General features: G+C 40.1%; 2 protein-coding genes and 1 long non-coding RNA gene across 4 annotated transcripts; all 3 read left to right on the forward strand.

The window, feature by feature from the left end:
* The first annotated feature begins 9824 nt into the window (after nucleotides 1-9824).
* Nucleotides 9825-32867, forward strand: Fam221a (family with sequence similarity 221 member A). 2 transcript variants are annotated; one of them, XM_059257824.1, is made up of 7 exons: nucleotides 9825-10011; nucleotides 14676-14849; nucleotides 18432-18622; nucleotides 20348-20554; nucleotides 25898-26005; nucleotides 27342-27424; nucleotides 32416-32867. In XM_059257824.1, the coding sequence occupies exons 1-7, from the start codon at nucleotides 9947-9949 to the stop codon at nucleotides 32482-32484; spliced, it is 897 nt and encodes a 298-aa protein (XP_059113807.1). In that variant the 5' UTR covers nucleotides 9825-9946; the 3' UTR covers nucleotides 32485-32867. The 2 variants fall into 2 exon arrangements, with proteins under 2 accessions (XP_059113807.1, XP_059113808.1); XM_059257825.1 differs by having other exon boundaries at nucleotides 27345-27424.
* Nucleotides 32868-37152: 4285 nt separating this feature from the next.
* On the forward strand, nucleotides 37153-117873 carry Stk31 (serine/threonine kinase 31). Its single transcript, XM_059257826.1, is given in 25 exon segments — nucleotides 37153-37204; nucleotides 39867-39913; nucleotides 40003-40055; nucleotides 45937-46035; nucleotides 54493-54567; nucleotides 56779-56937; nucleotides 63430-63788; nucleotides 65993-66167; nucleotides 67726-67841; nucleotides 73234-73393; nucleotides 74117-74239; nucleotides 79186-79365; nucleotides 79852-79968; nucleotides 80909-81028; nucleotides 82053-82184; nucleotides 84123-84224; nucleotides 85198-85278; nucleotides 88964-89089; nucleotides 89862-89987; nucleotides 90159-90245; nucleotides 91279-91428; nucleotides 95196-95318; nucleotides 113789-113857; nucleotides 117490-117682; nucleotides 117685-117873. Coding segments are annotated over 24 exon segments (2982 nt in total). The 5' UTR covers nucleotides 37153-37204; nucleotides 39867-39885; the 3' UTR covers nucleotides 117714-117873.
* A 20451-nt stretch (nucleotides 117874-138324) lies between these two features.
* On the forward strand, nucleotides 138325-141932 carry LOC131906943 (uncharacterized). Its single transcript, XR_009378243.1, has 3 exons — nucleotides 138325-138459; nucleotides 139535-139699; nucleotides 140965-141932. It is a non-coding gene; the product is annotated as an uncharacterized LOC131906943 (long non-coding RNA).
* The last annotated feature ends 2247 nt before the right edge of the window (nucleotides 141933-144179 follow it).

The following is a 144179-nucleotide window of genomic DNA, read 5'->3' on the forward strand; positions in this document are numbered from 1 at the left end:
CTGCCTTATTGCCTTGAGACACAGCACAGGGCCGATGACCAGCAAGTCTCACTGATTGCCCTCTCTCTGCTCTGCTGGAGTTAGCCCCACTGGGGACCACACCAGGCTTTTACATGTGTTCTGGGGATTTGAACTCGGGTCCTTACGCTTATGCAACTGAGCTCCACCTTGTTTTACTTACTTAATTAAAAACAATTTTTTTTTTTTTTGAGACAAGGCTGTGTATCTTGTGTCTTATGTAGCTTTGGCTGGCCTAAAATCACTAGATAGATCAGACAGGACCTGAAACCCACAGAGATATGCAAGCCTCTGTCTCCATAGCAGCGATGTTAAAGACCTGTGCTACCATGTCCAGCTTATTTTTTTTAAAACAAATTGAAAAGATTTCATTTTAATCATGTGTATAAGTTTATATCTCAGAGTGGGTTTGGGCATATTCATGCAGTGTCCTTTGATGTAAGAAGAGGGTGTTGGATCCCCTGGAGCTGAAGCTATAGGATGTTGAGACCTGCCACATGTTGGGTTCTGGGAACCAAACTTGGGTCCTCTGCAAGAGCATTATGAGCTTCTAACTGCTGAGCCAGCTCTCCAGACCCAGATGGATTTTTTTTTTTTAAATTTAAGGACAGGGTCTTACTGTGTACCCTGGATGGCCTTGAACTCAGAGACACACCTGTCTTTTCCTCTCTAGGGAGATTACATGTCTGTATTACTCCCACCCCCACTCCCTGCCCCAAACCTCCTTTGTCTCCCGTTGGCCTGGACCTCACTGTCCAGGCCAGACTGGAGTCCAGGAAGCTTCAGCGGTCCTCCTGTCTCTGCCTCCCTTACACTGGATTACAGGCACACTCCATAACGCCCAGCTTTTATACTGGATGCTTGGGATTGAACTCAGGTCCACAAGAACTTGATTGATGGAGCTATGTTCCCAGTGCCCTACCCATTAACTCTTTCCAGTTTTCCTACTCAGCCTCAAGACTATGAGGCAAGGGAAAGAACCAGAGAAAGAAAAGGGAGAATAGCTATTTTCGGTTTTAATTTATAATGTAAGATGTCTACATGTGTGAATGAAATAAATTAAAAGCAAGAACTTTTCCTTCTCGGAATACATTCACTTTTTCTGTGTTAATTTCATGCAGTCTTGAACACAACATTCCCTTCAAAACAAAGACAACATGGGTGTCTGTGACAATTCAGATTGCAAAATGTCAGTAGATAATACTGACAAATCAGGACTAACACTATATTCAAGGCCTAATTTCAGGCATTTAAAGTCTATTCCTAATAGGGCTTAAAAAATCTCAACTTATACTCATTTATCACATTTTTATAACCCCGGCGGCCGCCCAGGATTGTGGAAGCAAACTTATCCAGTGGCTGTCCTTCTGTGAGAGCCCACAGGAGGGAGCAGGTACTTTGCTGCAGTCATATCAGTGGGTCCCCCTACTGTTCTCAGTGTGCAGTTAGGGAGCTGGACGCTCCCAAGAATTCTTTCAAGAAGTTTGCCCCCTACAGGAATGAGAGCACCAGTACACACTGTAGGCTAAGGGCTCCAGAAGTACCTGGAGCTGTTGACAGTCTGGCGGTGAGAAAAGGTGTTTAGGAGGGCAGGATGCTTGCCCAGAGTTCAGAGGGAGAGAGTATTCAGGGTGGGATATATACGTATGTGTGTGTGTACACACACAGACACAGACACAGACACACACACACACACACACACATATACACATATACACATATATACACATATTACACAGGGTCTCACTCAGTAGCCCTGGCTGAACTCACTTGAACTCATGTTGACCAGGCTGATCTTGAACTCACAGAGATCCTTCCATGTGCTGGGATTAAAGGTGTGCAGCACCACACCTGGCTGAGGGTGGTAAATATTGCCAGTAAGCATGAAGACACTGAAGTCAGAAATGGCCCAAGTGTAGGTGAAAGCTTTCTTTAAGCTTCTAGTTCATTTATCATGTGGCACACGTTCTGTATTCTCTTACGTAAACAGGGGCTCAGGCAGGAGTGATGGGGCCGAGTCACTGGAAGGGCCCTGCAGTGCTTCCACAGCTTGTTCGTACCGCACAGCCATGAGAACTCCGTGTCCTAGAATACCTTGGCAGTGGTTTCAAGGACAGGTTCCACAGTGAACAGCACTGTGGTTAAACAGATTCCGGGGCAGGGGTGCGGCTCAGTGATGGATTGCTGCCCACGCAATCCCCAGGTGTGAACCCCCAGGTGTGAACCCCCCCAGGCGTGAACCCCCAGGTTGATCCTCAGCACCGAAGAGAAGGAAAAGGAGAAGCAGAAGGAGTAAACCACTGCAGACACTAGACTGAGCAGGATGCAGTAGCTGGCTGAGGCTTCGAGCTGCTTCCTCAGTGGTCTGTGAATGCCTTCCGTGGGAGACACCTGCATTGGGAGACGTTGTGTGCTTGAGAATACACAGTTCAAGGGTGGACCATGACAGACCCTGTGGATTGGACCCCTTGTTGGTTTTCAACCTAACACACATTTGTGAGCATCTCCTGGAAGCTTAAGCTTGTTTGCTCAGCCTTCCTTGTGTCTAGAGGAGGCCACATGACACTGTCCTGGTGAGTGACACAGTGGAAACTGTTATGGCTAAAGAAACTCCACTTTATGCTAGGCATCATCTTGGTGCCCACCAGCTGCTTGTCTCTGACTCTAGTCCCTGGAAGATACGTTCCTGTAACCCTGACTCAGTGACCCCCACCCAAAAATGTACTGCCGTGACCATCTACTTGTTATGACTGTGTTTTTTTGCTTCTGTGACTTGCTTATGTGGATACCCAAAGATTGTTTTGAGTTGCTTTAACCACTCAACTTGGCAGAACAGGCTAGTTTTTGCTTGATTGTGTAGCTGTGGAAGGTCTTCTTGTGGTTTTCCCCTTTAAAAATCCTCCCCTCAAGCCCCTTCTCACAGCAATCTCAAATTTGGCTCAGAGGTTGATCATCCTGCTAGCAGCTAATCAATAAATCCTTTAATTACAATAGGATGGACTCTATGCTCTTTTCCCAGGGGTCCCAAACTGCATAACAAAATCCTTTTCCAGAGAGGTTTCTAGGAAACTCTAACTTGGCAAAATGACAGCTGATGCTGGTGACCCTCCTTTTCTCTTCCTCGAATTTGGGTATAATTTCTGGAGCCATTGGCTGTTCTTGCAACCATGGAGAAATGCCCTGAACCAATGCCAGCAGCTGCCTACCGCTTCTGCAGAGTAATAAGAAAAACACTTTTGCCAAAATTTATGCTTAAGCCACTGTTAGCTGGGTTTTTCCGTTGTTTGCAGAGAGAGCATTTCTAATGTATATGTCCTTGCAAAAGGCAGATGGCTCTTATTTTATAATATTCTGTGAAGGTTAAATGCACAAAACATCTAACAATTACTTACACAGGCAATTTTCATAGCTCTTTGTCCATCCTACCTCCTGGATCATCTTAGCTCTGTTTGAGAAGGAAACTGTAATTGGATCTTGTCTGGCAGGCCACACCCAAGTGCAGTGTTTTGATTAACAAAATGTTAATTTTTTTAAATATAAAGTGACATAGAGTTAGGATTACATTTTCTGGCTGGCCTCATATTCCAATTTGTCACACTGACTTTTTTGTGGCTATCTTTCTGCAAAAAAGTCACTGCTCCAGCATCTTCCTGGAGAGTGCATAATTGCGCTGAGCCTGTTTAATTATTTCCCTCTGGATTCATTAAGCCCTTTTAGCCTACCCAGACACTCCCCTGCCGATTTTCTACAAGCTCAGAGGGCCTGCCTTTTTCTGCTATTTGTCTTTGTTAGTTTAGCTGCTGCCTAAAGCAGGGCTGGGTACTCACAAAATGCCAGACTGGCACCAGCAAACACAGGTATGACTGGAGAGACCTGCGTGGAGACCCTCCCCCTATGGGTGAACTTGATCCTAGAATCGCCCATTTATCTGATACTTGAAATATTTTTTTTTTTCTTAAATCATCTCTATAAAAAATGCATGTGTGGGGTTGGGGATTTAGCTCAGTGGTAGAGCGCTTGCCTAGCAAGCACAAGACCCTGGGTTCGGTCCTCAGCTCTGGAAAATTAAAAAACAAAAAAAAAAACAAAACAAAACAAAAAATGCATGTGTGCCTGACAGCCTTCTAGGCTTGCTAGTGTATGGCTGAATGATGATAGTTTAGTGGAAGGTAGTTAATAAAAAGAGAAGAAGTTAAATGGGACTGGAACCCACCTCTATAGGATGATGGAACCCATCTCTATAGGATCCTGAAAAGGGATGGGCAGGGATTCACTTTGTCCATATAATACGTTTTTGGACTTAAAATATGTATAGGGGGCTGGAGAGATGGCTCAACTGTTTAAAACACTGACTGCTCTTCCAGAGGACCTGGGTTCAATTTCTAGCACCCACATGGTAGCTCAGAGCTGTCTGTGACTCCAGTTCTAGGGGACCCAATACCCATGCACATAAGATAAAAATAAATAATTAAAAAATATGTATAAAGCCCTTTTATTATATATATGCATATATCCACATATATACATGTATGAGTTTGTGTATGTGATTATGTGTGTGGAGTGTGTGTGTGTGTGTGTGTGTGTGTGTGTGTGTGTGTGTGTAGTACATCTTGGGTCATTACTTAGATGACATCCACCTTTTTCCAAGTAGGGTCTCTGTGGGACCTGGGGCTTTCCAATTAGGCTAGGCTGGCTACCTGCCTTTGCCTCCTCAGCATTAGATTACAAGCGTGTGCTCCCTCACTCTAGCTTTTAACACGGACTCTGGGGCTCAAACTCAGGTCCTCATGCTGTGTGGCAAGCACTTACCAGCCGAGCTGTCTCCTCAGCCTGGAAAGTACTTTTAAAATAAAACATTGAAGTTTAGTGGATTCTCTTTCTTACTGTGTGCCTATTGTCTCTCCCAGGTACCACGAACAGGCATACCTTAGAGTTACCACAGGCTCAGTTCTAGACCATTCTGCAAGAAAGTGTGCACTGCAGCAAAATTAGTCTCACACAACTTGTTTTGGTTTCCAGTACATATACAAGTTGTGCTCAGTGTTACATGCACAACAGCATTGTGTTTCAAATAACATTGTACATGTCTCAATTAAAATATCTTTTACCAAGGACTTGTTAATTATCACCTCTGCCTTCAGAGAGTAGTGATATTTTTGCTGGTGGAAGTGTTGCCTTGATGTTGATAGCCTGACTGAACGAGCTTGTGATGGTTCAATAGATAAAAATCAATAAATGTTATAAATTGTACAATGGACTCAAGGACAGAAATCACGTGGTCACCTCTATTGATGCAGAAAAGGCTTTTTTTTTTTTAAAAAAGCCCAAATCCTTGCATGTTAAAAAGTCCTGAAGAAATTCAGAATAGAAAGAAAGAAATTATCTCGGCGTAATAAGGCTATATACGACAAATCTATAGCCAACATTATAAAGGAGGAAAAACTCAAAGCATTGCTGCTAACACCAGGAACAAGACAAACGTGTCTACTGTCTCCCCTCTTACTCAATACAGTGCTAGAAGTCCTAGAGAGGTAAGACATGAGCTGCAAATAAAAGTGATGCAAATAGAGAAGGAAGAAATCAAAGCATCGCCATGTGCACATCATGATTCCAAAAAAAGGAACCCTTAAGGACTTTGCCAAGAAACAGGACTGATAAGCACTTCCAGCAAAATGGCGGGGTACAAAATGAACACACTAAAATCATTATCCTTTTTATATTCCAAAGAAAAATATACTGAAAAAGAAGTCAGGGAATTAATCCCATTGATAATAGTCTCAAACTAAACCAAACCAACCCCACCTTGGAATAACTCTAAGCGTGGAGGTCTAGAATGAAAACCTTAATCCACAGAGATTGTATTAAGGACACTGAGGAAGACACTAGAAAGACTTCTCATGCTCATGAACTGGTAGGATTAGCATTGTAAAAATGGCCATCTACCAAAAGCAATCTACAGATTTAATGTGATCTCAATCAAAATTTCAGCGATGATCTTGACAGAAATAGAAAAAACAATCTTAATATTCATATGGAAATACAAAAGACCCTAAATAGCCAAAGAAATTCTGAGCAAAAAGAAAACTGCTAGAAGTATCCCTATGCCTGATTTCATGTTATACTACATAGCCATAGTAATACAGGCGGCATGCTACCAGCACAACAACAGACATGTAGAACAGTGGATTAAAACAGAGAATGTGAGTGTTACAGCTCTGAGGGGAAAGGTTTCTGCAACACAAGGGTTGCAGTTCTGAGGAGATATTCCCAACACACATGTCACACTTCTGAGGGGAAAGGTTTCCCCAAAGGAACTGTTACAGCTTTGAGGGGAGAGGTTTCTCCTAGGTAAGTGCTGCGGCTCTGAAAAGGTATCCTGGCAGTTGGGAGCCAAGGAATACCATAAAGTCATGCCACACAACAAACCTCACATAAGACATTTATTGGGAAAGACACAAGCGTGTGGCTGCCTCTGCCTGAGACAGAAGAAGCAGCAAAGAACTTAACAGAAGGCACAGAAAGCAGGCATATATCTTTTTTTTTTGGAGGGGAGTTGTTTTCCAGTGTGGAGATTTCCAGGGTGGAGATTACTGAGATTGAGATTGGTGGGATTTTGTGCTTACACCTAGAAGTGGGCTCGGACCTCCTGCCCTACAGAAAGCCCAGAAACAAGGCCATGCAACCAAGAACTACCTGATTTTTGACAAAGATGTAAAAAATACACAATGGAGAAAAGACGGCATCTTCAACAAATGGTGCTTAGAAAATAGGTGTCTACATGCAAAAGAATGAAACTGGATCCTTATTTTCACTCTGCATGAAACAACTCGAAATGGATCAAGAACCTCAGAGTCATTCCTGAAACTCTGAAATGGATAGCTGAGAAAGCAGGGAGTACATTTCAAGATAGAGGCATACGTAAGGACTTCCTGAACAGGACTCTGATTGCCCAGGAAGGCCAATGATCAATAAATGCGATCTCATAAAATTAAAAACGGGAGCACAGGAAATTGACAATCAGATTAAGAGACTGCATATAGATTGGGAGAAAATCTTCGAGAGCTATACATTTGACGGAAGATTAATACCTAGAGTATATAAAGAACTCAATAAACTAAACATAAAGAAAACACACAACCCAATCAGTATACGGGCTACAGAGAGTTCTCAAGAAACACAAACAGAGCCAGGCCACCTTTAATCCCCACACTTGGGAGGCAGAGGAAGGCGGGTCTCTGAGTTCGAGGTCTGCCTGGTCTACAGAGCGAGTTCTAGGACAGCCAGAACTACACAGAGAAACCCTGTCTTGATAATCCAAACACACACACACACACACACACACACACACACACACACACACACGGCCAGTAAATACTCTGAAAAGCGCTTAATCTCCTCAGCCACCAGGGAAGTGGAAACTAAAACAACTTTGAGATTGCTTTTCACCCCACTCAGAATTGCTGTTCATGAAAAAAACAAACTACAAATATTGGCAAGGATGTGGGGAAGAGGAGCCCATTCTGTTCTTGATGTGAGTGTAAACTGCTGCACCCACTAGGGAAAGTAGTGTGGAGGTTTCTCAAAAAGATGAAAACAGAACTCCGATATGACCCGGCTACACTATTTCTGGACACAGTTCCTAAGGATTCTATCTCCTACTATAGACACACTTGCACACCCATGTTTATTGTGGTTCAATGCAAAGCAGCCAGGAAATGGAATCCGAGTAGATGTCCATCAGCTGTTGCATGGACAATGAAAATGTGGTGTATAGACACAATGGGATTTTATTCATCTGGGAAGAAAAATGAAATTTGCAGGAAAATGAACAGTAAAATATTGAACTAAGTGAGGTAATCCAGAAAGACAAATGTCACATGTTATTTCTCAATGTGGATCTGAGTTTCAAACTTACATATTTCTGTATTTAATATGGAGTGTCTGTAGAGGTCAGTAAGCCAGAAAGATCCCATAAGAGGGGGAGGGAAAGGGGCCTCAATGTGGAGAGGGGATAGTAGAACACGTGATATGAAAGTAGAGGGGGGATACTGGAAGTTAAAGGTTACAGTAGGGACGAGGGTAGGGGTAGGGGTGAATTAACAAAACTAGTGGTGTATTAAAAAGCCTTATGGGAATCCAATATGTTGTATGTTAATTAAAAATAATTTAAAAAAGGGTTTGAGTGAAAGGCTAACAACATTACCAACATTAAGAAACTTAACGTTAAGAACATCTCCATTCCCAGCACCTGGGAAGCAGAGGCAGGAGGAATACAAGTGTGAACCAGCCTGGACACCATAGTGAGTTCTAAATCAGGCGTGATTTTATGGTGAGACCTTTTCTCAAAATCATTATCATCCTGGTCCCAAGACATAGCTCAGTTGGTAGTGCGCTGAAGTGGAAACACGCTGTTGGGAAACAGCCACAACTGACCTGGGGCATGCAAGTTGCTGTGAACCTTGAATCTGTAAAAATGCAATGATCTGCTAAGCAAGATGATTAACAAAGGATGCTAAATCTGGTCCCCAGAGAGCTTCAATGTTCAAGGATTCTTTTCTCCTGAGTAATGGTGGATTTCTTACCCCTTTCCAGCTAGCCAGAGCAACTTATGGGTAAATTACTAATAAATGATAATTCCATCTTTATATAAAACGCATGTTTTTTTTTTTTTTTTTTTTTTTAAACGTTAAACAGACTTAGCTTGGAGCCAGGTGCACAGTTTGGCGGTACAGTGCTTACTTAGGTAGCACCTGAAAGGCACCGGGTTCCAACCCAGGCGGCAAGAACGCGACTGAATTGTTTCCATTTGTTCTTTCTCAGACTTGTTATTTACTTTCAGAGAACATTTTTTTCTTGTCACATGTTCTAAGCACAGAGAGGAGGGTGTTTGATGTTTCCCTCTACCACTCTCCATCTAGTTCTTTTAGATAGTCACTTCCTGAACCCAGGGTTGGAGTTTTCTTGGCTAGGTTGAAAGCCCCTAAGCCTCTTTGATTTTCCTGTCTCGGCCCACCTTGAAACTGGGGTATAAGGTGTCTGTGAGATGCCTGGTTCGTTATGTGGGTGCTGGGTTCTGAACTCCGGTACTTAGGATTGCTCAGCAAGCACTCTTAGCCTAAAGGCTCCAAGTGGCCACCTCTCCAAGACCACTTAGATTTCAAGAGACAGAAGAAATGAAAAGAGGTGTACAAAGCCCTATTTTGTGAACCCATTGTATCCAGCCGGGCATTGGACTTCCTTGTTCTTAAGGAGTCTCTGGGAATGCAGCAGTGACAAGCATAAAGTTTGAGGAAGGGAGCAAACAGCATCTCTTTTGCAGCCTGGGCCTATGCAGGAGAAGCCAGCTTGTAAGGGCTCAGGTACCGGGTCGGGCGGTGGTGCTCAAGCTAAGTTAGGCTCAAGGACCAATGAGGTGCTCCAGGAAGACGAGTGGGCCACAAGGGCAGTCTCGAGGGCTGGTGGAGAGGTTTGGCCTGGTCAGTCCAGGGGTGCAGCAGGAGGGCGAGGCGGGTCAGACTGGGGCGTGGCTAGGGAGGGCGCGGGATAAGGTAGGGGCGTGGCGCTAGGACGGGCAGGGTGCAAGGGGAGGGCGCGGCGCTAGGAAGGGGTGCACCTCTGGCGGGGAGGGCGGAACTAAGTGGGGCGGAGCCCAGGGGAGAGGGCGAGGCTAGTAGGGGAGGAGCTGAGGGGAGAGGGCGGTGCTAAGCGAGAGGAGCTGCAGGGACGAGGGCGGAACTAAGGGGAGGAGCTAAGCTCGAGCAAGGGGTATAGGGGCGGGGCCTGGGGCGAGGGCGGAGCTAAGAGGGGCGGGGCCGGGCTGTTTCTGGCGGCGAGGCTGGTGCTCGCGCGCAGGTCGGGCGGATCCTACCTGGCTGCTGCAGGGCGGGCTCAGGGCTCGAGGCTAGGGCTCCTTTCCCTTCCCGCGGCCATGGAGCGGCTGACGTTGCCTCCCGGCGGCGCGGAGGCGGTAGACGAGTACCTGGAGTACAAGAGGTGAGGCCTTGACTCTGCTCCTCGGAGCGGACTCCGGTTCCTGGCTGGGTCTCGTCGTCGGTGCACAGTGGGGCGAGCAGGGACCCGGCAGGCGAGCGCTTTAGGGCTCGGGAGTCCGTTCCTGGGCTGTTGGAGAGGCCTGGATTAATTTCACATTTCATCTTCTGTAATTAAATATGCTGACACACGGTTCTAGTCTGTAATGAGTCTCTTCCGAGACCACTTGAGAGTCTCCCCTGACAAGAGGGATGATTAACTACTTTTGTAGTGGGTCCTTTTTTGTTTCTCTTAGTGACAATGGAAGAATTACATACTGAGCACTCGAGACCTATAAAAGTTAGTAGACATCAGTTTGCACATTTATTCAGTGGTAGGTAAGGAGTGAACTGCCGAATGCACTCCCCAGCCGAGGGAGATGGTTTTAGGACTTGGTTTCCGAGGCTCCTCTCCCACAGCAGGGGACACAGATGCTTGCTTCTTTGGCTGTAGGACGCACAAAGGCTGATACATCTGCTTCCAAATCCCCATCTCCTAAGAAAGTTTCCTTTTGTCAGTTGGGAAACTGGGAAAATGGGGATTGTAGACGTCATGGCAGGAGGATATGTGCGAACAAAGGAAAAGCCCAAATGTATGGAGCTCTCTCCAAGTCATTTGGGGGCATCTAGGCGGTTGGGTTTCCCAGCATACTGCCCCATTAGTGTAGTTTTGGGTAATGTTTAGAACTTTCTGAAGATTTTGAACAGGAAATGTGAGATGTAACAGCTTGATTACATCTGTCTTAGGTTTCTATTGCTGTGATAAAACACCATAATCAAAAGCAACTTGGGGAGGAAAGGATTTATTTCATCTTACTGCTTGTAGTCCATCATCCAGGGAAGTCAGGGCAGGAACTAATGCAGTGCCCATGGAAGGGTGCTCCTTACTTCTTTGCAGCTCATGGCTTGCTCTCCCTGCTTTCTTAGAGCACCCTAGGAACCGCGAGGAGTGGCACCACCCACAGTGAGCTGGGTCTTCCCACGTCAATCAGCAGTCAAACTGCAGGGTTGCCCACAGGGCAATCTAGTCCTGGGCATTTTCTCAACTGAGATTTCATGTTTCTGTATGACTCTAGTTTGTGTCAAGTTGGCATAAAACTAGCCAGCACAGAGTCTTCATGGCAGGTTCACCCATCACATACTTAACCCTCTTACCCAAGCAGGCGTCATTTCGTTTTGGTTTTCTGGCTTTTCCCTGGGAAGAAGCCACTTGATCCTGAGGTTGACTGAAGACTTACATGTTTACAAATATGGATTGGACTTTCACTTTTCTCTTGTCCAGAAAATGCTAGGGACAGGCTCATGGAAAATTATTTTTTGCAAGCCTAAATGTCATGAGTCATATCCCTTTAAGAGAGATTATCATGTCCTTTACCATCAACAAGCTTTGAGAAACACGAGGACTTGGGCTACTAGATATAAGAGGATTATTTGGAGAAGGCTCTACCAAATGATCTCCATCAGGAACGAACTTTCCTACTGTCAGCGGCCCAGGCTTGTAATTTCAGCTCCGAGGAAATGTCTAGGAGGGCAGTGAGTTCAAAGTCAGTCTAAACCACATATGGAGAACCTGCTGAAAAACTAAGGACTGAAATGTAGCTCAGTGGCAGGACCATTGCCTAATGAGTGCAAGGCCCTGGGTTCTGCAAACACAAAAAAATGCCAAACAAAAAGCTTCTTCCTAAGTTTTCTTTAATTTTGACTTACCTTGGGTGGGAGGTATCTGGAGGGAGTATACAGTCTTTCTACTCAAAGTTTCAGAAGGTGGGGCCCCTGGCAACCACCTCACCTGGGGCTTACTAGGAAAGCAGGACCTTAGACTCACTCAGACCCACTGACTCAAATCAGCAGGTGAACAAGGCAACCTGGAGACAATGGATATACAATAAAGTTTGAATTTAAATACCAATACTCCCTTACTTGAAAGATCTGCATTTGACATAAGATTTTTTGGTACTATTGATATTCTTTGATGGCTATAATAAAACCTTATCTCAGAATAAGTTCATTTTTAAAAACTATTGTGTATCTAGAATGTTTAAGCAAAGGAGAGAAAAATCCAAGCAGATAAAGGAGAGAACCAGAAAGGGTAAGCATTAGGAAAGAGGAAGGACTGAGTGCAGGTGATGGGCACAGCAATGAAGGAGGGTAGAAAGCTGTTTTTCTAGTTCTAACTCTGTCGTGGGTTTTCTGTTTTCTTGGTAGGTAAGTGCACAGAAATACATTCCATGGTGTAAGTATAAAATCTAATGTGAAGCTACACAGCTTCTGAATGGCCATTCTAACATTGTAGAAATTCATTGAGATATATAGGCTTTGGGTCTAGTTAATTTTAGTGTGTGAAATTTTATTTGCAAGTTTTAAAAAGCTTATTTAAAAAAGCAAAGGAGAAGATTGTGCTGATTGTTTAGCTTATGAATTAGGTTTCTATTTTCTTTTCTTTTTTTTCTTTAGTTTTTCAAGACAGGGTTTCTCTGTGTAGCTCAGGCTGTACTGGAACTTGCTCTGTAGATCAGGCTGGCCTTGAACTCAGACTCTGCCACCTGCCTCTGCCTCTTGAGTGCTGGGAATAAAGGCTAGATTTCTATTTTCTGCTGCAACCAGGTATTTCAAAACATGGAAAAGTATGTAATGTTCAAAAAATCATATAGACATTCTATAAACACTTCAGCCAGGTTATAAAATAAGTAGATAAATAAATTTATTTAGAAAAAAAGAAATTAAAGAGAGATGTTTTCAAATAGAAATTTCTTCCACTTTGAACAACTTTAAAATTGTTTTTAATTGTATTTTTTCTTTCTTTTAGCAAAGCAATTTTTCCCCATAGACATAGTGCAGGCTGATATTTTTTCATAAGATTTTGGAATCTTATGAAACCTCAAAACATCTGATCATCCATTATATGCCATGAGTTTGGGCTTGTGTAATCAAAGCATCTTTTCAGAGCTCACATGACCTTCAGCTTGCCCAGAGGTCAGCTATGCCAAGAAGTTATGCTGGCTTCTGCACTGATAGAGGTTTAATTTTAGGTACTGTTTTGTTTGTTTGTTTGGTTTACACAGGGTTTCTGGTGTAGCTCAGGCTGTCCTGGAACTCACTCTGTAGACCAGGCTGGCCTCGAACTCACAGAGGTCTCCTTGCCTCTGCCTCTCGAGTGCTAGGATTAAAGATGTGAACCACTAGTGCCCAGCTTTAGGTACTGTTTTAAGAGGGTGAAAACATAACTTTTAGCAGCTTAAGCTCAAGATTTTTATTTTCTCGAGACAGGGTCTTGCTGTGTATTCCAGACTGGCCTCTAATTCATCTTCCTGCTTTAACCATTTTGGATGGGATTGCAGGAGGGCGCCATATCTAGTTTAGGCTCTAGCTTTTAATGAGAGGAATGAATGTTTGCTTCAGAACTAAAGTAGAGATTGAGATGAGTATGTGGTAATCCACTGATAAACCTTGATCACTGTATAGTTACTTTTCTGTTGCTGTGATAAAATACCATGGTCAAAAGAAGTTCAAGGAGGAAGGATTTGTTTGGGCTTATGGGTTCATTATGGCAGGGATGGCATGGCCTGGCATGGCATGGTGGCAGGAGCAGGAAGATGGCTGATCAGTTTCTGTCTGTACACAGGAAGCAGAGAGAGAGACAGAACAGGAAGTGGGGAAAAGCTACAATCTCTCAAAGCTGGCATTGAGCCATGCATTTCCTCCAGCGTGGCTGCATCTCCTAAAGGTTGCATGACCTCACCAAACACTGCCACCAACTGGGGACTAAGTGTTCAGATGCAAGAACCTGTGGGGGACATTTCTCAGTCAGACACTACAATCAGTAAAGCTGTGTTCAAACATTGTCACCTCCAATCTTTTATATGACACTACAATCAGTAAAGCCATGTTCAAACATTGTCACCTCCAATCTTTTATATGGGAAGAGAATGGAGAAAAGATTTCTTTCCTCAGACATCACAGGGTTCATGGCTAAAGTACCTAAAATAAAAGGAAGGTTGACAAGGGAAATGCTTACAGAGTCAAATGCTATGTGGCATGGGAGTGAAAGAAAAGAAACACACAGGAAATCCTGTGCTGTTATGCTCAGGTTTGTGGGATGGTGGGCAGCCAGAGAGAAAGGACAGGAGGACAGCAGGGTGAAAGGATCGGAGGACAGCAGGGTGAAAGGATCGGAGGACAGCAGGGTGAAAGGACCGGAGGACAGCAGGGTGAAAGGACCGGAGGACAGCGTGAACTAGGGAACTCAGCAAGGCCTGTTGGTCTAGATGCTTCTCAGTGCTGTTGTGTCTTCGGAGGCTAGTATGTAGGTGGAGGGAGGCTCCTCCTGGAATGAGGGACCTGTTTCAGGGAAGAATATTTGGGATGGTGGGAGTGGCATTCCTGCTTTGGCTGTTTGCTCAAGAAGGTGCTTGCCAAATCTGGGGGGGATGGGTGGCACAGCCTGAACTCCATCAGAAGCGAAAGTTTTATTGTTACTGTTTGCAGTTTGGCTATGATTTATGTTGAAAGTAAAAAATCCAAAGTCAAAGCCACTTTTCATTTAAATATACAGGAATAATTTAATTTTAGAGTTGAATATTTTGGGCCTGGAAGATACTCGAGGGTTAAAAGCAATTCTTGTTGTTGTAGAATTGTTGGTGAGGACGATGGAGGGAAACCTTTTACTCCTGAAGAGTATGAAGAATACAAGAAAAAAGTCTTACCCATGCGTTTACGGAACAGGTTATTTGTGAGCTGGCGGTCACCAACAGGAATGGACTGTAAACTTATTGGCCCAGAGACACCGTGTTTTTGTACGCATAGGTAAGATATTGTATCATTTACTTGTTAAAAATTTCAGTTTTAGTTACGTATGTGAGTGTGTCTCTGGGTGGGTGTGTACACGTGAGTGCAGGTGACTGCCCAGCCAGAGGCATCAGATCTGCCTGGAGCTGTGGTTACACATGGATCTGAGCCACCTGAGGTAGGTGTCGGGAAGCACACTGCAGGAGCAGGGTGCACCTTAACTGGTGAACCGTCTCTCCAGCCCACCCCATCGCTGATTTGCTGAAGGCTAGAGAACGAAAGCCAGAGCAAAAACACATCTTCCTCCTAGAAATAACAGTGTGATGATTAAGAAACATTTGATGTCACCATGTGCATAACTATGCACTAGAACTACGCAAAGGTTTTGAAACGGTAATAAACTTTCATGCTGTGTTAAAACTCGTCACAGAGTCTGTCACCATGAGCAACTCTTGTCTTGCCATTGGGAGAAACAGAGTCATGTTTTTCCAGGGGTCTTTCAGTGTGGTGAAAGTAGCACCCACTGGCCCCATTATTAGACAGGTAGGAACTGGGTGGTCACACTGACCCGTGCTGGTCAGGCTATTCATCCAGCAATAGACCAACTTCTCCTCAGGGTTACGAATCACTCTTCACACCCTCAGGGAGTGCTGGGTTGGTGTTTTTCATTCTATATTTGTTTGCTCAATTTTTTGTGAGAGGGTCCCGTTATATATCCCAGGCTGGCCTGGAACTGTCTGTGTCATCCTAAGGAGTCTCAAACTCATGTTCTCTTTTCTCCCCAGTGCGGGGTTGACAGGTGTGACCACCATACCTGGCCCCATACCATTTCATTTGAACGAATGAAAAATACAAATTCTTTCGACTTCAAATGGTTGTGTTCACGAGTATCACTGAGAGAAGAGACTTGAGGGGCCAGCAATATGTGTGTTGTTTGTATTGCTGTGCATGTGCATTCCTTTGGATTTTTCTGTCACGTCACAGTTGTAAATATCAAAAGGACCGGACAGCTTTGTAAAAAGTACAACACGAAGAAACCACCGAACCTAGTAGCTATTCTTAGGGACCAGGTTTTACTTTTTGTTCTAAGGAATTCATTGAAGGGGAACTGCCCTGCTTCAACAGCAACTTCCGAGGCTCCTTCTGAGAGACTCTTTGTCTAGTTGCTATTTACAGAGTTGCAGTTTGCCAGAAGTTGTTAGGCAGTTGCTAAGATGAGTAATGTGTACAGATTGGCTTCAGACTTACCTAGACACCATAACTAAAAGCACTGTGGAGGACTGGAGGATGATGGGTACATGTTGATATCTGTCAAAACTGAAGGGGCTGGGCAGATTTGTGCTGTCTTATAATTTATGCTTGTGAACATCTAATGCCAGTTTCTTTGTGGAATTTGTGTTGCTGTAAATGACCCTCAAAATCCAACCCAATTATGATGAAGAAATTTCTCTGTGGTATTCATCACTTAATGAAATACCTACCTAACATATGTTTTTCTGTTACTAAAGTGAAACATAGTTACTAAGGAAAACTGGGAATATATAAAAAGTAGAGCGCTTACCACCCAAAGCCTGCTGCTGTTAGTACTTTCTATTTTATCTGTATAATTTTTCTCTTTGCGTTGTTCATTTAGTTGTATATTCTGTGCATGCATTAAAACATAGCACTGTTTTTTTCATGAACGAATCACAGGAAATGTGTATGCGTGTGGCTATTAGTAATCTCAGGCAGGTTTTTAACAATTCCTCCATGTCCCAGCTTGTCCAGAGCTGTTCTCTGTTGTTCTTAAAGCTGTGAGTGAGACTCGGGTGTGCCAGGTAGAAAGGCAGGTTACAGAAGTGGGGACTCCAATTCCTGTCCTTTCCTTGGCTTTAACCAGCCCAACTTCTAAATATTTTATATGTAGAACTGTGATTCTATGAAGGTTTTTTATCTAAACAGAGTTTCACCTACTGTTTAGATAAACACCTATTCTTTTTAGATAAAAAGAGCCCTCTCAAGTAATGGATTTATCCATTCTTTTATGCTTATAAAGATGCCTATTTATAATCAATATCTACTAGTACATGTACTATTGCTAACACTGCCTTTATACGAAACCCTTATCTATATGTGCAATTATTAACTTAGGGTGTATTTTCCAAAATGAATTTCTAGGGTGAAAGGATGGAATTTTAAAAGTTTTTTTGAAATATCAAATGGAATTGGTTGTTTTGTAATACTCTTTTCAAAAATTAAAAGATTATTTTATGTGTATGCAAAGCTAAAAAACATACAACTTAAAAATAAAGCCGGGCGGTGGTGGCGCACGCCTTTAATCCCAGCACTTGGGAGGCAGAGGCAGGTGGATCTTTGTGAGTTCGAGGCCAGCCTGGTCTACAGAGCGAGATCCAGGAAAAGGCGCAAAGCTACACAGAGAAACCAAAAAAAAAAAAAAAAAATTTATCAATACCATTAGTTCATTTTGATATTGAAAGTTAAAATTTAAATTATAGTTAAGTAAATAATATTAAAATTTTATTAAACTTATTTCAGGTTTAGATAGCAAAGCATAAAAATAAATTTAATTGATGCACTTTGATGAAAACCATTCTTTTAAAAAACCTGACATTTATATTTGTTCAGTATGTATGTATGTTTGCATGTATGTGTGTGTACATTCGTGGAGGTCAGTGGGTCCAGAAGATCAAACTCAAGACATTCGGCTTGGCAGCAAGTCCCTCAACCCACTGAGGCATCTCACAGGCCTCTTTAGTTTTCTTGGTGTGCTAGGATACCCACTGCCTTGTACATAGTAGGTGAGCATTCTACCTAGCTTTAGGAATTTTATATAATTTTACCCTCTGTGTGTGTGTGTGTGTGTGTGTGTGTGTGAGAGAGAGAGAGAGAGAGAGAGAGAGAGAGAGAGAGAGAGAGAGAGAGAGAGAGGACGCCCAGCACACAGGCATGCCACGACAGTGTGGATGTGCTGCAGAGGACAACTTAAGGGGAGTGGTTATCAAAATGAGGTCATCAGTCTTGGCAGCAAACACCTTTACCTTCTGAGCCATCTCTCCACTTCCCTCACACCTGAGGTTTTTTGACAGTGTCTTGTTGTACAGTCCAGGCTGGCCTCAAACTCATGATCCTCCTGCCTCCACTTTCTGAATGCTGAAATTACGAGTATATACCGCTACACCTGACTTGATAGAAAGCATTTTTTTTTTTTTTATAAAGAGCTGTTTTGTGTGACTGGTTATACTTTAGTAGTGGAACATCTGCTGAACATACATGATGCCTTGGGTTTGATCTCCAGTAGTCCCCACAAAAGGAACTTTTTCATCCACACTAAAGAACTGCAATGATCAGTATTTTAAGGGAATTATATTTCTTTATACGATTGTGAAACTTCTTAAATAACCAAAAATTAAAATCGGAAGAAGTGAATACTGCATTCCAAAGCGGATAGAAATGCTGAGTGTGGAAGCAGTTATTTTTACCTTATTAATACAAATAACGAAAGATAAAAACAGAATCAAAATAATTACATGTGCATTTAATAGACAGTTATGTAATGTTTGACACTATCCAAATTGTGTTTTGTGTTTCTATTTTTTAAAGGTATAAACAGCATAAAACAGACTTTGAAACGCTTCCACAGCAGCGCCCCATTGACCTGCCTTGCCAGGTGGCGGGGTGCCGATGCAAGGCTTACCAGTACGTCCCTCAGAATGGCACCCAGCCTGTTCGCTGCAGCTGCAAACACTTCGCTGACCAGCACAGCCCTGCACTTGGCTTCATATGCAACGCCTGTGAGTTCCAGCATGCACAGTTGCAGACTGCTTTATATTAAATACTTCATGAATTTATGTCACAGTTTAGTTAGCTACAAAGCAAATTTCAATGGGTAGATACTCAGTCCTTGGTATGATTTATAATAACAAACTTCAGTGTTATAGAATTTAAATAATTTAAGTAATAGGGATAGATTTTAAAGAATTACTAGACACCGCTTTATTTTAAAGTTTTAAATTGAGTTTAATTTAAGGTGTATGGGTGCTTTGTCTGCATGCACGTCTGTGCACCACGTGTGTGCTTGGTGTCTGTGGAGGGCCAGAGGAGGGTGCCAGGTTCCTGGAACTGCAGTTACAGCTGGTTGTGAGCTGCCGTGTGGGTGCTGGGAATTAAACCCAGGTCCTCCAGAAGAGCAGCCAGTCTCTCCAGCTCTGATTAAAAGTGTCAGTAACAGGAGAGATGGCTCCGCAGCGAAAACCCTGACTGTTTTTGTAGAGGTCCCAGGTTCAGGTCCCGCACCTCCGTGAGGGCTTACACCCGTTTGTAGGCACAGACACTGCACGCATTCATGCATTCAGGCAAAGCACTCACACACATAAAATAAAATAAATGAACCTGAAGATGACAACAATGTTTTTAATAATGAGAGTTTAATCAACCTGGTGCCTTTTTGCTGTGGGTTTTGGTGTTGGTGATTGACCCTAAGGTCACATGAACGCTAGGCAAGCCCTCTACCGCTGAGCGACACCCACAACCCTAAATTTATTCTTTACAGACTTTTAAAAGAGGGATTTTATAAGTAAAAAAGATGCAACAACCTGGGACAAACATTTCAGATTTTCTGATTTTGTGTGCTCAGCCAGTAAATTCTACATGTTGCAATTCCAAATCCAAAAAACAGAGCATTTCTGACTTTGAGCATTCTGGATAAAGGATACTCAACTGGAGAAACATTTTTACTGACAATAGCAGGAGTAAATGTGTTTCATCTGCCAAGTATGGATGGAATTAGTTGTATAAAATTTAGGAGCTTTGGTTCCCGTACACAGGTATAAGTGATGTGAGCAGGTGAAGATTTTGCATTATATATTCTGGTCTCCATTCCAATATGGCTGCTTTAAAAAATTTTGTGTGTGTGTGTGTGTGTGTGTGTGTGTGTGTGTGTGTGTGTGTGTGTATGTATGCATGCACCTGGTGCTGGTAAAAGCCAGAAGAGGGCAAGAGGGCATTTGATTCCTTGGAATTGGAGTTAAAGGCAGTTGTGAGCTGCCATGTAGGTGTTGAGAACTGAACCCAGGTCTTCTGCAAGAACAGTATGTGCTTTTAATCCACTGAACCATCTCTCCAGCCTTTATTTATTTCATTTTTTAGAGGCAGGGTTTTGCTGTGTAGACCTAGTCTGGCCTGAGAGTTGTGATCCTCCTGTCTCAGCCTTCAGGGTGCTTAGCTTCCAGGAATTCACCACAGTGCTCAGTGCTAATGTAGCTTTTGAGGAGAGGGTCTGTATTTTCTGGCACTCCAGTTTTTACCTCAGTGTCCTTTGGGCCCAGTTGGTTTTTGAAACACCCCCCCCCCACACGGCTTCAGTGTGCACCCCCTGAACCACTGCAGTAGCAGTGGCTGCAGAGAAGAGATCCAGGGTCAGAGGACCTACCCTTAGCTGGCTTTGGCTAAGATGAATGTGTTAGGGTGGGCGGTTTAGCGTTTACTCTTAACATTTTGCCCTTGGTGTCTTAATTCAGGCTTCAAGTGTTCAGGCTTCCGCAGCTGCTTCACTTGCCTCTGTGGCCAGCCCGCGTATGCCCATGACACAGTGGTGGAAACGCGACAGGAAAGGCTGGCTCAGGGAAAACCAGTGGGACAGGATGTTCCTTACGCAGCCATGGGAGGTCTGACAGGTTTCAGCTCATTGGCAGAAGGCTACATGCGCTTGGATGAGAGCGGCATTGGTAAGTGAAAACACTGAAGTGTAAGCTTGGCACGAGGTGCACCAACAGTAATGATACCCCTTTGTTTTGGTTTTTGAGACGGGGTTTTTCTGTGTAACAGTCCTGGCTGTCCTGGAACTCACTCGGTAGACCGTGCTGGTCTTGAACCTCCGGAGGGCTGGGATTAAAGGCCTGTGCCACAATTGCCTGGCCTTAGTTAGCAGTTTATAGTCATGTTTTTTTTTTTTTTTTTTTTTTTCCAGAAAAAGTTCCCTTATTTGGTTTTTATTTTTAAAAATCTGTTGCACTATACAACATACTGTTATAGAAAACACCAAAGAAAAGATGATTCTGAGCCAGGTGGTGGTGGCGCACACCTTTAATCCCAGCACTCGGGAGGCAGAGCCAAGTGGATCTTTGTGAGTTTGAGGCCAGCCTGGTCTACAGAGCGAGATCCAGGAAAGGCACAAAGCTACACAGAGAAACCCTGTCTCGGAAAACCAAAAAAAAAAAAAAAAAAAAAAAAAATGATTCTGTGTGCAATACTTAATCCAAACCTGAGTCCATGCCCCTATTTATTGAAGTAGCTGGATGACACTTGTTTGACATGATATAGGTACTTGTTACTCTGTTGTGTGCGACTTGCTATTGTAACGCTGCTCCTGCTCTTTCTCCTCTCCCCGCTCCATTTTTCCTTTTCTTTCCTTTCCCATCTTTTCTCACTGACGTTATCAAGTCCTTTAAATGTTAATGTAACTAATAATCTTGTGTTTATTTTGCCGATATTTTTCTCCAATGTCATGTACCGTTTGATTTTAACATTAAAAATGTTATTTTATTCTTATTTATGTGTTTGAGTGCCTATGGGGTCCAGAAGAAGGTGGCAGATCCCCGGGAGCCGCAGTCACAGGCAGTTGTCAGCCAGCTGCCGTGGTGCCAGGAACGCAGCTCACACCCTTCCGAAGAGCAGCAGGCGCTCGCTCTCTAACAGGAACCATCTCCCCAGCTCCTGATGTTAAATTTTTTTTTTAAGTTTGTAACTAGGTTTTCCTGTTCCATTTTTTCCCCATTTTTATTATTATTATTTTTTTCTGAGACAGGGTTTCTCTGTGTAGTGTTGGTGCCTGTCCTGGATCTCACGCTGTAGCCCAGGCTGGCCTCGAACTCACAGAGATCCGCCTGGCTCTGCCTCCTGAGTGCTGGGATTAAGGGTGTGCGGCCTCATTTTGATTTTTATAAATGGACATCTCTTCACTTTATCTTAATATATAGTTTCTTTTTTTCATGAATCTGGAATTTATTCTCATGAACATGTGAGATATTATGTCTAACTCAGTTTTTGTTCAGATTGATGGCTGCCACTTTTTCTCAAATGATCAGAGATGCTGCCATAGTCTGTCCGGACTTGTTGTGTGCCAGTATCACGTATACTCAGTTTTTTATTGTGTCATGGTAGGCTTTGATATCTAACACTCCTCCTGTTGGTGTTCATCTGTCAAAATTATGATCCTGTTATATAATTTTTATTTTATATAATCATAATTTTTCTGTAGATTGAATGTACAGGATTTTCTCAGGTTCATGTAACAGCTTCAGAAAACCCAAGTGCAAGTGCAGAAACGATGATGATGAAGGTTGAAGCTTTCTTTGTACTGCTCTGAGTTGTTCCAACCACTTCTCAGGATCTCATTTATTCTGTTATAGTAAGTCTGGGGGGTAAGCTGTCTTTCCTGTTTTACACATGAGGAGTGGAGACGCTACACCTGCGGCTCATCCTCATCAGCTAGTAGGACTGGGTGCAGCCTAGAGACTGCTCTCTACTAGGTCTGCCTCATTCGTGTCTCTTTCTGTATGACCATTTTATTTCCATTATTGTAGGCTCAGAGTAAATAAATGAATTCATTTATGATTTAATTTTACTATTTCAGAATATTCCTGGCCTATTTTTAATTTTTTTCAGAAATTTGGCCCAATTTTTAAAATAAAAACATTGCAATATTTTAATTACTAGCACATCGAATGTGCAGATTAATATAGAAAGAACTGGTAATTTATAATATTTTATCTTCATTTATTTTTGCCTTTCTCTACAGACAAGTGGAATTCTGAAATTATTTTTTTAGAAGGCCCACACAGTTCTTATGATTTCTATGTAATCTTTAAAAATTTTTAAAAATTAGCCGGGCGGTGGTGGCGCACGCCTTTAGTCCCAGCACTCGGGAGGCAGAGCCATGCGGATCTCTGTGAGTTCGAGGCCAGCCTGGGCTACCAAGTGAGTCCCAGGAAAGGCGCAAAGCTACACAGAGAAACCCTGTCTTGAAAAACCAAAAAAAAAAAAAAAAATTTAAAAATTACGTTTATGTATTGTGTGTGTATATATGTAGGCACGTGTGTTTATGTATGAGAGCACATGTGGAGCCTAGACAACAACTTTTTGGAGTCCTTCTATCATGTGGGATCTCAAACTTGGGAGTTTTAGATGGATTTTCAGTATAGTTTGCAAATGATATATTTGCCTTTCTCCCCCTCACTGTTTCCAATCCTTTTATTAGTAGTTTTCCAACCATCTGAATAGTGGTGGTGAACTGGCATCTTGGCCTTTCTAATATTTATCCCTCAAGTCACTGCAGTGTAAAGAAAGAAAACCTTTCATCTTGGCCCTTGTCCTACTTTTCTGTTGCTGTGATACAACGTGATTTCCTAGACAACTTACAAAAGAAAGTTTAATTCAGGCTTATGGTTCCAGAGGGTTAGAGTCCATGGTGGGGAAGTAAAGGCCTGGCTGTAGGAATAGCTGAGAGCTCACATCTTGAGCTACAACTAGGAGACAGCTAACTGGGGATGGCATGGCCTTTTGAAACCTCAAAGCCCATTCCCAGTGACAGACCTCTTCCAATAAGATCACACCTCCTAATATTTCCCAAACGTTTCATCAACTGGGGACACATATTCAAACATGAGCCATTCTTACTCAAACCACCAAAACCCATGAGGGAAGGGGGTGGTAAGGAAAGGTGGGTGAGGAGAGGAGATGCAGAAGTTTTTGTCCTGTTTGAAGGAGAACCCAGGGATGGTGAGGCTTCTGCTCTGAGCCATGTAGAGTTCTAGACAACGGTGCTCTCTGGCCGGGACTTCATTCCTTTATGATGTGGAAGCAGTCCATAATTTCCAGCACTCAGGAGGGCTTGGCAGACAGCTGAGCTGTGAGATGGGTCCGCCATGCAGTCTGTTGTAGTGGGACTCAGGTGACCCAGAGCATAGCTGGAGGTGGGTCCCCAGCACTGGAAGATTCAGGATGGGAAGTTACAGGCGTTGGAGCATGGTAGAACCTGCACTTGCAATGAGAGCAAATGGGAGACCACCAGGACCAGACCAAATTAAAAATGAGGCCAGCCATTAATGCTGGAGACCAGAACCCATGCAGCAAGCGAGGATGGACAGGCCCAACTGGACTGAGCCTCCTGTATCCCCAGAGTCGCAGGAGGGAGTGGTGGAGACAGGCAGGGGAAGGAATTGGAAGAATGAGCAGTTTTTCTGTGCTGTGCACTTTAGGAGATTAAGACTAGCTTGTCAGCCAGTTAGATTGAAAGTTCATTTCCAAGGAGGTGGTCTGTGAGGGAGATAGGATGGTTTTTATATATTTCTCTGTAGCTTCTTTTTGGTTCAAGAGTTAATGCCCTTAGCAGTTGGTCTTTGTAGTTTGTAGTTTGAGGGTGGTGTATGTTTCCTTGTTCATTGAAAAAAGAACTTCCTTCATTTTTCATACTTGGTTGTCCTTCTTTGCTTTTCCGTCAACTCTCATAAATCACTGCCCCCAAACAACTTGGGGAGGAAAGGGCTGTAGGTGATAATCCACCCTTGAGTGAGGCCACCCTGGAACCTGAAGTGGAGGCTGGAAGAATGCCTTTCTGGCTTGCTTCCCATGGCTTGATCTACCTTATACAACTCAGGACCTTCGGGTAGGAGGATTTTTTCTTTTTTTCTTTCTAAGACAAGATATCTCTGGGCATCTCTGGCTGTCCTGGAACACGCTCTGTAGACCAGGCTAACCTTGAACTCAGAGATTCACCTGCCTCTCCTTTCCGAGTGCTGGAATTAAAGGCGAGCGTCACCACTGTCCAGCCAATCATTTCTTTTTTTTTTTTTTTAAATAAATTTAAGCCGGTAAGCCAGGCGATGGTGGCACATGCCTTTAATCCCAGCACTTGGGAGGCAGAGGCAGGTGGATCTCTGTGAGTTCGAGGCCAGCCTGGGCTACAGGGTGAGTTCCAGGAAAGGCGCAAAGCTACACAGAGAAACCCTGTCTCAAAAAAACAAAACAAAAAAAAAATTATTTTTATTTTGGTGTATGTGTGTGTAAGCCACACATATACAGGTACCTTTGGAGGCCTGGAGAGGGCGTTAGATTCCCTGGAGCTGGCGTTAACAGGCATTTATGAACTACCTGATACAGGTTCTGGGAATTGAACTTATCCTCTGGAAGAGCAATGCTCTTAAGCACTGAGCCATCTCTCCAGCCCCATCAATCATTCTAGTTAGGACGCATCCCACAGACGTGCCCCCAGGACAGTGTGATGGAGGCAATCCTCAGGAGAGGCTCCCTCTTTTCCATGACTCCAGTTGTGTCCGGTTGACAAACACTGGGCAGCTCACTGGTTCTCTAGGAAGGAGTGGATCAGAGGCTCAGCTTTGTTTTAGTGTTTCATGACTACATTAGGTCTGATACTTCTTTCCTGACAGTTACAGTAGGAACTAACATTTTTTCCTTCAGGGGAAAAATTTCTGAGAAATGCAAAAACACTTTTTTAAAGTGATGTTTTTCTTTGTGTGGTAAATAAAAATTTAAAATAAAAATTCATTGGTCTGGAGAAATGGCTGAATGTTTAAGAGCACTTGTTGCTCTTTCAGAGGACCTGGGTTTGATTCCCAGAATCCACATGGCAGCTCACAACTGTCTGTAACTCCTTTTCCTGGGGATCCAACACCTGGGCACCAGGCATACACATTAGACAGATGTACATGCAGGCAAAACACCATACACTGAAAATAAAAATAATTTAAAATAAAGATTCCTGTTTGTTTACTTATTTGTATTTGGTGGTGTTGCTTGTGTGTGTGTGTGTGTGTGTGTGTGTGTGTGTGTGTGTGTGTGTTGAGGTCTCAATGTGCTCTTCAAACTAGTCTAATGTCTCACTACCTAAGTATGGGATTATAGGCATGTGCTACTGTAGCCAGCTAAAATGCACTGGAATTTTTCCTAACAATCTGCTGATGTTCTGATCTACTTCACAGTAGAAGTGATGAATTGCTTGTATCCTTATGAGTAGAGATTGGATCTCCATTCTCCGTATCCTCTGTTTCCAGGTGCACCCTCGGCTGAAGTTTTGAATGCTCCAGTTTCAGCCATGGACCACCCATTCCTAAGAGCCTGGCAAATGCCATCTACTTCTTCTCCACAAACACCAACAGATGGTAATGAAGTTACAAGTATTTTTGGGTGTAGTAACAATATAGAACTTTGATTTGCATAGAACTTTGATTTGCTACCCAGGCAACAGACCAGAGTAAGGATTGTACCAGTGTCCAATTTAGTGAACTCATGAGTTTTTACTGGGGTTACTAACAGGAGTGTGGTGAGGAGCAGAGATAACTCAAAAGCAGTTGCATTACCAGGAAGACCTCAACTCTGAAAAGCCGCACACACCGGAAATCTCTTTCCACAGTTTGCCTGTCTCTGTCCGGGCAACTGTTTACTCCTTTTTTCCACTGCTGGGAGAGTCTTGGGAATTCTTATTTTTCCCACTGGTGACCTTTTGTTTACGTCTTATTTTCCTCCGAGAGTGTAGAGGAAAAGCCTCCCCCTCCTGCCGGCAATGTTTCAATTTGGAGGGAATGTTGCAATTCTGAGGAACCTGGGGGCCATGCAGAGAGTCCAACCCAACCCCTACCACTCACACGGACATACATAAAAACAAGTTTAAATTCCTTTCAGAACATAAAGCAGCTATTGGTTAATTTTACAAAATAAATACTATGAGAGATGGCTAAAACTATTTTAGTTCTGGAACTTTCCAAAGCAGTTAGTATCATTTCTGTGGTTGCCTATAGACAGCCTCAGTAGTGCATAGTACTGAATATTATCTCATAAAGTATAATATGGATTTCTAGTTACAGTCTAAAAAATAGCTGGAAAATAAGTGTATTTGTGTGTGTGTGTGTGAGTGTGTGTGTGTGTTAGTGGTGGTAGGTGTAGATGTGGCGGTCAGAGGAGTACTTGCTGTGTGTGTGTGTGTGTGTATGTGTGTGTATGTGTGTGTGTGGTAGTGGTGGTAGGTGTAGATGTGGAGGTCAGAGGACTACTTGCTGTGTGTGTGTGTGTGTATGTGGAGGATCAAATCATCTGTTGTCCCTCTGTTTTACTTTCTGATACAGTGTTGTAGCCTAGGCTAGCCTGGAACTTGCTATATAGGTAGCCTAGGCTTGCCTCTAGTTTTAACTCTTCCTACCTCTACCTCTCAGTGCCTAACTCTAGGTTGCTCATATGGAATAGCTGTGTGGTATTATTTAATAAGATCCAGTTGAATATTTGGAGAATGTTTGCCACTGGAAATTACTTTTGTTTTGTGATGGAGTTCTTGCTAAGAAAGAATTTAATATGAGGACCATTAGGCCATTTCTGGTTTGAATAATAAACTATTATTACTTGAATAATAAACTAGGTATAAAGGAGTTCTGCCTCCTCTCCTTCTCCTTTTGGGGGACATGTAATGTTATAAATGCACAACTTGGATTTTTTTTCTCATATTAGCAGGTCCAAGCACTCAGAATTCTTCCTTAAGGAAACCTGATGAGGATGATATGGCATACTTTGAAAGACGATACCAGGAAAAGGTAAGTGCGGAAATTTACTTGCATAAGGTTTTACTTGAAACATAGACACCACTGAAAGACTAGATCTTGTATGTGCAGCATCCTGAAAATAGTGTGTAAAGGTTTAACTCATAGCTGGTATCAGGCGTTAAAGTTTCCTTAGAACAATTCAGATAGAAATAACACTGATATGTAAATAGGACTAATCTACCATTTGATTCATGAAATTCATAAATATTGATTAAATACAGAAGTAAAATAAACATCAACCATCTGCATATTTTAAGTTATGTGTATCTTGAATTTTTTATGCATGATTTAAAGATTTTTTAAATAAGTAATTGTCAGGGGAGAGGCTGGTTAATGAGTGCAGGAGTGCAGCTGGCTGGGAGGAACACATTCTGATGCTCTGTAGCACACCAGGGGTCAGCAGCTGTGTACTTCCAAGTGGCGAGCAGAGAGGATTTGAATGGCTTAAAACAAAGAAGTGGTAGATGCTAGAGCTAATAGATATGCCAACTCTCTTAATGGAATTATTGTACATCTCAGGCTGATGTTGACCCACACTGCACCTCATCAGTGTACACAGTTAACTAAAAACTGCACATGGGTAAGACTCTCCTTTCCTTTCTCTTGTCCCTCACGTGATGCCTCGCTAAGCTCACCGTGTAACGGAGGATGCAGAAGTAGAATGGTCAATAAATTCTCTATGCAAGAGCGCAGGAAGTGAAAAGAAAAACAAGGTTATCTCAGCTGCCCCATGAGGAATCCTGAAGATGGGGATGGGGGCTTCTGAAGTTGAGAGGGGCACCCTGGACACAGTGTAGCCTCTGAAGTCGGGAAGGGGTGTCCTGGACACAGTGTATCCTCTGAAGTCGGGGAAGGGGTGTCCTGGACACAGTGTAGTCTCTGAAGTCGGGAAGGGGTGTCCTGGACACAGTGTAGCCTCTGAAGTCGGGAAGGGTTGTCCTGGACACAGTGTAGCCTCTGAAGTCGGGAAGGGGTGACCTGGACACAGTGTAGCCTCTGAAGTCAGGAAGGGGTGTCCTGGACACAGTGTAGTCTCTGAAGTCGGGAAGGGGTGTCCTGGACACAGTGTAGGCCTCTGAAGTCGGGAAGGGGCACTCTGGACATAGTGTAGGCAGAGGTAAATGGTGGGACATTGTGTAGTGATAGAAACTGTCTCTGTCTGTGCCGTAATCACTTACCACACGTGACTGTGTAAGTTTAAATGTTCCTCAGTCACACTAGCCATGGCTTAAGTGCTCAGTAACCACAGTGTCTGGCAACTCCCACCTGGACTGCAAAGAAATAAATCCTTTTCGTCATTGCAGAAAGTCCTTTTGGAAAGCTGTGTTCGGGCTGCTTTAACAAAATACCATAAACTAAGTAGCTTCTAAACAGTAGAAGCTTACCAAGTTTTTGAGGGCAGGAAGTCTGAGATCAAGGTGCTTGCAGATTGGGTGTCCTGTGAGGGCTGCCTTCTGGTCCATAGTTGGCACCTTCTTCTTGCTGTGTGGCAGTGAACGAGGTAAGGCAGCTCTCTGGCATCGTTTTCACCGACACCAACTGCACTCCTGAGTGCTTACCTTCATACCCGACCTTCCACCGAAAGTTCACACTCCTCCTCCTGTCATCGGTGATTGGGTTCAGCATGTGAGTTTGGCAGGGTTCAAACACTTGGGGACATAGCAAGGGGAAACACATAGCTGAAGGCCTTAGAGGCGAGTTGGAGTTAAAAGGCTGCTTTTGTAGTACCATTAGGGGCAGGACTTACAGTCCAATCAATCTTCATTATTGGGACACACACTTACAGGTTAATTTTAGTTTTTCTGGGTTCTAAAACTCCCTTTGCGCCCCCCCCCCCCACCATGGGCCTGAATAGTGTTGGCTGTGTTGAAAGCATGCTAGTGGTATTTGTTTGCTGGCAGGTAGAGATGGAGTTCTCTAAGCCCATGTGATGAATTGTTTCCTGACACAGTTTTTAAACACTTTGCAATGTAATTAATGGAATATGAAAGTAAGAAGTCCACATTGAATGCTTTCCCTTGAGCTGGCATGAACCACGCATGTGGTTAGTACTCGCTCTTTACTCCAAAACCACTGAGCAAAAGGGATGAGTAGGAAGCTGGGTTGGATGTTTCAGGGCCTCGTTCAAGGGCAAGGCTATGTGTTGCCTCTGTCCGTCGCTATTTATTTGGAACACTGACATGGGGAGTCTTAATGGTTAGTGGAAATTGGCGTTGACAGTCAACTTTATGTATTTTATGTAGTTTATGGTATTTTGTTAAAGCAGCCCGAACAGAGCTTTCCAAAAGGACTTTCTGCAATGACGAAAAGGATTTATTTCTTTGCAGTCCAGGTGAGAGTTGCCAGACACTGTGATTACTGAGCACTTAAGCCATGGCTAGTGTGACTGAGGAACATTTAAACATGCTAACATGGTTTACTGTCTGCTTTTGGAGATTATTGGTAAGGTATTTACTTTATGGATCAGGTTAAGTCATTTTCTTCCTGCTTTGATAAGACCTGGTCTCTTTTCCCCAAGAAAGGAAAATTTTACTTAGGAAACTAGTACTAAAGTCTGCTAGGGGTAAGACACTTGGTTCGTGTTGGGACATTTAGAAAAGCAGGGCAGGGTCTGGGAAAGAGATAGCTTGCCTTTTACCTCACTACATGGATAGTTGATAAGTACTGTTTGTCTTTCAACAACTGTCTGAAGTTTAATTTGTTTTGAACAGGGCCTTCTACATGCGAATGCTGTGAACTTATAGTCACCTGGCCTCTGCCTCTAGTGTGCTGGGAGTTCTGTGTGTGCCACTTTGCCTGGCTTTGTGAAATAGTATTTCAAATGAGCAATGGCTGCTTTGGCCTTTTGCTTTTGTTTGGCATACTTTCTGCTCCCCTGCTTCTCATATCACTAAGAATCGAACACTTAGCCTTAAATGAGATGAAAAAAGTCTAGCAGTTGTTGAGCACTTATCTACAGATTGATTTTTGGGGAGGGGTATTAGGTAGCTCAGTGTGACATCAAACTCAATACATTTGAGGGACTGACTTTGAACTGCCAATCCTCCTGCCTCCGTTCCCCAAGTTCTGGAACTGTAGGTATATGCCACCATGCCTAGTGTAGTATTATTCTTTTTATTGCTGTGATAAAACATCATGACCAAGGCAATTTAACAGGAAGTAACTGGGCTTACAAAGTTCTGGAGAGGGTGGCATCCATTATAGGGAGTGAAGGCAGGGTGGCAGGAACAGCTGAGAGCTCACGCCTCCAACTGCAAGCAGGTGGCAGAGGGCTAACTCAAAATGCTGTGAATCCTTAAAGCCAGTCCCCAGTGACAACTGCCACAAGCAAGGCCACACCTCCTAATCTTCCCCAAACAGGATTCAAATGCCTGAGACTCCTGGGAACTTTCATTCAAACCCCCACACCTACCTTACTGAGTGCTTATGAAATACATTCATTACATATTTGATTTTACTTATACCTTTGAAGAATCCTGAGAAGTATCTATACTGTGGTTAAAGAAACAAAACAAATGAAAAGAGGTAGGATTCAAATGTTCTGTTTAGAACAAGAGAACCAGAAAGAGGGTGAATACAGGTGACATTAAAGCAGAGGGGATACTGGGAAGGAAGGGGCCAGCAGGAGGGGAGACGGGGATGGGGAGAAGGATAAACAAAATACATATGCAAAACACCATCATGAAGCCTATGACTTTGTATGGGAATTAAAACCAACCAACCAACCAAAACTAGCCTTTAATCCCAGAATTTCGGAGGCAGAGGCGGGCAGATATCTGAGTTCTCAGCAAGCCTGGTCTGCTAGAGAAACCCTGACTTGAAAACCCAAACCCAAACCCAAACCCAAACCCAAACAAACAACTCCCTCTCACCCCCCCCCCAAAAAAAAAACTACTGAAAAGGACCTCTAATTGTTGCCTTTGAGTGGGGTGTTCTTCAGAACCTTTCAAATGACCTGACAGTGTCTGAGTGAGGTGTCAACCAAAGAGGATGAAGGGAAAAGGGGAGATGGGTTACCTGGATTTTATTACTGGCAATTTATCACTTGTAATTTGACAGGTACGGTAAACTGGTTTTACCGGGTTCCAGCTAGTTTCTCGCCCTCGCTCCTCTTCTCTTCCTTCCTTTCTCCTCCCCTTCTGTACCTCCTGTTCTGTTCTGCCCTTTCTCATCCCCTCCTTTCTGCTGGAAATCACACCCAAGTCTTGGTACTTGCTAGCCACATGCTGTGCCGCTCAGCAACACCTTCCTCCTGACTTTTTTTTCTGGTTTCCTTAATTTATTTTTTATTCTTTGAGAATTTCATACATGTATGTAACTTACTTGATCATATTTATCCCTGTTCCATTTCCCCTTGGTTTCTTGATATGACTTCTGTCACTTAAGCTCAAAGGTTCTGTTTCCACTTTGGGCCCTTTATTTTCTGTTTGTCCCCTTGAAAGTTTGAGGCTGATATTGTGCCTGGGAGTTGTTGTGAGTGGTGATGACGAAGAAGTAGGTGTGCCTGTGTTACGGGGAGTCCCAGAGTCCCTACTGTCGTGGAAAGGCTCGTGTTTCTCAAAGTTAGACAGCTGCCACTTATGGTCCCCCGCTTTGGAATCCTAGGAACTCACCCTTAATGGTGCCAGTGTTGACAGATGATCCTGCTGAATTAAGGTTTATTCTGTAACTGCAAGCAACAGGCATAGGCCGGAAGTACCATCACGATTTTAAGCATTTAGAAATACTTCAGTGACATTCACATTTATTTTTATCCAAGGCAATATTCATTTATATATTCCTTTTATCAAACTTCTGAAGAGCTAAAGCCAGTCATTTAAAGAATGCAGTCATGCTCCTTTAATGATCAGATTTTGGTGTTAGTGTTCAGCAGTTAAAAACTTTGGTGTGGCTATGCTAAATAAGGCATGACTAACGAGGTACGTACAGCCTTTATTTAGGATAATTTAAAAATTTCATCAGTAAATGTTTTAAATTTACAGCTAAAAATGGAAAAAGCTGCTAAGCGGAAAGGAAAAGCCCCATCGCCAGCAGGTACAAAGCCTTCTTGAAGTCTATGGGACAGATTGGAGCCGCCATCCGGATGCATCTTCTACTTATTTATTTTCTCTCAGCCTATGTAATTCCTAATGTATACATATGTCTTTTGAATTTTGCTTAGCTTATTGAAACAAGTGAAATGGAATTTGTCAGAATTCATGACTTAGCACTTTCAATGCTTTTTAAATAGTCCACTGTGTAGCCTAGACTGGCTTTGAAGTCACAGTACTTCTGCCTCAGCATATGTACACCTTTTCTCTCTCTTAGTGAGTTATACATGTTATTTTCATATGATTAAAACCCTGAAAGTACAGTAGGTATTTTTAGTTTATCATAATTTAACTTTTGTAGGCTATCTTAAAAATTAAGGGTATTATTAAAGGCTTTAAACAAATACATATGGGCCAGATTTTCATTCAAAATGGAAAGTTAAAACCATTAGTTTTTACTTTTTAAGCTTTGGAATGTTAACTTACGTGTTTAACTAAAAATTATATTTTAAAATTATAAGCCTCTTTCTAATAAAATCACTTGATTTTTTTTTTACATTGTCTTACCAAGTTGCCCATTGTGTATAAATGTATTGGACACCTGCTGTGTAGCACATATATATACACATACATACATACATCTAAATGTAGTAAAAATTTAATTAAAAATAACCTAAGGCAGTTGCATGACAAATTGACACTTGTCATTCTCAAAATCCACTCCCGCTACCTTTCACTGACTCCAAATTAATAATCAGGATCAGGTCTTAGTATACCCCATTGGGAAATAGTCTTTCCACAGGAGAGTAGTTACGGCCTGAATGGACTGCAGATTCTGGTCTAAGGGTGTTGGTTGGAACCCAGGAAACATGTCTGAGAGCAGATCTTGAGACTATGCTGGACAAAGAGTAGGAGGAAAAAAGAATACGAAGTTTGGTAGGAAAGGATGAGGTGGAAGCTCTCATACCGATATGCCATCTGAACTCTGACAAAGGTGCCTGCAACTGGTCCTAGAGATTGCAGGGACAGTGTGCAGAGGATATAGAATATCCATATGGAGTTCCAGAAGTTATTTGGAATAATACTGAATAAAGAGGTCAGAAACTCAGGGGTGGGAGAGTGTTAAAAACAGGAGGGGCAGCATGGCTGTCGTGGACAAAGAACTTGTCACTGCTGAGTAAGGCCAGTTCTCTGCCTGCCAGGAGGCAAGGACCAACCAGCCTCAAGGTGCTGACCCTGCAAGGTCACCCTGACTCTGGGCAAGAACAGGATATCTGAGATGAGTCTCAGTGATAGTCCAGTATACATGGTGCTTCAAAAACCAGAAACCTGGAACCAGACCAATGACTCATTGCAACAAGTATTTGCATGTAAAGCTGTTTGGGTAAAAAAATATACTGTGTGACACACTGCACTTTGCAGTTCCACTTCAGTGAATAAATGATCGATGGAGAGGTGGAAAAGATAGCAGAATGGAGTCGCACGCCATGTGGGATGAGGCAGCACTACAGACACAGTGGTGGCCACAGGTGTGGGAACATGGCACGTTGTTGCTGAGTAGAGCTGGCAGGGTAGTGTGCAGCAGCCTGGAGCTTAGGCAAGTGCTGCCCAGTCACACCATTTCCCTGGCTCCAAGCAACGAATGGCAGGATGTCTGAGATGGAGAATGGTTCATTTCTGGATTGGGCCTCCTCAAAAGACCTCCATGGTTTGTGCTGCTGCTGGAGGCTAAGTTGTCTGTGGTCCATGTTGCTGCCCGAGGCCATGTTGATATCCATGGTCCTTGCTGGAAACCATGTGGAAGTCCACGATCTGTGCTGCTGCTGGCTGTTATGGGCAAGGAAGCTTCTTTTGCAGTAGTATCAATGACTGAAGAAGGCTTGAGAATGAGAGACATTGAAGGCTTCTGTGACAGCTCCCCCCACCAAAAAACCAACCAAACAAAACCCCCGTCTAGACAGGAAGCCATTGAAGAGAGTCCTAGAAATTGTGATAGGGATCCTGAAGTCTAGCTCTTCACAGTTGATGATTTCTGGTGGGGGTGGGGTGGGCTGGGGAAGGACTCAGTTCCCTTTAAGGGGCTAGCCACTGGGAGTTTGAACATGTTCTAATGAGTACATGGGCAACACAAATGGGACTTGGTGTATTTTTTCTTTTATTGGGGAGGGCCCAAGGGTGGGAGAGTGGGTCTAGGGGGACTGGGAAGTGAGTGTGATTGGGGGTGCATTGTGTGAAATTCCCAAATAATAAAAATAGGATGTTGGAAAAAAAATTCTGGAGAAGAGTCTGTCTGCATTTTCCCTAGGAAGGCCTGGATGATATCACTAAAGTCTTAAGACAAGCAATGGCCGAGAATGTCCTGGAAATAGAACTCATCGGGTCTGACCAATACAGATTTAGAATTAGTGGAAGATATGGCCATTATCCTAGACTCTGTCAGAGCAGATTGATAATGGAATATCAAGTTGTGGAATTTGACTGTCAGAGGTTTAATGTAACTAAATGGGCAACAAGGCATGGATGAGTCTGATTAAATTTAAGTTCATGATCCAAAGGGAAAGACATAAAGACAATTAAGATATGTGAGGTGTGTAACTACTCCTGCCTCATCTCTCAAACACAACAAATATAATACAACGGGGCGGTGGTGGTGCACACCTTTAATCACAGCACTCAGGAGGCAGAGGCAGGTGGATCTCTGTGAGTTCGAGGCCAGCCTGGGCTACAGAGTGAGTTCCAGGAAAGGCGCAAAACTACACAGAGAAACCCTGTCTTGAACCCCCCCCCAAAAAAAAAACCCAAAATACACAACAAATATAATACAATAAACCAAAATCCCAAACTGTGGTAACTGGCAAGCAGAAAGCTCACATAAGTCCTGGTAATGAATACAAAAAAAAAAAAACAACCAACCAACCAACCAACCAACCAAACTCCACAGTTTCTTACCTACTTACCAGTTCCAAGGCAGTTCAGTTTTGGTTCTAGGAGGAAGGGAGATTCCAGATCCCTTACAGGAAGTGTCTTAGTTAGGGTTCCTGTTGCTGCAACAAAACACCATGAGCATAAAGCAAGTCGGGGAGGAAAGTATTTATTTGGCTTACACTTCCACATGGCAGTCCACCACTGAAGGAAATCAGGACAGGAACTCAAACAGGGCAGGAACCTGGAGGCAGGAGCTGATGCAGAGGCCAAGGAGGGGAGCTGCTTACTGGCTTGCTTCCCATGCTTGCTCAGCCCACCTTTTTATAGAACCCAGGACCAGCAGCCCGGGGATGGCACCACCTACCACGGGCTGGGTCCTCCCCCATTGATCACTAAATGAGAAAATGCCTTACAGCTGGTGTTGGGTTGACACACAAAACCACCCAGTACAGGAAGGATCCTCACTATCCCTCGAAAATCCTTATGAGGTCACAGTCAGAGGAGGGCAGGAAGGGGAACTTGTGACAGGGGCCATCACGCTTTGATGGTGGTATTATAAATTATCGTGGCTTCTTTGTTAAACAGTCTGGCAATGTCTTCTACACACTTCTACCATTTAGACATCCCCTAGGGGACATTAACCCAAAAGAAATGAAAAAAAAACATATGTCCACACAAAGACTTGCAGACCATAGCAGCTTTATCTGAAACAATTCTAAAGTGGAAACAATCCCTATGGCCACAGAAATGTAGAAAAACTGTTATGTATCCACAGTAGACCAGTACATGGGAAGAAAATGTTACAACCTAGTGATACATAGAAGAAAACAGATGAAATTACCTTAAAATACTCATGCCATTTGAAAGAAGACAGATGAAATTATTATATGTGATCCAGTTAACACTTTCAGAAAATGAAACCAGTATCAAAACACAGGAAGGAGAGCCATGGTACTGTAAACGGGCTTGGGGAAACTTTTGAAGTTGAAGGAAATGTTTCATCGTGGGGATGACTTCAATGATACACATAAATATTAACATTAAACATTGATACCTGCAGTTTATGCTAAGTCTACTTCCAACTTTAGAAATTAGTTGGAGGGCCGGGGTGTAGCTCAGTGGTTTGACCTTGCGGGAGGGTTTGGGTTTAATTCCCAGGCTGGCAAAACAAATCAGCTAGAGACGGTTTTCAGCTGTGCACTATTTGTGCCACACGGATTACTTGCCCGTTACCGGATAACTCAGCCACATCAATTCCCTTCCCCTCTTAGAAAAAAAGACTGAGAAAAAAAGATTCTCCCGCTCCCCTGCCATGTTAGCCGTGGCTGTGAAGGTTCGGGGAGAGATGTGCGTAAAGCTATTTACTGATCTACGAAAAGGCACTGTCCCTTAGCAAGTTATTCTCTTTTCCCCCTTGGGAAAAGGATATCCGGTTTCTCCCAGCTTTTAGCTTTTCTTCTTTCTTTCTTTTGTAGTTTAAATCCCCTCGTGCATAAAAGAGGAAGGACCCACGCAACCCCACGCCACGGCCTTACGTCACTGACGCCCGGTGAAAGGAAGCGGCCATTGGCCGACAGGTGCGGGGGAGCCGGCCTATAAATTCCCAGCGCCCGGCCCCGGGGAGCGCCGCTCTCTCCTTCGGAGCCTGCGTGGAGGGCGGGCGGGGTGTGCGGCCTGGACGGCCTCGCGGCACTCGAGGCCTCGCGGCGGCCGCGGCAGTCCGGCCACGTGACTGCGGCCGCGCGCCAGCCGCCATGGCGCAGCACCCGGCGGCGCGCAGGCGCAGTGCGGGCTCCGAGGTGCGGAAGCCTGCGCGGTAAGCGTCTGCAAGTGCGGCGGCCGCGGCCGAGGGAGGGCTGGCCTGCGACGGGGGCGGCCGGGCGGGCAGGCGGGCGGGCGGAGCGCCGGGCATGTGGGGCCAGCGGCTGTTTGCTGGTATGGCGGAGGCGGAAAGCGTGAGGTTAGTCTTCGGCCTGGTGGGGAGCGTGAGCGGGGCTGTCTCCAGGGCGGCGTCGGTGGTCCGGGCTGAGGCCTATCTCCCACCCCACCCACCTCCGGCCTCCCGCCGCCCTCGAGCCGCCTGCCGCAGCGAGCTCGACGACGGCACCCCGGCTGTGTGGAGTCGTTCTTCCCCTTCTGGTGGATTCTGTGGTTTAGCTTTCCAAGCCCCCCAGGAAGCAAGTGTGGAGGGGCTTCCTTCCGCTTCTTCCTGGTCTCCCTTTCAAGGCGCGATTTATCCCCACCATGCGGCCATCCACCTCCGCTAAAAACGGTTTATTTATTTTTAATTTTATTTATTTATTTATTTATTTTCGTTTTTCGAGACAGGGTTTCACTGTGTAGCTTTGCGCCTTTCCTGGAACTCGCTTTGTAGCCCAGGCTGGCCTCGAACTCACAGAGATCCGCCTGGCTCTGCCTCCCGAGCGCTGGGATTAAAGATGTGCGCCACCACCGCCCGGCTAAAAACAATTTAAAATAGTTCTAGGAAACAGTTTCTTGAAACAAGTGCCAGGATTTCCAAAGTAAAATTAATTTTTACTGAGAACATGGCAGTGGCCGGGCGGTGGCGGTGCACACCTTTAATCCCAGCGCTCGGGAGGCAGAAGCAGGTGGATCTCTGTGAGTTCGAGGCCAGCCTGGCCTACAGAGCAAGTTCCAGGACAGCCAGGACTACACAGAGAAACCCTGTCTCGAAGAACCAAAAGAAAACTAACAACAACAAACAAAAACCAAGCAAAACAAAATACGGCAGCGTTTCCCAGAGAATAGTTTCTCTAAACAGATTCCAATTTTGTTTTACAGCTACTCATAACAGTAAGTTGAATTTTATTTTATTTATTTTATTTATTTATTTATTTATTTATTTATTTATTTATTTATTTATTTATTTATTTATTCATTCATTCATTCATTCATTCATTTATTTATTTATTTGTTTCTTTGTTTTTCGAGACAGGGTTTCTCTGTGTAGCTTTGCTCCTTTCCTGGAACTCACTTGGTAGCCCAGGCTGGCTTCGAACTCACAGAGATCCGCCTGGCTCTGCCTCCCGAGTGCTGGTATTAAAGGTGAGCGCCACCACTGCCCGGCTTAAGTTGAATTTTAAACCACTGCCCGGCTTAAGTTGAATTTTAACACTCCCTTTTGACTTATAGTAAAGGATCCCAGATTTGAAGATGTTTCTGTGACACTATTTGGAAAAAAAAGCTTAAGCTAGACAAAAATGGAAAGTTTTAAATTTTTATAAATAAGCCCCATTATTTCCTATGATGAGTTAATTTCTCTTTTCATAGTTGGGAGCATTTGAAACTTTGATGTAGGTATTCTTGAAAAATTGAAAAGCTCTCAAAAAATGTGCTTCAAAACATGACATGTACTCTATGTTTTAAAGACAATTTTGTGAAAAAAATTTTCCTTGTGTTTTATAATGTATAGAATGTTTATTTTAAGTTGAAGGACAAACTAATCTTCTTGCCCCCACTGCCCCCTCAAACCCAGCAGCTTTGGAGGGTGGAGGCTGTTGATATATACCTTCTGTGCCTTTTTGAGAAAGAAATAAAATCAGTTGGAATTGAATAGTGAAATACACTACATACTTAAATCATTTTAAGATTCACGAGTGGAAAGTGATTTCTGGTGTGTTGAGCATAAAATTGTAAAGTAGTAGACTTCTTTTGAAATATTTTTCAGTTAAAATATTATGTAATGAAATGATTTTTGAAGTAAAAATTTTGATATATTTTAGTTTTTAATTTCAGAGTATTAAAAAAAACCAAAAGATAGCCAGTCTCAGACATTTGTAGCATTTCTTTTTGTTTTATTGTGGAATACTTTCTCTTGTTTGGGAGGGTATTATTTTTTTTAAGAATGTGAGGGCTAGAGAGCTCAGCTTTAAGAGCACTGATTGCTTTTCTAGAGGACCAGGGTTCACTTCCCCTCCTCCATGCTGAGATTTGGGATGGTGTGGTTTTGTTAGAAGTTGGACCTTAGTTCTCTAGAAGCACTAACATGGCAGTTTATAACTGGCTGTAACGCCAATCCCAGGGCATCTGAAGCCCACTTCTGGCCTCAGCATGCACTGCATGCATGTGCTCCACAGACATACATGCAGGCAAAACAGCCATACACTCGCTCCTCGCATGCACGCATGCACAAGAGTATGCGTGTAGTTTCAAAGTGTTGATTTATAAAGGTGGTCAAAATGTGTGTGAGTTATCTTACACGTAAATCTGTAAAAGTTTGGCTAAAGATAATGATAAGGATAGAGAGGGTACATTTTGACATTGAAAACTACAATCTATTCAGAACAGATACAAGAAACAATCATGAGAAAATACATGGAAGGCAATTTTTGGTATAGAGTTTGAGTTTTGATAACTCCATTAGGACAAACACTTTTAAGAATTTGAACATAATGTGGTTTAGATTTTTTTCATTGTTAATAGATATTAAAACCTAATTCAAGGTGTTGAATTGTTAGTTTTTCAGAACTTGTCCAAATGGATGAAGATACACATTACAATAAAGGTACTGGCGTTAAATATTATTTGGGGGTGTAAGAGCTTAATGGTACTGATTAAATCCTAATTTCTTTTTGCATTGTGATTTTATTTTAGTTGAAGATGTTGTTGGAAGTCATGTAGAAGATGCTGTAACATTTTGGGCCCAGGTAAATGGAAGCTTGGTTGGTTTCTCTTTTCTGCCTTCTTGTTTCCTAGCCCAAGCCTTTCCCAACAAAAACCAAATAAAAATCTAAGAATAAATATACTTTTGTTTTCATTCTCAGTACCTAATCTTAATGAAATCATGTAGCACAGACATAATTAAAAAACAGATGACCATAGCTTGAAGTTTTCCTGAGTTGAATTAATATGCTTGCAATACAGATGAATGAAACATGAAAAGTATCAAGATTGGGACTTCAAAATTATGTTCAATAGGATCAGGAAGCCAAACACTGTTGTATTTGTGAAGTTATAGCCCCATCTAGAGGTCTTTTGTAGGATTGTTTTCTGAAAACAAGCATTTTTTCCTTATTACTAAAAAACTTGATTTAAAAAAAATCTTAGCTTTCTGACCTGTGTGGTTTGTGTGTGTGTGTGTGCATGCGCGCCTTTAACACATTCACAATATTCTCATTTTTATTCTTTGAGAATTTTATTCAACATATTGTGGTCATATTCACCCCCACCCCACTATTCAAAATAAAGTTTTGTTCTTGATCCTGTTGTAGACCAGTTTGAACCACTTGGACTAACAGTTCTTGCTGATGTTGAAGGAATTGTAGACATCTCAGAAGCATGTTAGCACCTTTCCACAGCAGCATCTTTCCCAGTTGGCCAAGTATAAGTCACACTCAGAAACTGTGTTTTCCCAACTTTCTTGGTAGAAAGGTGAACAGTTCCATTTTGGGAGGTTTGGAGCAGTCTGGTTTAAAAAATAACATGAATTTATATTTAACTTAATTTGGTTACATATGCCATTCATATGTCTACAAAATAATATTTTAATATTCTTTCCTGTTTCATATTTTTAAATTTTTTATTCCCTGAGAATTTCATACAGTATATTTTGATATTGTTCCCTAACTCTAGACCTCACTCACCTCCCTACCTACAGAATTTCATGTTCTTTCTCTTTCTTAAAAACAAAACAAAAGGCTGGGTGGTGGTGGCGGCAGCGCACACCTTTAATTCCAGCACTCGGGAGGCAGAGCCAGGCGTATCTCTGTGAGTTCGAGGTTAGCCTGGGCTACCAAGTGAGTTCCAGGAAAAGGCACAAAGCTACACAGAGAAACCCTGTCTCGAAAAACAAAAAACAAAACAAAACAAAAAACCCCCCAAAAAAACCAAAACAAAAGCCCCTTGTATTCAATTTGTGTTGGTTGAGTACTCCTGAGCATGAGACCTGCTTAGGAATGTGATTGATATGTCCAGTATCACTCCATTAAAAATACTGATTTCCTCTTTCCCAGAAGCTATAAATTTTGAGTAGCTTTTTTGCCAGGGGTGGGACTTTCACGTTGACTCCCCTCTTCCAAGTTGGATTTGGGACAGCATTGTTTTGTTAGAAGTTACATTGTGGGGAAGCTCAACATTCTGAATACTTGTGCCATTTCAAAAAAATTTCTTGAAAGCTTCTCACATATCATATGGCGGTAGATAGTAAAAATAGGGAGAGGATAAGCTCCATACTCTAGACACTGGGAGATGAAAAAGAAAACTCTGTTCATTTTTTTCTAATGGCCTACATTTTAATGTAAGATGAGTGTTATGTAATTATGAAATTTGGAGATTAATGAAATATTTCTGATTTCAATGATAGATTGAAAATCAGGTAAGTATATTCAGTTTTAAATACAAAATTAAACAGGGCGTGGTGGTATACCCCTTTTATCCCAGCACTTGAGAGGCAGAGGCAGGCAGATCTCTGAGTCCATGGACAGCCAGGCCTATGCCCAGAGACCTTTTCTCAGCAAAACAAAATTAAGCACCAAAGTTCTTGGGTTTCAGATTTTAAGAGTGAATCTCTAATGTACCATTACTAATGATTTTTTGATTTTGCAAACTATACATGATAAAGGAGGGAAGAAAATTGCATTTATCTACACTTCCCATGGCTTGGGAACTCTTTTTTGATGAAATTAAGTGTACAGTGTGTAAATAGAAGTTATAAGGAGCGACAGAAGAATATGATTTAAAGTTCTTAAAAACAAGGCTGGAGGGATAGCTCAGAGGTTAAGAGCACTGGCTGCTCTTCCAGAGGTCCTGAGTTCAATTCCCAGCACCTACATGGCAGCTCACAACTGTCTATAATGAGATCTGGTGCCTTCTGGCATGCAGGCATACATGCAGGCTGAACATTGTATACATAATAAATAAATAAATAAATAAATAAATAAATAAATAATCTTTAACAAAAAGTTCTTAAAAACCATAGAAAAATTTGAATTTGTGGTAAATTGTATATTTAAGCACAACCGTTTTATTTTTTATGTCATGTGTATATGTGTTTGCCTGTCTATATGTGTTTGTGTCTGTCTACAACTTGTGTACCTGGTGTCCATCATGGTCAGAAGAGGGCATTGGATCCCTGGAACTAGAGTTACAGACAGTTGTGAGTTGCCCTGTAGGTACTAGGGATTGAACCTGGTTCTTTTTGAAACGCTTAACAGCTGAGCCATCTTTCCAATTGTGTACATACTTTTTAAATGGTGTTCACATGTTGTGGGTTTGTGTTGAGTATTACTAGCACATGTGCCAGTTGGTGCCCGACACTGAATGACAAATTATACATTTAAGTTTATTTTATAGGAACCATATATATGTACTAAATTAAATAATACTTCCTAGATCAGTGCTGTCACTGTAGAAATGCAATGTGAACCCTATGAGTAATTATTTCTAGTTTCAGCAGCCACATTAGCGCAAGTAAAAGGAATAGGTAAAAATTAATTTTAATACATGTTTTTATTTAATGTAATATATCCAAAATATTGTTTCAAAGTCTAATCAGTAAGGTAGGCATAGTAATCTCAGCTACTTGTAGGGCTGAACCAAGAGGACCTTGAGTTTGCAGCTGGCTTGAAAAATTTAGTTAGCTCCTGTTCAAAAAAATAAGGGCTGGGTTTGTGGTTTAGTTGTATAGTACTTGCCTAGTATATGTGAGGGAGGACCATGGCTTCCATTTCCAATGCTAGAAGAAAGTACACTCACAGTTGGTATAAAATGTGAGCAAGATACTTTGTATTCCTCTTTTTATATTACATCTTTTATGTTTGTTTTTGGTTTTTTTTTTGAGACAGGGTTTCTTTGTGTAGCTCTAGTTGTCTTGGAACTAGTTCAAGGCTGGCCTTGAACTCAGAGGTTGCTGCCTCTGCCTCCCGAGTGCTAGGATTAAAGTTGTGAACCACCCCCCCAGCCTTATTACATCTTTGGAATCCCAGTGTGTAGGTTTATACTATGCATTGAGTCAGACTTGTCACATTTCAAGTGAGTATTGCTATTATCTGTTAATGTACTTCTAGACTCTGATTTCCATTGATCTTAGTCATTAGTTGGTTAAATTTGGAGTTATGGGACTAGAGAGATGGCTTAGGGGTTAAGAGCGCTTGTTCTTCTTCCAGAGGACCTGCAGTCTATTTCTAGTGTGTGACCTGTGTGACCACTTACACCCTCTGTAACTCCAGTTCCAGGGGATTTGATGCCTCCTTTTGGCCTCCTTGGCAGCAAGCACATATGGTGCACAGAGATACATGCAAGCAAAACTCTCATAGCCGTAAAACAAAAATAATTTGAACTGAAGAGATGGCTTAGTGGTTTCTGCCAGATAAGTCACTTAAAAGAGAATACTTCAGGATTGTTGGTGTTCTTAGCGGAATGGCAACTCTTTCCTTCCTTCTTTTTTTGGGGGTGGTGGTGTGTGTATATTTTTGAGACAGGGTCTCATTGTGTAGCACTGGCTGGCTTGGAACTCACTATGTAGACTGCCTGACCCTCTGCCCCGAGTGCCGGGATTAAAGATGTGTGCTGTCATTTCCCACACCTAGTTTTTTTCTTTGAAAGGAACTTCCATTATGTAGTCTGTGTGGTGACAGGAATAACTGGAAGATTTTGATGTACTCTGAATTTTATTTACAGATTTCAAGGACTGCTTCAAATACTTCCTGGGGTCAGTTTAAATTTAGTTTCCCTTTTTTTTTTGTACCCAGGGCCTCATGCAAACTAGGCACATGTTCTACCAACTGTGCGATTACCAAAGCTCTTGTTTCCCTTTTTTTTTTTTTTTGAATGATGACATTGACATTCATCATGATGTCTTAGAACTGCTCTTTGAGAGGTTTTCTATCTCCAGACATTATGGGCTCATTGACTATTTTATTCTTGTGTTTCTATAAAGGTTGATGTGATGTGCGTGTCTGGTGATACTTGATTTTATTTTGTGTTGTTGAGGTGGAGTGTCACCCATAGCATCAAGCTGGCTTCAAACTCACGATGTCCCTGCATTCCTACCTCTCAAGTGCTGGGGTTACAGGTGTGCAGTGCCACTCCCGGCTCATATTTCATTTCTTCTACTTCGAAATAGTAGACAGGCTTTTTGTGTACTTCGCACTCAGCTTCCATTAATGCTAACTTCTTGTATAACCATAGCACAGTGACAAAAGCCCGGAAATTAATATTGGCACAGTACTGTTAATTGAACTATGTAATAGCCTTTACTTCAAATTTTACCCACCCCACCCCCCTGCTGCTCCAGCATCCATTCTAAGATCCCCATCGTATCTTTAAGAGTCCTCTAACCTTTGATACTTTGTCAGATATCCTGACTTTAGATATTTTGGAAGAATCCTAGGGTTCTTTTTGTTTCTTTTATGTTTTTTTTTTTTGTTTTTAGTTTTTTGGGACAAGGTTTTCTTTATATAACAGTCCTGACTGTCCTGAAACTCATTCTGTAGACCAGGCTGGCCTCAAACTCACAGAGATCTGCCTTCCTCTGCTCCACCCACCCCAACCCCCAGGTGCTGGGATTAAAGGCATGAACCACCAGGCTGGGCAAATGCTAGTATTTTTTTTTTTTTTTTTTTTGGTTCCTGTCCTGGATCTTGCTCTGTAGATCAGGCTGGCCTCGAACTCACAGAGATCCACCTGGCTCTGCCTCCCAAGTGCTGGAATTAAAGGTGTGCGCCACCACCACCTGGCTGAATCCTAGTATTTTTATACAGTATCTTTAATATGGGTTTATATGATGATTTCTCATAAATTGGCCAAAATACCCAAAGATGATGTGTGTCCAGTGTGCATTAATTATATTGGGGTTCCGGATATTATGTCTTTTTGGGTATGTTAGCTTTACTCTACCTGGTTGAGATGTTCATTTTTTTAAAAAATGTAAATAATACTTTTCTTTTATGATTAACAAATGCTCTATAGAGAGATACATTGTATTGACTATTTTTGTTTCTTTTTAACTTTTCACTTGTAATTTTTTCCTGGTATTGTACTGGCCTTTCAGTTTTCTTTATTCCTGCTGCATTTATTAATTGTTCTTCTGTAAGGAAGTTTCTTCTCTGCCACTTACTTGTTCAGTAATTTAACTTATATGACGACAGACTAGTGGATATGTCACAGGTTGTAAGCCATTGCTGTTATTATTTGTTTTTGCTGTTTGAATTCTTCATCTCTGACCAATGGAACAGAAATTGGCTAAAATGATAGGTTGGTTCCATGTCTTCTAAACATGTCTTAATCTTCTTTTTCTTATTTTCTGTCACCACCAGCCCTGGAATTACCCAGTCCATAAGGAACCTACTTAGTATAATTCAATAATATTTGGCACTTTATTTGAAGTGTATGTAAGTGACCGTAAGCTTCATGTAGCTTAATATAATTTCTTCTAAGAACTCATTTGAATTATGAAAATCGTAACACAAGAATTTGATCTAATTCCCAGTGCACTAAAGTCCTTTAAGTGTTACACTTAGTAGAACCCTCAATTATATATAATATCATCAGAATTTACTGAATCTCATGCTCTTTCTGTTTTCTTCTTAGAATGTTAGTAGAAATAAGGATATTATGAAGATCGGTTGCTCACTATCTGAAGTTTGTCCTCATGCTAATTCAGTTTTTGGGAATCTTGATCCTAAGAAGGTAAGCTTTATTCCTGGTTATAATCATTTCTTCTTGCATGTCTGCTTTTCTACATTTTAGAATTTATAGATTTTGGAATTTGGGGCCTGTTGAACAGAAAAGACAGATTTTTAGAATTTCTATAAATTACAGTCATAGTAAATTTATTTATTAAAAATAACTGTGGGCAGAAATTCTGATGTAAACTACAATATGGATGGCTTTTGATCAAGTGTGGGGTCTAGTGCATGTTAGATGAGCTGTCTACCAACAGAGTTGCATCTTCATACCTCTATATTGATGTACGTCTTTTGTCTTATATATGTATGGCTAATACCTGCTCCTAGTCTGGCTAACTTGATTACTTTCTGAATATCATTTGAAATCTTATCTATATTAATATTTTCTTTTTTGGTATGTGATTTCTCTCTCCTGCTTCAACTCTTCACTTACAGAGGGATGGGGGGGGGATGAGGGAGGAAGGAGAGGATAGAAGAGAAGAGGAGAGGAAGGAGGAGAAGGGGATAAGAGGGAGAGGGAAGGAGGGGGGAAGAGAGTGAGGGAGAGGGGGAGAGAATGAGGGAGAGGGGAAGGGAGAGATTGTCTGTGCTTGTGGAGGCCAGAGATAGGGTGTGTCTTTTTCTATTGCTCTCTACTTTACTTTTTTTGAGACATGGTCTGTCATTGAAGCTGGGGCTCAATTGTTTTGGTTGAGCTTGCTGGCTTTTTTCATTATTTCCTCCTAAGAAGCATTTTGGACTAATCTTTTTCTTAGTGAGGCTTCTCCAACAAGACATTATAATATCATACTATTGATAAATTGTATATGCTGTCAGGTAGGGTGGAACTTAGCAGGGCCATGAATCATTGTAATAACTAAGATTTCCTTGTACCATATTCCTCCAAATGTACTTTTTGTTTCCATGGAGACAATATTGTCTCAACTGAGGATGTGTGTTTTTAAGTGGTTATCACCCTGGAGTGAGTTTTGTATCTTCCACTTCCACTTTTAAGAGACATTTAACAATGGAAGGAGATTGCTTTTGGTTGGCACAGTTGGAAGGGTGCTCCTGGCATCTCCTGAGAGATGTCAGGGGAGTGATGACAAATAGCCTGTGCAGCTTTCACCTCCAGGTAGAGAACCAGTCACAAACGGCCAGTAGAGCGGAGGCGGGAGCAGAATTCATAGTGTAATTTTTTTGCTCAAAAAAAAAAAATTAAACGTCATTAAACTAAAGTATAAATTTGGTATTAATAATATGGTCTAACTTTATTCAGTTAATCATGTAGCAGAAAACATTTGATTTTGCTGTTGTTTGATTAAACAGTGATTCAAGAGACAATGCTAAACGAAAAGAGAACTTTATTTATTGGCCAAAAAAATGGAGAAATGAAGTCTCTGCTTGCAGTTTAGCCTCTCAACTCCAGGGAACTAAGGAGTTACAGTACAGGAATAATGAGCAAGAGAGACCAGGAAGAAGTATTTGTCTTTTCTGTGAATAGGTACAAATCTTTGAAGAACTTAGGTGCTATGTTTTTCTGTGTCTTCTGTAGCCTGGTATTTTCACGTATAACTAAAAGGTTAAAGTCTTAAAAGATACAGAGATGTCAAGCCTTTCATTCTGGTTCCAGTCACGAATTAGACATTTGTAGGCCCAATGGAGAATCAATGCTTCCATCAAAAGTGGCCTTCAAGTCCTTGACAAGTGATTATTACTTATACTCTCACAACAGAGGCAAATGCAGAGCAAAGCTGATAATGCATTGGTCTCCAAAATTATTAGTGGCTTTGAAGTTAACTAAGAACACAGAAACTAGAGAGTTTTAGTTTTTTTTTCTTGGTAAAAAATGTTTCTAATGTTATAAAGTAAAAAGTATAAAAATTTTTCTTGATTCATAGGAAATATAGATTCCACCAGGTTCAAGATTAGACTTAAATAGAATATTCTTTACATGTGGTGATATATTATGTACTCCAATAAAGCTTGCCAGAGGATCAGAGGACAGAGCCAGCCACTAGATTAGACATAGAGGCCAGACAGTGGTGGCACACATCCTTAATCCTATCTCTCGGGAGGCAGAAATCTGTCTGGATCTCTGTAAGTTCAAGGCCACACTGGAAACAGAGCCAGGTAGTGGTGGCACACACCTTTAATTCCACTACTGGGAAGCACACACACCTTTAATCCCAGGAAGTGATGGCAGGGCGGAGAAAGGTATATAAGGCATGAGGAAACAGGAACTAAAGCACTTTAGCTGAGACCCTTTCAGGTGAGGACTCAGAGGCTTTCAGTCACAGGATTTATGGAGTTGGTGAGGTAATAGTTGGTGGCTATGGCTTGCTCTGCTTCTCAGATCTTTCAACTTTTACCCCAGTATCTGGTACTTGGTTTTTTATTAAAAGACCATCTAAGATTCAAACAACATTGGCATATTTAGGTATAAAAATATTTTACCTAGCTGGGTGGTGGTGGCACACGCCTTTAATCCTAGCACTCAGGAGGCCGAGGCAGGTGGATCTTTGTGAGTTTGAGGCCAGCCTGGTCTACAGAGCGAGATCCAGGACAGGCACAAAGCTACACAGAGAAACCCTGTTTTTAAAAAAAACAAACAAACAAAATCCCCCCAAAAAACCAAAAAAAAATATTTTACCTGTTTGAGACATTAAAACAGTAAGATACTTTTTAAACTTTGTTTCTTTATATCCTCTTTTATTCCTTTTTAAAATTTATTTCTTAACTCATTTGTTTTACTGGTGTTTTTTTTCCCTTTTGGAATATATTTATTCCTTGACAATCTCATATATGTTCAATACATCTAGATCCTATCTAGCTCCAAAACCTTTTACCCACTCCTCCCAGACAGCCTATAAATTCCCCTATCATTTTTATGCTTTTTCTCTCTGTATCTTTTTGGGTCTTTTTGTAACCCACTGAGCCCAATTAGTGTCCCCTTCTAGAACGTTGACTGATTGTGGCTAAGTCTGATGCAGGTAACTGCTGGAGTAAGTTGGTGAGTGCACGGCCCTGTTACGTCCAGGAGAATGCATTTCCCAGCACTTGTCCCCACCTTCCAGCTCTTAGAGTTTTCTGCCCTCTCTTCCATGATGCTCTCTGCACTTAGGGGTTGATAGAGATCTTCTGTCTAGAGCTGAGTACTCAGTAGTCACTTACTCTTAGCACTTGGACTAATAAAGTTGCTGCATTAATTGCTGCCCACTACAGAAAACCACATCTCTAGCCAAGGTTGAAAGCAGCACTAATCTGTCAGTATAAACGTAAGCTGTCTTAGTTTGCTTTCCATTGCTGTGCCAAACACCACGACCAAAAGCACCTTGGGAAGGAAAGTTTATTTCACTTTGCAAGTTGTAGTCCATCACATCAAGGAAAGTCAGGGCAGAAATTCAAGATAGGAACCTAGAGACAGGAACTGAAGTAGAGACCATGGAGGAACACTGCTTTCTGACTTGCTCAGGCTACTTTCTTACATAGCTCAGGACTACCTGCCTACGGGTGGCCCTACCTACAGTGAGCTGGGCCCTCCCATATCAACCATCTGTCAAGAAAATGTTCCATAGGTTTGCCCACAGGCCAGTCTGGTGGGGGCGTTTTCTCAATTGAGGTTCTCTCTTTCAGAATTACTCTAGCTTATATCAAGATGACAAAAAACTAACCAGGACATACATATTTAGAAGGCAGTTTAACAACATGCCCATTTAGCAAAAGAGCAGTAGTAGGTGCTCCTCTATGGCCTATGACTTTCCAAGTTATAGCCTTTGACCAGGTTAACAGTGCCAGACATGAACTTCCTTCTATGGAGCAGACCTCAAACCCAGTCAGAAAGTGGTTGGTTATTACCATTATTGCACCAGTGGGTACATCTTGCCTGGTAGGACAGTATGGTAGTATTCAGGGTTTACTTCTAGGCAGTACCATGAATGGCTTTTCTTTCCCAGTGGCCTATATAGCACATGGCACTATGAAAGATAGTAAGCAAGGAGGAAGTTTTCAGAGAAGTTGCAGTTTGATTTCTCTATGTCCTGCCACCAAAGTATGTTGGGTCTTCAGCAGTAGAGTTTTACCATCTAGTTATGATTATGAGCCAAGAGCAGTGCAGTAGCCTTTGCTTTTTGGGGGGCTTCCTTGACTGATCAGTCATAGGGTGTTGATTTATGTATATTAAACCATCCCTTCATCTCTGGAATAAAGACAACTTGGTGATGGTGGATGATCTTTTTGATGTGTTCTTTAATTTGCAAGTATTTTGTTGAGAATTTTTTTGTGTGTAATTTCACCATGGGAGTCTCTAATTTTTTTTTGTTATTGTTTCTTTATTTGCTTTTGGTATCAGGGTAATAACAGCTTAGTAAAAAAGAATTGGGTGATGTTACTTCTTTCTTTAATGGTAAGGTTTGTGAAGAATTAGTGGTGTTTCTTCTTTAAAGGTTTGGTAAAATTCACCAGTGAATCCATCTAGGCCTGGAATTTTAGTTAGGAAATTTTAAAATACTGCTTCAGACTCACTGTTTGTTATAGATCTGTTTAAATAATTATCTCGTTTTGGCTTAATTTGTTAGGTCATTTGCATCTAGGAGTTTATAAGATCCTTTTAGTATTTCTAACTTAGTGAATGTATGTTTTCAAGGTAAGACCTAATAATTTTCTGATTTCATTGGTAGCTACTGTAATGACTCCCTTTTCGTCACTTATTTTATCAGTTGAGGTCTTCTTTTTTTCTTTTGGTTAGTTTGACTAAGAGTCTATCAGTTTTATTATCTTTTCAAAGAACCAAGTATTTGTTTAATTGATTCTTTATATTTTTCCTCATTATTTTATGTCCTAATGATTTCTTTTCACCTACTGAATTGTGATTTGATGTATTGTTCTTTTTCCAGGGTCCTAAGGTGAATAATTGACTTATTTATTTGAGGTTTCTCTGATTTTTTATGTAGGCACTTAGAGCTCTACAGTTCTTTCTTTCCTTCTTAGGATTGCTTTCATTATATCCTATAGGTCTTGGCATGTTGTGCTTTCATTTTCACTTGATTCTAGTAATTTATTTTCATTCACTTTTTTATTTCTTCAAGGATGGACTTGATTTTCAACAGTGTTATTTCATAGCATAGTTTAGCCTTTCCTGTGGCGTCGTGGATGGGTTTGTTTTTCTCTGCAGTTCCAAGAATTTCTTGAAGTATTTTCTGTGGAGCTGATGTGGTGGTCAGAAATTCCTTTAGCCTATTTTTATCATGGGAAGACTATTTTTCCTTCTATTATACTAGGTAGCTTTGCTAGGTATAGTGGTCTGGGCTGGCAGTTGTTTTTCAGAACTTGAAATACACCTGTCCAGGCTCTCCTGGCTTTTAAAGTTTCATTGAATAATCTGTTGTTATTTTGATGGGCCTGCCTTTATTTATGGTGTGGTGTTTCTCTCTTGCTGCTTTTAGTATACTTTCTTGGCCCTGTATATTTAGAGTTAATCATATTGATGATGCGGGGTTCTTTTCTGGTCTTGGTGTTAATGCCTCTTGCATCTGGATTGGCATCTCCTTTCTTAACCCTGGGAGAGTTTCTGTTATGATTCTTAAAACTGTTTTCTGTGCCTTTAGAATTAGATTCTTTTCCTTCTTCCTTGCGTACTCATAGATTGAGTCTTTCAGAATGCCAGGTATTACTTGGAATTCCTTCTGTTACCTTATTATTTTAACTTTGCCTTGTTTGATTGTTCCAGTTCCTCGATCTTGCCTTAAGCACAGATAGTCTATCTTCTCCTTGATCTGTTCTATTTAGTGAGACTTTTCATAGAGCTTTTTATTTGACTTTGCTAGGTTTTTTTATTTTCAACATAGGAGCTTGTTTTTGATTTCCCGGATATAATTACAATCATTATTTTGAGTTCTTTCTCTGTGATTTCATTTAACTCATTTTTGCTAGATACCATTACCGTAGGATTAGTAAAATTTGGAGGAATTACGTCCCCCCCCTCTCTCTCTCTGTGTGTGTGTGTGTGTGTGTGTGTGTGTTTCTTATGTCACTGGGTTAGAATTTATGCATGTAGTGTTATTTCTTCATTTGGTATAATTTTTTTTATCAGCTGTATTCTTTCAGTTGAAGTATTTGCAATGTTTCTGTGGGACTTGGATGTGATAGAGTTAAGTGTGTAGTTCAGAAAATAGTTCCCCATTTAGGAGCTCAGTGTGCTAGGTATAAACTATATATTTATATTCTTAGCAGGATATAAACTTTGAGATCATCACAGCTACTTGATATTATCATTATGGAGATACTATACTAGCTAGTTAATGACAGTGGCCCCTTTGGCTTCCATAATTGCTGGAGGATAAATAACTAAGGGTAGTGTGGCATGTATTCAGATTTTAGTTATTAAAGTTAGTAGTGGTAGGGAGGTAGAGTGGGTAAGGATGAGTATTATTTGTCTTAGGGTTTCTATTGCTGTAATGAAACACCATGACCAAAAAGAAAGTTGGGGAGGAAAGAGTTTATTCTGATTATACTTCCATATTCATCATTGAAAGGAGTCAGGACGAGAACTCAAACGTGGTAGGAACTCAGAGGCAGGAGCTGATGCAGAAGCCATGGAAGAGCACTGCTTCCTGGTTTATTTACCATGGCTTGATCATTCTGCTTTCTTACAGAACCTAGGACACCAGCCAATGGTTGGCACCACCCACAGTGAGCTGGGCCCTCACCCATCAATCATTAATTAAGAAAATGCTCTATGGCTGGCTCACAGCCTGATCTTATGGCAGTGGTCAGTCAGCCTGTGGTTTGCGACTCCTAGACCCTTTCACAGGGGTCACCTAAGACCATTGGAAATATCATATATTTACATATGATTAATAACAGCAAAATTAAGTTATGAAGTAGCAATGAAAATAATTTTATGGTTAGGGGTTACCACAGCATAAAGAACTTTATTAAAGGACCAAAGGAAGGTTGAGAACCACTGTCTTATGGAGACATTTTCTCAATTGAGGTTCCCTCCTCCAGATGACTACAGTTTGTGGCAAGTTGACATAAATCTAGTCAACACAGTATTAGATTTATTTTGAAAAGAAAGTGAAGGTGTATAAAGTAACTAGGAAGTGAAAATTGGGGTACTGTTAGGGTCCACAGATAATAGAGGTTGTTATATCTATGGAATGTTGTAAGTAAGAAGTAAAAAGAAGAGGTGATAAAGATGAACAGAAGATGTAGGAATAAGAGGAGATGTTATTTGAGATGTGGGAGAAAAGTGTAGTAGAGACTGCTTTATATTAGACTGGTGGACAACAGTCCTGAAACCTACTTGAACAATATACGAACAAAAGGAAATCACCATGAGACGTGTATGCAAGAGTGGAGATTAAATAATAGAGAATAAGAATAAAAGAAATAGTTATGGGGGGCTGGAGTTATGGCTCAGTGGTTAAGAGCACCAACTGCTCTACCAGAGGACCCACATGGCAGCTAACGACTGTCTGTAACTCTAAGATCTGACACCCTCACACAGACATACATGCATACACCAATGCACATAAAATAAAGATAAATTATTTAAAAAAAAAGAAATAGTTATGGAGAGTTGCTGGCACAGCTGTGCTGAGTTGAAGGTTATGTCTTCTGATTCCTCTGGCATTAGCAGGCTCCAAGGTATGTGAGGGGCAAGTAGGAACTGTCTCTGCAGCCTCAGTGTTCTTGGGGTTCTGGCATGTGAGGGAGAAGCGATTGTAAGACCTTTCAGTGGTAGTTACCTTGGATTTCTGCATTCCTCCATGGCCTTTCTTGTCCCACAGGTTCCCCTAAAATTTCACTTAGTTCATTGGCAATTCATATACACATTTATAATGCATTCTGGTCACTTTCTCTCTATACGATCCCTATCAACTTCTTCCCTATCTGCCCCTTTCCCAGATTTGTGACTTTTGGTTTTGTTTTGTGGCCCAGTTAGTTTAACCAGGGAACTTTGTATGAGCATTGGAGCCTGGTGGGACTACTAGTAGGTACACAACTAATTGAAAGGCAATGACTGTTCCTTGATAGAACCAGAGAGATTGTTCAGTAATGATATAGGCTTCCCTTGTCCTCTCCTTAATGTATGCCTGGCTGTTCATGGGCCTGTGCTTGTACAGACTCATTATAGTCATGTATGGTTGTTGCAAGTACATGATTGTGGTAGCTGAGTACTGTCCTCTCCCAGAAGACCAGAAGGTGGTCTTTTTTTTTTTTATTTACTTTTTGAGAGGTAGATTAGTATAATGGACTCTAGAATCAGAAGTCTGAATCTTGGTTGTGCTGAAGACAAGGCTATGACTTTGGATACATAGTGGTATACACAGAGTACCTGCCTCATAGGCATGTTAGGAGGATTAGATAAGCTACTGTATTTATTAACATACAGTAGTATACAATGCTAACTTATATCCTGACCTACTTAGTGTGCTTTTCATTAAAATGACAAATGTTTCTTTTTCTTCTACAGATTTATGGTGGATTATTTTCTGAAGATAAGTGTTGGTACAGATGCAAAGTGCTGAAAACCATCAGTGATGATAAGGCAGGAAATTGTATTCATATTTTGGGCTTAAGGAATGTCTATCTTGGTTCCAAAACCTTTTAAAAATGTGCTTTAAAATTTTTTACAATTATTTATTTTGTATGTGCATAATATGTATGTGGGCACAAGAGTGGCACAGTGCACAGCATTTGTGAGGCCTGAGGACAGCCTGAGGGAGTTGGTTCTGTCCTGCCACCATCTGGGTCCTGGGATTGAACTCAGGTCATCAGCTTTACCAGCAAGCATCCTCATCTACTAAGCCATCTTTCTGGCCCTTGTTTCTAAAAGGATGCTTATTGAGTTTATTATTGCTTATTCATAGTGATAATGACTAGATTAACAGACTTAACATTTATGAAATGGAGAGATGGCATGGTTGTTAAGAGCACTGGCTGCTCTTCCTGAAGACCTGGGTTCAGTTTCTAACACCCACGTGATGCTTTACAACCATCTGTGATCTTAGTTCCAGGGCAGTGCCCTTGTTGGGCCTCCTCAGGCAGCATGCACACATGTGTGACACATACATAATGCTGGCAAAATACCCAGGCACATAAATAATAATAAAACTAAAAAATAGAAGATAAAATTTGTGGGTTATTTTTGCAGATTAGTTGGCTCTTTCTGCTCTATCTCTTAATGATTCTTTAAAAGTTATAAGTAACTTTTAAAGTTCATTTTATTAAGATAGATGAATAGAGAAAGAACATTTATTTGATCTTGAAGTTAGATGTATTTTGTATTTGGTGTCAAATATTGTTGACAATGAAGATTGGTTTTCCACTTCCAATCCTTAAGTTAAATGTGATTAAGTTCTTTTGTGTCAAGCTGTTTTATTTCTTACATTGAAAGATTGTGGAAGATTTATTTACATATTTCTATTTCATAATTTATTGCATATATAAAAATGTACTTTGTTAATATTCATTCCCCCCAATACTCTGTCTTATTCCCTTCCCAATTCTTCCCAACCCATTTTTTCCCTCGCAATAAACTTCCCTCCTAAGGGAGATGAGATTTTTCTGCAGAGCTGTTTGGGGGCAAATGTACATTGTGGGATCATGGAAACAGCTCTTCAGGTGTTCCATAAGTGATTTTTTTACATCTATTTTTCTAGACCTAAAATATATTTCATAATGTTTAGTTTGGTAGATATTTTTTATTAATAAAATGCTAAGTAGAAAAGTTTAATGATTTCTATGGTTGGTTTGTGTTTTAAAAATATCATTTAATATTGCTATAGATAATGTTTTATCTTGGTGAAAATGAATTTTCTAATATAACTTTTTCCATAATTTGACAGTTGAATATTTTGCACTTGCCTTTTGGATTGACTGAGGTTTTAAATTAAGGCATTAGATGATGATTGACTTTGTAATATACTTTTAGAAAGTTTTTAAGGATTAAAAAAATGTGTATGGGAGCTCTTCCTGCTTGTATGGATGTGTGCCATGTGTATGCAGTGCCCACAGAGGCCAGAAAGTGTTGGATTTCTTGGAACTGAAGTTACAGATGGTTGTGAGCTACTATGTGGATGCTAGGAACTGAACCTGAGTCTTCTGGAAGAACAGCCAGTGTTCTTAATCACTGATCACTTAATCACTATCCCAACAGCTCCCAGAAAGATTAAAAACAATAGATACAGGGCTGGAAGTAAGGGTCAATTTGGTCAGTTTCAAGGTCTAGCCAGAGTGGGTTTAATTTTGTTAAAGAATTTTTATTTTTATTTTTATTTTTTTTTTTGAGACAGGGTTTCTCTGTGTAGCTTTGCGCCTTTCCTGGAACCTGCTTTGTAGACCAGGCTGGACTCGAACTCACAGAGATTTGCTTGCCTCTGCCTTCCAAGTGCTGGGATTAAAGGCGTGCGCCACCACCGCCAAGCAAGAAATTTTTTTTCCTGTGGGAAAAAAATAGGCTTTACTGTTTTCAATTTGAATTTAAGACTGTAGATTGATTTTAATATTATGAGATTAGAAAGGATCACCGTGCTATATACTCATGTTTGTATAAAAATACTAGTGGTTAAAAAAGACAAATGACAAATGGTACTATTGGAAATTATTCCCAAATGCAGAATTTTCTTTACTTTGAGGTTGTCATTAGAGCTGTTTCTAAAGGCGTTTGTCATCTGAAGCAACATTTATAGCTCTTGTTAGTTAACAGATTTTATAATCTAGGTTCAGTACTACTGTTTGCCTTCAATTTTTTTTCTAGTGCCTGGTGAGGTACATTGACTATGGAAATACTGAAATTCTAAACCGATCTGATATAGTAGAAATTCCCCCAGAGCTGCAATTTTCTAGTATTGCCAAGAAGTATAGACTTTGGGGACTACAGATTCCTTCTGGCCAAGAAGTTACCCAGTTTGACCAGGCAAGTCACACATTTAAATTCTTAATGTATTATACTTGAAACTATATACTTGAAGGCATATGCACTGTTAAATGTCATTAGCTTTGTTTAATGTAAAAGCTTATATATTTTGGTAGAAAATGTGAATTATAAAATAATTCAGGGTTATGATACAGTTCATGGTAGAGCACTTACCTAGTATGATCAGACCCTGGGGTTGGTCTTACCGAACAAACAGACAAATGAGCATAAACACATAAAAAATTATATATTTGTTCTCATATTTGGTAGGTAATCATTCTTAATGATCAAATAAGTGATTTTATATACATAAGTAAATAAATGTGAATGGTTTCTTCTGTAAAAATTTAAAGGGACTTTTATATGATAAAAAATTGTTAACATTGTTTTTGTGAAAGTTTTGGGTTTGTTTCTGTTTTGTACTGGGGTTTGATTCTAGAGCACCCCTCAGTGATCTTTAACCCTGCCTATAAATATCAGTAGTTTGAAATTTTTAGTATTACAAATAATCAGATTTATGTTTTAGGCAATGTGATGACTAGTTTTAAATGTAGCTGGACACAAACTAGAATAATCTGAGAAGAAAGTCTCAAATGAGAAATTATCTAGATAAGGTTGGCCCGTGGGCATGTATGTGAGGGCTTGTTTTGATTGCTAATTGACCTGGAAAGGCTCAATTCATTGTGGGCAGTACCATTCCTTGGCCAGGGTCTCTTGAATGATATAGATAGTACAGGAGATAGCTGGGTGAGAAGAGCAAGCAGGCAGCATGAGTATGTTTGTTTCTTTCTACTTTTAAGCATGGATGTGGTGTGGCTGGCTGTTTCAGCCTCTGTAACTTCCCTGCAGTGACGAATGTAACTTGCACTTGTAAGGCAAATAAACCTTTTCTCTCCTGTTTTCCTGGGAGATGCAACACATGTTTACTTTTCCTGGGGAGATGCAGCACATATGTCTACTTATGCCAGATAGGAATCCCATGACAGACCAAATATGGATACCACCAAAGCCCAACTTGATGAACCAGTGGATTTTATTGGGGTTACTTACAGGAGCAGAAATGGTGCAAAGACAGCTGCATTATCAAAGTCCAGTCTGGGTGACAGTTCACAAAGCTGGGAACCTGGGGTTCACTGCACACCCTGCAGGCAGCTCGACAGGTTAGAGAGTGTCCTTTCCAGGTGCCTCAGTTGGTCTAAACCTCTGAGTCAGCTTGCTGGTTTTTGCTGCTTCTAGGCAGTTGTTTGGGTGTCAGAGTCTATTTTGCAGCTTTTTTTTTCCCCCTTGAGAGTCGTCTTTGTATGTCAGCTTGTCTGAGTCTTTGTGCCAGCTTATCTCATCTCAGAGTCTTCTTTGCAGTTCAGTTTTCTGTTCTGAGAGAGACTCGCAGTTTTTATTGCTTACTCTGGAAGGGAGGGGGCTTAGAGAATTTGGTCAGTTTCAGGGACATCCTGAAGCTTTTTGAGTTGTTTACCTTTCTACCTAAGGAGCGTCTTCTTGCAGAATGGAATGTTTCAATATCTCAGGAAATTGTTACATAACACCACTTCCTCCCCCTCTAAAATTTCATCCTCCTGCTCTTAAATTTTTTTTAATGCTGCTCTTTAGCAATGATCCCTGAGCCTTGGAGGGGTTGACTATAGACGTTCACCCATGACTAAGAAATAGGGTACCATATCACAGTAACAGTCACTTGATCTCATAACCCCAGTGGTTATGAGTTGAGGCTGATAACAGTAATGATATCTGGGCATAAATACACATGTTTAGAAGGCAGTTTGACAGGCATATCACATCCATCCAGAAAACCCATAGAAGTTGCTTCCTAATTGGGACTTAGGACCTCCCAGCCATAGGTTTTTGTTCTGGCTTACAGTACCAGACATAAACTCCCTCTTGTGGAAAGGACCTTAAATCCTACTGGGAGGCTCTTGATCTCTCCCATGATAGCAGAGCCACTATTGCATAAGCAGGCACATCCTGCCTGGCATGTTGGTGTTTTAGCACACGGGGTCTATGGCCAAGCAGGAATGTTGGGGACAGCTTTCTACCAGCAGTGGGCATGGTCTGCTCTGACAATACAGAAGTCCACTAGCAGGGTGGGAGTTTCCAGTATAGTCCCGGCTTAATTTCTCCATGTCCTACAGTCAAAGCATATACATATAATATCTTTAGCAGTAGTCTTACCACCTAGTCCTGGCGTACAACCAACAGCAGTAGTTTTGTGTGTGTGTGTGTGTGTGTGTGTGTGTGTGTGTGTGTGTGATTTGTGGGGTCTTAGGGGCTTCCCTAGCCAGCAACTCACAGGAAGGTAGCACACTCCTGGCACTGGGGTTTTTATTTAATAACCTTAGAGTCTCTGGAGTGTCCTTTTTTATGCATGTAGGGTAGGTACCTTTTGGATTTTTTTTTTAAATTAACCCAGTCCCAGTAGTGTTGTGAGGTAGGTAGAAGTACCATTTTACCTGGTTGTCTTTCCAGTGGCTTTTCAAATCTGCAAAAACACTTAGAGGTTAGCATTATGTTATCTATAGAGCAAGACCCTTTCCAGAAGATGAGCAGGACAAGGCAACATCCTGAACTACTGTAACATAACAGATAGTGAGTGGGGTTACAAAGATAACCTTGGTGAAACACTCTGAAAGTCTGTTGGCATCCGTTTTCAGAAAGTGTCAGGTGATCCAGAAGTTTACAACTAAGAAGATACAAAAGTTGAACATAAGCAAGCTCTATTACAGCATGAAAAGACTTCATTCATTTGTATCATCTGTTTTATCCACAAATCAGGGTTTGGTACACGTGTATAGGAGGTGCTAATTTAATTAGTTCTCTGTAATCTTCACTCCTTCTCTCTGAATTGTTACCTTTTTACATACCCTGGAGCTTTCTCTGGGAGCTTCCCTACGTTTCTCCACACCTGATAAATTCAGTGGGCCTGACTTTATCTGCTCAGACCTACTTAGGGCCAAAGGTGAATGTGGTCCTGTTTGACCTGCTGGCTCCCTGGATCAGAGTGGCCCTGGGTTGGCACATCCCTTTAGCCTCCCTGTTCACTATACCTGGCTGTTGGGGAAGTTCCTGACTGGGCAAACCATCTCCATCCCTAGTGTAACCTTTTGCTGGAGGGAAATGTATCCTCCACAGTCTGGGGGGATAACTACCCACCTCTGGGACAGGCTTGATCATCTTCTCCTGTATTGTTCTATCATGGGTGTCTTCCATGAACTGCTCCTCAGGCAGAAGCTTCTTAGCACACCATGTGGCTTTCTATCAGCTTTTTTCCTTAGGAACTCCAGCCTGACACAGATTTTGTTGTATTTGTCTTCGAGGAACCCCCAGACCACTTCCTTGCCTTTACCCTTTAACTGTCTCCTCTAGGGGGCTCTGTCACTTTATGAATTCTGTCCACATGTCGGTCCAAGTCACTGAGCTGTGCCAAAACCTTTCCTACTTTACAAAGGTCTTGCCCCACCAAAGGACTCAGCAGAGTCACTAAAGCTCCAGTCTTGAAGTCCCTGCAGGATGAGCCTTTTCTTGAACTCCTCTGTGGACATAGTTCTATTTGGCCCAGTGAACTGGGTTCAGACACAGCTTTTCTCATTCCTAGTTCCCTCAATAGCATCTATCCCTCCTCTACGATCCTCTAGTTCCTGATATTTATGGGGAATTCTGACAGAGATAGCCGAGTGTTGTATGTCTTTGATAAGTCAGTCCTTTAGGGATTGATTTTCTTCAGACTGTCTCAGGTTATGCAGCCTTTGCCTTAAGGAGAAATGGGAAGTAAAATTATTATTCAGTTTTCCTGCCACTATACCCAGCTTATATTTCTAAATTTTATGCTTGAAAAATTTATAAAGCCTATGTTTCTTTTAATATACTTTGCCTGCTCCTCCTTTCCCCTTTATCTATTGGAACCCTTCTTCCCAATACATCCTCTTCTTTCCTTAACAACAACAACAACAACAACAACAACCAGAGTTTACACCCTAGAAGAAAAAAACGACTCCTTCACCTCCAGGAGCCACCAACTACCAAAAGCTCCTCAGCTAGAGTGGGGCCTCCTTTGCCCCTCCCCATTCACAGTGGAAGATTGTTGGGGTTAACTTGTGCAGGTCTTATTAGGTAATCACAGCTGTTGAGTTGATGAGTGCAAGGGGCATGTCAAATCCAGGAGATGCTTGTGTTCCTCATCCTCTGTTTGTATACACTTGCCTGCCCTTCTGTTATGCACCTTGACAGCTTTGAGACTCAGCTTTCTCTGCAAAAAGCAGCTTATCTGAACAAGGTTGAGAACCTCACTAAATCTGTGGATACAAACATAGTATTTAGAAGGCAGTTTGATATGTCCATTTAGCAAAACAGCATTGGCGATCTTTTAGCATATATAGTTTGGATCACTTCTGATCCTTTAGCTGTATTCTTCTAGGCCTAAGTGTTCTTAGTCTGTTGATAAATTGAATCACAAATGAAATATTTTCCTTTGTAATACTATGTATTTTATACATTGAAAAATTTCTCAGGATTCCACAAATAGTTCATTAGACTGATAAAAGAGCCCATGTACAAGAAAAGTTTGGGTCTGTTATGTGGGTTTTATTTCTGTCCTCTATACTGTTACAGAGTTAGAGAAATAAAATAATTATCTGTACTAGTTTCATACAATTTTTTTTGGATCTTGACTTTTTTTTTAAAAAAGTAAGGTTAGCTTTTATATTTTAGTTTTTGGTTTGGCTTTTGCATCCTCATTTTTATGATAGTTATTGACATAATTCTTACTTGGTTGGCATTTATCATAATCTTCTCTTTTTTTCTTCTTTCTTCCCCCTCCCCCCACTTCCTTTGGTAGTGGTGTTGATGTTTGAACACAGGGCTTCCTAGGTGCTAGGCAAGCATTCTGCCATGGTACTCCCACCTGACTAGTCATAGCTTTTCCTATTTACTGAGACTATAATTAAAAGTAAACCTTTCCTTTCTTAAGAGAGATGCTCCACTTATTTTAATGGCCTCTGTTTCAAGGAGGATATGAACAGGCAAATATGAGCAGTAATCACGCATTTTACCTTTTTAATTCATGCTTTATATATTCTGAAAAATTAGTAATTTCATTTATAGTGTAGGCTGAAAAATCAGGAAAGGAATTTAAAGAAATCTAGAAGAAAAGAGTACTTAGATTGTATCAAAGTAGTTTTAGGAATTAAAATTCTTAGCAGCAATAAAGTTCCTAGTAAAATGAAATCTTAAGATACTTTGCAATCTCAAATATGTTTTATTATATCTTTTCTCAGTGTGGTGGGTTGGTAATAATTAAAAGTTAGCAAGTATCTAGTTTCTCGTGTGGCTTCTCTCATATGATGGTGCTGATATAGCCTCCTTAAAGTTCTGTTTAAGGAAGTTTTAAGTTTTGAATAAACAATTACTAGTGTTGCATAGTCTATAATTTAAAATTGTTGATTTTAAAAAAGATTCTGGTATTTTGTGTTTTGAAATTCTTTTACATTTATTGTGTGTATATGTACATGTGTGGGCATGCATGTAGCATAGCATATGTGGAAGTCAGAGGATAACTTGGAATTTTTCTCCTTCCACCATGTGGCTTGAACCCACTGAGTTATTGTAAACATCTGTTTTGTGCTTTGAGATTCTATTTTAGTCTTTGTTCTTGTCTTAGTTTAAAATCAAAGTATCTGATTTTGCCTTTAAAATAATTTTAAGTTTTCTTGATGGTGCCTTTTATAGGTACCAGAAATCCTTTTTGAAAATAAAGCTCCTTTGAACATCATTACAGCTGTGGTGGTGGCTCACACCTTTAATCCCAGGCCTTGGTAGTCAGAGGCCAGCCTGGTCTACAGGGCAGACTTTGAGGACAGCCAGGGCAACTTAGAGAAACCCTGTCTCAATAAACCAAACCAAAAACAAAACAAAACAAACATCATTACATTTAGTTGGAGTCAAGACAGTCGAAACAATATGCTAGGTTAAAAATTATTCTAGGATTATTAAATATTTAGTATTCATTATTTCAATTATTAATTCAGTAATTAAATAATTAATATTCATTAAAAATTTATAAATATGGGGCTGGAGAGATGGCTCAGTGGTTAAGAACAGTGACTGCTCTCTCCAAGAGGACCTGGGTTCTATTCCCAGCACCCACATGGCAGCTCAGAACTGTCTGTAACTCCAGTTCCAAGGTACCCAACACCCTCACATAGACATACATGCAGGCAAAACACTAATGCACATAAAATAAAAATAAATTTTTAAAAAGAAAAAAACATTTATAAATATGGTTGAATAGTAACTTTACTTCTGGAAAAGGTTTTCACAAACATTGAAATAATTCATGCACATGCAGAGATATATTTTCATAAGTCAATATATAATATATATGTATACAGATTTTAGGAAAAAATATGAGTGGAAGCAAAGTAAGAGAGGAAAATGTTAATGTGAATGGTTTATATTTTGTTTTTTTCCCCCTATCTTTCTTAGGGCAGAAAATTTTTGGGGAGCTTGATTTTTGAAAAAGAAATAAAAATGAGAGTTAAAGCAACCTATCAAGATGGAACAGTTATTGCTCAGGCTGAGTATGGCACTGTCGATATAGGGGAAGAAGTGGCAAAGAAAGGATTTGCAGAAAAGTGCAGACTGACCCCTGGCATTGATGTCTGTGAGGCAAAGAAACCAGACTCCAGTCAGCTTGCTCTCAGGAACCTCAAGAACCCTATCCCCTTGTGGGGGCGCAGATCAAACCAGTCAACTTTCAGCAGGCCAAAGGGGCATTTTAACGGGAGGTTGACTCTTGATGTGAAGAATGAGACTAATGCAGGAAATCACGTGACATTTCCAAAGTAAGACGGGGTTGTCTTAGTCAGGGTTTCTATAGCAGCAATGAAACACCATGATCAAAAAACAAGTTGGGGAGGAAAGGTTTATTTGGTTTACACTTCCATATTGCTGTTCATTATGGAAGGAAGTCAGGACAGGATCTCAAAACAGAAGGAACCTGGAGGCAGGTCTGATGCAGAGACCATGGAGGGGTGCTGCTTACTGGCTTTCTTCGCCTGACTTGCTCAGCCTGCTTTCTTATAGAACCCAGGACCATTACCCACAATAGGCTGGGCCCTGGGCCCTCCCCCATTGATTACTAATTGAGAAAATGCCTTATAGCTGGATCTCATGGAGGCATTTCTTCAACTGAGGCTCCTTTCTCTCTGATGATGCTAGCTTGTGTCAAGTTGACATAAAAGCATTCAATGCAACTGCTGTTTTAAAACTTTAATTGATTTCAAATTTATGGTAGTAGCCTTTATAGAACTCAGTTCTTAGGCTTTTGGAATCCTTAACAGTACCTATGACTTTGCGATCTTACATAATTCTGTCTCTCTTTTTTAGCAGGGATATTTTCCTTAAAAACCTTGAAAATAAAATTTTCATGAATTGATTAAAGTTCCCTTGCCAACTTTTCATTCCAATTCTTTTGAATGTCTTTATAAAAAATAAAAACATACCCTAGTATTGAAATTATTCAGACAAAGCCCAGAACTTACAATAAGTTTTGAAATTGGGGCTGGAGTTTAGCTCAATGGAGTACAGACCTAGTATGCATGAGGCTCTGGATGTAATCCCCATCCTCTTAAGGGAAAAAAGGTTGAAAGATTTTCCTCTGGCTATAAGAAAAATTTTCACATGTTTCAGGAATTTTTTGTGTGAAAGCTTGTGGTAAGATTTAATTGCTCTGTAAGGAGTTCATTTCTTTAAAAATATTCTTTTGGCTTTTTTTTTTTTTTTTTGGTGCTGGAAGTAAAACCCAAGGCCTGATGCTTGCAAGGCATATACTTTACTAATTGATCTCTACCCTCAACCTATATTTTAAATTCTTAACTGATCAAATAATTGTTTATACTTCTGATGTATGGTATGTTGTTTCGATTCATGTATTCCATATAAGTAAAAGATCAGAGGACATGAGATGTCTCTCACCTCAGGTATATGTAATTTGAGGTACCCTTTTAGATAATTTTCAGTTATCTACTCGAGGCAGAAAGCCAGACTAGATACTCATGTATACCAATACATTATTTAAAAACATTATTTTATGTTTGGTGTTTTGCTTACATGTGTGTCTCTGTACCATATGATTGTCTGGTGCCCTCAGAGGTTAGAAGAGAGCATTGGATATCCTGGACCTGGAGTTACAGAAGGTTGTGAGCTGCCATGTGGGTGCTGGGAGGGAGTTGAACCAGGGTCCTCTACAAGAGCAGCCAGTGTTCTTAACCACTGAGCATCTCTCTAGGTCAGTAGTTCTCTACCCTTCTAATGCTATAACCGTTTAATACAGTTCCTTTTGTTGTGGTGACTCCCAACCATAAAATTATTTTTGTTGCTACTTCACAACTAATTTTGCTACTGTTATGAATCATAATGTCTTAGGTGACCCCTGTGAAAGGGTTGTTGAATCCTCAAGGGATTGTGACCCACAAGTTGAGAATCACTGCTCTAGCTCCAGTGTATTCTCTCTCACCTATGGTGATCCAAGCAATGATGATGGCAGTTTGATGGATTTTTACTGGTGGTTTAAGAACTAAACAAATAAGGTGCAAGGGAGGAGGGAATAGAAAAAACTGACACAGAACTATTTATTGTTCATGTTGTTCTTTGGAGTTGATAGTGGTAAGAGGAATTTGGAATATAAGAGAGTGGAGGCATTGTTTTTGATGTATACCCCAGTTAAAACAACCTAGTTTGCATTAGAATAATCTGTTTTCATGTTTTGATACAGAGTCTGACTGTGTAGCCCAGACTGCTCTTGTAGTCTGTGCAGCTGAAAGTGGCCTCAGATTTTGTATGCAGCTACTTTGGCCTTCCAAATTCTGGGATTTCAGGCTTGTGCTAACATGCTCAGCTTAAATTATTTTTAATGTTAAGCTAGGGAATAGTTTTAGTGTCCACAATTAATTATAAAATGTATTATAAAAAGCCTATGGTAATTTCAGTTTGTGGGTTCCAACAGCCTCAGCATATTTTTAAAAATTAATGAATTTGTTTTTAATAGGGAAAGTTTGGCTGCTGGTGACTTTAATTTAGGGTCTAATGTCAGCTTGGCAAAAATTAAACAGGACCAGAAACTTATAGAAGAGAATGAAAAGCTTAAAACAGAGAAAGAGGTTCTTCTGGAAAATTATAAGGCGTTAGAATTGAAAGTTGAACAGACTGCCCAGGAGCTGCAGGTATGTCAGTGGCTTGTGGTAAAGAAAGTTACACCGTGAAATCTCTGCTCTTACTGCTCCTCCTTGTTATTTTGTCACTCTGTGTCTATCCAGTCTCTCTTGATATTTATGTAAGGAGAATTTTTTTCTTATATTTCAAGCTAACCATGTTTATATTTCATTAGCTGTTTGAAATATAATTATTTTTCATTTATATTTTCTCTTAAGTTCTTTAATTTTGTGTGTGTGTGTGTGTGTGTGCGCGCGCGTGCGTGTTCATTGTGTGCAGGTGCATTTTCTTGTGTTTGAACATGTGTGTGGAGGCCAGAGGTCGATGTCAGATGTTTTCCTCATTTCCACTTTAGTTTTTGAGGCAGGTCTTTCACTGAACCTGGAGCATGCTAATTTGGCTGGACTGCCTGGACAGCAAGCCCCAAAGATCCTTCTTTTTTTCTGCCTCTCCACTGCTGCATTACAGATGTGTGCCACTGCTGTGCTTAGCTTTTTAATGTGGAGCTGTGGACCTAACTCAGGTCCTCGTGCTTGTTTGGCAAGCACTTACTGACAGAACCAGCTCTATAGCCCCTAAAAGCTTGTAAATTATGGAAAATCTTAAAACATTGCAGAAAGAGAGAGTTCATAATTAATCCCTATATTGTTCATAACCTTTTTTTAGTCTTTGGTTTTTTTTAGTCCTTTGTTAAATCTATACATCATGTAATGTTTCAAAACAAGCATCATTAGTAGTATTTTATATTCTTAAGAATGTATCTATTTCTGTGCATAGTGGTACATTCACACCTTTCATTCTAGCACTGGGAGAGGCTAAGGTAGGCAGATGTCAGTGAGTCTGATGCCAGCCTGGTCTATATAGCAATCTCCAGGCCAGCCAAGGCTACAAAAATGAATATATATATATATATATATATATATATATATATATATATATATATATATATAGTTAATAGAAGAAAATGTTAAAGAAACTAGAGTTGAGTATGGTGGTGCATGCATTTTTAATCCCGGCTCCCAGGAGGCAGATATGGGTGGATCTCTATGAGTTTGAGGTCAGCCTGGTCTACATAGTGATTTCTAGGCTGGCCAGGGTTACACAGTGAGACCCTGTCACTACCACCACCAGTACCACCACCTCCACCACCACTATCACCTCCACCTCCTCCACTTCTTCAAAAACTACTTCTAGGCACAGGTGTCCTGGGTTAGATCCCAGCCCTCCCCAAATGAAAACCAACCAAACTATATCATACTATGTAGTTCATAGTAAAATAAGCAGTAATTGTATAATGCCATTTATATCACATTTCCCATATTGCTTCATGGAGTCCTTAAAATTTATCCCTTTCAACTAGGGTTCTAGACCTGGTATTAGCTGGATGTCCAACAATTCAATTCAGTTCTGATACTAACATATATATATATATATATATATATATATATATATATGTATATATTTTAACTCTTAACGTTTTGCTTGAGTCTAACCAAAACTCATTTGAATGCTAGAAGTATGGTGTCATAATTAGTTCTCACTATCTTAAGTCTACTTTTTATGTTTCAGAAAGAGAAAACTACCACCATGGATCTGACTAAGCACTTAGAAAACACTCTGAAAACGTGTGTAGGAACCAGGCTGAAGAATCTGGCAGCTAAAGTGGAACTATTGAAAGAAATTAGGTACTTTACAGAAAAATTATATGTGTTTTTTTTTAATGTAGTTCTGGTTATTGAACCCAGAATCTTGTGTATACTAAGCAGATTCTTTACTACTGAGCAAAAATTTCAGCTTCAAAGAATGTTTTATATGTGGATATATATATGGTATTTGTATGCATACATGGGCGTGGGTGCATGTGTATAGGCCAGAGCACAACTTCAAGATCATTCCTCAGGTGCATTCCTTGTTTTTTGAGACAGTTTCTCACTATCCTGTACTCACCAGGTAGGCTGTTCTGTCTGGCCACCTAGATCCAGGGATGCACCAGTCTCTACCTCCTTAGCACTGGGATTACATGGTACACCCCTAGGCCTAGCCTTTCAATGTGGGTTCTGGGGATCCAAGTTGGGTCGCCATGCTTTTGTGGCAAGAACTTTCCCAACTGATCTCTTCAGATCCTCCTCTTCAATTTTGTGTGTGTGAGTGTGTGTATAAATAAAATGTAAATATTGCTAATTAGTTGGTGCTTTGCTAAAATTGTGTGTATACTGTTTTTGCTTTTGAGATTTATGTTAGGGTCCGTGAATCACTCCAGAGACCACCAGACACATATGCAATCAGCACGAATGTTTATTTTTAAAGAGCAGAACAATTCCAGCATGTAGGGTCTACCATTCATACAGAGTGGCGCCCTGGGAGAAGCACACAGGCTCCTTTTAAGCATAGCAAGGGGAATGTCATGGAGGGGAGGTTAGTCTAGGGGTTGATTGATGGGTTTAAACAAAAAGCTTTTGGGTTGCTGTAGGATTGGTTGGTGGCTCTAGTGGTTAGAGACTTTCTAGGAGCAGGGTCGGGGAAGCTGTCTTTAGCTAGCAGAAGGGTGTTTGCTGATTGGTTGCCATGGGGTTGTGGTTTTTCCAAGAACTGCCTATCCAGTTCCAGTAAACTGAAACTGAGGCCTAGTTTCTGATAGGCCATAGGAGCCTGTTATGGTGTTTGTTTGAATCTCTTAGTTTAGTCTTTGGCTTTTGATGACTTCAAAGAGAAAGTTCCAAACCTAGGATTAATTTTACAGAATCTTTTGGTCAATTTTCTATTCGTACTTAAAGCCATAGTGTCTTAAGTTCGTATTTGAGAGTGAAATTAGAAACAACCTCCCACCCACTTCAGCTTGATGGGGAATCAGCATGTTTAACTGTACTATCTGAAGTTTTGTTCCAGTTGACTGAAACTGAAGGTTTTTTTTTTTAATTTATTTATTTTATATCCTGGTCACAGTTTCCCCTCCCTCCTCTCTTCCCAGTCCTTCTTCCCCACCCCTCTCTGTTCCCATCCCCCAATCCACTACCCCTCTGTTTCAGTTTAGGAAAGGGCAGGTCTCCCATGAGTAGCAACAAAACACAGCGTATCAAGTTGCAGTAAGACTAAGCTCTTCCCCGTGTATTAAGGCTGGACAAGGAGACTCAGTATGAGGAGTAGGGTCCCAAAAGCCAGTAAAAGAAAGACAGCCCTGTTCCCACTGTTAGGAGTCCCACAAGAGGACCAAGCTACGCAACTGTCAAATGTGTGCAGAGTGCATAGGTCAGTCCCAGCAGGCTCCCTGTTTGATGGTTCAGTCTCTGTGAACCCCTATGAGCCCAGGTTAGTTGATTCTGAGTTTTCTTGTGGTGTCCTTGACCCCTCTGGTTCCTACAATCCTTTCTCCCCCTCTTCTTCAGGATTCCTCGAGCTCTGACTAATGTTTGGCTGTGGGTCTGCATCTGTTTCTATCAGTTGCTGGATGAAGCTTCTCTGATGACAGTTGGGCTAGGCACCAATCTATGTATGTGTATAGCCGAATATGTTTAGGCATCATTATATTGACATTTTTTTCCCTCCAGTCCTGTTTGGTTCTATCCTAGGTCTTTGGCTCATCCAGCCTATGGGTCCTGGTGTTCCAGGCAGTGTCAGGAGTGGACTTACTCTCGTGGCATGGCTTCTAGGCTAGACTGTTCATTGGTTGGCCACTCCCTCAATCTCTAGGCCATCCTTACCCTAGCATATCCCATAGGCCAGACAGACCGTAGGTCAAAGGTTGTGTGGTTGTGTTGGTTTCCCACTCCCTCCACATGAAGTCTTGCCTGGTCACAGGAGATGGCCAGTTTAGGCTATGTGTCAGCTATTGTTAAGAGTCTTAGCTGGGGTCATCCTTGTAGATACCTGGGAGATTCCCTTGCGCCCGGTTTTTACCTGACTCTGAAATGTCCCTCCCTTTCCAGTAGTCTCTTTCAGTATTCTCCCTCTCTACCTCTCCAACCTGATTGCTCATGTTTCCATCCCTACCTGCCCTCAGTCCATGCACAAAATTTCCCCTTCTCACCGAGATCTGGGTATCTCTCTATGAACCCTCCTTGTTAACCAGTCTCTTGGGGTCTGTGGATTGTAGAATCCTTTATTTTACAGCTTATAACCATTTATAAGTGAGTACATACTATGTTTGTCTTTCTCAGTCTGGGTTACTTCACTCAGGATGATTTTTTTCCTAGTTCCATCCATTTGCCTTCAAATATCCTGGTGTCCTTGTTTTTTTTTTAAAATTAATTTATTTATATTATTTTATGTGCATTGGTGTTTTGCCTGCATGCATGTCTGTGTGAGGATGTCAGATCTTGGAGTTACAGACAGTTGTGAGCTGCCATATGGGTGCTGGGATTTGAACCCAGGTCCTCTGGAAGAGCAGCCAATGCTCTTTAACTGCTGAGCCATCTCTCCAGTCCCCCCACCCCCGTGTCTTTGTTTTTAACAGCTGAGTAATACTCCATTGTGTAAATGTGCCACATGTTCTTTATCCATTCCTCAGTTGAGGGACATCTAGGTTGTTTCCAGGTTCTGGCTATTACATAGTTGAGCAAGTGTCCTGGTGGCATGATTGAGCATCCTTTGGGTATATGCCCGAGAGTCCCAACTGTGAATGACATAGCTGGGTCTTATGGTAGATTGATTCTCAGTTCTCTATCTTTTTTGACTTTGTTTTAGGGATTTATTGAGTTCTTCCAATTTTTTGTTTGTCTTTTTCTCAGTTTCTTTAAGGAATTTTTTTTTCATTTCCTCTTTAAGGACCTATATCATCTTCATAGTAATTTTTAAGGTCATTTTCTTATGATTCAGCCCCTGCTGTCATAGGATAGCTGGGCTTTGGTGATGCTGTGTTGCCCTTTCTGTTATTGATTGTTTCTTATACTGGCGTTTAGGCATCTGGGTTTGGGATGATTACAGGTATAGGTGTTGATTCCTGTGTTTGTCTTTGTTGGATGGGTGTTTTGTTCCTTGGTTTCTCTTTCCTCTGGTCTTCTGGTTTAAATGCCAACAGTTCTGGTGACTAGCGAGTCTTCTGGTCCAGTACGGTGTCTTTTCTGGGATTTTGGGAGTCTGGGGTCCCTAGATCTGGCCTGGCATCTGGTAAAACTGAAGTCTTATTCCAAAGTTGTAAACTAGGATATGGAGCCCGGGGAGAGAGTGCAATTTGAGGTCCCTAAATCCGGCCTGGCCTCTAATAAAGCAGAAATCTTTTCCTGTAGTTGTAGGCCAGGATATGGAACCAGTGTGTGTGTGTGTGTGCGCATGTGTGTGTGTGAGTGCATGCAATCTGGGGTTGTTGGGCAGGCTTAAAGGGAGTTAGTTGGTGGTGGGTAGTGTCTTGCCTAGGGTCCCTAGGTCCAGCCTGGCCTCCCATAAGTCTGCCAGGGCTTTGGGCCCTAGTGTGGAGCCCAGGGGAGTGCATTGGAGGTTTTATTAATAAGAATTTCTTTATTATACTCTTTCTAAAACATTTTATTTGTAAAATGCGAAGAAAAGGAATTAATTAGCAAATCTTACACAGCGTTTACTCAGTAGTTCTCAAAGTCTGTTAGAATTATATAGGTATTTGTGTTAATGGGGGTTATGTTATTAGGCATAATTTGTCCCTCTTTTCTAATGCATGGATTAAATAGTTGTTAAAACAACCTAATTCTTTTTTCATGCTGTGTTCTGGACTTTAAACTAATGATTCATTTTCACCTATACTTTGATGTCATCATGAATGCATATATTGCATGTTGATTTCTTTCCCCCAGTGGAAATTTATATTCTCTAGTATAAATCCTCACATAGTATGTGGTCTGTAAAGCTTTTTTTTGTTTGTTTTTTGTTTTGTTTTTCGAGACAGGGTTTCTCTGTGTAGTTTTGGTGCCTTTCCTGGAACTCACTCTGTAGACTAGGCTGGCCTCAAACTCGCAGAGATCCGCCTGCCTCTGCCTCTGCCTCCCAAGTGCTGGGATTAAAGGCATGTGCCACCACTGCCTGGTTGGTCTGTAAATCTTTTAAGAGTTGGGTAATTTGGACTCCCAGAGCCTAAATAACTTTTGATATAATACTAAAAATCAAGTGGCTACATTGGCAAAGCTCTGAGCCAGACTTGAGCCAAAATGGCAATATACTTTAATTCATTCTTGAGGAAAAAATGTGCTAATAGAATGGTGGCAGTCTATTTGGGAGCTAGAAAAAAATATAGATGAAACCTGTTAGTTTTGTTTATTACCTAACCTCTCTGATTGCTTTGTTTATAGATTTTAAAAAAACTCAGCGTATACTAGGTAGAAGGACTTTGCCCATGGCTCTGATAAATGAGACAGGCTATGTCTAAAATTTTTAGATAAGTATTTATAAATCTCATTATAGACTAGAAGTTAAAGGTCCTTTTGACATTTTAAATTCTGCAGATTTTGAAAGTCATCTTTCTATACAAAGTTTTAAAAAAAATGTTTCTTTCTGTTAGATATGGTAGCATGTGTCAGTAGCAACAGTTCTGTTGGAGGCTGAGGCAGGAAGATGCTTGGACCTAGAAATTCTGAGGCCAAGCTGGGCAATACAGCATTATCTTTTGTAGTTTTTGTTTTGTTTGAGTACTGGGATTAAAGATATGTACCACCACACCTGGCTGACAGCAATATTTTACCTCAAAATACATATGAAATTATTTGTTCCATGCATTTTAAAAGGTTTACTTATTATGCATATGGATGTTTTGCCTGCATGTATGTATGTGCACCACATGCAAGTCTGATGCCTGTGGAGGTCAGAAGGCATCTATTCCCCTAGAACTGGCATTACAGATATTTATGAGCTGCCATATGGGTGCCAGTAGGAACTGAACCCATGTCCTTCACAAAAGCAAGTCTTTTAACCGTTGAGCCTTCCCTCCAATTCTCCTCTCAATTTTTAATTAGAACTTTGTATTGTAGTTACATATGATTTTCCATAAAGTTTTAAAAAGTACCTAGTCATAGGCCAGTGCTGTAAATAGTAACTTTTAGATGTTTTAAATGAATTTTTCTCATATGAACTTTGCAATTTCTTGATGTTTCCCCATTTTCTTTTTCTGTTTTTAAATAGGCACATTAACATCAGTATTCGTTTTGGTAATGACCTTTCAGATGCTATGCAAGTGCTGGATGAAGGCTCCTTTACTACTCTAGGATCTTTGAATGAGTTAGAAAAAATTTGGGCCGAATATAATGTGGCTCAGGAGAAGATCCAAACTTGTCACAATGAGGTGGGTTAAGAATTTTCTCTCCTGTGTTGGTTTATTTATTTTTATTTTTTTTAATCTGTTGAATTTTTTGAGAAAGCAGTGGGTCTGATACTCTAGTCATACTTTAAGAGAAAGTTAGGATAGGTAATTGGCAACTAGATAAATGGTTAACAAAAATCTTTTCCTCTTCGGTGTGCATATTTAATATTCAACTAATTTTCTATTCCCCTGAAAATCTGATAAAATGTTTCAACCATGTTAATAGTCAAGATTGTTTATGGTAAATATTCCTGAATGGTAAATTGTATCTGCATTAGGAAGAACTATAAAACACCTAATGAGTATTCTTATAACTGAGTATGTCCTTCAGGGCTACTAGAAGCTAACCTGTGGAGGAGTTAACAGAAATACTGGCTTTGAGGGTCTCATATGAGGCTTTAACTAGGGCAACTTCTAAACCTGCTAACCTGGACCTCGTGTTTTGGTCTGAGCTGTATATTTATGTTACTATAGTTGGACTCAGTTGAGAGGCTGTGAAGAAAGGAGGAGCATGAAGACAGAAGTTCAAAGGAACAAGTTCATCAAGGCAAAAATAATAGGGAAAATGAGCTTAGCAGGATTGTTGAGCTTAAATGGTGTATTTGAAGTGTGGTAGTAAGCTTTAGAAATTACTATTGTCCATATAGGTAAATGTGTGAAAATATCTGGTGTCTAATAGTGACCATTCTATTTTCCTTTCTTCAGAATGAAGGTAGTATTTTGATCGCCAAAAGAAATGAAGTACAACAAAAGCTGTTTGTGGCTGTAGATGTTTTTATTCTGGAAGTAGATGAATTACCACTTGATAAACGCTTAAAAACATTACAGGTTGGAATTAAAATATATTAAATATACATTAAAATTAAGTTTATTCTTTGAGAGGTAAAATCAGTATTAACATTGAGATTTTAGATAGTACTGATAATTGTAAAAACTTTTCCTTCGCTGATTTCTAGTTTTTAGTGGCATTAAAATTTAAATTAACTTGTTTTATTATCATTTAAATTTTTCCCACACAATACATTTTGATCCATATTCTTTCTCACTCTGTCCTCCCAGATCCATCCCCACCTCCCTACTCAATTTAATGTTTTTTCTCTTAAAAAAAAAAAAAAAAGACAGGGCTGGAGAGATGGCTCAGCAGTTAAGAGCACTGTCTATCTTCTGGAGGACGCAGGTTCAATTCCCAGCACCCACATGTCAGCTCACAACTGTCTGCAGCTCCAGTTCCAGGGCACCCAACACCCTTACACAGGCAAAACAACAATGCACAAGAAATTAATTAAAAAAAGATAGAACTCCACAGATCATAACCAAAAAAGCACACGCGAATATATGTAGATTGTTTTGTGTTGGTCAACTGTCCCTAAGCATGAGGCCTGCTCTGGAGTGTGGTTGATATATCCAGTATCACTTCATTGGAGAGAACTGCTTTTCTATCTCTCAGCAGGTATCAGTTGCAAGTAACTTACTGGTTAGAGGTGGAATTTTGTGCCCATTCTTCCTCTGCTGGGATTTTGTCTAATTTGAATTTATGCAGGTCTTGTGCATGCTGCCACAGTCTCTGTGACTTCCTATTGTATACCAGCCCTGTTGTGTCTGAAAAATGCTGTTTTCTTGAAGTAACCTACTACCTCTGGCTCTTAAAATCTTTTTCTTCTTCTCAATAGATTATTGAGCCTTGAGGTAAGGGGTTTGATAAGACATCCCATTTAGGGCTGAGTGTTCCAAGGTCTCTCACTCTCTGCACACTATCCAGTTGTGAGCCTCTGTGTTAATTATCATCTACTGCAAGAAGAAGCTTCTCTAATGAGGGTTGAATGATTCAATGAACTATGGGGATAGAAATATGTCATTAGTAGTTGCTTTATGGTTATGTTCATTTAGTAGAATGTACTAGCTTTTTCCCCAGGATGCATGCTCTTTCTGGTTTCTGGTTCTTGGCTTCATTAATTAACAGTGTCAGCTGTGAGTTCCACTTATGGAGCAGGCCTTCAATACAACGAAAAAGTAGTTGATTATTCCCATCATAATCATGCCATTGTTGCACCAGTGTATCTTGCAGCAAGTTGCTGTTATAGGGTTCATTGTTGGGTGAGATTAATGATTATTTTCCTTTTCTGGTAGCATGTATAACACCTTCCAGTATCATGAATGCTAGTTAGTAGTGGTCAAGCTTCTAGTTGGGCACTATCTTGATTTCTCCATGTTTGATGTCATAAGTAAGTGGTATCTTCAGCAATAGGGCCTTACCATCATGTTGTGGAGGGCAACCAATAACATTAGCAATAGCCTATAGTGCTTGTGGGGTCTGTGGGACACCTTTGGCCAATGACTGCAAGATGTAACACATTCTGGTATTAGGGGTTTTACTTGGTATAATGATATCTAGTTGGGGCATTGCCTTTCCCATTATATGGTAATGCCATTAAAAATTTCCTTTCATATATTTTAGGAAGCTTCTAAAATAGTACTTACAGCTTTTCAAAGGGCCTTTATCCCTCTCCACATTCTGTCCTTTATCCTGCCATCCTTCTCCCTCCTATTTAATCCTCCCATTTAGTTTCCTCTTTATTCCTTTATAACATTATATTCTAAATTTCCTTCCTTGGAAGATCCCCTTCTCCCCTCTTGTCATTGATGGTCTGCCCAATCTCTGTGGATATTCTAAATGAAATATCTAAAGCTTAAAAGCTAACATCCAAGTATAAGATAAAACATGCACTATTTGTCTCTCTGGGTCTGGGTTACCCCACTCAAGATACTGATTCTAGCTTCATCAATTTACCTGCAAATTCCATAATTAAAATCCCCCCCTTTTTTTGCTTTTACATCCTGACCACAGTTTCCACTCCCTCCTCTGACTTCATTTTTCTTTTTCTTTTTCTTTTTTTTTTTTAGTATTTTTTTTAAAGATTTATTTATTATGTATATAATATTCTGCCTGCATATATGCCTGCAGCCCAGAAGAGGGCACCAGATCTCATTACAGATGCTTGTGAGCCACCATGTGGTTGCTGGGAATTGAACTCAGGACCTTTTGAAGAGCAGCCAGTGCTCTTAACCACTGAGCCATCTCTCCAGCTCATTTTTCTTTTTTCTTTTTTTGGTTTTTTGAGACAGGGTTTCTCTGTGTAGCTTTGTGCCTTTCCTGGAACTCACTCTGTAGCCCAGGCTGGCCTCGAACTCACAGAGATCCGCCTGGCTCTGCCTCCCGAGTGCTGGGATTAAAGGTGTGCGCCACCACCACCCGGCGAAACAGAGTCTTTTGAGTATTTGCCGAAGAGTAGTATACTTGGATCTTACAATAGATCTGTTTCATCCTTTTGAGGAACTTCCACACTTATTTCCATAGTGGCTTATACCAGTTTGCTCTTCCATCAGCAGTGGAGAAGTGTTCCTCTTTCCCCACATCCTCACCAGCATTTGCTGTCATTTGTTTTATTAACTTTAGCTATTCTGACTGTGGTAAGATGGAATTTTAAAGTTGTTTTAATTTGTATTTCCCTTATGTCTAAGGACATTGAACATTTTTGTTTAAGTATTTCTCAGCCATTTCATCTTCTGAGAACTGTTTAGTTCTATATCCCATTTCTAATTGGGTTATTTGTTTTATTGATATTCAGTGTTACTTTTTATATGTTTTAGATACAAGTTTCTATCAGATTATAATTGGTAAATATATTTTCCCATTTTTTTAGGTAAAGCTTTGTTAGAAGAAGCTGTCCCTTAGTGTACAGTTTTTTTTAAAAGCTACATGAAGTTTTATTCATTAATTCTTGGCCTTTATTCCTGAAGTATTGGTCCTGTTCAGAAAGCCTTTTCCTGTACCAATGAGCTCCAGTCTATTCTCTACTTTATCCTGTCAGATTCAGGGTGTCTGATCTTATGTGGAAGTCCTTGGTCCATAAGTTGAATTTTATAGAGAGTGATAAATATGGTTCTATTTTCATTCTTCTACATGCAGCTGTGCGGTTTGATCAGCACACTGTCTTTCCTCCAGTGTGTATTTTTGGCTTCTTTGTCAAAAATCAGATGTCTGCAGGTGTGTATACTTATGTCCTTGTCTTCAATTCTATTCTATTGATCAACGTGTCTGTTTTTGTGCCAATACCATGTGTTTTTTTTTTTTTTTTTTTTTTTTTTTTTTACTACTATAGCTCTCTCATACAGTTTGAGGTCAAGGGTAGTGCTACCTCCTGCAGTTCTTTTATTATACAGATTGGTTTTTTTTTTGTGTGTGTGTGTGTTTCCATATGAAGCTGAAAACTGTCCCTTTAATATCTGTGAAGAATTGTCTTGGAATTTTGATGGGGACTGAATTGAATCTGTAGATTGCTTATGGTAGGATGGCCATTTTACCATACTGATCTTCCTAATTCATGAGCATGAGAGATCTTTCCATCTTCTGATACCTTCTTCAGTTTCTTTCTCCCGTGTTGTAAAGTTTTTATCATAAAAGTCTTTCATTTGCTTGGATAGAGTTAGCCCAAGATGTTTTAAATTATCTGAGGCTTGTGCAAACGGTGTTGTTTCCTGATTTCTTTTTCAGTCTGTTTGTCATTTGTATATAGGAAGGCTACTGATTTTTGTGAGTTAATTTTGTACCCAGCCACTTTGCTGAAAGTTTTTATTAGTTGTAAGAGTTTCCTGGTGGAATTTTTAGGGTGGCTTGTATATACTATCATATTATCTGTAAATAAAGATATTTTGAGTTCTCTTTTCTCTTCTGTATCTCCTTGATCTTCTTCAGTTGTCTTAATGCTCTAGCTAAGACTTAAAGTGCTATATTGAATAAGTATGGAGAGAGTGGATGACTTTGTCTTGTTGCTGATTTTAGTGGAATTGCTTTAGTTTCTTTCCATTTAAGTTGATGTTGGTCATGGGCTTGCTGCAAACTGCCTTTATTATGTTGAGGTATATCTCTTTCATCCCTAATCTCTCCAGAACTTTTTATCATGAAGTTGTTGGATTTTGTCAAAAGCCTTTTCTGCATCTAATGAAATGATCATGTAATTTTTTCTTTCTATTTTGTTTATATAGTGGATTACTTTTATTGATTTATATATGTTGAACTATTCCTGCATCTGTGGGATGAAGCCTTACATGATCATGGTGAAGTATCTTTTTTATGTATTCTTTGATTCAGTTTGCAAGGATTTTGTTGAATATTTTTGTATGTATGTTTATAAGGGAAATTGCTCTGTAACTCTTTCTTTGTTGTGTCTTTATGTGGTTTAGGCATGAGGGTAACTGTGGCCTCATAAAAATGGGTTGGGCAATGTTCCTTCTGTTTCTATTTTGTGGAATAATTTGAGGAATATTGGCATTAACTCTTTGAAAGTCTGGTAGACTTCTGTGCTAAAATCATCTGGCCTTGGGAATTTTTTGGTTAGGAGACTTTTAATGACTGGTTCTATTTCCCTAGGGATATAGGTCTGTTTCAATTGCTTATCTGATCTTGATTTTAACTTTGGTAGGTGGTACATATTGAGAAAATTATCTGTTTTTCATTTTCCAGTTTGGTGAAGTATAGATTTCTAAAGTATGTTCTTTTGATTCTCTGGATTTTCTTGGTGTCTGTTGTTATGTCCCTCCTTTATTTCTGGTTTTGTTAATTTGGATATTTTCTCTCTGCTTTTTAGTTATATATATATACTGTTTTTAAGAGTAGGGATTCAACATTATGATATTCTGATTCTTGAATCCTAGCACAGTGCTTAAATCCTAACATTTGGTCAGTTACTTCAGCAAATGAATATTTCTGTCTTTAGGACTTATCAACTTCTTTAGAAGAAGTATATGGAAAGTCCAAAGAAGGAACTGACTCTGAAGAAATACTTAGAAAGTTTTATGACTGGCAGTGTAGCAAAAGAGAAGAATTTGCCAGTATTAGGAATGAGACAGAGGCTTCTCTGCAGCATCTCGTGGCGTGGTTCCAGAGCAGTCAGAAGGTAAGCCGAGCTCCCAATTAGGATTGTTTGTGGAAGGAAATGAGGATGTATGCTTGTTCTCATTCTGTCTTTTTGTTGTTCAATAGCTGACATTTTCTACTTGTAGCTCTCAGAGTTAAGACTGAGCAGTCAGGATTTTTCATCACTTTTGACTTAAACTGTTTTTTTTTATATTAAAAATCATGTTGATTTTTTGGTTTCTGTTTTTCTCTTTTTATTTGAATTGATCATTTGTCTTAACCACCAGTTTTCTTTAAGCATACTATGCTTATGTATTTTTTATCTTTGTTATGTAAGTTTTATATTTGTTCTTTTCCTTGAATTTTACTTTTTCTATTCATCCATGTTATAGCTTCATGCTTTTCTTAAATTTTACTTTTTCTATTCATCCATGGTATAGCTTCATGCTTTACTTCAGGTATATAGGTACAATGAATGCTAAGTGAATTAATTGAGATGCACTATGATTTTATTTTTGCAAATAAGGTTTTTGATCTATCTTTGGGTGAATCACTAACTTCAGAAGACATGATTGACAATATTGATGAAATTTTAGAGAAGACTGAGTCATGTGTTTGCAAAGAACTGGAGATATCTCTCATTGTGAGTAATGATGGTGCTGTTGTTTCCTTTGAGACAGCAGTTTCATTTGCTAGCTGGATTGTGTTAACCAATAATATGATTTCTCTTGTTAGATAGAATTACGACTGACCTTCCCTTTCCTCTTTATAGGCCTGCTTGAAACAGTTACACTGTCAAGGTCCAATCCATTAAAATTCAGTGTCTTGATTCTTCCACAGGATACTTTTTTCATTTGAATAGGACATTTCACACTAAGAAAGACTAATGTTTAATTCTAGGAGACCTCTCACTACTTTACATGGATTGTTTTTCTGATTTCTGAGTACAACATACCTAGTGCATTTAAGAAAATACTCATTAAATATTGTGAAAATGAAGTAAAATCTGGACAAATTCTGGACAGACATACACTAGGACCCCCTTATTTTACCCAGTCTGTATTGCCATGACAGTAAGTATAGGTGTTGTAAGCTAGACATTTCAGCCTTGCATACTGGGATACTTACCCGGTTTTTCAGCCTGCTTTCCAGAGTCTCAGTGGTAATGCTTTCCATTTTCTTTCTTTTTTGAAATTGTATTGATAATGCATTAAAATAAGTTAGGATTTACTGTAGTTCGTTATTACTAAATAGATTTTGTTGGTTTTATGAGACTTGATTTTAGAAGTTGTTGGTGAGAGACAGTTTCTAAAAGTAACTTACAGTGTTGAGGTTGTTGTTAAAGTTTGTTCTTTTATTTTAGAATATTGCTTGCCCTGATATCCTTTCAGACAGCTTGAGAAATAATTTATAGTATAATTAGGATAGTATGAGAATCTTTGATGCCAGTATTTTGTCTAGAAAAAGATTTGAGAAATAATTTGAAATGGATATAGCAGTTTTCAAAGACAGTTTCATTTTGAAGTCTATCCATTGTTATGAAAGGTTTTAACCATTTTGTTTATGCATATTCTTTCATCTAGGAGCAAGGTGTTGTAGACAAGGAGATTATTTTAAGTACATACAGTCAAGTGCTGCAGAAGATCCATTCTGAGGAAAGGTTCATTGCCACCCTGCTGTCCAAGTACAAGGACAGTGTGGAGGTTGGAGTTTACTTTCTCTTACTGGTCTTAGGAATTGCTACTTTGTATTTTTTATTTGTTGAATTTCTCTCAAGTAGTTTAATATTCAGTGTGTTAATTAGTACTTGCAGAAAAATGGTATAGCCATTGTTGCTTGGTGTATAATTGACTTCACTATGAAATATGAATGGTGATTTTTGTTGATAATATATATTTCAGTGAGTCTTGGAATGATTGAATTTCTTATGAACTTAAAGATACCTTTGTCATCATTTTTGGTGTAGCAGATTTACTGTAGGAAATTTGCTATATGCAGAAAGTTAGGAAGTAAAAACATTGTTTTTAATACTTTAAGTGTAAGAGATAGTTATACAGTATTCCCTGTGAATAGACATATTCATCCACTATGAATACACATGTGCTTTGCATTGCATTGTCTTGTGAGCATTTTTGAAGGCATTTTCATAATTTTCTAGTATGTTATGAATACTTTCCCATATGATCAATGATTCTTTACTGTCCTTTTGAATGATTTTCATTATTGCATAAATATATAATGTTATTTAACCTTATCATATGTTGGATGTTGAAGTTACTTCTTTTTTTTAACCATAGAAGTAATACTTTACATATCTTTGAACATAACTTTATGTATAACTTTTCAGATTCCTATAATTTATAATTTTTAAGTTAAAAGGAATGAACATTATTGAAACTTGATACATATTGTCAAACCACTTTTGAGAAGGATCATTTCAACTTAGACCCTTAGCAAAAATTTGTTTGTAATCATGTTGGCACTATGTGTCTAATTTCATGTCTCTGTTGAATTGAAGAGTATTTGCTTTGGTACTTTGAGCACTGAACCTGAGATTCTTCTAAACAGAAATGTGAACAATTAGGAAATCAGTTGGTAGCATTGCCTTATAGAAAGTTATGGAATTTTCTTAATATTTACTCTGAACCCAGGTACTTGCAAAATAATGATGTTCAGTGACTGTTGTCTTCTGTGTTTGAAAATACGGTAATTCTTTCTCTCATATAGTTTAAAAATCAGATCATTGATTGTTTAAATAAGAGCCCCAGTGTGGATTACTTGCTGTCCATTAAGAAGACTTTGAAAGGCTTAAAAGCTCAACTGAGATGGAAATTGGTTGAGAAGAGTAATTTGGAAGAAGTAAGAATTGCTTGTAGCTAACATGTTTTTGTTTTTCATTTTGGTTGAACTATTTCATAAAGCTATATATAAATACTCTCTAAAACCAGAGAACTATTGTATTCATATTTTTTGTTACATACATTTATCTTTTTAAAAATTTACTTACTTTAATTACATTATTTAGTGTATGTGTATGTACATATAAGTGTGCCTATACCACTGTCAGAGAAAAACTTGTAAGAGTTAGGTCTTTTCACCATGTGGGTCTCAAGAACTGAACTCGGCTCACAGACCCCAGTACTTAATCTTTTTATCTGTGTATATGGAAATAAATTTGAAATGACATTCATACTGAAAACATGTGTCCCATGTAATTAAGTATTTAAAAAATTAAATGTTTTACATTGCTGCCTTGATTTTTAGTAACAAAAATTGTAGACTAAATTTTAAAACTCCTTCTTCCCCTATGAACAGTTATAATGCTTGTTATAATACAAGCCTGTACATTTAGGTAGTAGAATATTCTCCCATGGTTGGGTTTCTTTGTTTTCTTTTTTTGGTGTGTGCACACATGTATGTGTGTTCACATGCACATGAAGGTCAGAGGACAACCTTGGGTGTCATTCCTCAGGCACTGTCCACCTTTATTTTTGTGTTTTTGGAGAGAGTATGTTACTGGCTTGGAGCAGTTAGGCTGAGCTCCAAGGACGCCCTGTCTCTGCCTCCCTAGAATAGGAATTAAAGGTTCACACTGTGAGCTTTTTTCCCTGGAGATTGAGTTTAGGTCCTTTACTTACAAAGTGAGCATGTTACTGACTGAGCTGTCTTCCATCTCCAAAGGTCAAATTTTGTGACAAAGTATTTTTAAAGATCATACTCTCTTTTGTAAACTTATTTTAATACTGATTATAATATTTCTTGCAAGTTTTAAAAATTGTTTTCACATGCTCATAGAACTGGAGGGATTAGGATTTTCTAATTTTGACTACACTTCTTTCTTAGGCTTGAAACTTTGTGAATAAACTAATAATTCTCTGAACTTTCTTGAGGATTTGATTTATATACAGAAGAGATCTAAAGTATGTTTTCATCCAACATGATTATCTCTCTTCTTCTTCTTAACATGAAATGGGAAGCAAAATGGGGACTGTTTTAGAACTAATTTCAGTTTAAGAGGTTTCTAGTTTTATTGTATTCTAGGCTGTGGAGAAGGTAGTCCTTTTCAGTCTTTTCATCTTTTGGAGAAATGTATCTGACGAGATTGGGCACATTCATTGTAGTAGGACTGTAGACTTGTAGATGCAGCTTTTTAGTGTCATACCTTTTAAGGCACCTTATTTACTAGAACTCCATTTATGTCATAATGGAGTATTTCTGAATCATAGCTTCTCCCATAGTAGATAATTTAGATACTCACTCATATTTTTGTTGTATGTGCTTTTAAAAACCTGATTTCAAGTAAAAATTTCACAGACTTCAATTCAGTTGCTGTTCCTAATATTTATTTTAAGATTAAAGCACTGGCTGTTCTTCCAGAGGTCCTGAGTTCAATTCCTAGTGCCCACATGGCTGCTCACAACCGTCTGTAATTCCAGTTTCAGGGGATCTGACACCTTCACACCAATACCCATAAAATAAAGTTAAAAAAAATGTTCTTAAAAAAAAGATTGAAGTTAGTTTTTATATTCATGAAAATGTATAGGAACTTAAAACAAATGTAATACGTTTTTGTATTTAAATACCTTTTTTATAGTTTTGGGGAAAAGTTAGTGTTAGAATAAACTGATTTATTTAATATTAGAAGACCTGCTATGTACTAGATGTACTGCTAGGTACTGAAGGATGCATGAGAACCACACAGAATGATTTACTACGGAAATCACATTAGTTTTTAGAGGAAGACTTGTTTTCATCTAGTGCAATAAGCCTATTGACCACTCTTTCTCTCCAATAAAGTCTGATGACCACGATGCAACTGAAATTGAGAAAATAAAGCAAGAAATAACTCAGTTGCGCAATAGTGTCTTTCAGGAGATTTATCATGAGAGGGAGGAATATGTAAGTATTTGATTCTCTGAAATTTTAAATTAGATTTTACTCAAGAATTTGAATTTAAAAACATAGACTTAATATAATCATATACTAGAGGTATCATTGGCACAGTAATGTTTACATGAATTTGCAAATTAATAAAATATGACAAAACTCATGACAGTTATGCCAATATGGAAATCTCAGATTATTATAAAGAAGAAAAAAATCACTTACAATGTTCTCAATGGTAAAAGTAGTAAGCTAAATTTAACTTCTTTATAGTTTTTTTCCTGCTCGTTTTTAGAATTGAGCTTGATTATACACAGTTCTGTATAGGTTTTGTTTTGTTTTTTTTATTTAAGGCATAAAGATTCCCACAGATTAACACAAACACCCTTTAGCTTAACAAGCAATAAAAACATGAATGGAGCAGCTTGATCCACCTGAGAGATGTAACCAGAAAATAGTTGTACCTTTGTTTCCACTTTACTCCTAAATTCTGTGGCCATAGAAAAATCAGCCAGTCTACTGTTTTTCACAATGGAAAGATAGTTTCATTTTGTGTCTGAGAGATATTAAGAAAGAGTTAGTTTAAGGGACAGTTGTTTAAAGCAAAAATATTATGCAAATAATAGACATTTTAAGTGTCAAACCTATTTACTAAATTTATGTAACTATAGTATACCTTTGAATCTTTGAATAAAAATAAGGCTTCTATGATTGACTTTTATGATTTTCTTCCTAAGTTAAATTATTATTTTAAAATGTTACTATGTTCTTAATATTTTGAGAAATGACAGTTTATTATAATATTTTTTTATTTTACTTTGAATATGAAGTGACTCATGTTTTGCTTGATAGTTCTTGAAGTAGAAATAGAAATTAAGGATTATGTATCTTATTAGATATAAGAAACAGATGGTAATATATTTTCCTGAAGAGCAACATGCTACAATTGAATACATATTGATCTACAATAAAACTACTTTTTAACTAGGAGAAGCTGAATAGCTTGACACAGAAATGGTTCCCTGAACTGCCTCTGCTATACCCTGAAATTGGATTACTTAAATACATGGTAAGCTTTGTTTCCTCTGAAAGTTGCCACCATGCAGAGACTGTAAAAACAGTGATGTTCAGATCATGTTAATGTCACATCTGTAGTGTCATTTCTGTGAAAATACTCCAGATAAGTATTTAAAAGGATTATTAGAACCTTTTCTCAGGACTGTCTTAAACCAAGTAGTTTAAAGTAAAGATACTGATGTGAGTTTGGTTTTCTTGGCAAGCAGGACTCCAAGGCTAGTGGTGTTTACAACTAATTGATCACAACCAGCTACTATATGGTAGGATTAGTCTTTCACCCTTATCCCAGGTCGGACAACTGATAGGCACGTCAGGACCCCTACGGACTTCCACCAGAGTTTCCTCTGGCTTTGCCCTGCCCAGGCATAGTTCACCATCTTTCAGGTCCTAACACGTGCACTGTGGCAGGATGGGCTGGTGGTGCGCCCTCGACAGACTGGAGAGGCCTCAGGATCCCACCTCGGGCCCCCAGGTGTGGGGCCCTTCACCTTCATTGAACCACTGCGGCTTTCAGACTCAAAGAAGAGTTGGGAAACTAACTCTCTGGGGAGAATCTGTATACCCCAGTGTTTTAGATTGCCTGGTGGCAATAGAGAGCTAGGTGAAACACCATTGTCCTCAAGTTTTTAGAATTGCGTTCCAGACCCCTTAGGTTCCACAATCCACATGTACAAGTTCCTAACATAAAGTGGCAGAATAGGACTGGAGAGATGGCTCTTAGGTGGTGGCTCGAAACCATCTCTAATGAGATCTGGTGCCCTCTTCTGGTGTACAAGCATATATGCAGTCAGAACACTGTATACAAGTAAAATCTAAAAAAAAAGTGGCAGAATATTTGAATATGTGTTTTTTGTTTTTGGTTTTTGAGAAGGGGTCTTGTGACACAGTCTGGGCTAACCTTGAACTTGTCATTTTCATTCAACCCTGGTGTGAGGTCTAGGATTACATGTTTAAGTGACCATATCCTGCTTTCCCAGTATACTTTTAAATCATATCTAGAATACTTGTAATACCTAGTAAAATATAAGTGTTACATAATAATCGGTATACAATGTTTAGGGAATGCATAACAAAAGTCTGCTTTTTTGGCACAGATATAATTTTATTTTGAATATTTCTGCTTAACGATTGAATACAAGGAAGCAGAATCCACAGATACAGAAGCCAATTGTGTTTAGTTATTGAGATTGTCATTAATGCATAGCCAGGGATTTAATTCAGTAGGTATAGTGCTTGCTTGGCTTACATAAACCATTCTTTCAGTTTTCCAGCAATGCATAAAATACATGTAGTGGCACATATCTGCAGTCTCAGTATTTTGGAGGTATAGGCAGGAGGATCAGAGTTCAAGGCCAGCCTGGGCTACATGAGACTCAATCTAAAAAAAAAGTGTTAGTAAGTTATGATAATAGCTAAAACATAATCTATAAAGAAATGTTTGTATAAATATGTGAGTTTATTTTCATAAATATATAAGATTAAATTTCTTGAATCACAGTTGGTAGTGTAGTTTCATGGGTTCCATCCCCTGTGCCACAAAAATAAAAAAAGTCTTCAAACAATTATCATAAAGTCTTCCCATACTGTATTTAAAAATGAGGTGTGAATTGGGTATCACAACTTACTATTATAGTTTCAGAATTTGGGAACCTGAGGCATGAGGATTGCTTTCAGTTTGAGGCCAGCCTGACTTGTGTACTGAGTTCCAGGATAGCCTGGGATACCAAGTGAGAGCCTGTCTTAAAAACCCAAACACGAGCTGGCTGGTGGTGGTGTGGTGGTGCATACTAATCCTAGCACTAGAGAGGCAGAGGCAGTTGGATCTTTGTGAGTTTGAGGCCAGCCTGATCTACAGAGCTAGTTCCAGGACAGCCAAGGCTACACAGAGAAATCCTGTCTCGAAAAACCCAAAAAACAAATCCCAGAGAAAAAAACACAACAACAACCCCTCAAACACCAAGACATGATAAAACCAAAACTGTAAAAAAAAAAAAATGTTTATTTTTCCTTGCAGCTAGTAACTCTAGCTTTAGAGACTGTCTTGTGTCTGGTGACTGAGTGTGTGTATAGCTATATGAAGTTGAAAATTATTTTATTTATTGTAGAAGAGTATAAAAGGTTCAAATCATGGTTTGTGGATGCCTCCCAATGACTTTACTATGTTTAAGATGATTTTGAGGTATAATCCTAGAAATCCTTTGTAAACTGATTACGTATTACTGAAATTTAATAACACAAGACCTAGAAAGCAATCCTATAACCTTGCCTCCTAAAACTACACTGCAATAAAACTTGGTCATTGTTTGGCCTTGTTTAGGCATCTATATTGTTGAGAGTTCATGGGAAGGTCAGCTTCCTGTCATATGTAGACTAAACAATATTACATCAGACTTCCTGGTCCTCTGGGCTCTTAGGAAATTCCTGCCCCACTTGTGCCCTGAGCCTCAGGTGTATGAAATGTGTTGTAGATGTTCCTACTGGAGCTGGGCACCCCATGGTCAGTGGCTCTTTGCATTTGACCAGTTGTGGTGCCTGTAATGGTCTTCATCTGCTGCACAAAGAAGACCCTTTAATGAAGGATGAGAGTTATACTTATTGGTGGGTTTAAGGATAAGTACTAAGAATACAGTTGTAAATTATAATGGTTTGGAAAGTGACAGTAGTAGTTTCATCATAATGTGGCTAGAGGAAATCTCACAAGGCCCCTCCCTAGATAAAAAGCTACAGGTAATTAAAGGCTGGTAAGTTAGGGAAAATTAGTCTTCCCCAGGGATAAGCCCCTTAATTTGTTATTCACTATCAACTGGCCAGCACTAAGAACATATATATGTGAGCAACACTAAATGAACTCAGCAGGTTGTATTTGTGTGTGTGTGTGTGTGTATGTGTGTGTAAAACAAAAAATGAGGCCATGGATTTGAGAGTGGGGAGATATAGGAGGGCTTGGAGGGAGGGGGCATGATGTAAATATAGTACACATTTATGAAATTAAAAAATAAGTTAAAAAAAATCAAGCTCGGTGGTGGTGGTGCATGCCTTTAATCCTAGCACTGGGAGGCAGGGACAGGCAGATCTCTGAATTCAAGGCCAGCCTGGTCTGCAGAGCAAGTTCCAGAACAGCCAGGTCTACACAGAGAAACTCTGTCTCAAAAATCAAAGAAAGGAAGGAAACAAACAAATGTACTAAAGAAAATAAAATCTAGTTTTAATATAAAAATAAAAAAATGGTAGAATTAAAATTTTTGAAAATCATTTTCATATTTAGGAACACTAAGTAGGAATAGAGGTGTCAGGATTACTTTACAACAGTCATAATTTTTAGATTTTTCATTAGTGTTCTCTAACTACTTTGACTTGTCTTCGTTTTAATTTTTAGGGCATATATGAGGTTTTTCAAGTAAGTATTGGAGTTTCTTGCAAGCATGTCTTATTAACCTCAGTCACTTCTACAGTCTGTTGTAAATTCACAGCAGTGACTGTCTGGTAATTACAAAGTAGGCAGGAGAAAGTCAAGAGCGAGGGATTAAAAAGAATCCAAACTTTAAACATTTTTGTTGTATTTTTCAGTAGGTTGATGATCTTCATTGCATTTTATAGTATGCCCCTAATCATGTTGGTGATTTGAAAGCCCTAAGGAATTTTTTGACTGTCTAAACATAATAAAAATTTGTGCCTAGAATTCTGGTGGTCTTCTTACTATGAGCTTAGAGCGAGACCTTCTTGACACTGAACCCATGAAGGAACTTAGCAGCAAGCGCCCTCTGGTGTGCTCTGAGGTTAACGGTCAGCCGGTTCTCTTAAAGGTAATTTTGAGTTCTGATTTATGGAAGCTTCAGAAGTATAAAGGAAGTGGTGATGTTATTTTTCAGGGAATAAAACAAACCCACTCTTTCTAAAGTATGTAAGTTGACTGGCATGATGATTGTGTTTGAGCTAATTTTGACTTTAAAGTTTCTTTCATTTCCCTAAAGAGTACTGTCTTTACTAGGGTTACTTGATTTTTTTTGGGGGGTACACTTACTACATTTTGTTCAATAGCCTTTAAAAAATTCTTGTTTTTCTAGATGTTTCTTGAAAACTTAGCTATGTTTCCAACACAATCTTGTGCTGCTTAATTTCTTTGAAATTTTTTAGAATTTCATTTTATGTGCTTTGTCTGCATATGTATCTTTGTTCCATGTGCATGTCTGGTACCTGTGGAGGTTAGAAGAGGGCACTGGATCCCATGGAACTGGAGTTCATACAGTTGTGAGACACCATGTGGGTGCTGGGAGCCAAACTCCTGTCTTTCACAAGAGCACCAAGTGCTCTTAACCACTAATCATCTCTCTAGCCCCTTAATTTCTTCTTATGAGCTGAAACTGAATGAACTTGAGAGGGTATTTAAGTTGGCCTTAGTTGCCACATATTTGGGAATATGGACCCAGTATTCAATGCAGATGAAGTACTTAAAATAGAAAAATAAATGTAATTTAACTTACAATAACTTATATTTAAGTTGGAACAATAAATTAGAATGGAATTTTTAATGTTGAAATTACCAATACCTTTGTTGTTGTTGTTGTTGTTGTTCAGGGCTATTCTGTGGATGTTGACACAGAAGGCAGGGTGATTCAGAGAGCAGCCTCCTATCATAGAGCTTGTGGAGATGCTAAGGAAGAGTCTGGATTACTGCCATTGATATTCCTGTTTCTGTGTAAGGTAAAATTCCCAAGCTAATCTATTGTAGAAATCATTTATTTCAAGTAAGTTTTAAAGTAGTAATTTTTTCTTCTTAGTATAAAACAATAGTTACCTTATAGAATCACTGTGCAATACAAATATATTGGTGAATTTTTCACTCTGAGTTACATTTTCTATTTTGCTTCTTAGTCTGATCCTGTTGCCTACCTGATGGTCCCATACTACCCTAAGGCAAACCTGAGCTCAGTTCAAGCCAGTATGCCTTTAACTTTAGAAGTAAGTAAAAATCATTTTCAATAAGTAAAAATGCATTACACGAGAAGCTAACATCTAATATGTAACACCCAATGCTACATGCTGTCCTGTACAAATATTTGGCCTGTGTTATTCTGTTTTAATGTTGCATCGGCTTTGTGCATATGAGAAAACAAGGCTGAGAAGGATTAAGTGACTTGCACAGAACCTTTTCATCCAATAGAACTGAAACTTGAAATTAGGTTTTTCTGGTTCCAGAGCCCAGACTTACACCATTAAGCTATGCTATATGTAACTGCCTGTGATAATAGTTGATATTTTAAGTGGCAGTTTTAGCTTTTATCATTATAAATTTAGAAATAGTTTATAAGAATAAAAGAGGTTCTGATTCTTCCCAGTTAGTAACATTATTTTATTCTCATCTAGCTGCTTTATGTGGTGGTTATTTAAGTTGCCTTAGAGAGGTGTGTGTGTGTGTGTGTGTGCATGTGTGCACTTGTGTGCCTGCATGTCTGCAGAGAGCACTTAGGATGTTACCAGTTACATAGGGCATTACTTAACTTTCTATTGCTGTGATAGAATACCATGACTAAGGCAACTTAAAAAGAAAGCATTTAATTGGACTTAAAATTCCAGAGAGTACATGATGACAGAGTAAGGCATGGTGTTGGGAGCAGTTTGAGAGCTCCTATCTTTAAAGAAAGGGAGGAGGCAGAGAGCACCCTGGGGAATGACTCGAGTCTTTTGAAACCTGGAAGTCTGCCCAGGGTGACACACCTCCTCCAATAAGGTCAGTCCTCCTAATCCTTCCCAGATAGGTCTACCAACTAGGGATGAGTATTCAAACATGAGCCTATTGAGGCCATTCTTATTTAAACAACCACACATAGTTAAGCTTTATCTAGCTTTTAATTCTCTGTCTGTGATATAGCATTAATTTGAAGGAAGCTTTACTTCAGTTCTGGGACAGTCTTTTAATAGAGACAAAATTTATCCATTAAAATGAGTTGTCAGTTTTCGAAACTCCATCTCATTCACATGTACTTATTTGTAGGAAGCTTTAAAAGTCATGAAAGGTGTTGCCCAAGGCCTGCATACATTGCACAGTGCTAACATAATTCATGGATCACTTCATCAGAACAACGTATTTGCCTTAAATCGTGAACAAGGAATCGTTGGAGATTTTGACTTCACCAAATCTGAGGTAAAATATCATAGCTTTACTGGACAGAAACCACTTAATAAAGTGGTTCAGCACTTCCACACAATATGGTAATTTATTGGAAGATCTGCACTTTTAGTTAAGGGGTGTCATGTAGTATAAATAGTATCTGTAACAATCATCTACTTGTGATGAGCGTTGTGTGGTTTTGCTGTAAGTACAGAAACAATCTGACCTACTGAATGGCATTGACAACATTGACCATTATTTTTCTCATTAGGAAACAGTTGCTAGGAAACATGTAAGAACCTCCCTCTGCTTGTACTCTTTTCTTTCATAGATTAAACTTAAATATATATGCTTTGCTATTATTAATATAGTACATTTTTAGAAGCCTGAGAACCATGGGTGTTTTTGTTTTAAGTCTAGGTTCAATTACGTGACTTTTTTTTTTTTTTTTTTTTTTTTTGGGTTTTTCGAGACAGGGTTTCTCTGTGTAGCTTTGCGCCTCTCCTGGAACTCACTTGGTAGCCCAGGCTGGCCTCGAACTCACAGAGATCCGCCTGGCTCTGCCTCCCGAGTGCTGGGATTAAAGGCGTGCGCCACCACCGCCCGGCCAATTATGTGACTTTTAACTTGGTGCCTCATTATCTCCCAATAGGAGAGAGATAACAAAGTGCAGACAATTTGTAGAGATGACAAAGTCTAGACAATTAAGAGAATGTGATATTTTTATGTGTATTTGTGGAGTAGGCAGTCTAGGATTATAGATGATCACAAGAGAGAAATTTCCTCTTTGTTTATTTTAATTTACAAAGATGTATATGTTTATTATATATAGCCTGTTGTTTTGAAATATGTATATAATATAAATGGCTCTATGAACAATTCCCATTTAAAATACAACAGCTTTATTGAGATAGAGTTCATACATTTTTAGCATAAAGTTCATAAAGTGGTGTATTAATTACCACTATCTAATTTAGATAATTTTTATCACATCCCGAAGTAGTCACTGATTAGCAGTTACTTTTCATTTCTGCTTCTGTTCAGGCCTTGGAAACTAGAAATATACTTTGTACTTCTGGATTTTCTTATTCTGTAATCTCACAGAAGTAAAATTATGCAAATAGTTGGCCTTTTGTGAATCACTTCTGTTACTTAGTGTAACATTCAGAGTTAATGTATGTTGCTGAATGTTTAAGGACATAATTCTTTTTAAGGCCAAATGTATTTAATTATATGTATATGTGAAACTTTAGTGTGTGTTTTCATCAGTGGATAGATACTTGGATTTACATTTTTTTTGTTTACTTGAGACAGGGTCTCTCACTGGGTAGTAAATGCTGACTTTGAACTTTCTTTGTAGCACAGGTCTCGAACTCCTAGTGCCCTTCTGCCTCAGCCTTTGACATGCTGAGATTACAAGTATGTATCCTCAAGCCGAGCTCTAGGCTTAGTTTTTCAGTTATTATGAATTAGGTTTCCATGAATATTAGTATACAAGTTCTTCATACAGACATTCTCATTGCCTTGGGGAATGGAATTACTGAGTCATATAATTCGGTTTCCTTCCTATTGAAAATTCTTAGTGTTTGATAGAACACTTAACAAGTTACACAGTCATGAATAGGGATGTGTGATAATTCGTATTATAATTGGTGTCCACATAATCTCAAAACACATTGTAAGCAAACAAAACTGGCTTAGAAAAAAGTCAAAAAATGTCTTAAGTGGCAAGAATTTTTGATCAAGTATCATGCAAGATTACGTCTAATGTAGATATTCTGCTTGAATTTTTTTCCATCTAAATTTCAAGGGCCCCAGTATAGAGAATCTAAATCTTTAAGCATCACTACTTCTGGAGTTTTTATTGTCAAAAACTGTTGGAAAATGGAACTTGTAGCTGGGTGGTGGCGGCGCACACCTTTAATCCTAGCACTCAGAGGCAGAGGCAGGTGGCTCTCTGTGAGATTGAGGCCAGCCTGGTCTACAGAGTTCCAGGACAGCCAGGGTTACCCTGAGAAACCTTGTCTCAAAAAACAGAAAACAAACAAACAACAACAACAACAACAACAAAAACCTAAAACAAAAAAAAAAAAGAAAATGAAATTTGTTTTTAGCTATATGAAAAATCAATTCAAGGTACCATGGATTCTGGGAATAAGAATACTATATTCTTTTCTCAAGAGACAAACTTAGGCCATTTTTAAAAGTCAGATTTTAAGTTATTTCTAGCAGTGAAAAACATGAAAAATTTAAGAAAATTATATTGATTCTGGTAGGTTTACAATAAATATATCCAGTTTCCTGTTTCCCTTTCTTGAGGAACTTCTGAAGTACCTACTATTTTCCATCTTCATAAGCCTTATGTAAGGATTCAGTTTCTTCACATACATCCTTGTCAATCACTGCTGTTACATACTTCAGTCATTTTGTTGTTCACAAGTTTTAGAATAATGCTGTATGTATATAGTCTTCGTGGTTTTCATATGATAGCTCAAAAGAATGAAAAAGTGAATATGAAACTAATACAAACTTGGATTGTACAAGGATTTTTATACTGACTAATTTTTTGAAACATTTATTGTCCCATATTAATTTATCTGAGAACACAAGAAAATAAGGACTTCTAACCTCAATTTTAATGATTCTTGTCAGTTTATTTTTGAGCATATCATTGGTACAATTGTAGATGTGACTGTTCCAAGAATCACTCCTTTTTATATTAATTTGTCATCTGATACTCTTCCCCAAAGTGCTATTTTAATCTTTCATTTAACATTCCCAGTTGATGCCTTAGCTGCTGGGTTTTAGATTATACTTAGAGAAGTTGGGTTAAAGATAGTAAATGGAGAAAATATGTAATTAATACTTAGGGATATGTAGTAGGCACTGTGCTAACTAACATTATCTTTATAACAACTCTATAATATAGATATATCCACTTTAAAAGTTAGTTTAGACATGAAGACCTTAAAATTTAAGACTACACAGCAAATAAATGTGAGAGTTGGAATTGCAACTAATGGCAGACTGAATTTAGGTGTCATGATTTGTCATTGATTGCCCTTTGATTTCTTAGAATATGGTATATTTAGAAAATGATCATGAAGAAAAGAAAGTGATTTGTACAATTTAATTTAAAATATTTAGAATGCTCAGAATTAGAAAATAGTACTGCTTTGTGAATTTGTTAAAACACACAAACAGGAGTAGGGAAGATGGCTTCATGGGTGACTATCCATGTAAGCCTGACAACCTGAGTTTGATTCCTGGAACCCATGTAAAAAGTCAAGAAACCCTGATGCAGTGGCACATACCTGTAATCCCAGCACTTCTACAGTGAGATGAGAGGTAGAGATAGGAGAATCCAAAGCTTTCTGGGCAGTTTGCCTGGAGTAGGTAGTATAGCAGCAGAAGGAGCAAGAAAGACCCTGCTTCAACAAGGCAGAAGGTAAAGGTTTTCTTCAGGAAGTTGTTCTCTGACCTCCACATATGCTCAGTGGCACACATGCTCATCCATCCATCCACAAGCGTACATGCCCACAAACATGCATGTGCATGCGCACATGTAAGATTAAAATATGCAAAACAGTGTCCATGATCAAAGAGTCCAGAGTCATTCATTTTCAGTCCACACCTACAATCTGAGTATAACAAAAGTAAAATTTGTAAGAGTAGAAAATAAGATACTTGAGAAGTAGACAATGAAATATTTCAGAAAACCTTTAAATTGAGAACAGAGGCTCTCGCACAAAGCCCTTAACTGTTTTGTCTCTAAAATACTTACGATACTGTTTTTGTAGAGTCAGCGAGCCTCAGTGAACATGATGGTTGGTGGATTGAGTTTGACATCACCTGAATTGAAAATTGGAAAACCTCCTTCTCCAAGTTCAGACTTATATGCTTATGGCTGCCTTTTATTATGGGTATGTTGTTTTTTAAAAATCATCAATAATTTACATATGTTTCAGAGTGTAAAGGGATGATTGTAGTGATTTTCAGCCATTTTTCTTGATGAAGAATAATGGTATACTTTTTAAAAGTAGAATTTGTGTGTGGATGTGTGTGTATTGTGTTTGTGTGGAGGTGTACATGCACCTGTGTGTATGCATGTAGAGGCCAGAGACCAACTTTGGATGAGTTATTTAGGAGTCATCTACTTGGCTTGTTGAGACAGGGTCTGTCATTGTCCTGGAGCTTACCAAGTAGGCCAGGCTGGCTGGCCAGTGAGTTACAGAGTTCTGCCTATCTGCCTTCCCCACACTGGGATGATAGACATGTACAACCAGGCGCAGGTCCCTGCCCCCTTTTTTTTACATGGGTTTTGTGGCTATAACTCAGAGCTCATGCTTGGATGGCAAGCACTTAATTACACGCCAATATTGGGGTAAATGCTGAAAGATCAGAGAGACAAAGGAACAAGCCAATGCTGTGTCTCGCCTCACCAACTCCACGAATCCTCTGACTGAAATCCTCTGAGTCCTCACCCGAAAGGCTCCAGCTGAAAAAGCCTCTAGCTGAAAGGGATGCTTCTGCTGAGAAGCCTTTAGTTCCCGTCTCCTCAGGCCTTATATACCTTTCTCCACCCAGCCATCACTTCCTGGGATTAAAGGCCTGTGATTCCCAGTACTGGGATTAAAGGTGTGTGCCACCACTGTCTGGCTCTGTTTTCTCTCCTAGATTGAATCAATCTCATGTAGTCCAGGGTGGCTTTGAACTCACAGAGATCCAGACGGATCTCTGCCTCCTGAGTGCTAGGATTAAAGGTGTGTGCGACCACTGCCTGGCCTCTATGTTTAATCTAGTGGCTTGTTCTGTTCTCTGATCTTCAGGTAAATTTTATTAGGGTATACAATATATCACCACAATAAAGGGTCAGCTCATTATGTTCTTAGGCTCTATGGCATGGTATGTGTTCTTGGTACAGAGTTCTGCTGCTGTAGCACCAAAGCATAAACAAGTGAATGTGACCTGTTCCAATAATAGTTTATTAATGGACACTGAATTTGAATTTTATGTAGCTTTCATATCTTAAATAGTATTTCTTTGATTTTCCTTTAAATACTTAAAAACATGAGAACAATTTTTGGCTTACAGTTTGTACAGAAGCAGATAGTAACATTGATTTGGTACAGAGGTCATAGTTTGCTAATCTCTATTCTAGCCCTACAGATGAACAAAGAAGAATCATTCAATTTAAAAGCAAAGAAATGAAACTGTGTTTATTTGCAGATAACATGATTAACAATGTAGAGTATTTTTAGGAATGTACATAAAATCTTCTAGAACTAATATGTATTTTATCAAAGTAACAGTTTTAATTGCAATATAATTACCTTTCTTATTTACTAGTAGAAAATAGGAAATTTAAAATTATAAAAATATGGCCCTCTCCAGGCAGCGGTGGTGCACGCCTTTAATCTCAGCACTTGGGAGGCAGAGCCAGGTGGATCTCTGTGAGTTCGAGGCCAGCCTGGTCTACAGAGTGAGTTCCAGGACAGGCTCCAAAGCTACATAGAGAAAATCTGTCTCGAAAAACCAAAAAAAAAAAAAAAAAAAAAAAAATGGCTCAGAGAGATGGTTAAGTGCTTAAGAACACTTGTTCTTGCAGAGAACCTGAGTTTGGTTCCGAGAAACCATATGTTGTCTTACAAACCACGAGTAACTCATATTCTAGGGGATCTGACATTCTATTTTGACTTCAGCAGGCACCAGGCACACATTTTACACATGCATGCATGCAGGAAAAAAAAACCCACATGAAAGAATTGAAAAAGTCATGAAAGTAGCTGGGGAGACAGCTCAGTGACTGTGAGGGCTTACTATGGAAAAATGAGGACTTGGGTGTGAAGCCCCAGAACCATAAAGAAGCCAAGCATGGCTTTATGCTGTGCCTGTAATTCCAGCATAGGTTGGTTCTCCAGTTAAAATGGGGAGCTTCTAGTTCAGGGAATAAGGAAGAGAGGAATAGAGGAAGACACCTGATGAATGTATGCACATGGGCCTGTGTGCATGCACTCCCTTACACATTCATAGAAAATCACGAAAATACCAATATATGAAACTTTGGACAAGTTTAATAAAAATATATATGAGACAAATAGAAAACCATAAAGCATTTCTAAGAAAAATTAAAGATACAGATAGAAAAATACACTATATTTATGGACTGGAAAACCTGATGTTTTATGAAAGTTCTACTCAAGACTGGCCTGTTACATTCAAAACACTTTCAGCTGAAATGCTGGTAGTTGTTTTTGTGTGTGGAAATCAATAATCAGGCATTATAATAAATGTTACAGTTTACATAAAATGTATAGGATTGGTAGTATTGGACCCCAAAGTTTAGGGTCTCAAGTGGGCGCCCCAAGAACCCAGACTCCAGTCCAGTTGATGCAACAGCACTAGGAATTTATTGGCTTCTGTACAGAAGGGCAAACTCTGCTCCTAAGAGCAAGAGTCGCAACTTACTGCAGCCCCATAAGGGCTTTTAAAGGAAAAACCCACAAAACCCACAAGATTACAATTCCCATACAATGTCACTTCGATTGATTTGTGTCTAGAAGCTAATTTCATAAATCATTGTCTGGTTACAGAGTGATCACAGAGGGGGATACAGTTACGTCAGTGTGCACATTTTTCTTGAAACCTCAAGGGGAGTATCAGGGTGGGAGTGAAGTTTACACACAGGTCACGGTGGTCCTTCCTGGAACACTTGCAACTATCCCAGTCACAGTTGAGCACATCTCTTAACAGAAATCTTTTTACATTGTTATATTATTACAGGGGTGATTGAGTAGTGGCTGAGTCAGGTGACCCTTGGAACTAGATTTTTAGTTTCTCATTTCCTGGTCCTTGAAGTTTCTCTCTTCCTGAGGCTTGGGGGTGTAAGCCTGAAGGGCTAGGGTCTTTCAGTATTAAGCAACAGAGTTTTGTGAAAGCAAAAATTGGAAGGCTTGTAGGATCTGATTTCAAGACAATAAAATCATAGTTTATGAAACCAGACTGATATTATTGTGAAGTTAGACATACAAATGACAAGTGTTATGTGATATTTCGTTTGTATTCTGACAAATAAAGCTTGCCTTGAGATCAGAGAAGCAGAGCAGCCAGCCACCAAAGTCTTCTTACCTCTTTGAAATCTCAGACCAAATGGGGTCAAGATCCTGTCTCCACCCACCTTACATTCCTGTCTCCACCTCCCTAGTGCTAGGATTAAAGGCATGATCTTCCCAAGTGCTGGGATCAAAGGCTTGAGCCTCCTGAGTGCTGGGATCAAAGGCTTGTGCCACTACCACCTGGTTCTATAGTTAACTAGTGGCTAGATCTCCCCTCTGATCTCCAGGCAAGCTTTATTTGTCAGAACACAAACAAAATATCATACAACAGATGAGAATGGTATAGAGCAGTGGTTCTTAACCTTTTTAATGCTGTGACCCTTAATATAGTTCCTCATATTGTGGTGACCCCCCAATTATAAAATTATTTTGTTGCTACTTCATAACTAATTATGCTACTGTTTTAAACCATAAATATCTGATATGCAACCCCTGTGGGATTGTGACCCACAGATTGAAAAGCAATGGTATAGACAGTAGTAGAAATAGATCTATTCATGTATGGCCAGTTGATTCTTGACAAGGAAGTTATTTGAGTGAATGAAGTGCTGGAACAATGGATATCCATATATGGAGAATAAACTCTGATTAATTCCTTGTACTATGCTCAAAAATTAAAAGCAATGTTTATTAGATCCAAGTGTAAAACTCTAAAGCTTCAAGTAGAAAACACAGGAGAAAATCCATTTTTTAGATTTTTTTAAATTTCCTGGAACAGAGGTTTTAAAAGTATGTTCTCAGGGTTTTCTGAATTTCATTTGTATCTGTTGTAATGTCTCCCTTTTTATTTCTATTTTTATTAGTTTGGGTCTTCTCTTGGTTAATTTGGATAAAGCTTTGTCAATTTCATTTATCTTTTTAGAGAAACAAATCTTCATTTCTTTGATTCTCTGTATTGCTTTTGGTTTTTTGTTTATTTTATTATTTTTAGCCCTAATTTTTGTTAGTGTCTTCCTGTCTACTCTTTGGATTTAATTTAATTTGCTATTTTTCCGAGGCCTCAGCTGCATCCATAGATTACTAGAGATCTTATGGTTTTAGACGTTGATACTTAGTGCTGTAGAATTCCCTCTTAGGAGTGCCTTCAGTATATCAGTCTGTGGATTATGTATGTTATGTTTTCATTTTCATTCAGAAGGAGGAATTTTTTATTTTCTTCTTAATTTCTTCAGTTATTCAATTATCATTCATCAGTGTAGTAACTCTGCCACTGTTAAGCCAGAACAATTTTGTAATCCCTTCAAATTTGTGTGTGTTATCCTTTTGTAGCCAAGTTCTTTCTCTGACTCAAATGTGTCCAACCTTTTTATATTGTGGAAGACATTGTCATCAGTCTAGTTAATAACAACAACAAAACCACACCCAGAATCTCACAATGAATTAAGTAAATCTGTGATTTTGGGGCTAATTTATAAATATTATTGCCATGTGGCCCATGGGCTCTAGTTTGGACATGTGTAGGAGTAATCCTTTCACCTTTAATAAACATTGTTCTTTTTAAAAACACCTGTATTTTGTCTATTGAAGAAGGCCACTGTCCTATTTATGGTTTTTACTGCTGTGAAGAGACACCATGAACATGGCATCTCTTATAAAGAAAACATTTAATTGGGGTGGCTCGCTTACAGTTTTAGAGGTTCAGTCCATTATCATCATGGTGGGAAGCATTATGGCGTGCAGGCAGACACAGAACTGGAGAGGTAACTGAGAGCCCTACATCTTGTAGGCAACAGGAAGTGGACTGAGATACTGGGTATTAGGAAGCCTCAAAGCCTGCCCCAACAGTGACACACTTCCTCCACCAAGGCCATACCTACTCCAACAAAGCCATACTCCTAATAGTGCCTCTCTCTATGAGTTTATGGGGACCAATTTCACTCAAACTACCACAGCCATACAAACAATAAACAATAAACAATGACTTTTTGAGACTATCTTCTTTCAGTGTAATGCTTTCAAAACCCATGCATATTGTCTAATGTAGTTTTTGTATGAGTGTACCAAGTTAATTTGTTCACATTAAAGGATATTTGGATGGTTCTAGCTTTTGGTTATTACAAATAAAGCTGCTTGTAACAGCTTTGTGTGTTGTTTTGTTATAAAACAAATTGTCTTTTTAGGGTAAATATCTCTGAGTGAGACTGAGGGGTCAGATTATAATTGTGTGAATAATTTTTATAAAGAACTGCCAAACTACTTTGCAGAGTGAGCATCCTTTTTCACTCTACTCATATAAATGAGTTTCAGTTGTCTACATCATTGTCACCACTTGGTATTGTTATCTTCTATTTTAACCCTGGTCTTAGAAGTGTAGACATATCATGGTTTAAGTTTTTATCTCCATAATGGACATATTTTGTTTGTTTCTATATACTTGATGAAGTCTCTTCATATCTTTTGTCTGTTTGGGTTGTATTCCAAATATTTTTTTTAAAAAAGCATTTAAAATCTCCTGAAGACATGCTTGATAATCTTTGGTTATATGTATACCTAAGTATTAAGCTAGTATGAATGGGATTGTTTTTCTAATATCTTATTCAGTAAATGTTTTGTTGGTGTATAGCAATGTTATGATTCTTTTGTGATTTTTCAACCTGATACTTTGCTGAATCTTTGATCAGATTTTGGAGTTTTCAGGTGAGTTCTTTAGGAGCTTTTAAATATGGGGTCATATCATCTGCAAGATGGATAATTAACTTCTCTGGGTTTTTTGTATCCCTTTTATTTTTTTTTTTGCTTTTGCTACAAATTTAGCACTATATTGAATAAAAGTGTTGTGAGTAGACATCCTTATTCTTGATTTTAGAGAAAATGCTTTAATACTACATTAGATAAAATAGAGAAGTACAAAATATTCAGACGTGTAGACTATTCTAATAGCTACAGAATACACATTCTTCCACCACCCTGTGAAACTTTGTCCATTCATTTGAGAAGATTTCAAACAAATATCTTCCATCAGTTTTCATGCATGTGACATGATCTCACTATTTAACCTACTGTAACAAATTTCCTCTTAGGTTTGCCCCATAGCTTTTGTGTTATTTCTCTTTGATGTTGCTATCAGGGTGAATTGCTGGAGTGGGACTTCAGTTCCACATCAGCCCATGCCTGCCTGCTGAAGAGTTGTATACTTCACTTTTGTGTTTAGATTATTGCAGTTCTTTATATAGTCGAGATAGCAATCCCATTAGAAGAGTATTGGACAGTTGTTTCCCCATTGGAGGATGCTGCTTCACTCTGTGATTGTTTCCTTTGTTGTACAGAAAATTATATAAAAATGGAGTGTGTGTGTGCATGCGTGCACATGATGTATATGTGTAGGCACACATGTCACAGCATGTGTGGAGGCCAGAGGACAGTTTTGTGGACTTGATTCTTTTCTTTCACCTTTAAATGGGTTCATTTAATTCAGGTTGCTAGGTGAGGAAAATGCCATTGCCTGATGGGTATCTTACTGCCCTTACAGAAGCTTTTAAATTTTATGTAATATCATTCAATTCTTAGAATTATTTCCTGTGCCTTTGGAGTCTTCATAAAGTGCAAACATGTGCTTATTTATCAAAGCGTTTTACTCCCAACAGTTTCAAAGATGCAAGTTTTACATTAAGGTCTGTGATATCTTTTGAATTAATTATTGGGCAGTGTAGTGGTCTGAATAATATGTCTCCCATAGTCTCAGATATTTGAATACTTGGTCCCTAGTTGATGGCACTTGTTTGAGGAGGCTATTTTTGTGTGTGGGGGTTGGGATGGTGAGAATCTTCCTATTGAGTAGCGTACTGTTAAAGCCTCAGTTGCCAGTACCTCAGTGTGCAAAGACAAACTGCTTTAACAGTAACATCACACAGTATCAATTTCAACCCAGTTACATATCACCAATGATTGTAAACTGAAAATAGAGAAATTTAGAGTATAGAATATTCTGTAAAGTTAGAAATTATCTAGGGTAAGTGTGGACAGAAGTCAAAGAATGAGATAAAAAATGGAACAACTCCTCTATCCAAAGTAGAGATAGAAAAGAAAGGGGCTAAGATACTCATGGGAAAAACTGATTTTAAAAATTACTACATGCTTTTAATTCCAGCGTTGAGGAAGCAGAGGCAGGCAAATCTCTGTGATTCAAGGCCAGCCCTGCTTACCTCTGTTGAGTTATCAGCCAGCCTAGAACTAGTGTAGGACTACAAAGTGAGACCCTGTCTCAAAAAGTTAGAAAAGGAAAAGGTATTAATTATTGATAAAAAGAAGGGAGGTATGGGGAAAGGGAAAGAGACAGGAGCAGGAAAATGGGGAAAGAGAGGAAAGGTACATGGGATGAAGTTTTCAGAAACATTAGAGAGAGTCGTCATGGTGGTCCATGCTTGAGATTCTAGCACTTAGGAGGGAGAGACAGGAGACTCTGGCCAGACTCTCCAGGCCAGCCTGGGATATGCAGTCAGACCCTAATTTTAGAAAAACAAAACTAGAAACAGAGAATAAAACAAAGCAAATACAGTATAAGACAAAACAACAACAGAAACAACAGTCTATATCCTCATTGCTAAGGAGGTGGAGGATGGAGACACTGCCTTTTCCTCAGGCATGTCATTTTCAGTTTATTTGCTATGGGATTGGGACTAGTGAGCCATTTTTCTCTCTGAAGGCCAAGAGGTAAGAACAGAAATAGCTTACTGGAAGCTGAGCTCTTCTCTGCCCTTCCTATCAGGGCTTCGGTGACCACTGCCAGGTGGAATTCTTGCCAGCATTTTCCCAGGTAGATTTGGAACTGTTTGTAGAAACTACCCTCTAGCTCCTACTTGCTGAGTCTGTGTATTCACTCAGTGTACATCCACTATCAACAGAAGCATTCTGCCCCTGCATGTGTAGGTGTGGGAGATGCTGGGGATAGGCATTTACAGTTGTTCCTGGGACTCTGAGAGTGTAGGAAACAGTCAGGCCAAAGTAGTCTGTGCTGAGTAGTCTTCCTGCTCAGTCACTTTGGCTCCTCCTCAGAGGTTGGGCAGCTTTTCTTTCAGCATGATTACATTTCTTACCACATAAACCTGAGTTCCAGGTCTGTCAAGTCCAAACCAGTTTACTGGGTCCCCAACTTCTCAATGTGATTGCTTATTCAGGCAGTGGAGATGGAGGAAGGCCTTTGTGGCTTGGAAATCTAAAAATTCAGCCACATCACTGATGAGCAATTTAGAAAATACAAAGGCTCTTGTCTAGTGTCTGTTGTACAGATCACTGACCTCCTGTTTTAATCTGTATTTCACAGAATGCCAAATGGAATACCCACGGAGCTTGCCATAGCTTTCCTTTTCTCTTTGTGCTGAAAGCCCTACTGAAGATCAATCCCCCTTTCTTTTCCCACTGTCTTGCCTGGTGCCCAGTGTTAGGAGTTCCTGTTTCTTCTTCAGACCTGAAGTTCAGCATTTCTGCATTTCCCTGCTTTCTAGCTGCTGTCGATGCTGCACTGCTGTGCTTTCCATGCTCTTGCCTCTCCTTGCAACCATAAACCTGATACTTTATTTCATTATTCATGGAGACATAGGCAAATGCCCCCGCCCCCCAGAGGGAAAAACCTGCAGTGAGTATTTCTAATCTAAATGAATTACAGTGAAAATAAATGAAGAACTCCAGATGATAACAGTTGTATTTGTCTTAAATTCTGGTGCGTAGATGACAAGTAGCAATGATAGATTACAAGAAATAGTCAATTATTTGTTTATACTTTTCTATTTCTAAACTCTTAAAGAAGAATATACATATAGTCACTTACTATAGACAGAACAGTTATACCTAGATTTATGTTTTCACCACTAAAGAATAACTTTATATTATTCCTTATTCATTTTAATTTTATTATTATTATTAAGAGATTTTTCTATTCATTTTACATACCAACCACAGATTCCCCTGTCCTCCCTCCTTTAGCCCCCCAGTGTTCCTCCTAACCCACCCCTCATTCCCACCTCCTCTAAAGCAAGTTCTCCCATGGGGAGTCAGCAGAGCCTGGTATATTCAGTTGAGGCAGGTCCAAGCCCCTCCTCCCTGCACCAAGGCTACACAGAGTGTCCCACCATAGGCACTAGGCTCCAAAAAGCCAGCTCATGCACTAGGGACGGGATCCCACTGCCTGGGGGCCCCCTAAACAGTTCAAGCTAAACAACTGTCTAGCCTATCCAGAGGGCCTAGTCCGGTACCCTGACGGCTCCTCAGCTATTGGTCCACAGTTCATGTGTTTCCGCTAGTTTGGCTAGTTGTCTCTGTACTTTTTCCCATCATGGTCTTGATGTCCCTTGCTCATAGACTCCCTCCTCTCTTGTCATGGACTGGCCCATGGGGGTACCACGACCGCAGGAGAACCAGGGCTTGGGTAGTCAGGAAGGCAAGGATTCGGCGAATGACAGACAGACAGACAACACACTCAGAAGGGGTTTGAATCTGTTGTAATTTTACTTCTGCAAATCAGTAGTTTATATACAGAAAAGAAAACTATCAAGTCATACAAGGAACAACAAGAGCTTGGCAATAATTCAGTTACATCATCTTTAAAAAACAGCAAGCACACAATTATTAATCGGCGCTAGACATATCCCTTCACCCACAAGAACTTTATGACCCAAAGAGCAGTCTGTGTTTTTTAAACTTAGTACAGTCCCCAGACTTGTGTAGACTTCTTGTGGTTGCAGCTGTGTCCCTTATCTTATCCCAGCAGTTTTTTAGTTTATAATATATTTTTACTTTTTTGGTTCCCATGGCCCACTTAGCCAATTTGGATGCTGCAGACCCTCTCTAAGTCTTTCTTCAGTTCTTTTACCACATATATCTTTTAATATAAAACCTTTTTACCTGCTGGAATATGGACTCTTGTACTTTTACTCCTGTAAGGGGAAGGGGTTCTGTTGTAATCCTTAAGTTTCCCATGCTGAACTTCCTCAACAGAGGGGCCCACCATCTGCCTCCTATGAGATAACGTTTTTTACCATAAATCACTTTAGTTGGGATTCTTAAAGGATTCCTAGTGGGTGAGTGTTCACTCCCTAGAAGTGCCTGAACTTTATACTTTCTTTATCTAGCGGCTTGGGGTCTTTAAGAAATAGCTCATTCTGTTATGTCTGATTAAGATCCATGTCCAGCTTCCTCTTTCCTCCATAGTTCACAACCCAAGCATTCATTAATTTTGGCTGTGCTTCATAGATTAATTAGAACATTATCAGAAAAGCAGTTATACAGAACCCATAGCCCAGGGAGCTCATGATCTGTGAAGTACATCTTCTTTGAGAAGAAAGTGTAACGCGGGCACTCTGCCAGGGACCTCCAGGGAGCTTAGTCCCGTGGGACACTTATCTCCCATCCGCTATTATTGACATAATTGTTCATGTCACATGGATGACACTGGAGTTGATGTGGCACTCTCTCTCATCGATTGGACTCGTGGAGCTTGGCCTGGCACCCAGCCGAGTATCCCTGCATCTGCTTCCATCAGTCACTGGATGAGGGCTCTATGATGACAGAGTATTTGGCCATCTGATCACCAGAGTAGGCCAGTTCAGGCACCCTCTCGACTATTGCCAGTAGTCTAAGATGGGGTCATCCTTTGGATTCCTGGGAACTTCCCTAGAACTCTCTTTCTCCCTATTCCCATGATGTCTTCATTTATCATGGTATCTCTTTCCTTGCTCTCCCACTCTGTCCCTGTTCCAGCTCAAACCTCCCATTCCCCTATGTTCCCGGTCCCTTGCCCTCCATTATCCCCCTCGTCCCCGGTTTGCTCATGTAGACCTTATCTATTTCTCCTTTGCTGGGCGATCCATGTGTCCTTCCTAGGGTCCCCCTGCTATATAGCCTCCCTAGAGCTGTGGGTTGCAGTTTGGCTATCCTTTGCATTATATCTAGTATCCTCCTATGAGTGAGTACGCACCATGTTTGTCCTTCTGAGTCTGGGTTACCTCACTCAGGATGATTTTTTTCTAGTTCTATCCATTTGCCTGCAAATTTCATGCTGTCATTGTTTTTCTCTGCTGAGTAGTACTCCATTGTGTATATGTACCACATTTTCTTTATCTATTCTTCAGTTGACGGGCATCTAGGTTGTTTCCAGGTTCTGGTTATTATGAATAATGCTGCTATGAACACAGTTGAGCATTAAGTCCTTGTGGTATGACTGAGCATTCCTAGATTTATGTTTTCACCAATAAAGAATGATAATTTTTTTTTAGATTAAAAAACCCTGCTTAGTGTTTTCTGCATTTCTGTCCTGTAAAATTTTACTATTTTTGTTTCTGTTCTTCATGTTTGTCTTTAATTGATTTTATATAATTTTTTAATGTAGTTATCACAGACTTCTTTTTCTTTTGGTTTCTCGATGCAGGGTTTCCTCTGTGTAACTTTGTCCTGGAACTCACTCTGTAGACCAGGCTGGCCTCGAATTCATAGAGATCCTCCTGCCTCTGCCTCCCGAGTGCTGGGATTAAAGGCATGCGCCACCACTGCCTGGCTACAGACTTTTTATAAAGCTGATTTCCAACAAAAATTGGTACATGACATTTTCTTTTTTTAAATTCTTATTTATTTATTTATTTATTTTTGAGATTATAATTACAGCATGTCTCTCTTCCCTTTCTACTCTACAAACCCTCCCACTTATCCCTTCACAATCTCCTTCAAATCCATGGCTTCTTTTTTTCACTACTTGTTATTGCATGCAAATATGTATATTCATGTATACACGTACTCCCTTAAATATAACCTGTTCAGTCCCTATAATGCTACCTATAAATGTGTGTTTTCAGGGTTGGCCATGTGCACTGGACAACTAATGGTGGACTCTTCCCTGGGGAAGACCATCTCTCCTAGTCACAGCTTTCCTCAGTTGCCTATATAGTTCTTTGTGTAGGGTAGAGGCCTTATGGACTTTTCCCTATCCACTTTGGCACGCCCATTAGTGTCACCCTTTTTCAGTTTATGTTTGGGCAGTCATGTTGGTGAGACTTTTTGGATGTAGCTTCTGACATTACTAGAGACACAGTCTCTCAGCAAACTCGCTGATCCTTTGGCTCTTAGATTTTTTTTGCCCCCTCTTTTGCAATATTAACTGAGCCTTGGGTATGGGAGTGTTTTGTAGATAGATGTATTTGCTGGGATTGGGCTCCACAACTCTACATTTTGATTTATTGTGGTTTTCTGTAATGGTCTCCATCTGTTACAAACAGAAGTTTTTTTTTGATGAGAGTGAAGACTACCCTATCTGTGTGTATAAGGACAAGTATGTATAGATTGTTGTTGTTGGGTATTATGCTAGTTTAGTTAAGTAGTAGCTGTAGATTCTCCCAACAGTCGCGACTGTACTAGCACTGAGTTGTTAGCTAGGTTTCCAATACTAAGCATGGTTTCCTTGTTGAGTGGGTCTTAAATTCAATTAGAGAGCTGTTTGCATGTGTGTGTGTCACTATTGCACCTTCAGGGCTATCACATACTGGTGTTGATGTGCATTGCAGGTGTCATAGCTGGGCAAGACTGTATTGCCCCTCTTCTGCAATATTAACTGAGCCTTAGGTGTGGGAGTGTTCTGTAGAGTTAACATTTTTTATAGAGTTCATTTACTTCTTTGGTTCAGTTTATTCCAGAGGATTTTTTCAATTATGAATGAAATTTGTATCTTTCGACTTATTTCTCATTTTGTTATTCATACATACACATACACACACATGAATGAAAGGCATATAGGGGTTTATATGTTATTTTTTTTTTTCAAGACAGTGTTTCTCTGTGTAACAGCTCTGGCTGTCCTGGAACTTTCTCTGTAGACCAGGCTGATCTCCAACTCACAGAGATCTGTCTGCCTCTTCCTCTTGAGTGCTGGGATTACAGGTGTGTGTCACCACCACTGGGCTTAAATGTTAATTTTTAAATCCCGCCTCTTAGTTGACAGTGTTTATCACATCTAAGAATTTTCTAGGGGATTATTTGGAGTCTCTTTAGATGTATAGAATCATATCACCTGCAAATACACTTTGAATGTATTTTTCCTTTCCAACTTGTATCCCTTTTGTTTATAGTGCTCTTGCTAAGACTTAAGCACTGTATTGAATAAGAGTGGGTGAAGTGGATACTTTGTGTTGTTCTGATTTTAGTGGAAATGCACTTAGTTTTTCCTCAGTATGATATTGAATATCGGCTTATCATATATCACCTTAATTGTGTTGGTATATATTCCTTCTTAGTCTCTTTAGGGCTTTTTATCCTGAAAGAATGTTGGGTTTTTGTCCAAAGCCTTTTCTGCATTCATTGAGATGATCATGTGTTTTCTGTCTTAAGTCTTTTTATTGTATTTATTGATTTGAAAGTGATGAACCATGCTAGCATGTCTGGAATAAAGCTATGGTGAATGATCTTGATGTATTCTTGAATTTGGTTTGCAAATATTTTGTTAACTTTTGCATGTATGCTCTTCAGGTGTGTAATTTTCTTTTTTGTTGTTGTGGCCTTGTTTGGTTTGAGTACAGCTAATCCCAGCTTCATGAATAGAATGTGTAGCATCTCTTTCATTTGTATTTAATGGAATAGTTTGAGAAGCATTGATATCAGGCTTTTGAAGGTCCGTCAGAAGTGCTTCTGGCCTGTGGGCAACAACCAAGTGTACAAGTAGATTTCAGCATTGGATGCATCTGGGTTTGGACCCTTTGAGTTCTGAGGTGTTGTTGTTTTTTTTTTTTTTATGGCTTCACTCTTGTTATCATAGTTCTGCTTATATTATTTATGTCATCTTGTTTAATTTTGGTAGGTAGTTTGTGTCTAGAAATTGATTTCTTTGAGATTTTCCAACTTAGTGAAATTTAAGTTCATAAATTATGGTCTAATGATTTTTAAAGAATTTCATTAGTAATTTTAGTAATGTTTCCCTTTTTATCTCTGATTTTCTGAATTTGGGTCCTCTCTGTCTTTTAGTTTGGTTGAGGGTTTATCTTTCTTATTTATTGTTTTAAAGAACCAATTCAGGCCGGGCGGTGGTGGCGCACGCCTTTAATCCCAGCACTCGGGAGGCAGAGCCAGGCGGATCTCTGTGAGTTCGAGGCCAGCCTGGGCTACCAAGTGAGTTCCAGGAAAGGCGCAAAGCTACACAGAGAAACCCTGTCTCGAAAAACCAAAAAAAAAAAAAAAAAAAAAGAACCAATTCTTTGCTTCATTGATTATTTATATTGCTTTTTGTTTGTTTGTTTCCATTTAGACTTGATCTTATTTCTTTTCCTTTCTTTCTTTCTTTTTTGTTTTTTGAGATAGGGTCTCACTTAGTAGCCATGTCTGGCCTGGAACTTGCTATGTAGACCATACTGGCCAGAACTCACAGAGCTCCACCTGCCTCTGCCTCCTAGGTACTGGTATTAAAGGTATGCAGCACCATCACACCTAGCTTGATCTTATTTCTTTACATTACTGACTTTGGTTTTAGCTTGCTCTTTTTTTTCACCAAGACCTCAATGTGTATCATTAATTTATTTATTTTAGATAACTTTTTAATTAATTTTTTGAGAGATTTTATTTAATTTTTATGTGTATGAGTGTTTTGCCTGCATGAATGTTTGTGTACCATGTGCATGCAGTGCTTGTGAATGCCAGAAGAGAGTTTTGGATGCTCTGGAACTGGAGTTACAGACAGTTGTTAGCCACTATGTAGGAGCTGGGAACCGTTCACACCTGGGTCTTCCAGAAGAGCAGACCCAGACAAGAAGGTCTTCTTGATGGCTGAGCCCTTCTTCCAGTCCTGGTTTTGTTTTTAATCTCTGATTTTTTTTTTTTTAATGATGGACCTGCCCTTTCCTAAACAGAAACAGAGGAGTGGTTTGGGGGATGGGAATAGAGGGGTGGGTGTGAGGAAAGGACTGGGAGGAGAGGAGGAGAGGAGGGAAGGGAACTGTGGCCGAGATGTTAAATAAATAAGTAAGTAATTAAGTAAGTAAATCAGTAAGTTTATTTAAAAAATGTAATCTAGTAAAGGACACTGACAGTATAGTAAGAAGTTAATTACTGTGGGTATGAGTAGAAGAAACAAAAGGAGAGTAAGACCAGTGGTTAATACTGGATTGATGATAAAGGAGCAAATAGGAGGAGGGAGCACAGAGGTAAGGAGAGGACAGTAGAAGCTAAAGGTGGAATGGAAAGAAAGAAATGTAGTGAGACAAACTAAATGAATTCCAGGCCTTGGAAAGTTGAAAAGACTCTGTAAACCAGGTTAAAGTCATTCCACAGGAAAATGAAATAGAAATTATTAGAGAAAGAAAGAATAAAGGGGAGAGGAGGTCAGGTAACAGATGTTATTTCTATCAGTAAGTAATCCTTGCATCAGGTCACAGATGATAGTCAGACCTCCATTAGTCTTCAGGAGTCCAGTTGACTGCTGACACACCTCTGGGCTGTCCTTCTCAACACTGAGCATGCTGCGTGTTGATATTTTACAGATACTTTGTCTCTAACCACGTTTCTGCCTTGTTCTACTATGCAAGTGTGCTTCACAGTTTTTTCCTTGTAGACTAGAGGTATTTACTGGTCATGTTTCAGCTTATTGTCCTGTGACATTGACCTTGAGTTTCCTGACATTGACCTTGAGTTTCCTGACAGTATGGTTTATGGAGGGTTTGGGGTCACGAAGCCGCTGATCCACTTAGTGGTCTCTTTTTTTGTACTAAAGTATTCATTGATGAAATTACAATTTGTATAGGCTTTATCTCAAAAGAAATAAATATGTGGACTGGGAAGATAGATCCATTGATAAAGTGTTTGCTATGCAAGCGTGAAACTCTGAGTTCAATCCCCAGAACCCATGTGAAAAGGCAAGTGTTTGGTGCATACTTATATCCTGACACTGAGGAGGTGGGGACAGGTGGATGGATCCCTAGGACTCGATGGCCAGCCTAGCTAGCCTAACCTGGGAGTTTCAGCATGATAAAAGAACCTGTCTCAAAACACAAGGTAGATGATGATTCTGAATGAGAATGGCCCTAATAGGCTCATATGTTTGAATACTTGCTCCCCAGTTGGAGGAACTATTTGGGAAGGATTAAGTGTGTCCTTGTTGGATAAGGTATATCACTGGGGGTGGGCTTTGAGATTTCAAAAGACTCCAGCCATTCCCAGTGTGTCTCTCTGCCTCATGCTTATGTATGGAGATGTGAGCACTCAGCTACTGCTTTAGTGCCATGCCTGCCTCTCTGCTGCTATGCTCGCTGCTGTGATGGTTGCAGATTCTAAGCCTCTGGAACCATGAACCCCAAATTAAATACTTTGTTTTAAAAGTTGCCTTGGTCATGTTGTTTAATCATATATAACTCCCAAAGAGGGATAGCTGAGGTTGACCTCTGGTCTCTGCATATGTGTATATACACATGCTTGTGTACCTATATTTATCCCCACTAAAATAGTAGTAAATATGGAATATTTTGTGGGTTTGTGTATAGGAAAAGAATAATCATTAATCAGTGGTTGTTAGGGCTGGGTGATGAAATATATAGGACTCAGAATACCTTTGCAAATGTAAAAATTTTAGTTATATTTAACAGTGTCTTAGTTAGCTTTCTATTGCTGTGATAAAAACACTATGACCAAAAGAAACAGGGGCAGGAAAAGGTATATTTTGTTATACTTCCATATAGGAATCCATCGTCAAAAGAAGTCAGGGTAGGAACCTGGAGGCAGGAACCAAAGCAGAAGCCATGGAGGAACACTGCTTACTGGATTGCTCCTCCTGGCTTACTCAGCCTGCTTTTATAGGCCCACCTGCACTGTTGGGTACCACCCACAGTGGTCTGGGCCCTCCTCCTACATCAATCATTATTCAAGAAAATGCCCAACAGACTTGCCTGTAGACCAATTTTTTGGAGGTATTTTCTCAGTTGAGAGTCTTTCTTCCCAGATGACTCTATCTTGTACCAAGTTGACATAGAACTAACCAGGACAAATAAAGTTTATTAAATATTTCAAGAACAGAGGGTAAGTGTTAGAATGAAAGGAAACTTGATTTATTTCCTTAGTATTTAAGTTTTGAAAATTGGTTAAGCAAACAATATAGATTACTAAGTTCTAGAACATTTTCTTTTTTAAAAAAGTAGATTTATGCCACCTGGGACCATGTTGATTGCTGCAGCTGGGGCTGTACTAATCTGAGGGCCCTGTGCTGCCACTGGGGCTATGGTGGCATCTGGGCCCGTGGTCCTGCTGCAGCTGTGTCTGTGGTGATGTCCATGACCCATGTTGGCACGGGAGTCATTGGAACCATGCTGTGCAGAGCCAGCCCCACTCTTCACTGGCCCTGCCCCTACCTGGATATTACAACTGGCAAGCTGGCCCTATCCTTCAGGGGAGGGCTCACCTCTGCAGTCGGGAAAGATGGCCCTACCCCTCACCATAAGCATTCCCTCACCTGGGAAGCACACTAGAGCTGACCCTGGGGTTGGGGACACAGGTAAACTGACAGTCCCCCCCCCCCCCCCCGCCCCTGTTTTCTGCCATATGGTGGCATGGGTTAGGGAAAGATACACTCTTCCCTCTGCTCTTTGCTGCCTATGGCAGGCAAGAGAGCTGGCCCTGAGAGTGAGAGAACTCGCCCTGCCCTACAACTAGAGCACACAGGAGAGGGGGCTCTGCACCCTGCTGTGACAGCACACTGGAGCTGACCCTGTTGTCAGGGTTGCAGGTGAGCCATCCCTGAGGGTGTGAGAGCAGGAGAACTGACCAACTCCCTCCCAACCCCCCCATAGATACCCTCTTCAGCAGTTGGGAGAGAGCGCCCTACACCTTGCCTGGGCAAAACAGCTAGCTAGCCCTGGCAGTATGAGTGAGGGGACCTGGAGCTGAGGACCTGAGAGCAGAACTGGCTCCACTTCTTGCTGTAGGCTGCTTTGGGTGAGCTATCCGAGACATTGTGGTATGTTGTTATAATCTACAAAGTGTTAGATTTTATTTCTGGTTATCCCAAGGTACATGCAGTGGGCTATGGGTTGATTCTATATGAAAGTGATCCAGCGTAGACTCTCTAGGATTAGTATTTAACACTAATTAAACCTTCCTAATGTTGCGACCCTTTAATATAGTTCCTCATGTTGTGGTGACCCCAACCATAAAATTATTTTGTTGCTACTTTATAACTGTAAATTTGCTACTGTTAGGAATTGTAATGTAAATATCTGATATGCAGAATATCTGATATTCGACCTTGGTTAAGAATCACTGATTTAAGAAAAAAAGAATCACTGATTTAGATACTTTTAGAGCCTATTTACTTTTGTGTTCTTTTGTAGCTTTCTGTTCAAAATCAGGAGTTTGAGACAAACGAAGATGGAGTCCCAAAAGTGGATCAGTTTCATTTGGTAGGTTTCCATTGGCTATTTACTCATTTGAAATGTGTAATAATATAAATCTATAAGTATTTGATTGAAAATGTTCTCTAATTTTTACAAAAATTTAAATTAGTATTAGTAATGAGGTATTGAAGAAAATTTAAGTACCCTACTTATGCTGCTGCCAGATAATTAACAAATCATATATGTAATAAGAAAATATAGTGCTTATTATATATTCCAAGGATATTTTGTTTTGAAATGAGTGTTTTACTCTTGTTTTTTTTTGTAAGTGCCTAATTATATCTTTTCTTTGAAATTCATATATGTCATTGATATGGCTTTGTCATCCAAATATGTTTTCAGCCAACTTATTTTGAGCAATTGTCTGGTACCAGGAACTAGGTACTGGGGCTACCAGAATTGGAGCAGGGAGTGAATATAATCTTACCCAGGTTCTTTTCCTTGACTAACTACAATTTTTTTTTTCTGCTTTGCTTTTTTGCTCTCTTGCATTGTAGATCTGGATGAGAAAAGTTACCAGTAGCCATTCCACACAGCTTGAATGCTCTTCTCTCTTGAGATTTCCTCCACCAAATACATTAGTGCATCACTCCTGTATTCGGACTCTCCTCACACTCATGTTCTCAGGATATGGGCAGAAAGTATCAGATTATTGTTATTATTATTATTATTGCTAGACTGTCACATAGATGGCATTGTCTTAGTTAGGGTTTCTATTGCTGTGAAGAGACACTATGACCATGACAATTCTTATAAAGGAAACCATTTAATTGGGGCTGGCTTACAGTTTCAGAGGTTTAGTTCATTGTCATCATGGTGGGTGGCATGAAGCCAGACATGGTACTGGAGAAGGAGCTGAGAATTCTACATCTTGATCCGCAGGCAGCAAAAGCAGCTATGTCCACACTGGGTGTAGCTTGAGCAAAGGAGACCTCAAAGCCTATCCCCACAATGACACACTTCCTCCAACAAGGCTACACCTACTTTAACAAAGCCACCCCTTCTAATAGTGCCATTCCTTATTGGGGGCCATTTTCTTTCAAACCACCGCAGGCATCTAGCCCACTTCACAGTAAGAATCCTGTTCCCCTCTGAAACCTCAAGGACCAGACCTTCCAATTTCCTTCTTCTTATCTTCTTAACTCCCACTAGAAGCCCAGTGTGCTCTGCTTGCAGCACTCTAGGGGATTTTAACACCAAGTTCTAAACTCTTCCATGTCCTTCCTGCGAACCAGTTCCAGAGACCCAGGAACTACAGGGTCAGGTTTATCACAGCATTGTCCCCTGATTTCAGGACTGATTTTCTTTATTACTCTTTTTCATTGCTGTGAGCAAAAACATGCCAAGAAGCAATTTAAGGAAGGAAAGGTTCAGGAGGTATTTTTCAGTTGAAGTCTTTTTTGGCAAAAAAATTTCTTAAATTTTTGATGCATCTTCAAATTTAGTCAGATATGGCATGTCTTTCAGTAAAGCTTTAAAAAAATTAAAAATGGCTTTAAAAAGAGATAACAAACTTTAGAGTTTATCCACTGAGTGTATAACTTAGTGGTTTTTTTTTTTTTTATGTGTCTGACCAGTACCATAAACTCACTACAATTGTATATGCTGCCTCTCAGTATCTGCATTAATTTATTTCAGTCTTAATCAACCACTATGCTATTCTGGGCATCCATATTAATAGAATCATAGTTAATGGGTATAGTGTACTTTGCTTTCACTTAGCATGCTTTTAAGGTTCATACACGTTCTAATATTAGTATTTCATCCCTTTCATGGCTAAGTAATATTCCAGTGATAGATTTACCACAGTTTATTGATACCTTTCTATTTATGGACATTTGGGTTTTATATGCCTTTTGGTTATTATAGAAAATGATACAAATATTTATATATAAACATTTAAGCAGACATATTTCATTTCTCTTGGGTAGTAGTAGAATTACTGGGTCTTGTGGCAACTGTTTATTTAGTAGTTTGAAGACTTATTAGATTCCAAAGCAGTTATTTTACATTTGTAGTAGCAGTATATGAGAGCTTCAGTTTCTCTATATTAACACTGGTTATAAGACTTTTTTATTCTAGCCATCATAATGGGAGTACTATCTCACAGTCTTCATTTAGATTTGTGGTGTCTTCCTCAGAGAATTGCCTATGCAGACTCTTACTTTGTTTTTTACATTTTAAAAATTGGGTTGCCCTTTGATTTTTGAATTTTAATGGTTGCTTATGTATTCTAGAAGTACATAACATGTTGGGCATGTGGTTTGCAAATATTTTACCTCATCCTGTGAGTGGTATTCTTATTTTCTTGATAGTGTCATTTGAATCATGAGAGTTTGTAATTTTCATGAAGTACAACTTTCCCCATTGTTGCTTGTACTTTGGGGATTATTTTCAAGAGTTCTTTGTCAAGTATAAAATTGTAAAGACTTACCTCTATATTTTCTTCTTACATTTATATAATTTAAGGTTTTATATTTAGATCTTTGATATATTTTGAATTAAATTGTTGTATATTTTAAGAGGTAATATTCCAGCTTCAATCTTCTGCCTGTGCCTATCTATCCCAGCACCATTTGTGGAAAAGACTGTTTTGTAATCATTAAATGTTCATGTCATTCTTGTCAAAACCAGTAGATAGTTGTGTGGGTTTCTTTCTAGATGCTGAATTTTCTGCCACTGTCTTACAGATGCTTCTCAGTTATGATAGGATTATGTCCTTATAAACCCATTGTAAGTCTAAAATGCATATCGTCCACATTACCTGCAGAATTTACAGCTTAGTATACAGTGCACTGCAGAACATTGTTTGATTATCTTGATCAAGCTGATTTAGAACATTTCCTTGCAGGATGATAATGTCAAATCCCTCCTCTGTAGCTTGATATATTTCAATCACATGCTGATTTAGAGTGCAGATCACTGAGGATGTCCAGCATCCATGAGAGTGTTATACTATGTATTGCTAAAATACAAATCCTACCATCAGAAGTCAAGGACTGACTGCTTGTGTCTGTTCCTTTGCTGGTATCATGTTGTCTTCATTACTGGTATAGAGATTTGAAATTGGGAAATGTGAATTGTTACAGTTTGTTCTTTTTAAAGAGGGTCAGGATTATTATTATGATTCGTAAAATTCAGAGATAGTTTGTCAATGTCTACAAAGAAGTTGATTATCTAATAAGGATTGTTTTCAAGCTTTGGCCCCTTATCAATATTGTTTTTTGATCCATTAAACATTGGATGTTTTCCCATTTATCTAGACCTTTGATTTCCTTCAACTGTATCTTGTAGTCTTCAAAGTATGTGCTTTGTAACTATTTTAATTATTCTTAACTATTAGTTCTAATAATTTTAGTGGGTTTCTTAATGCTTTAACATAGCTCTGTACCATTTGCAAATAGAGATGGTATTTTCCCAGTAAATAAATTCTTTTTTATTACTGTAGATATCTCTTTCCAATGAAATGTAGCTGAACTAGGAAATAATCACTAAAAATCTAAATAAAAAAACTGTTAGCCTATGTCAGTAACTAAAAGTGGTTTTTAAAAATTGAATTTTTTATCATTACAGATTTGTTCTTTTTATCCTTAGTTTTGTTTTGGATTCTTTTTAAAAATGTTTTTCTTTCCTTGCAGGATGATAATGTCAAATCCCTCCTCTGTAGCTTGATATATTTCAGAAGTTCAATGACTGCTGAGCAAGTTTTGAATGCTGAATGTTTCTTGCTTTCAAAAGGGAAATCAATTCCAAACCCAGAAAAAGAGATTGAGTATGCTCAGCATAACAAAGAAGATGAATCAAAGATGGAGAGCTTGGATAGATACATAGAACGACAAGAAATGGTGACGCCAACCCTTGACTGACAAGTAGTCCTCTATTGTTGCTGTATATGTCCCTTTAAAAACTTTGTTCTGTTTGTTCGCTAGACAAAAAGGTGTGTAAATGTTCCAGAACTAGTTGGATTGCATCTTTGTATTTGGATTGTAAAAAATAAAAAATGTTTTGATTGTGCCTGAAAATCACTCATATTCTTTGAAATTTTGCCTAACTTAGCATTGTTATGGAAAGGGTTTCTGTTTGGACTTACTGAAATTAAGTCATTATAGTGTTAGTACAAGTCTTCTATTGACTTATACTAGTTAGTAGTGATAAAGGCTGAGGTTTTTAGAAACAAAGGATATTTGGCATCCTGTTTTGTATCTAGTTCTGGCAACATAAAGATAAATTAAAACGTCCTTTATACTTATATGGCCCACAGTTTGAAAAATTTCAAAGTTTAGAGAGATCTTGATAATGCAGTACAGAAATATCCAGAGATAGCAAGAAGGAAGCTTCCTGGTTAGTACCAACTTGGTTTCTTCATGTCCTGCATCTAAGATGTGTTGTAATTTCCATAATAGTATCTTAGTATCAAGTTCTGGTGGGTACCCAAGGGCAAAGACAATAATAGCCTATATATATATTTTTTTTGGCATCTCTATGCCTGACCAACAACTTGAGAATGCTGTGTGTGTGTGTGTGTGTGTGTGTGTGTGTGTGTGTGTGTGTGTGTAGATGTACCGGTCTTATTAAATACACACAAAGCCAAATGCAGAGTTAAAAGCCCAAGAGGTCAGAGCAGTAGCTGAGAGCTGAGACTTAAAACCGTCTTCTTATCCTTTGCTGCCGTCCTTCCCCTCAGAAAGAGACCTACTTCCTGTGTATCTATCTTTTTATTGACTTTTTGTTCTGCTTTCTCATTGGTTGTAAACCCAACTACATGACCTCCTCTCTATACAGACCTCTCGGTCTTCTATGGTTGGTATTGAGATTAAAGGCGTGTGTCTCCATGCTGACTATGTCCTTGAACACACAGAGATCTGCCTGTCATGTGATCAGATTAAGGGCGTGTGCTACCACTGCCAGACTTCTGCTATGGCTTGCTATTAGTTCTGACCTCCAGGCACTTTTATTTATTAACATACAAATAAAATCATTTCAGCACAAATAAAGTATCACCATATGTGTGTGTGCGCGTGTGTGCGTGTGTGCGTGCGTGCGTGTGTGTGTGTGTGTGTGTGTGTGTGTGTGTGTGTTTCCCTACTTCTGATTTGTTTGTCTAGGATTATTTATTCCTTTGCTTTCCTAGTTGTGGTTAGCTCTTGAGGTTGAAGTTTTGTGCCCAGTTTTTTTAGATTTAACATTTTCTTTGGACAAGGTATCCATTACTCTGTCTTGCCTTCAGTGTCTGAGATCCCCTTTCTCTCATCATATGTATTCTGTTTGAGAGGCTTGCCTCCGCAGTTCTTACTGAGTTCCTAAAAATAGCATTTCCAGGTTCCTTTGAGTTTGAGGTTTTTTTTATTGATTTTATTTCTACTTTTGATTCATTTCTTTCCACTGCTTGTTTGTGTTTTATAGATTTCTTTAAGATATTAATTCATTTTCTCTTTAAGGACTTCTATCCTATCAAAAAGGCTATTTGAAGATTCCTGTCTTGTGTTTCATACATGGTGCATTTGTTAGGGCCAGCTGTAGTAGAGTTCTGGGCTCTAGTGGAGACATCTTGTTTTGGCTGCTACTGAATGTGTTTTTTCAATGGCATCTGGGTTTGGGATGATTCAGCTTCTAGATGCTGTTATCTTGTTTTTGTTTTTGAAGGGTGTATGTTTTGTGCCTTGGTTTGTTGCCTTCTGTGGTTCTTAGAAGGATGTGGTAGATGGGTGTTGCCAGGTAGGGAATTGTTTTGGAATCCTGCTAGACATGGTGACTAGGGTTTCTGACAAGAATGTCCTCCTTGGAATTGGGAGCTGACACTTCGAATTGGGGATGAGCTAGAGGCAGAGGTTGGGGGAGGGGTTTAGGGTGTCTATAGGAGGTAGGAAAACAGGGTGTTCACCAGAATCTACTCTGTCCCCTGAGAATCGGGGCAGAGAGTGAGGAGAGGCCACAACAGGTGACTCTTACAGAGCTGGACATGAGACTAGAGACCTGGATTGGAGGAGAGGAGGGAGAGTGAAGATCTGAAGCTTGTCTACCTGCTCCCTGGCCTCCTTGCTTCTGTGGCAGGCTGAGCTGGCAGGTCCAGGAAATGCCTCCTGGAGTTATGGCCTGAGACAATGGCATGATTGGAGGGGATGATCTGCATGGTCCCCTGGAGATGGGAACAGAGAGGAAGGGGAGGCCTCAGCAGGTGGTGTGCTGTAAAACTGGCTGTGAGCCTGGGTCAGTGGATTTGGAGAAAGGAGAGAGTGGTGAAGATCTGCAGTTAGCCTACCTGCTTCTCTGGCCAGTGTGGCTAGTGAGGTTGCCTTTCATGTTTCTTGTAGAATATATCTTGTAGAAATTTATTCTTTCAGCTTTTGCTGATCTGAGAATTTCTTTCTTTCACTTTCATTCCTCCCCCCCTCTTTTAGCATGGCAATAAATATTTTAATTTTGTTGTTTTATTTTTATGATAAAGAAGTTTCAAGTTTAGTTCCTTTTTTGTTTGTTATTTGAATTCAAAGCTAAGCCACAACAGATACAACCGATACAGTTTATATTACACTTAAACCCTCCTGTTGCATCCTCTGCTATGTCTGACCACTGACAGGGCTAGCACATGGTTTGTGGAAGATTTTCCTAGGTGTCACCATCATGAGGCTGGGGAATGGGCAAAGGTGTTGGGAGAGGGGTAGGTTCTCATGCCTGGCTCCTGAGCCCCAGCCCCCAGACTGAAGATTGTTCCAGGCTTTCTCTTGGGCCACCATCCAGCTCCCAAATCGTGATACAGAGATTTATTATTAGTTTTGAATGCTGGGCCTTAGCGTGGCTCTTATTTTAATCTGTATTTCTTTGTCTATGTTTTGCCTTGGGGCTTCTTACCTTTTTCCACTCTGTATATCTTAATTTCTTCTGTCTCCAGTTCTTCTGTCTGGCTGACAGTTGCTTGCTTTCCAGCTCTGGGTGTGTTGCTCTCTTTCTCCCCCATTCTCTTCTTCTCTCTTCTCTCAAGCCTTGGTTTCTCCTCCTATGTATTCTCTCTGCTGCCAGCTCTGCCTATCCCTCTCCTGCCTAGCTATTGGCCATCCTGATTTTTATTAGATCAATCAGGTACCTTAGGCAGGCAAGGTGAAACAAATGTAACACATCTTTACATAATTAAAGAAATGCAGAATAAACAAAGGTAACACATCTTTAAATTATTTACAAAGGCAGCAGAAACCAATGAAACACACCTATACACAGTTAAAGTAATCTGCAGCTTAAATTAATGCAGCACACCTTTACATAGCTATAATAATATTTTACAATATTTCCCCCTTTTTGTCTAAATCAAAAGAAGGCTTTTAACTTTAACGTAGTAAGACTCATACAATAAGAACAGTTATCAAGTAAGAATTACATTTACAATATCCAGTCCATTTGTATTTGGCAAATTCAGAGAAAATACTCCATTATTAATCCTATGTTCATGAGTCCAAAGTTTTTTTTTTTTTACCTAATTTACTTTCTATCATAACTAAGGAAATCTATAACTATGACTATATAATCTTCAACTCCATCAAAGACCCCCAGAATGATGGGATATTATATGAATAAGCAGGAAGTACATACAGTAAAGCGACTTCCAAAACTGTAGAAACCACAGAGAAGCTGGCTGCCTGGACAGTCACTCAAGATTCATCTGCAATGTTGGGGCACCCAATCTTTTGTCTACATGCCTAGAATTTCTGGCAGAATTTTCAGTGAAGCAGGAATTTTGATGGACTGTCCCACCTAATGCTGGCAAAGTTCAGCAGTTGCTTTCCTGTGTGTCCTGCAGAATGTCTGGCAGACTTTTCTATGAAGCAGAAATTTTGAAGGACTGTCCTGCCTTGTTTGGGCAAGTTTAGATACAATTTTTTTAAAGCTGTGAAAATCTAATGCTATCCACTCCTCCCTATAAAGTTATTGCTGAGAAATGTGTTGTCAAGTTGAGACATTCTTATTGGTTGTTTCTTTTATCATGGGGCCCAGAGAACCTTTTATATTTTACCTTTGAGAGTTGGGACAGAAGGTGTCTTGGCATAGTCTGAATGGTGACTTTTGCACTTTCTGTAACTGGATACTTGTATCCATTTCCAGTTGTGGGAAGTTTTCTGTTATTTTTTACTTTCATTTTCAAGTTGCAGTATTCTGGATATTTGATCTTTTAGTATCATCCTAAAGATACAGTTAGCTTTCCTCACTTCATTCATCTCTCTATTCCAGTTGTGCATTTTCAAACAGGCAGGTTTTGAACTTACTCTTTTGTGTCATTTGTTTGTCAGTGATATAGCCTATTGTGTTTTCAATTCTGCTGGCTATTTTCTCCCTTAAAAATCTCAGTATGGTGATCCTACTGAGAAACCCTGGTAATGGAGAATATGGAATCTGAACTGGCCATCTCTTATAGCCAGGCAAGGCTTCCAGAAGTGGGACTGAACTGCATTTGCTTCAGTTGTTGGCTGAGGGGGTCCCATGGATATGCCCAAACAACCCAGGCTGATGCTAAGACAGAGGGTTGCTCCCTGTACAATGACAGTGTGTCTCTCTAAAGAGGACAACATCCACTGGGCTTGTTAAACATGGAGAGGTGAAGCTTATGCTTGCATGGAACCTTTGCCCCATGTCCTAATGTCTTTGGTGAAAGAAAGTATTCTGTAGACTACTGAGAGAGGAGCATGGACACCAACCCAGCCCCAAACCTTTGACTTACAATCTGTCCTGTCTGTATGTGCTGGGGCAATTGTGCCTGGTGGCTCAGAACTTCTGTGAGTGGACAAGCAATGTCTGATGTAACTTGAGGCCCCCTCTAAGAGAGGAAGACCATACCCAACAGTGCTTGGATGGCCAGGAACTAGAGACTGGAGTAGAGTAGTATGGGTTGCCACCTGTGGTATCTTAGGGTCTTTAGCACATCTGTCTAGGACTTTCTGGCTTCTACAGTCTCCATTGTGAATTTAGGTATTCTAATAGGTCTGCCTTTACATGTTACTTGCCGCTTTTAATCTTCTTTCTTTGTTCTGTACATTCAGTGTTTTGATTATCATGTGCCGAGGGGACTTTGTTTCTGGTCCAATTGATTGGCATTCTGAATACTCCTTGTACCGTTACAGGCATCTCTATCTTTAGGTTAGGATAATTTTCTTCTGTGATTTTGTTGAAGATACTTTCTGGTCCTTTAGCTTGGTTTCTGCTGCTTCCTTTATTCCAGTTATTCTTAGATTTGGTCTTTTCATAATGGCCTAGAGTTCCAGGAAGCTTTGTGTCAGGAAATTTTTAGATTTAACATTTCCTTTGACAAATGTATATATTTTTCTATTCTATTTTCAATGTCTGAGATTCTTTTATTTATCTCTTGTATTCTCTTGGTGACAGTTGCCTTTGTAGTTCCTGTTCAAATAACCCAAATTTTTTATTTTCTGATTTGCCTCAGTTTGGATTTTCTTCATCAGTTCTACTTCTGTTATCAGAAATGAACAGTTTATTGACTTCCCTGCACTCTTTGTGTTTTCTTGGATTTTATAAAAAGGGGTTTATTCATATCCTTACATGGTGTGTGTATTTTCCTGGATTTCTTAATGAGATTTTTTTTTCATTTCTTTTTTAAGTGCCTCTCTGATCTTCATACATGCTGTATTTAGTTCTTTTTCCTAAGTATGTTGGAATATTCAATGCCTGTTGTGTTACAATTACTGGGCTCCAGTGGAGACATTGTCCTGTCTGTTATTGATTGTGTTTTAAAGCTGATGTCAAGGTATCTGGAATTGGGATGAGTACAGGTCTGGGTGATGATACCTGTTTTTGTCTCTGTTGGGTAAGTGTTTTGTTCCTTGGTTTCTGATCCTCCCTGAACTTTCAGAGAGTGTGGTGGCTGTGTGCTGTGTGTTAGGAAATTTTCTGTGGATCTGTTTCCTTGTCCTGCTCAGCTGGCATTTTTCCAGGTGTGCTTGCTAGTGTTGGAAGCTGGGATAATTGGATGAGTTGGGGGAAGAAAGGGTTGGAAGAGAGCTCTGTGATGTGTTGGGAATGGGGTGAGACAGGAAAGGGAGAACAGAGACTACAGAGGTGGCCATGAGCCTGGGGAGAATTGGATCTGGAAAGCAGAAGTAGCGGGGGGGGGGGGGATCTGCCATCAGTCTACTTGTTACCCTGGCAGGAGGGGCCTTTGTGTTAGCAGGGGTGCTGGGGTGTGGGACAAATCAAGGAGTCAGAGAGGGAGGTAAGAGGGGTGAGATCTGTGTGATCCACAGGAAATGAGAATGCTGGGGCCCAGACAGCTGCCACAGGAGTTCTACTGTGGAAGTGGAGATGAGACAGGGAATTACATCTGAAGAGCTAGAGAGCTAATAATAACATCTTCAAAAAAATCAGTTTAATTAAATAGAAACTTGAAATAGAGACATACTCAGATTGGATGGATGATTCAGTGTAAGCAACTAGCCTGTGGCTGCTTTTGCATTTACATACTTTACATGTGAACTGCAGGGTAATAGTCCAGAGGCTGACAGAATCCATTAGGACGTGTGATAAAGAGCTGGCAGGACCACAGTTAGTCCAGCTGAGCTCCAGTGAGAGGGAGACTGCTTCTCAACATCCTTCCCTTTCCATTCCCACTGCTAATCTGCTCACTGCAGGCCAGGGTCCAGGACCTGCTTTGAAGGTTGTCCCATCTGTGAGATTGGTGCACAGACTCTTTCAAGTTTAAATTGTTGGTTCTTTTTTTTTTTTTTCTGAGACAGGGTTTCTCTGTGTAGCTTTGCGCCTTTCCTGGAACTCACTTGGTAGCCCAGGCTGGCCTCGAACTCACAGAGATCCACCTGGCTCTGCCTCCCAAGTGCTGGGATTAAAGGCGTGTGCCACCACCGCCCAGCTGTTGGTTCTTTTAATACATGTTTGGTGATACCTTCCCCACTGGACTGTGAAGGTCGCCAATACTATGATGTATCTTGTCTTTGGGTCTAGTGTATCCCAGGTTCCACTACTGACCTCGTGGGAGGTACCTGGGATTTCTCTGGAATGTGGCAAGTCTGGCCATGTGGGCCACTTTCATGTGGGCCACAATCATTTCTCAGGCAGAAATCCTTCATATTTGACTAATAACATCTTCTACATGTTTATTTGCCCCGAAGTTTTTCCTAGGTATGTGGGGATTTTGTGTACTCTAATTAAACCTCTATGTGCTGATGGTCAACCTAGGTGTCTATTCATCCAAGTGTTTCTATGGGAGCACATATGAGGAAGGAGTCTAAAACCAGCTCTGGAGCCTTCATGCTTTCCTGGTTTATATGAGACAAAAGTCAGGCTAATTTGAGGAGGCTTGGAGTTCATTGTATGTAGCTCCTCCTGTCTGTCCCTATAGTGTTTGAGGTGGTGGCGGCTGCAGCTCCCTTCACATCTCTGTGATTTGAGGAGGCCCATCTTTTCCTCCTTGTAGCAGAGTGGAGAGTATCTGTTCTGACAGCTGGAGGGTTGAAGGGTGGGTAACCCTGCAGAAGAGCAAAAGCCATGGTTCTGATTTCTAAGACATGGGCCCCTGCTCTTTTTGAAAATTTTGGGCCCCTAATTCCCATGCTGTGATTTTATACTTCCAGAGATGATGAAGTTGAGGCTTTGGGAGGTAATCACATCATGAAGGTAGTATCCTCATGAAGAGCATAAATGATCAGATAAAAGGACACCTTGGATAGGCTCCCATCGTGAAATAGGAAGTTGCCCTCAGCAGATATGGAAACTGCCATTGACTGGGATGTCTTTTTATAGCAGCCTCACATGGGCCCAGACACTCCCAGAAAAGGATCACAGGAGATACTTTGAGAATTCCAGGGAAGGAAAACTGAAGGAAAGCACCACTTTAGCAGCTGTCTATGCAAAAATAAGCAGGCTTCTTTGCCCCAACAGCAAATGGTGCTTGGAGCTGACTGTCAGTGAGCTTCAGTCCCTTTCAGGAACAACTGACTCTGGAAATAGAGGAGGCAGGAGCCAGGTGGAAATCTCCTGAGATTTCAAGGCATTGTGTAGATCCTTGTGTGTGTTCCAGTCTTTACAATATGTCCTCCATGTATCCACGATATGGCAGCGGTTGCAGTTTGCTCCAGGGCATTAGCACTGGGAGGTGAACTTTCAGGGAGAAATGCATGTTCTCATCCTCATGTAAAAATATGTAAAATATGGTGTAAAAATATGGTGTTTATCACTCTCCTGTTCTTCATTCACCGTGTGAGAGGACAACAGCAAGTTATCTGAGAAGTCACATTCCCGGATGCTGGGGTATAGTGATACTTTATTTGTACTGAAATGTGATTTGTACGTTAATAAATAAAGTTGCCCGGGGGTCAGAGCTATTAGCAAGCCATAGCGAAAGCTGGGCGGTGGTGGTACATGCCTTTAATCCCAGAACTTGGTAGGCAGAGCTAGGTAGATCTCTGTGTGTTCAAGGATACATCCAGCATTGGAGACACACGCCTTTAATCTCAATACCAACCATAGAAGACCTGGAGGTCTGTATAGACAGGCAGTGACGAGGCGGTCATGTAGTTGGGTTTACAACCAATGAGAAGGCAGAACAGAAAGTCTTTATAAAGACAGACACACAGGAAGTAGGTCTCTTTTGGAGAGGTAGGACCACCGCGATAGTGAAGGGTAAGGTTTTTAGCTCTTAGCTATTGCTATGACCTCTTGGCTTTTATCTCTGTATTGGCTCTGTGTTTCTTATTTAATATGACGGTTGGTTACATCTACACTGGGGTCTTGCTCTTTATCTTGCTACCTGCAGAACCGAGAAAGTTCACCTTCTTTTTTCTCTCTTTCCTCTTGTTCTCTTTTTGGTAATTTTTCCATGTATGACGATTTGTTGAAACACATACTCAACCATATATAATCTCATAACATTATTCTGAAATATTGACCTGGGGTAGAGGGTAGAAAATAGCTTTCATATTTTTCTCCAACTTATTCTAAGAGGAAGAGCCTTACTTTTCCCAGTTAAGCTGATTATTTGTCTAGACTACATGCATGTAATTTTGCTACTATAGCTATTGTCTTTACAAGTTCATTGTTATAGCCCATTGCCATTAGTCTTGGTGGTGCACCAGAACTTGAGGTTAAGACCCCACTACTGGAAACACTACAGGCATTCTTCACAGGACATAGAGAAATCAAAGGTGTCATGGAAAGATGTTTTCTCCATATTGACTAGAGTTTTAGTACAGAAATGTTCTATTTAGGTTCATGGATGGGACCAGTAGGAATCTCCTCCAGCTGTATTCCTGTGAGCTATAAATGACAACCAGTGTGGCAAGATAGACCTGTTGGTGTAATAGTGGATGGATGTCATGGGAGGGACTTTCTTATATGCTGTAAAAAGACACAATCATCAAGGAAATTAATAGAAGCAAAAGTTATTGGGGCCTTACAGATTCAGAGGATGAGTCCATGGCCATCATGGCAGAGATCATGACAGCTGACTGGCATGCATGGTGCTGGAGCAGCAGTTGAGAGCCCACATCTTGGGATAACAGCATGAGTCAGAGAGAAACCTCAGAGTTCATCTCTAGTGACATACCTCTTCCTATGATGTCACACCTCCTAAACCTTTGCCCATAGAGTTTTGCAATCTGTGACCTAATTATTCAAGCATAGGAGCTTATGGGCCCATTCTCATGAAAAACACAGCAGTGATGAACCACATTCTCATTGGAATTAAAATCCAACCTGGCACAGCCATAACTGAATGGAATGGCAGAAGTCATAAAGCCAGCACAGCTGCTTGACAAAGATCCAGCAAAGCTGAGCCACATGATGGCTGCCACACCACCTTTGGTTTTCATCTCCACCTGTTGCATACTTGAGGAACTTTTAATACTTGTACAATTTGAGGATATTGTATTGATGGAAAATTCCTTATGAATCATTTATGCCTTCTCCCAGGAATGCTACTTCTAAGCTTATCCAGGAAAGTCCTGAACATACTGTTCCCTGCCCCCTACTTTGAGGGGGAGATATCCCTATCTACTTGAAGGTCTTCCTTATGCCTTGGAGGTTGTGACACATAAAGAAGCCAGAGGTCTCTTTATGAGGCTATGAGACATTCTTGAAACATCTGTCCCTCTATTTATACAGGAACAAGATATTCAAAACAAAGTAAAATTAAAAAGGTCAACAAGATCCAATGGGCTAGGGGAGTTGGCCACAGTTCAGATTACAAGCCTCTTCCCACTGTGCACTCAGACAATTATGTGGCATACAATTCTGCCCTACATAGAGACATATTGGTGAGCAAAGTATGGAGTGGAAAGATGATGAAAATATGAGGTGTTAAGACCTCCCTCTCTTAGAAGTTAGCTCATGTAGAGCCACTATAATGTCATATGACAAAGGAACAACAGAATGCCAGGATTAGACATATAGACAAATTCTATGAAGATATAAATGTGAACATTGATTATATTATGTCAGAATTTGAATAATAACTAGCAACTTTAGCCTGAGGATTTTTCCTGGGCACTCTGACCACTAAGAGTTAATAATACATTGCTTGAGACATGGCAAAATGTCCAGAGTGGTTGAAGATTTTTTGTTTTGGTCTAGTGTCCTTGAAGCAACCAAAGCAACCAGCCTGAGCACAGGCTGTCATATGCCTCTAGATTCTCAAAAATTGGGTTATGGGGTTTATGAGTAAGAATGATAACTCTGTTCATTAATGATGTCAAAACTTGAGGGAAAATGATTGGAAATGATAACTCTGTTCTGTCATAGTTTATTAATGATGACTAAAAGATGAGCAAAAGGAAGTGAACACATGTCTAAAAACAAAAATGATATGATCTATGTTTTGAAACATTATGAATGTATCCCTGCTAACTAAATTCTGTATAAATAAAGAAACACTCTGGCTGGTAGTCAGTCAGGCTGCAAGATTCTTCTGACCACCATGGCCTGGCTCACTTCCTTCTCCCGTGGACTCCTTACATCCTCTGTGGGACCCATCCACCGCCAGGGCTGGCTTCCGGCACCAACCCACAAGAATATAGCCATGTGTCACAGTGTAAATCTATAACCAGTGGCTGGCAAACTCACAGGCCCCCAGGGTGAACCTACCACAATTACTATGTTAAATGATCAGATCACACTGCCCTCTGAATTCACGTTTATATACCTTGAAATTCATATCTCTCTACTCAAAGGTTAGTGAGCTCTCAGTCCTCATCAGAGAAGTCTCTTAATGAAGGAATCTGTGTTTCACACTAGAAACTGAAAACTCAGATGAAGTATCTTAGGAGTTCACGGGAAAATTGTGATATTTCTACAACGCCTTCCTCTGAGTCTCAGAGCCCTTTCCAGAAGAGGAGTGGGAAGATTTTAAGATCCACAGGTCCTGGTATTTTCAATAAAGCACTGTCTTCTGGACATGAGAGTCCTGCTGCATTTAGGAACTCTATGATGAAGCCAGTCAGTCTTCTAGCATGGAAGGGAAAGGAGCCCACTGGCCCCTCCCCTAACTGACAAGCTGTTGACAGTTGGTGGCTTCTAGAGAAGGAAGAGTCAGTTTTTCTTATGGTGATGATGTAACGGTAGGTTGAGCAAAACTTGGTGAATAGCCCTACACAGGTGAGAATATGGGCATGAAATGTTGCCTTAGATAGGACACACACACACACACACACACACACACACACACACACACACACAAAGACACCAAATTGGTACAGTTGAGTTTGAGATCAGGGAGGATAGGAGAAATGAAGAAGACTATGTTAAAAATAAACTACTTATGTATGAAATTCTCAAAGAATTAATTAAAATATTGAATACTTCATGTTTTAATGCTGCTAAAATCTCTATGAAGACTTTTTATGTTTTAAAGGGAAAGAGTGAGAATTCACTGTCCCTGAATATGCGATGGAAGTCATTGTCACTGCTATTCAGCTCTATGTGCTTTGGAAGAAAAGATTTTGGCTGCAGAGGCAGGTGATGGGTGGGCTCAGGTCACTCAATTATGCTTTTCAACATTTTCTTTTTCTCAGGAAATGTGAACTGCTGCCTGATGTATCTTAATGAAGCCTTTGTCAAAAGTTTCTTCATCTTTGCGAAAAAGGTAGTGTTGTTATCATTTCATTTTCTTTGTATTTTGGGGAGTCAATACTTTAACTATAAAGTACTCTGGTACCTAAATAATTCACTCTTTTGTGTCATTTGTTTGTCAGTGATATATCCTATTGTGTTTTTAATTCTGCTGGCTATTTTTTCCCTTAAGAATCTCTATGAGGGTGATCCTACTGAGAAACCCTGGTAATGGGGGATATGGAGTCTGAACTGGCCATCTCTTATAGCCAGGCAAGGCTTCCAGAAGTGGGACTGAACTGCATTTGCTTCAGTTGTTGGCTGAGGGGATCCCATGGATATGCCCAAACAACCCAGGCTGATGCTAAGACAGAGGATTGCTCTCTATACAGTGACAGTGTGTCTCTCTAAAGAGGACAACATCCACTGGGCTTGTTAAACATGGAGAGGTGAAGCTTATGCTTGCATGGAACCTTTGCCCCATGTCCTAATGTCTTTGGTGAAAGAAAGTATTCTGTAGACTACTGAGAGAGGAGCATGGACACCAACCCAGCCCCAAACCTTTGACTTACAATCTGTCCTGTCTGTATGTGCTGGGGCAATTGTGCCTGGTGGCTCAGAACTTGTGTGAGTGGACAGCCAATGTCTGACGTCACTTGAGGCCCCCTCTAAGAGAAGGAGACCATACCCAACAGTGCTTGGATGGCCAGGAACTAGAGACTGGATATCCCAGAGTTCTTGGGTAGAATAAAATACAACTGGTCTTAAAAATGCAATGAAATGATTCCTAATGAAATTCTGCTATACTTACAGATCATGTCCTGTCCAATTGTCAATATAGAGGCTTTCTCTGGCATTGTATTGGAGCAGAATCAGATACCTACAGCCAGACATAGGGGGAGAAAGAGTCTAAATTGGAGTTCTTCTTTGGATCCCTCCCCTCAGGTTCATTGAATACCAGAGAAGAGAGGGTAGAAAGATTGTAGGGCAGCAGGAGAACACTGCCCCACTGAATCAACTAGCACGTATGGGCTCAGAGAGACTGAAGTGAGGGGACTTTATGGATCTCCACCTCCATGTCAATGCTGTTACTGTTAACTTGGTGTTTTTGTAGGGCTCTAAGTGTGGGAGGGGGTATATCTTTGAATTTTTTTCCTGCTGTTTGCAATAATTTCCTCTTGTTGGGGTACCTTGTTGAGCTTCTGTGTAAGAGCATTTGGAATGTATTATTATTTTTTTCTGTCATGTTTGGGTGTTTCTTGGAGGTTTGTTCTTTTCTGAAGGGAGACAGAGTGAGAGTGGATGTACTGGAGAAGGAAAGTGGATGGGGGAGACTGGAAGGAGTGGAGGGAGGGGAAACTATGTTCTGGAATTACAGTATGAGAAAGGAATCTATTTGCAATGAAAAAGAAATAACTAAATTGTTGTTGTTGTTTTCTCTTTTGTGGTGCCCACCACTCAGCTCCCAAATAAGTCATACATGGTGGCTTATTCTTACTTATAAATACTCGGCCTCAGCTGTTCATGTTTCTAGCCAGCTTTCCTTAACTTAAATTATCCCATCTACCTTTTGCCTCTGGGCTTTTCCCGTTCTCTTACTTCTGTAAATCTTACTCTTACTCTGGGGCTTGCTGTGTAGCTGTGTAGCTGGGTGGTTGGCCTCTGGCGTCCTCCTCCTTCTCTGGCTACTTCTTCGATCTTTTCTCCTCCCAGATATCTCCTTCTATATAGTTTCTCTGCTTGTCAGCCCCACCAGTTTTCTCTGCTGCCTCACTATTGGCTGCTCAGCTTTTTATTAGACCATCAGGTGTTTTAGACACAGCCACCAGCTTCACAGAGTTAAACAAATGCAACATAAACAAAAGTAACACACCTTAAAATAATATCCCCAACACTAAATAACTAAATAATAAATATATAAATAATTTCACCAATAGAAAAGAAAAAAAAAAACAAGAAGAAAACAAAGAAACAAAGGGGAAAAAAGCAGAAAAGAATCCAGGTGATCACACTGGTTAGAGTATAGGATTGTTAGCTTTTACATGTGGACAAGATCTTTGGTCCTATTGGTTACTTGTTCTCTGCAAATTGGTTCTGCCACTGTACATTTGTGGTTCTCACATCCTGCTCCTCAGTGGCTGGGTCTTTTTTTTCTGGGTCTGTAGCCCAAGTTTAGAGAGATTGGTAGAAAGAGCCACTTGGTCTAACATAGTTCTGGTGGCCCAGTGCATAGTTATTGACTTAATAGACAGAGACTTGGCCAAGCACTGCATTTAACCCTGATGGGCCTAGTAACAGGTTTCAGTTTTCAGACTAGTCACAATTTTCCCTTCCCCAACCAGGAGGTGTGTCCACAGAGTTGGGGGAGGGGCAATGCTGGCACCTCTCTCCTGTATTCTTCAGTTTGCCTTTTCATTCTGTTACACTAAAGCAGGAATTGTGGTTTCCTCAGTTCTTGTGAGGGTAATACGATGTGTGACTAGCTTGGTGTCCATGAGGGGAGAGGATCATTGAAGGATGTTTGCCAATCCCACCTTTCCCTACTTGTGCCCTGAGCACATCTGGAAGGATGGATAGCAACACTGAAGAGCCAGGCAAGGGCACCTTTAGTAGGGAAAGCCTGAGAGCACTGAAGATAGAAAAGGTCTGTTTCATTTAGAATAAGATTCAAGGCAGGGGATGAATGGTAGGGGAGAATTTTGTATAAAGTCAAATGTTTTTAACTAATTTCTTTGAGGGAAACATGGACTCACTAAAGAATTTTCATCAGCTTGAGCTCCCTGAAAACCCATTTCTACCCAGCACCTGGGTAGGGAGGCTAAAGGAAAAGAGGCAAGAAGACCCTGGAGCATGTAGTAGGGAAATGGACAAGGAGCTGAAGCCTGGGGGAGAGTTTCTGAGTGGTCAGTGCCCTGCTCTGGACTTGGTGACAGTACAGGAGAGTCCCACAGTAGAGTAGCTTCTGTGTGCCAGGCCCAGGCTCCCAAGATCTTGTCTTCCTTCTGCATTCTTAATAGACCTCAGCAGTGGGTTGGGGCTGCCCAGTTCTCAGACAGTTCATTATAGCTCTTAGGAGTTTTGACTGAGTACACACAGTTCTGCTTATAAGGAGCTGGAATGCAGCTGGGAGAGAGGCTCATGCCTTTGCTGCCCTCTTGCTGCCTGGAAGCCATCTTAATGTATTCAAGAATCAGGAAACTGAAATGGTAATTTATAAGTGGTGTCTATAAACATTTTGTAAGCTCTCTTCTACTCTGTTTTTCCTTTTCTTTTCTTGCTTCCTTCCTTTCTTCCTTCCTTCTTCCTTCCTTTCCTTTCTTTTCTTTTTTTTTGAGACTGAGTCTCCCCATTAAAGCAGAGTTCTTGTCCCAGTGATATCAGCTTCACTTAGGAACTTGTTTTAACTGTGACATCTAATTTCTAAGAATTAGAATGTCTGGACAGTGAGTCTAGCAGTCAGTTTTAACAAGCCCTTTAAAGACTCTGATGAATAGCAAAGGACACAGTGGGAGAGCTGGGGAGAGGGTGGTGAATGGTATTAAGTTACGGTTAGGAGTTATGTGTCTCTTGCACTGTGGGATTGCTATACATAATGTACTGATCATTTCCTTTACAGGTTTTGTCCTGCCTTGCTTTTCTATTTCGGTGACAAAACACAGATCAAAACCGACTCAGGTGAGGCAAGGGGTTTTTCATCTCACAACTGTCAGGACATTATCTGTCAGTGAGTGAATTCAGGGCAGGAACCATGGAGGAAAGCTGCATACTGGCTTACTCAGCTTGCTTTTTTATACAACTCAGGCCCACTTACCCAGGGGTAGTACTAGATACAGTGGGCTATCCCCTCCCATATAAGTAACAATTAATTAATTAATCAGTTAATCAAATATCCCCTCAAATATGTCCACAAGTTAACCTGATGGAGGCAATTCCTCTAGGGAGGGTCCTTCTTCCTAGCTTACTCTAGTTTGTGTTAATTAAAAACTCTCTTGAAGAGGATTTTGGAAGTTTGATTGTAAAGATATGATAAATATCTCAGCAGATACAGTCATGCTTGAACCTAACAGAATTTGTATGTTTGTCAAAATCAATAAATATGTAAAATTTTAGACACCAGTTAAGTAAAAAAAGGAAATCCATTGGCACACATTCAAACCATTGCTACTTTTTATATTTTTATTAGTAGAGCTTAAATTAGGTTGATTTCTTACAAATTGTGGTAGCTTGAATGTAATTGGACCTCATTCTCATAGGGCGTGGCACTATTAAGAGGTGTGGCTTTGTTGGAGTGAGTATGGCCTTGTTAGAGGACCTGTGTCACTTTGGGGGCAGACTTTGAGGTTTCCTATGTTCAGGATACCACCCCGTAAGTCAGTCGAGTTCCTGTTGCCTGCAAGCTGTAGCACTCTTAGCTCTGACACCTGCATGCTGGTTTGGATGAATGCTTTGTTCCTTGGTTTCTGCTTTTTCCCTGGACTTTCAGGGAGTGCAGTGGCTGTGTGTTGTCTGGTAGGAAATTGTCTGTGTCCTGCTCAGCTGGTGTTTTCTCAGGTTATGCCTGCCAGTGTTGGAAGCTAGGATAATGGGATGAGTTGGAGGAAAAAATGTTGGAGGAGATCTTTGTGATCCATTGGGAATGGGATGAGAGAGGAAAGGGAGACCACAGATGACAGAGGTAGGCATGAGACTGGGGAAATTTGGATCTAGAGAGGCAGAAGTAGAGGTGTGAACCTGTCACCAGTCCACTTCACATTTAACTAATAACATCTTCTAGATGTTTATTTTCCCGACAGTTTTTCTGTGGTACTTGGAGGTTTGGTCTAGACTAATGAATCCTCTGTGTGCTGATAGTCAACCTAGGTGTCTATTCATCCAAGTGTATCTCAGGGAGCACTTATAAGGAAAGATTCTAACACCAGCCCTGAAGCCTTCATGTTTTCCTGGTTTATATGAGACAAAAGTCAGGCTAATTTGAGGAGGCTTGGAGTTTGTTGTATGTAGCTCCTCCTGCCTGTCCCTTTAGTGTTAGAGGTGGTGGCTGCTGCAGCTCCCTTCACATCTCTGTGATTTGAGGAGGCCCATCTTTTCCTCCTCGTAGCACAGTGCAGAATATCTGTTACTGAGAAGTGGAGGTTTCATGGGTAGGGTAACCCTGCAAAGAGCAAAAGCCATGGTCCTGGGTTCTAAGTCAATGGGCTGGTGGTCTCTTTGAAAATGGTGGGCCCCTAATTCCCATGCTGTGATCTTATAGCTCCAGCATTGATTAAGTTGATCTTTTTTTTTTTTTTTTTTTTTTTTTTGGTTTTTTGAGACAGGGTTTCTCTGTGTAGCTTTGCGCCTTTCCTGGAACTCACTTGGTAGTCCAGGCTGGCCTCGAACTCACAGAGATCCGCCTGGCTCTGCCTCCCGAGTGCTGGGATTAAAGGCGTGCGCCACCACCGCCCGGCTAAGTTGATCTTAATCACATGGGCTCAGATAGTTCCAGAAACCAGGATCACAGGAGATGCTTTGAGAATCCCAGGGAAGGAAAGCACCACTTTTGCAGCTTTCAAGGCAAAACCAAGCAGGCTTCTTTGCCCCCAGAGCCACGATGCTTAGAGGTGACTGTCAGTGAGCTTCAGTCCCTTTCAGAAACAACTGACCCTGGAAATAGAGGAGGCAGGAGCCAGGTTGTTGCTATTTGTTTTTTTCCTTTTGTGGGGGAGCCCACCACCCAGATCCCAAATAAATTCACACTCAGAGGTTTAGTCTGCTTATGAATTCCCGGCCTTATCTTGGCTTAGTTTCTTGCCAGCTTTCCTTTTTCTTCTGAGCTTTTCCCGTTCTCTTACTTCCGTAAATCTTACTCCTACTCCATAGCTTGGTGTGTGGCTGGGTGGCTGGCCCCTGAACTTCTCCTCCTTCTCTGGCTCCTAGATCTTTCTTCAATCCAATGTAAAGTATTTAAAACCAGTAATTGTCTTATAAAAGTAGATTCAATAATCTCCCTTTTTATCTTATCATATCCACACCGCCCTCCTCCCGGCAGCCAGCAACTGGGAGCAGCAGCTGCTGCCTCCGTGGTCCCACCACCACCGTTTGTGGCTCAGCCCTGCCCGAAGCTTCTCCTTAGCAAGCCTCCTAGGCCAGCCTCAAACTTGGGATCCTCCTGCCTCTGCCTCCTTCAGTAAATCCAACCAGTGTGCCACCACAACTGGCAACATGTAGCTTGGGTCTGAGCTGGGGCCCACAAGGCCACAGGCAAGTAACTTTTTCTCGAGTTTGTAACCCATGTTGGACTCCAGATGTAGACGAATTGCTAAACGGTCTTATAAATGAAAACAAACCCAGAGCCAGGTATTGGGGTGAATGCTGAAAGAGCAGAGAAACAGAACCAGCCACAGCTAACCTCACCTCGCCAATTCCTCAGCTGATCTTGTTTCCTCAAACCGGAAGCCTCTGAGTCCTTATCCAGAATGGATCTCAGCTGAATTGTGCTGCTGAAAGCCTAAAAGCTTAACCAGACTAGTTCCTGGTTCTCACACCTTATATACCTTTCTGCTTTCTGCCCTCACTTCCTGGGATTAAAGGCATGTGGCACTATGCCTGGCTGTTTCCAGTGTGGCTTTGAACTCACAGAGATCCTGATGGATCTCTGCCTTTGGAATGCTAGGATTAAAGGTGTGTGTGCCACCACTGTATCTAGTGGCTTTTCTGTTCTCTGACCCCAGATAAGTTTACTAGTGTGGCAATCTTCTGAGATTTCAAGGCATTGTGTAGATCCCTGTGTGTGTTCCAGTCTTTACAATATGTCCTCCGTGTATCCACGATATGGCAGCGGTTGCAGTTTGTTCCAGGGCATTAGCACTGGGAGGTGAACTTTCAGGGAGAAATGCATGTTCTCATCCTCATGGAGGAATGGTGTCATTGCAATAAGGGCCTGAGTGCCGTGTAAAAATATGGTGTTTATCACTCCCTTCTGTTCTTCATTCACCGTGTGAGAGGACAACAGCAAGTCATCTGAGAAGTCCCATTCCCGGATGCTGGGGTCTGGCTCTTTATCTTGCTACCTGCAGAACCGAGAAAGTTCACCTTCTTTTTTCTCTCTTTCCTCTTGTTCTCTTTTTGGTAATTTTTCCATGTATGACGATTTGTTGAAACACATACTCAACCATATATAATCTCATAACATTATTCTGAAATATTGACCTGGGGTAGAGGGTAGAAAATAGCTTTCATATTTTTCTCCAACTTATTCTAAGAGGAAGAGCCTTACTTTTCCCAGTTAAGCTGATTATTTGTCTAGACTACATGCATGTAATTTTGCTACTATAGCTATTGTCTTTACAAGTTCATTGTTATAGCCCATTGCCATTAGTCTTGGTGGTGCACTAGAACTTGAGGTTAAGACCCCACTACTGGAAACACTACAGGCATTCTTCACAGGACATAGAGAAATCAAAGGTGTCATGGAAAGATGTTTTCTCCATATTGACTAGAGTTTTAGTACAGAAATGTTCTATTTAGGTTCATGGATGGGACCAGTAGGAATCTCCTCCAGCTGTATTCCTGTGAGCTATAAATGACAACCAGTGTGGCAAGATAGACCTGTTGGTGTAATAGTGGATGGATGTCATGGGAGGGACTTTCTTATATGCTGTAAAAAGACACAATCATCAAGGAAATTAATAGAAGCAAAAGTTATTGGGGCCTTACAGATTCAGAGGATGAGTCCATGGCCATCATGGCAGAGATCATGACAGCTGACTGGCATGCATGGTGCTGGAGCAGCAGTTGAGAGCCCACATCTTGGGATAACAGCATGAGTCATAGAGAAACCTCAGAGTTCATCTCTAGTGACATACCTCTTCCTACGATGTCACACCTCCTAAAACTTTGCCCATAGAGTTTTGCAATCTGTGACCTAATTATTCAAGCATAGGAACTTATGGGCCCATTCTTATGAAAAACCAACATTGCCGTAATGAGACACATTCTCATTGGAATTAAAACCCAACCCACAAGATTAAGCATGCTTCACACCATAAATCTAGACTAGAGACGGTGGCTGGCAAACTCAGAGGCCCCCAGGGTGACCCTACCACAATTACTAGTTAAATGATCAGATCACACTGCCCTCTGAATTCACATCTCTATACCTTGGAATTCACAGCTCTCTACTCAAAGGTTAGTGAGCTCTCAGTCCTCATCAGAGAAGTCTCTTAATGCAGGAATCTGTGTTTCACACTAGAAACTGTGAAAACTCAGACATGAAATGTCTGTGGAATTTGTAGGCATAAACGTGATATTTATATTAACCCTTCCTCTGAGTCTCAGAGACCATTCCGGAAGAGGGGTGGGAAGATTTTAAGATCCACAGGTCCTGGTATTTTCAGTAAAGCACTGTCTTCTGGACATGAGAGTCCTGCTGCATTTAGGAACTCTATGATGAAGCCAGTCAGTCTTCTAGCATGGAAGGGAAAGGAGCCCACTGGCCCCTCCCCTAACTGACAAGCTGTTGACAGTTGGTGGCTTCTAGAGAAGGAAGAGTCAGTTTTTCTTATGGTGATGATGTAACGGTAGGTTGAGCAAAACTTGGTGAATAGCCCTACACAGGTGAGAATATGGGCATGAAATGTTGCCTTAGATAGGACACACACACACACACACACACACACACACACACACACAGACAAAGACACCAAATTGGTGCAGTTAAGTCATGGAGGATTTGGGGAAATAAAGGAGACTATGTTTAAAATTCACTATCTCTCAAAGAATCAATTAAATTGTATTATTTAAAAGTGCATTGTTTAATGCTAAAATCTCTATGAAACCTTTTTATGTTTTAAGGGAAAGTGTGAGAATTCACTGTCCCTGAATATGCAATGGAAGTCATTGTCACTGCTATTCAGCTCTATGTGCTTTGGAGGAGAAGATTTTGGCTGTGGAGGCAGGTGATGGGTGGGCTCAGGTCACTCAGTTATGCTTTTCAATCATGTTTACTGCCTTGTGCATTAATAAGGCCTAGGACAAATGTTTCATCATCTTTGCAGAAAAAATAATGTTAATTTCCATTTTATTTTCTATTTTTCAGAGTAAATACCTTAACTATGAAGTACCTGATACCTAAATAAAACATGAATAATGAAAGTCCTGGGACTCAGTTACTTAGAGTTAAGATTTGTTGTTACTTCTCTCTGCCCTGTGGTCCTTATGTGACAGCACTCATGTGTGCTAATGACACCTGCATTTGTTCAGGTGCAACCTCCTTGGCACAGCGAGAGCAGAAAGCCTACACCACAGTGTCCTAATACCATTCATATCCCCGAGTGATGAGATTCACAAAATTACAAATAGAGACTACCTTCCTTGTAGAATCAGTATAGTTACTGAAAATATAGGCAAAATGAAGATGAATTTTACAAAATGGTTTAAGAGCTCTTTCCTATGTTAGGTAGAACTGTATAAGGTATTAATTTTCATTGATTTTGTATGAAATTGTAATGAATATTCTTGCTGTTTGCCCATTCTCCTACAGTGTTCAACATTAGTAACACTCATTGTGTAACCTTTAGGTAGATAGGCAGAGGAGCTTGGTTCAGGGGGTATTGATGTGTATTCCACTTGTTCCTGACCTCCTTGTCACTGCAGAACCTTTTCCCAGCCTCCACGTTGAGATCAGGTGTGAAGACTGCATTCCTTGTGTGCTAAGGTGTTTCCATCTGTAGCTGTGGCTCTAACTGCAGATGGTAGGAACAGAGCCAGGATGGTGGTCCCAGAGTCTCATCATTTGAGGGCAGAGAAAAGACGAGTGATGTGAGTTCAAGGTCAAGCCTGCCCATGTAGTAATACCTGGTCTCAAAAATCCAACCAGATATTAGAAGTGGACATGATAATGATTGAATAAAGAGTTGGATATTCTGGATATTGAAAACTACATACTAAGAACTCTTACTTGATTTGGGCACTCAAAGTACTAGATGACACTTAAGATGTAACAATATAAACCAGTTCTTTATGTAGCCCTAGCTCTCATTTCATTGGTTTTTCCATAGAGAATTACATACATATCAAAAAGCTTTGTTCCTGACTCAACTATCCATGTTATTCCATAAAAAGTGACAATGCTTTAATATTTATGGAGATGATACAAAAGCATTGTAAGTGCATTTGAGGTGTGGTGAAATAGTTGAGTTTATATCTAAATATAAATAGGAAATTTAAAAAAGTATTTATAGGCTAATTCCTGGCTTCCTGGAGTCTGACACACTCAGCTACCAGAATCAATCTGAAACAGAAGGCTGGCCAGGGTTCTACTGCTCCAGTGGGAAGTAAGCATGCTTGCAGGGCTCTCTTCTGTGTTTCTCTCCTTCCAGATGAGGGCAGTAGGGATGGATTTAATATGAGAGATGGGGCTTGGGGAAACGTGTGGGTGGAATGGGGTTGTAGGACAGGATAGAGCATTATATCCTGGGATGTCTGTTGATATAAAGGCTCAAGGTATGGGCTCGGTGTCACCATGGAAACTACATGTCAAACATGATGTTGTAATGTCTGTGTTCATGTCTCCTTATGAGAAGAGAGATCTAGGTGTGGAGACAGGAGTGTTGAAATACAATACAAACACAGGAAATGTGATTCACTTCATAAATATTATGAGTATCTAACCAAAGTCTTCCATTAAATGGTTCTTAATGGAACCATTTGCATTATCCTTCCATCTCTAGCTCATTATTTTCCTTTTCACTCCCTCTCTCAGATTCATGGCATGTTTTTATTATTGATACACATTTATAGATAAATGCTTAAATATATGCTTACCATAGGCTGCGCTGTTTAGTGATGATCACACACACACACACACACACACACACACACACACACACACACACATTTCAGGTCTGAATACTAGGTATTGGATAACCAGGTAGGGGACTCATCTACATTCATTCTCCCTCTATCTGCAGTGCTTAGTTACCTGTAGTTCTTTGCCTCCATGGGTTTCCCTTACTGACAAGAGCATGGCTAACGGTATTGTCCTTGCTTCTGTCCCACTTTGGCTCCATATTTTGTCGTTTCAGGGGTACAGCTTCCATGTCCTTTTTGGAGACACCCTCCCTGTGGCTATGAGGATCAATATGGAACACACCAACAAACTGCCACCTCTACTTCCCAGGATCAAGAGGGGCAAGACCAGAGATGCAACATGTCAGCTTCTAGTTCCTCTAATTGAAGGAACACAACACATTTCACTCTTCCTTGGACATGAATCTGTTCCTGACTGTGTTGTGGTACCATATATAGGATAACAGTGGCGGCCCATTCATCCTCATGTGGAGTCTCACTGGAAGACAGTTTCCAATGCCTGGTGTCCTGTGATCCACACTGAGCCTCTCCTTACTCCTCTGCCTCTCAGCCTTCATTAGCAACTCTCTAAGATTGGTGCTAATATGATTTTCTCACTGGATGGGGTTGGGAGCTGTCCCTCCAATTTAGAAGTTTTATCCCAGTGATTTTACAACTAGGTGAGGGCTCCTGCCTACTTGGCACCTTTCACTAGTTTTTTTGTTTTGCTTTTTAAGAGATTCCAGAAAATGGCAAAGATACAAACTATGGACAGAGGTGCACCGATCTTCAGGAGGAGGTCTGAGCATGCAGACATGTGCCCTATACTTGAACCTACCTATTTTCCCTGTTTGTGAGTAACTATCACAGCCTGTTCTTAAGTAGTTCAATGTTAGAAATATAGGGACAGGGCACATTCCAGGAGAAACCATGGTAGTAGATCAGTCGTTTTATTAACAATTATGTACACAATGTTAGGGCAAAACGTGTACAGTAAGACTGATGACTGCAAGGCTTTACATCTGCATTGTAAGAGATCCATAGAAATCAGGTTATAATTCTGGATTCTTGTAGATAGGCTCCTGTGAGGGTTTAAGGAAACCTAAGAACCCATGTTTAGTCTTTGAACATGCCAACAAACATACCTCCAGAGGAGGAAGTCCTGGGATTTCCATTACACATTTTTATTAAAGTTGTGTCTGTATTCCTGGGTCATAACATTCTTAGTCCAGTGGGTTCCTTGATGTTTCTAATCAGGTCAGGTTGAGGGCCAAAGTCACCAAGAGAGGGTGGGGAACCTGAGATATCAGGACATGTATGTTTGGACCACAGTCTGGACATTTGTGAGGGTGATGTCACATACCAGAACACCAACTCTGATCCTTGTGGTGATTCCAGGTGCTTCTGAGGCTGTAGTGTTGGCCAACACATACAAGATCACTTGTCCTGGAGCTATTGAAGACATTTGGGCATATAATAGCTCCTGGGTGCAGCCCACATACCATCATGCCAAATCTGCCCAAGTTGTTTCTCTGGTGTGTCCCATACATGATGAAGACCATGTTTTGGGGTCATGGGTCTTTGTGGTGAGCATATTTCCTGCATTTCATGAAGAGAGTATGTGGCCCATAACCATTGAATTTGAATTTGACCCAGGCTTCTTGGTGGAAAGGGAGCCAAGTTCATATTGCAATTGATTCCAGTCAGTCATCAGCTTAGGAAGGCTTCTTTATGTATTTAAGATGTTTGGTGAACAGAGTCAAGCCTGATAAAAAAAAATCAGGTGAAGTCACTAGAGGGCCATGTGCCATGAAAATATTCTTGACATTAAGGCATGACCATGTTTCTAGTCATTAACCAGAATAGGTCCTTCTCCTATTTATGGCCATGGTTTGTGGTCCTGGCTCCCTTAGTGTGAGCAAGTACAGGGTCATGTGAAGAAAGGGTGTGGCCTACACACCTTTGAATTTATGCTGGACCCAGAGTACTGGTAATCAGGGAGCTGGCAGGGCCCCATTGATGTCACTTTCTGGCCTTTGCCCTTGTTAATTCCTCAGACAACCACCTCATGGTGTCACAGTGTGTAGAACCTTAGTGAAGGAGTGTATGTCCTGGGTCAGACCCAAGGTCCAATTGTTGTTCTTGACCTGGACACAGAGGGTTTCCTGGGTGCGGCTTACACATCCTTCATCCCAAGCTATTATCCCTGTCATTTGACATCCATGTGTGGTGCAGATTACTTGAAAGCCATGGCATTGCCTTGACACACGTGTTGTGAGATAGTTGCCTGTGTTGGGAGAATCACAGGTATAGCCCACAAACCAGAGTGGAGCCAAGAGGAGCTTCCAGATCAACTCCTTAGTGATTGGAGTTCATGGCCCATGATCTAATGTCACTCTCTGGTGAGGATTCCAATTGTCTTGGTGATCTTGGCATGTCCTGGGTAACAAATGAAGCTATGGTTTGTCCAACAAAATATATTGACATAAAGATAATGCTTGGTTTCAGACCAGGTCATGGTTATTGGGGTGTCCATTTCCTTTGATCATTAAGGTGAGGTTTGGTCCCTTCAGGGCCTGGCCCCTTTTTGGTGGCATTTTGTCCTGGGATGCATAGAGAGAGGGTGTTCCCCCCCCCCCCCCGAAGATATGAGGTCAGGCTACTTGGGGTTTAAGGAGCTGCCAGGCTTCCTTTGAGATTCTTTCGTGGTTTTGCCCTTGGCCATAAGTTAGGTCATTGTCAAGATCTGAATCTTGGAGGATATAATCTGTCCTGATGTCAGTTATTTAGAATAAGCCCAAATTTGGGTTAGTCCAGGGTTCTTGGAGAACAGGCTGTAGCCTGAGTTGCAGTTAAAAACTGTCTGTTCCTAAAGAAATCAGTTTAATCCAGATGAGTTGTGTCTCAGACAGCTAAAGGGTACATTATGACATCCTTTATGGTAAGATATGTCTATATAGATAGGTCATTTCAGTGAGGCCTTGGCACATTATGAAGATGGTGTCATCCTTGCTCACATGTGTTCATGTGGTCTGCATTGAATGAAGTATGTATGTGTGATCCATATACCTATTACTCAGAATGTCAGCTTACATTAGTGGTCAGTTAGGGATTATTGCAGTTGGGTCATAGATTATGGATCAACAAGCTGAGATGAGTCTGCATTGAAGTCTTGATTGGTTTTAAAAACTGAAAGTAAGTCTTTGGATCCAAGTGCCTCTTGGTCCACAGTCTAAACACACTAATGCCGAAAAACTGCTTTTTTCTTAGATAGTCTTCTTTGTTTGGGCCCAGGGCTCTTGGGTGAGAGTGAATCTCGCTAATTGTACAGTAGCATTTTGTTATGGACTTCCTGAGTGTCAGGGTTTGGCCCAGGAACAATCCTTTTCCTGGTTTATCCTGGACCCATTTCAGGTCTCATTTTGGACCCTAGCATCTTGAGTATTGGAGT

The sequence above is a fragment of the Peromyscus eremicus genome, chromosome 3 (genome assembly GCF_949786415.1).
Source record: "Peromyscus eremicus chromosome 3, PerEre_H2_v1, whole genome shotgun sequence".
NCBI classification, from domain to species: Eukaryota; Metazoa; Chordata; class Mammalia; order Rodentia; family Cricetidae; genus Peromyscus; species Peromyscus eremicus.

Bases quoted from the DNA above. Each gene is read 5' to 3' on its own strand.
- Fam221a (XM_059257824.1), top strand. From the start codon at position 9,947: ATGGAGCGGCTGACGTTGCCTCCCGGCGGCGCGGAGGCGGTAGACGAG. The intron at 10,012-14,675 runs GTGAGGCCTTGA...TTGTTGTTGTAG, and splicing joins GAGTACCTGGAGTACAAGAG to AATTGTTGGTGAGGACGATG. The intron at 18,623-20,347 runs GTGAGTTCCAGC...GTCTTAATTCAG, and splicing joins TGGCTTCATATGCAACGCCT to GCTTCAAGTGTTCAGGCTTC.